This window comes from Sminthopsis crassicaudata, chromosome 2, assembly GCF_048593235.1.
Source record: "Sminthopsis crassicaudata isolate SCR6 chromosome 2, ASM4859323v1, whole genome shotgun sequence".
Classification (NCBI taxonomy): domain Eukaryota; kingdom Metazoa; phylum Chordata; class Mammalia; order Dasyuromorphia; family Dasyuridae; genus Sminthopsis; species Sminthopsis crassicaudata.
In genome coordinates, this window is record NC_133618.1 from 275,303,858 (window position 1) to 275,448,036 (window position 144,179).

The following is a 144,179-nucleotide window of genomic DNA, read 5'->3' on the forward strand; positions in this document are numbered from 1 at the left end:
CTACTTGCCATCTTTTTTTGGAGATAGATAGCCACTTTTTTCAATTTGTCCCAAGTCTTTCCATGTTTTTCAGAATCGATCAGCTCATTTTTTAACCACATCAATACTCCAAAATAATCACATCCCATTGGAGAAATTGCTTATGAAAGTTTCTTCCCAATTTTCTGTACTCCTTTTATCCTTGGATATGTTAATTTCATTTACATAAGAACATTTTAGTTTAAATTATACATTTCAAGAATACTCTCACCTTATAACATGGTTTAAGATCTGACATTGCTGAATTGTCTTTCTTTACATATTTTTTCCCTTGTTGCTTTGAACTCCCATTTACCCTTAGGGATGACATGTTCCCTCATGTATCTGGAAGCTGTCTCCTGTAAACCAAGAGATGACATCACATTTGTTATATTTGTTATCAAAATATTCTCAGGAGTTAGGTATAGCAGGAAATTATTTAGGAAACAATTTCCATAACTTCAATATGTCTGTATCTCAACAGCCTAAGTACTCTTTATGGGTGCAAATTGAAACCCTTTCCCCATCTCATCTTATTCCATTTTTTAATATGTCAGTCTCTATATTCTTTAGAAATACTGTTCAATATACTGGAAACCTACTTTTTAAAACATCTAGAGGGGCAGCTAGGTGGTGAGTAGATAGAGCACCAGCCCTGAATTCAGGAGGACCCGAGTTCAAATTTGATCTCAGACACTTAACACTTCTTGGCTGTGTGACCCTGGGCAAGTCACTTAACCCCAATTGCTGTAGCAAAAAACATTTTAAAAAACTAGAAAAATTCAAGTGGAACACTTATGTTCCTTTTGTGCAGTCTATCTTTTGGATACATGATTAGCCCATTTCCTTTTTCTGCTGCAAACAGATGATGTCTTTTAGAAGGAGAACTCATTGTTTTATGACACTTTGGTAAGATTTACAAAATGTTCCCACAAGTGATGGTTCAGTCCTGGATTTAAGGGAAAATGTCAGTTTATGGGCTCCTGCTTCTCTTTTGTCCTGATGTATTCTAGACTATGTTACAAGATACAAGAGGTCCAACCAATAGCAGATCCACTCTCCCAGGCCGGCAAGATCCCTCCTAAATATCGGAGCCCATAAACTTTTCTATTTGGAATAAAAGAACCTGAAGAACCTTTATGTGGTCTACACCAAACAGCGCCCGGTCCCTTTGGATATGATAATCTTAAGCAGATTCTAAGGATGCACGTAGGGTTTGGTGCTCACTTAGGAGTAACCATTTCTGTCTATCCCTACTTTCCTCTAGGAAGGAGGTATGGCCTGTCTATACTATACCCTATTTCACAACAGCCATTTGAAATAATAGTAAAAACTAGCATTTGCATACTACTTTAAAGTTTACAAAGCACTATACAAATATCTCATTTCATCCTCACAATAACCCAGGGAAGTAGGTACTATGATTATCCTTATTTTATAGGTGAAGAAACTGCTAGTTGGATAAACCATGGTCACGCAGCTCGTAAATTATCTTCCTCACTTCAGGTCTGTGCATTTATTCACTGTGCCACGTAGCTGCTTATAAGTCAACAGTGTAAGAATTATTATCTCTTTCTTGCAATGAAGAAACAGAAAACGAGAAAGATTAAGTGACTTGTCCAGCAGAGTCACAGAGTTAGAAAATAACAATCTGAACCTCTTTTCATTTCATTTGATACCACTTCCCATGTGCCAAGTCATCTTGTTAATATCCTGACTCCTACATGTACTGACCATTTATGGTAAAAGTGCTCTCCAATAAGTGATCTTGCAAAGGGAAAGCACAGAACAGTGCAGTCCTTAGCCCATTCTTTCATTTAGTAGCTAATCTACATAGAATATACACTAGTCAGTGGTGAACCAGCAAGTATAATGATTTTAGTATTTATCTTAACACTGCCCCTTTCTGGCATGTATGTAATTATTTCCATATTGTCTCCCCCATTAGAATGTGAATTTTGAGGACAAGGATCATGCTTTTGTATTTTTTTGTCTCCTCAGTACCTGGCACATAATAAGCACTTAATAAATGCTTGTTGATTGTGGCCTGGCCTACAAGAGGAAGTTCAGGGTAATGAGGTTGTATGATGTTGTTCAGTTGTTTCACTTGTGTCTGACTTTGTGATCCCATTTAGGATTTTCTTGGCAAAGATACTGAAGTGGTTTGCTGTCTCCTCCTCCGTCTCATTTTTACGTAAGAAAACTGAGGCAAAGGCTTGCCCAGCTAGTAAGTGTCTAAGGTCAGATTTAACTCAGGAAGATTAGTCTTCCCTCTTTCAGGGCTGACATTCTTTTTACTACTCCACCTAGTTGCCCTAAGTACCCTAAATTTCTCAGTATTGTGGCATTTTTACATTTTCAAGCTCATGTGACTAAGATTCAATAACTCATTACTTCTAAGGTAAAATTTTAGTGGACAAGCTAGAAAGTGATTTTTAAGCTACCTGGTACTTAACAAGAAAGAATAGTTTAACTTATTTTAAATTTTATTTTTTGTCCTTTTTTAATTAAAGTTTTTAATTTTCAAAACATGAGTAATTTTTCAACATTAACCCTTGCATAATTATATAAACATGTAGGCATATATTAGATTTAACATATTAACATATTTAACATATTTCTACCACATTTAACATATACTAGACATCTAGGAGAGGGGGTGGGAAAAGGGGAGGGAAAATTGGAACACAAAGTTTTGCAAGGGTTAATGTTGAAAAATTATCCATGTATATGTTTTGAAAATAAAAATCTTTAATAAGGGAAAAAAATCATTAACCCTTCCAAAACCTTGTGTTTTAATTTTCCACCCCGTGTCCCCCCAGGTGGCAAGTAATCCAATATATGTTAAACATGGTAAAAATATATGTTAAATCAATATATGCATACATGTTTATATAATTGTTTTGCTGCACAAGAAAAAATCTAATCAAAAAGGAAAAAAAATGCAAGCAACAACAAAAAGAATAAAAATGCTATGTTGTGATGCATACTCATATTATTCTAGGATCCATATCCATATTATTCTAGTTGTTAATCAATCAGTAAGCCATTCAGTCCGCTTGCATTTATTAGGAATGTAGTATGTGCCAGACATTTTATCTAAGCACGGCACTATACAATGGGACTGTTATCTTAGTTTTTGATCTAGTCTAACAATGCAGTTGATTTTTTTTAACTTCCCAAGTATGAGACTTGACTTATTATTGACTCTTATACCCCTATATCATTCCAGCAGCTACTATGCATATGACCTTCAAAGAGGTCATTACCAAAAAGAAAGGCTCCATTTATACCAATGTGTTTATTGTAGCACTTTTTATAGTAGTAAAGAACTGGAAATAAAGTAGATGTCTACCAGTGAGAAAACAGCTAAAAAGCTAACCAAATTGAGGGTGGAGGGTCCATAAATATTATGGGATGTTGTGTTGTAAGGAACAGAGCATGATCGATATGGAGAATCATAGAAAGACCTACCTGAAGTGATACAAAGCAAAATAAGCAGAACTAATAAAAGAATATATACAACAACCACAATTTAAATGGAAAGAACAGCTACCACACAATAACAGAAATAGAACATTGAGAAATTTTATAGAAGAAATTATTCCCAAAGAAGATATATGAGAAGATACCTCCCCCTGCTCCTTTATAAAGGTAAGGGTCCACAGGAGTAGAAAATCACATAAAATGTCAGATTTTTTTTTTTCCAATGCATTGGTTGGTTTGATTTTTTTTTCTCTTGTTCCTGTTTAAAAAAAAAAAAAAAAAAAGTTTTTATAAGAAATGTCTTTCTGAGAGGGAAGAGATAGAGGAGGAAATCTTGAAGATAAAAATCATCTTATTAAAAATTTATTTTAACAGTTCGATTTTTTTTTTGCACATTCCCCTGGGCACAATGTTCTAGGCAACTTGGGGGGTTCAGACAGCTGAGTCTGGAGTTAGAAAAATGAGTTCAAATCCAGCCTCCGGCACTTTCTAGTTAAGTGAGAGTCACTAACCTCTTTCAGATTAATTTTCTTTATCTATAAACTAGGGTTAATAATAGTACCTACCTCAAAAGATTTTTGCAAATGAGGGAATAATGGTAAAGTGATTAGCACTGTATCCAGCATATAGTAAGCTCTGTGTAAATGTTAGCTTTTATTATTCTAATCTAACAATGTTTGGGGGGGCCAGTGTATCATTTACCTTTTTTATCTGCAAATATGATCAATGTGTTATGTATATTTTTATCCAAGCTATAACAGTAGCATATTAAACCACTATTATGCTTCAGGCATATTTGTAAAATACTGTTTTAATGCAGGATGACAAAAAAGTGTATTTCTATAAGAACATTTGCAACTCTTAAGTTGAGGGCTGTTTGTTTTATTAATTATAAGGATAGGAGCTGGATTTTTTATTTCATTGGTACAGGGAACTCCTGTTTTAAGAAACTCTCTACCAATAATGTACATTATCTGTAACTTAGAGTTTTAGAGTGTTGCTCTGGACGTAAGAAGTTAAATGACTCAGGATCACACAGCTAATATGTGTTGGAGAAGACACTTGAACCCAGCTTTGAAGCTTTTTCCACTATACTTAAGATTCTTTGTGTGTGTGTGTGTGTGTGTGTGTGTGTGTGTGTGTGTGTGTGTGTGCGTGCGTGTGTGTGTGTATGTGTGTGTGTGTGTGTGTGTGTGTGTATGTGAGACTTCTGGACCTTTTTGGAAATCTGATAAAACCTATGGATCTCTTCTCAGGATAATGTTCTTAAATTCATAAAATAAAATACAGTTACAAAGGAAACTAGGAATGCTGCAATACAGTTATCAAAATAGTTGAAAACCAAATTCATAGGCCTCCAGTTCTAGAAGACTTGTCATGCTGCCTTTCATTATTAGCACTGGTATAATAGACATCTCCTCACTAATATCCAGATTTTCAGATCAATAGGAAAAGATAAAGGTGTTTTATTTCTGTGCATCTTGTGAGTAAGCTAAGGATAAGTTTCTTGTGTATTTTGTACAATACCTGGCAGGGATGTTTGACCATTTTCCTGAAATCTTCAGTCACTCAGTAGTCAAATTCCTGTTCACCACTAGATGTCAGGAGAATCCACTTGAAATTATACCTAATTTTACTATGACGTCCACAAATCATAAATGTCAGTTACTGGCAGTTTTTACTCAATCCTGTGTTTTCCTCAAAATATACAATACAAATCTACTTACAGAATGATACTTCAAATATTACCATTTGCTGGCCAGCTGGCATTTATTTATTAAACTCAAAATGGAACTGATGGTTACCTTGGGAAGAGGAAGAAGGCAAGGAGCCATGCACAGTGTCCTATGGGTTATAGGACTTTAAGGTTTGCAAAGCTTCTTTAACAGTCTTACTCATTTTGTCCTGAGACAAATCTAGGAAGCAGATGATATTGTTATCTCCATTTCATAAACCAGGAAACTGAAGCCATGATGAACAACTTGCCAAGGTCACATAGCTAGTAAATAGTATCAATTCAGATTTGGACTCAGGTCTTTCAAGTCCAGCCATCTACCCCCTCCTATAAGTGGGCAGATCAGGGGGGAAAATATGTGTATGTGTCCATATCTGTGTGTGTGTGTGTGTGTGTGTGTGTGTGTGTGTACACACATATTTACATATAAAATATCTGCTTGCTTTGGACAAATTTTATATATATATATATATGTATGTATATATATAATTAGATATTATAGGCAGATAATTAGAAATGAGAAGATCTTTAGACATTTGGTAATAATCAGGTATGCTGGAATATTTACATAGGGAATTGAGTAAATTTGGAGAATGAGTAGTCTTATGGAAAATACTGTATTTTATTCACCTATATTTGTTTTAATTTATTGAAAAAATTACAATGAACTAAAAAAAACACGAAGCACTTACATATTTGAGGGTTAGATAAAAAGGGTTGTATATGAAACATGGGTCTGTGACACAGCTTTTTAAAAATACATATGAAATTAAACATAATAGCATTCCTCTTCTTTTCTGTGTCTCCTTCTGAACTCACTTCTACTGTCTTGTGTGTATTTTAAAGTTTTTCTGTGGTGTCCTCTTCCTACACCTTTTTGTTCTACCTTCTTGACAATGAGTTTATTAAATGATTGGTACAGGTCAGACATTGTGATGAAGTGCCAAGGATATAAAAGCAAAAAATAAGTTGTCCTTACCCTCAAGAAACTCACATTCTACTGCATGAATACTGGTTGTTGTCTTTACATCTCAAAGAGAATCAAAATGACATCGCTGTGTTAGAGTTGAGTTGCAGTGGGTCTGACTGCGGCTGATCAGACCTATCCGAGATCAGAGTGCTCTGCCACAGGTCAGGCACAGTCCCTATGAACACTGGGGCAGCTTCTCTAATTTTGTGCATCTCAGGTTTCCTATGAGCTAATTCCATTCTGCTTTGCTCATAGAGCCCAGCACCTTCTCTGATGAGGGTTCTCCATCCTAGCCGGTCCTGTGCCAGTGTCTCCTGGGTCATATAGTTTTTTCTAATGTTCTTAAGAGATACCTAGAGAGTGTCCTTGTATCACTTTTTCTGACCATCTTGTGAATGATGCCCTGTGTGGTTTCTCCATAAAATAATCTTTTTTGATAAATGTACATTTGGCATTTGAACCTTGTGGCCAGCCCAATGGAGTTGCTCTCTGCAGTAGAGTTGGAATGCCTGGAAGTCTAGTTTAAGAAAGGACCTCAGTGTCTGGTACCTTATCCTGCCAGGGATCTTCAGAATCTTCCTGAGACAATACAAATGGAAGCGATTCAGTTTGCTGGCATGGCGCTGGTAGACTGGTCAAGGGGATAATATGTGTCAGGAGGACTTGGATCCCAATCTTTCCTGACACAGACTGTATGTGATCATGGACAAGTCTCTTAACCTCAACATTTTTAAGTAGAGGCTGGAAGACTTTGTTGGGAACATTGTAGACAGGATTACTGCTCTGGTTTAAATCAGTCTATATTACCATTGGAGGCCTCTTTGAACTCTTGTTCGATTGAGTCTACTCTTCATGACCTCATGGACGGTGACATGCCATTACCATTGTTCATGGAGTTTTCTTGGCAAAGATACTAGAGTGCTTTGCCATTTCCTTCTCCAGTGGATTAAGGCAAACAGAGCTTGGCCAAGGTCACAAAACTAATAAATGTTTGACTCCACATTTGAACTCAGCTCTTCCTGACTCCAGGCTTAGCACTCTATCTTCTGAGTCACATAACTCCCTCTAACTGCATGCATCTGTAGTTCTTTGAAATGGGGTGAGGGAAAGGGGCTGAAGTCAGGATACTGGCTGGGAGGCAACTGCAATAGTTTAGGAAAGAAGAGAAGACGAATGATAAATTAGAAAATGATTAAATGTTTACTGTGTGCAAAGCACTGCAGTGAGTGCTGAGAATTCAAATAGGAAGTTATTAGACAGTCCTTGTTCTCTAGAAACTCATATCCTAATGGAGATTGTTAAGTTCTAGGATCAGTCTAATGGCTAAGTGGGACAGGTTGTGCCCTTGTACACACAGCCTTGAATATAAACAAACAAGGTACATTTGTGAAGCAAATTGATTTTTTGGTGTATTGCATGTGGAATTATTTGTGTGTGCTGTTTGCTCATTACCCTTACCATACCATTACATCAAACTGGCTCTTCCTTCTCTTCTTTGTAATTTGGTAAGTTTGCTGCTTTCCTGGAGTTTCCATTGAATAAGAACTAGAAATAGGGCAGCTAGGTGATGTGTTGGATAGAGCTTTGGGCCTAGACGTTTACTGACTATGTGACTTTGGGAATGTCACTTAAACTGTGTTTCAATTTCCTCAACTTTAAAAGGCAGATAATAATAGCACTACCTTCCAGAGTTATTTCTAGGATAAAATGAGATAAGATTTGTAAAGCACTGAGCATGGTGCCTAGCATAACCGCTTATTTACCAACCTTACCTCCTTTAGGGGCTGTTTGAGAAACTGGTTGCCAAATCCTTACCATACCTTTATGCTGTAGCAGGATCAAATGAGATAACAATTGTAAAGCATTAACACAGTGTACAGGTCATATTGCTATGTAAATGCTTTTTCCTTCACTCCAACCCTTTCCTGTTGTAAGTTCCTACACATTTTTTCTTATGTTGGGATAGAAGTGTGCAAGTAAGGAATCACTGAAACAAGGGAAATGGATTTTAGACTTAGGTAGGTTTTCCTTCTGGTCAGAATTGTTTCTTTTCATATCTTCAGAATCCCTTTTCTTGAGAGTTCTTCAACGGTACTGGGCTGACTTTTGTTGTGGCATTTTCCAAAGTCATAGGATCCTATCTATTCTTTCATTGAACACTGAAATTTGCTCTTCTCTATAACCAGTTCTAAGAAGAACTTACTTTCTCTTAGAGTTCTCATTATTTTAAACTCTATAATCAATTTCTCCTTGTTAATGCAAAGGAAATCCAAAAGTTCCTTTCATTGAAGGATAGAATTATCATCCATCTCCTACTTCTTTGCATTTGTATACCCCTTTTGTCTTGCCTGGAATATATATACTTTTCTCATTTTCCCTCTGAGAATTCTTCCCTTCCTTCAAGGTTCAACTCAGGTGTCAGCTCCTATGATTTCCCAAGTTCTGCTCTATATTTCCTTAAGTGTGTTTATATATATTGTGCTTTCTCAGTAGAATGTAAGTTCCTTTAGGGTAGAGACTTTTGATTAGTCTTTGTGTCTTTATGCCCAAGCAGAATACTATGTACATAGCAAGTGCTTATTGAATTAAATTATTTGAAATATAGAAACATAAAAATAATTGAGGATTATGACTGCTTAATGATGAAAAAAAATCAAAACTGAAGAGCTTAAACTAGTCACCTTTAATATCTAGGTACTTTCTTTGAAGAAAATCATGTTTAGATGGACAAAGACTTTGCTTATAAAGAATTAATCACTATATTACAAAGGATTGATTATAACACAAAGAACTGGATCTGGGTCATCTACTATGACATAAAAATAACCATTATTTAAAAACCATTCTTTATGATATATTCTTTGTAGTGGAATTTTTACTGGACTATAGAGTTAGATTTAGAGAGGATCTTGGAAATTAACTAGTCCAATCTCTTTTCTTTTTAGATAAGGAAAATGAGGCTTTTAGCCTCCTTTTGGAGGATGAGATTTGTCCTGGATCATCCAGTTAGTGAATGTCAGAGGCAGAATTTGGATTCATTTGACTCTAAACTCAGCACTCTTTCCATTAGCTCAGCTGCTTCTCCTCTATCTTGTTTGATTTTTGGCCTCTTGTTTTCTCCTTCTCTTGACTGTTTTATATGTTAACATTTAACCTAGGCACAAAACATTTCACAAGATACACCCCAGTTTTTACCCTCTGTTTAGTTGCAGGACAAAACTCATTTTCTAGACTTTGTACTTTTGCCCAGGCCATTTATTCTTCATGCATAAAATAGTTTTTCGTTTCTTGAATAGTTTACCTGTCAGAGCTATGTTGAGAAGGGAAGAATTTATGACCAAACAAGAGAAAGAGAATGTTATGAAATGCAAAATGAATAATTTTGATTACATTAAATTAAAAGGGGTTTACACAAGCATAACCAAGGCAACCATAATTGGAAGGAAAGCAGAAAGATTGGAGACAATTTTTCTGAGGAATACCTCATTTTTCAAATACATAGAGATCTGAGTCAAATTTATAAGAATACAGGTCATTCCCCAATTGATAAATGGTTCAAGAATATGAACAGTTTTCAGATGAAGAAATTGAAGGTATCTAAAATCATATTTTAAAAATTCTCTAAATCATAGTTGATTAGAGAAATCCAAATTAAAACAGCTCTGAGGTGCTACTTTACATCTATCAGATTGGCTAATATAACAAAAAAAGGAAAACGACAAATTTTAGAGAAAATGTGGAAAAATTGATATACTAATGTATTATTGGTGGAATTGTGACCTGATCTAACCATTAAAGAAATTGGGTACTATTCTAGTTCTCCATCTTAACCCTGTGGTGGCAGAACTAAAGCTCACTGTTGATATGGAATAGCTAGGATTCAGAGATGTCATTTGAATGAATGTCACCACCTCCACCCACAAATGATCAAAACCACATTTCAATGCTAAATTGTCTAGTAAGTGGACTTTCCTTGACCTCTGAATCTGACATTTCATCCCATCAGTGGTTACTAATAGGTTTAGCTGATTGCCAAAGAAAGCAAGGAATACAGATCTTCTTGAAAACCACTGGCTTTAGTCATCATTTTGCTCACACAATGATGCTGAACTAATAACTGGGTATGGAATAGGAATTTATTTAAGATTTTTTGATTGGATGATTGAAAAGAAAAAAAAACCAGATGATTTCCATCTGCCAAAAATAATAGACCATAGTCTAGGAATTGCATGCAACGGAAAATAAAAAGATTACCAAGTGAACCTAGCCATGGAGGAATTTGTACTGTCAGCCTTTAAATCATAAGACATTAGAGTGGAATGAACTTTCACAATCATCTTGTTCCTCTGCCTCTCTTTATGGATGAGGAAGATGAGAAGAGTGACTCAGTGACTTGTCTGTGGTTAAATAACTAGTTAGTGCCAAAACTTAGAAACTGTATCTCCTGGTTGCTAGTTCAGAGCTTTTCTTTCTTTCCTCATCTCCCTTATTACCTCCATCCTCTCTATTAATTATCTGCCATTTATGCTACCCATATCTTATTTGCACATAGTTGTTTGCATGTTGGACTGTTGGACTGTGAGATCCTGGAGAACTGACACCGTGTAGTTGGATTTTTTTTCCCTTTCCTCATATGCCCAGTGCTTAGCAGAGTGCCTGGCACACAGTAGTCCCTTTGTAAAAGTTGTTTGACTGACTGGCCAACTACAATATATGGCCTTGACACAGAGGGGGATGCTGAAGTCATCAGCTTTACCACCTACAGAGGAAGAAATGACCAAGGTCAGGTAGTATCACAAACCTGCCTGTGTGACATGCTGTCTGCCTGTCCTTTCATGAAGGGCAGGATATTCATCTTCGCCAATATGTAGATAGCCCCATACCAAGAGGCCATTCAATGGTGAGAGCACCAAGCCTGAAGCCAAGAAGGCTCATTTTCCAAATTCAAATCTAGCTTCTCAGCAAGTTACAGAAAGCTTAGTTTTCTCAACTGTAAAATGAGCCGGAGGAGAAATGGCAAACCGCTCCAGTATCATTGCTGAGTAAACCCCAAAAGGGGTCACAGAGTCAGACATGACTGAAATGACTGAACAACAAACCATACCAACGGAAAGGATTTACAATAACAACAGAAGTTTGCTGGAGCTTTTGTTCTGAACAAAAGTAGAAAAAGTTAATAAATGATTGACTTTCCATAATTTGACAAAGGAGTCTGCCATTTTGTATATAATTCTAACCCACAAGGATGAATTGAGCTGCTAGTAGATTAAGTGCTAGATTTGAGGAAAGGAAAAATAGAACTGAGATCCCAATTAAATCTCAGTTCCTTATCTGTACAATAAAATGTTTGGGATGGTCTATGATAGGGGTCCTCAAACTATGGCCTGTGGGCCACATGTGGCTCTCTGAGGACGTTTATGCCGCCTGCTGGGTTATGCAACTGGGCTGAGGGGCAGAGACAGAGTGTGAGCTTTTGTTTTTACTATAGTCTGGTCCTCCAACAGTCTGAGGGACAGTGAACTGGCCCCCTATTTAAAAAGTTTGAGGACCACTGGTCTATGAAATCCTTGCTAGCTCTTAACTCTGTAATCCCATGATTAGAATCTTGAGAAGTGTCCTGTACATCTTAGAATTTTTGATAGATATGGTGAGGAAAGCTGGTCAAATTTCTGGAGAGCAGCTTTCAAAGAGTACCAAAAAAAGATCAATCAGCTCTAGCTTAAAGCTCTCTATAACAAATTGGTTTAAAAGGAATGTGAAGCTTTCAAAAATCAGATCTTGAACTTTATACACAAAGGACTCTGCTGAAGATGAAAAGGGGGATTTCTCTAAAGACACTGCTGTATATAAACAAGGAAATAATCAACTAAGGGATTTTTTTTCTACCTTTTCTGAGTGTTCTGTCTTTTTAGTAGTGTCCTAGAACTTTTCCAGCAAAGTAAAGTTTACTGAGCCCGAGTTTTCAGGCTGTACTTCCTTCCTGTTTTTTTTGTTTTTTTTAATATTGTGACATCTACTCTTCTCTAGTCATGTGTCACCACTCCCTTTCTTCATGATCACTCAAAGGTTACCATCAAAGACTCAGCAACCAGCCACTGCCAGCTTTTCTTTTTTAATTGTTTTAAAACAACAGTTCACACAGTGTAGTCTGGGGATCCTTTTTGGGAATCCATGAGGTCAAAATTAGTTTCATAATAATACCAAAATTAATTTTTAATATGGTAAATATTAATATAACTCATGAAAACAAAAATATTGAGATATATACATATATATTATCACCATAAACAAAGCTCTTTTGGGGGAGATTCTCCATAATGTAGCGTAAAAGGGTCCTGAGACCAAAAAAGAATGCATTGACTCAAGAATGTACTTTGTCTTGCTGCTTAAATTTATCAAGGGCAGCTAAGGCCTCCCTTCTTTATTTCCCAACTGTTGGACCTAGGTTACAACTATTATATCTAATTGCTGAACCTCTATTAGTGATCCTTGGAAAATAATTTGGATTAAAAAAAAAAACATTAGAAGATGATTACAGAATAGTAAAACTCTTATCAGAATGAAAGTTTATCTGATTTATTAACATTTTCTCCATCACTTTATTAAGTCTGCATAATCAACAAAATAATTAAAGGCTGATTTAAAGTGTTTGTTGATTTCAGAAGGGTATAGTGCTCACAATGGATATTTAGCAATTTTTCCAGAGTAAGTGGGAGTTGGCTCCAGCACACTCCTGTCCACTGTTTTAACATGTTGAGGATTTTTACAATTCAAACTCTATAATTTAATGTACTTGCTATTTCTTCTAACTTTAAGTAATCTACATATCTGATGAACATACCTCTACTTTCCTTGTAGTCACTGATGAAAAAATGTTTACCAAAATGGGGCCACAGATAGAATCCCCTGCACTTCCTTGGAGACCTCTCTCCAAGTTCAACTCGACAAGCATTATAAAGGCACTGACTTTGGAGTTATCTACTGTAGTGCCTTACATACAATGGAGGCTTAATATATATTGGATTGGATATCAAGTTTATGGCATAATGATGAAGTGGGGAGTCAGGAAGACAGATTCATTTCTGACACTATATGAATATGGAGAAAACATTTTATTTCTTTGGGCTTCAACTTTTTCATCTACAAAAGGGAAAATAAATAAACATAATAAGAAGGTTGTTAGGAAGCTAAGATAAAATGCATAATGCATTGTATCCACTTTAAAGCACAATGACATTGAGGCAATTACACTCATCATTTTTCTATACAAAGCATTATTGCTAAGTATAAAATGAGGGAGATGTCAAAAAGATAAGGGAAGCTTTGCTCAGCAAAAAGTTTATAATTCAATAAGCAAAAAAATTCATATATATAAATAACTATGATACAAAGGGAAAAATGATGAGTGCAAAGGATGGGATCAGGGAAGGTCCTAAAAGAAATGAGAGTAAGGAAAATAATTTTCAGGTGAGTCAAAGTTAGCTTCATGGAGGACATGGCAACTGAGTTTTAAAGAAAAGGAAGACCCTCAATAACAGAGATGGATGGGGTGTTGTTTCAAGTATAGGAGATCAGTCAATCAATAAACTATTTATTAAGAATCAGCTATGTGCCAGGCACTATGCTAAGAGGAAAAAAAGACAATCTGTGATCCAGGACTTACAATCTAATACCATAAATCCAGAGTTGGAAGAGCACAAGATAAGAACTATGCTTGAGGAAGGGAAGGACCTGAAGAATATCTTCCTTTCCATCTCAAGGAGATTAGTCCCTTGGGAAAAGTGTAACATAGGGCAATAATTTAACACAGATAGTTGATTCAAGGTTAATTCGAAAACTTTTTAGAGATAAGGGAGAATCATGATTGTTGGTAAGTAGGTAGGAGATTAGAAAGAGTTAGGAAAAGATAGGAGAGATAATCTGGAGAAGATGGGAGGAGAAGGGAAAATCTAGGTGTGAGTCTGCCAGGATTGGTTTTAGCTAGGAAGAGATATGATCAAAGAGGAAATAGTGGGAAAGATATCTAGGTAATGCAAGATGAGAAAGAAAGTGCTCTTGGTAAAGGGACTCAATTTGTTTAGTGAAGTTTAAAGCAGTTTTCTTAGCTGAGAGGGCAGGAGAGGTCCAGAGAACATGAAGAGAGATGAGAAGTTTTGGAACAACCATTGTGGGGAATGGGAGAGAGATCTGACTGGAGAGGTGTAAAAGGATTGCCTCATTGCAGTGAAAGTCTTTTGAGATTATGAAACATAAATTTATAGTGGAAATCATCATCAGCTTATGATTTTCTATGAACTCTACTGACCAGCACATGTATAGGAACTAAGGAGGAGAGTGGTGGGTATAATCCAAGGTTGGAGGTGGCAAAGTATGATAAGCATTGGGACGAAGGATAAGGAATTCACAGAGAACTGTGTAGATGGAGTTGTATGGATCACCAAGGGATCAAGAGAGGAAAGAAAGGTCAGTATAGCCAGTGCATGGGGTTGGCAAAGAACTGAGAAGTGAGAATGATGACCAGTCACAATGAGGATGAGGAACACGATTAAGGTTTATGAGGTTTAGAGATAAAAAGTTAAAAGATGATGATAAAATACAGGAATTGAGGAGTTCATGAACATGACATGTAATGACAAGATCAAAGGTATTACCATCTCTATTAGAGCTGAGGCTGAGCAGAAGAGGTCATGAGAATAGAGTAGAATGAGCACCTGGGAATTTGGGGGCCAAATCTGGTACCGACTGTCTCCAAAGGCCATTGGTAGGTAGGACCTGGGGGTGGGCATTTGTAACCACTATTTAATAAATGTAAGGGTTATAGGATCATAATCAAGAGCTAGAAGATATCTTAGAATTCATCTAGATGAACTCCTTCATTTTACAGAAGAGGAAACAAAGGCCCAGAAAGCTTTAATATTGCCTAAGTTCATTCACAAGGTAGTCTTAGAGCCTGCTTCCTTAATTCTCCATCACTCCTGTCTTGTATTCTAGGAAGTCCAACTAACTTCTCTATGTAATATATTTTGTCTGCTCTCTATATAAAAACATATATAAACATAGATATAAAAACATCTCTAAGCTCTCTAAGATGGTATCAGTGTGTCATAGGAAAGGCTTGCTTAAACCTGGCATTATTGAGGTAAATTGTGTGCTTTGCTGCATGGTTAAATCACACAACCCACTAGTGCAAAGAGAACAACACACTGGCTTTTGTTTTTCTGAGAGCAGTGAGTCAGCATGCTTGGCCATCTGCTACCAGGCTTCGCTCCTTCACTGAGATCTGGTTGATCTGAGATGGCCTCTCTTTTGTTCTTAGTGACCTAAGATATCCTGAGACCATGCTGGAACGATTTTTGTCATCTCCAATCACTTTGTCCATCAACTCACACTTATGTCCCTAATCAATATGTCAGCTTTAAGTAAATTAAGCAATGTTTGTAGCACTTGGATTTTAGCAAAATGCTCAACAATGTCCTGTATGCTATTCTTCTGCGCTACATGAGAAATGTATTAGGTATATAATGTAAGTGTGGAACAAGTGACTGTCCAGGGGAAAAAAATGTATGTAAATCCAATCTAATCTGTTTTAATCTCAGCTGCTTCATTATTGCAGCAAGAAAATCTTTCTATTCCTTCCTAATCAGTTCTCTGTCCCACTTTCCACAGTGGCTATTCCAAATTTTCTTATCTCTTCAAATCTCCTGTTATATCCCACCCCAACATTCTCAGCTCAAGGCCTTAGCTCATACCCTGCCATCCCAGGTTTTGAAATCATTTGCCAAAAGCTTTCTACTTTTCTTCGTTTCACATCCTCCTAATTGATGAGCTGAATATTCTCAGAAAAATCTGGAAAGTCTTCCATGAGCTCAAGCAAATTGAAATGAACTGAGTAAAAAATAATAGCAACATGTTGGGATGATTAGCTGTGAATGACTTTGCTATTTTCAGCAATATAATGATCCAAAACTACTCTGAAGGACTAATGATGAAAAATGCTATTCATATCCAGAGAAAGAACTGATTGTGTCTGAATATAAACTGAATCGTATTTTCGAATTTTTTTTCTAGAGGATTTTTTTTGAGGATTGGAAGTGTATGTGTATATATATATATATATATATATATATATATATATATATATATATATATATATATATATATATATATACACATACACTTCCAATCCTCAAAAAAAATATATGTATATATATATATTGCAACATGACTTTTATAGAAGTGTTTTGCATAATGTTTTCTTATGATTGGGAGGAGAGGAGGAAAGGAGAGAATCTGATACTCAGTTTTATAAACAAATGTGGAAAATTGTTATACATGTAATGGGAAAATAAAAATATTAAAACATTTCACATCTTTCTGACATCATACTCCAGTATCTCCTCAATCTGATGAAGACAGCCCTTCACCTTAACAAGGTCCACTCCTCTCTGTATACCCTTGATCCTTAATCCCGTTCTCTCCAATCTTTTCCATCAGATTGCTCATACAATTATTCCATACATTTATAGTATATATGTTTATGTATAAATGCATATAATCTTTAATCTGTTTTTATCTACTTGTTAATCTCTGCCTATACAAGATGTACACTTCTCCCCCAACATTAACAAATTTTCAAGAAATTTTTACATTCCTGTCAGTTACCATCTTCCATCTTTCCTTTCTTGATTAAACTCCTTGAAAAAGCCATCTACATTCAATAACATCTATACCTCTCCTGTTTATGTAATGTTTTATCCCTTAGAATATGTGCTCCTTGAATACAGTGATTGCTTTTGCTTTTTCTTCACATCCCCTGTGCTTATCAAAATCCTGGTATACATTAACACTTAGTAATCAATATTTGTTGATTGGTAGTTCCACTATCTTCTGATCTCATCAGAATATATCTAAGATACTATCTTCATTGACAAGCTAGAGTGCATCTAGAGGAGTGTGACTAGGATGATAAGGGAATTAGAAACCATGCCATGCAAGGATTATTTGAAAGAACTAGAGATGCTTGTCATGGAGAAAAAAATTGGTTGAAGTGAAAGAGGGAAAGCAAGGAAGCTCCTAGCTGCTTTCGCGTATTTGAAGGGCAAAGAGATTGGTCTCATTTTGCCAAGACCTAGAAGGTAAGACTATTTGCAAGTAGAAGTTGCAGAGAGTTAAATTTCAGTTTACTCTAAGGAGAACACTGAAAAACATCTATCTCCAAGAAACAAGTAAATATGAGGAATTCAGAGAAACAGGGAAGGACATGAATGATGAAGTGAAACAGAACCAAGAAAAAAACTTGCCCCCTTACTTCAACAGTGGAATTAAAAGCAATATTGAAATTCTTAAAAGGTGTGCTTGAATCAGACAACTGAGCACTTAAGTCTAATTACCTATTGGACAATACTCTATTAGCATATGCTTGGAAAATGGCCCTTCTCACTATTCTGTGCTGGCTCGATCTTTTGGTGTATACAGATAATCATCAGAGGGATTAGACTCGCAGTGGTCCTCAAACTTTTTAAATAGGGGGCCAGTTCACTGTCCCTCAGACTGATGAGGTATATCCCTAATGATGAGGTCTATACCTCATTAAATTAGGATTGATTGAGGTCTAGTGGCAGGATTGGAGTATAGGGAGTCAAACGGAGCTCCCCTGCAACCCCTTTGGATTCGGCACAAGGATACAAAGTTAAATGAGGTCTAGTGGCGGCAAGAGTCCCCTGTAAATGAATTTACAGGCCCGAAAACCTAGATTGATAAAAAGAGGGTTATTGTAGGGTTTGGAAGCAAGGTTAAAGTCTAGTTAGTAAAAGGCATTAGATAGAAGAAGAAATACACCAGAAGCAGCGGGACAGAGAGTCTCTGATGGGCATCTTTCAACTCTATGCCCAGGGATGATTCCAACTTGGCTTTTTTATCTGCTTGAAGGGGCATATGGGTGGAGTTCCAGGTTGATTCCTTGAAGGCCAGAACCCACTAGTGGGTGTTGGGCTATCTGAGCAGATCATTAGAATGGGGGCTGAAAACCCAAGTCAGCTCAGATCCGGTGGGGGCTGGGTATAGCCCAAACCGGCTCAGATATGGATCTCTCCCCATGGAACACAAAAGTGTGATTTTGACCAGATCTTGTAAATCAAAGGACAGTCCCAAAGGAAGTTGTAGATCAGACAAGGAATCTTAAAGGGGCTATTGCCCCCATCAAGACTGTTGGAGGGCCGGACTATAGTAAAAACAAAAACTCACACTCTGTCTCCACCCCTCAGCTCATTTGCTATAACCTGATGGGCTGCATCTGGCCCATGGGCCATAGTTTGAGAACACCTGGTAGAGGGTGGAGTGAGACAAGCCAGATTCATTTTGCAGGAGGACCAGGAGAAGGGAGGTTGATGGAGAGCTTGTGGCAGTTTGTCTGTCTCCTTCACTTCTCCCACTAAAGACTAAGGACTTTTGCTTATCCTGATTCTGGCTGATTCTGAGGCCTCCAGGGAATTAGTCTGGAACTTACACTGAAAGGCAGCTGAATTCAAGATCAATAAGATCTGCAGCATAGCTATGGCCATGACCTAGGTGGGATAGAAACCATTACAGGTGAGCAAACAATGAGAAATTCATTGATCACACAGTGTCTGAGGTTGACTTCAGACCCAGGGCTTTATCCCCACCTGGCTGCCTCTGTTACTTGAGGATGGGAGATGAAGGGAGAGGTGACTATACTCTTATCACTCTACTTATCACTACTAGGGCCAGAACATCAACTGGCAAAAAAAAAAAAAACTCAGTCGCAATGACATCGACTCCTAAACATAAAACTTTGATTGACAAGACAAAAAACACAAATAATCATGCATTTATTCAGTATAAGGCAAAAGACAATGAATAATGAAAAAACCTAGATTACACTCCCACTACTATAATATAGTATCTCCATCTATCTATCTATCTGTCTGTCTGTCTATCTATCTATCTATCTATCTATCTATCTATCTATCTATCTATCTATCTATCTATCTATCTAAATGAGGTAGATTGAAATGTTATAGAAACTTGCCTGAATAATAGCATAATCATTGTTCAAAATACATTCTGAAACTGGAAAAAAATTTGGTAGTCTTCCTGTGTCTGCCTTTTGACTTATTTTCAACTGATTGAAAGCCTGTGCAAACATTCTGACATATTTCATCATTAAGAAAAAAATTAGAGGGTAGCTAAGTGGTGCAATGGATACAGTACCAGCTCTGAAGTCAGGAGGACCTAAGTTCAAATCTGGTCTCAGACACAACATTTCCTAGCTGTGTGACCCTGGGCAAGTCACTTAACCCCATTTGCCTCAGCCAAAAAAAAAAAAAAATTAGAAGGCCATGTTTTAGGGTTTTTTAATGCTTTTCCCTACCTTGTTTAGCTCATTTTTATATTTTTTCCAGATGATGTAGTGTGTCACATGATGACACACATATATATACATACAAAATATGCACATATATATATATATATATATCACCTTTCATTTTCTTTAAATACAGTCAGATGATCTTGATCTTTTTCCTCTTAGTTGTAAAATGGATTTATATTATGATTTGCTTCTAATTTTCAGATTCTGTGTTTCTATGAGGTGATTTTCTTCTTTTTTACAAGAAAAGGAGAGTAAAGAATGTGGACTTCAATAGAAGCATAGGGCAGATGCAACCACATTTGGTCATACATTTCACATATTTTTCTCTGGTGATGTTGGATGATAGCTGCTCCTGTACCTATTCCTGTTGTGTATTATCTTCCTATCTGGATTGTACTTTTTCTGTTTTTTAGGGTCTTAAATTTCTAAACCCAGATACAGGGACTGATTTACTCCATCTTAGAGATGCTTCTGTCTTTCATCTTCTGACCAGGGCTATTACTATCACTACTGGCATTCCACAGATAGCCATCTGATTAGTATTTGCAAATTATATATCTTTGTCATTGGGATTAGGACAATATGTAATAGAAAACAAGGCAATTGATTGACTAGGGGGTAAAGGACAGTGATAAATTAAAGATGATCTAGAAATTGGGAGCCTAGGTAACTGGAAGAATTGTAGTGATCTCAACAGAAATAGAGACAACTTTATGCTTTTTCCCTTGCAAATGATTTCCTTAGATCAGAGCTCTCTGGAAAGTTTTTTTTTTCTCAAACTGTAGCAGCTGCTGTTTCTTTAGCAACTGTGAAATTTTGTGTGTATGAAAATATGTACCTTTGTTTTGTTATTATCGTGAAATTTAATATATACATTTAAAAATCCCAATGTAATATTTCAGTTTCATATATATTGAAATATTTATTTGTATTAATTTTATAACAAAAAAGAAAATTTTAATTGGTGAGGGGAAGGCCTTTTTTTTTTCCTGAGACAATTGGGGCCTAGGATCACACAGCTAGGAAGTGTTAAGTATCTGAGACCAAATTTGAACTCAGTCCTCCTGATTTCAGGGCTGGTGCTAAAAACTTCCTTTTAGGCTCCATAATTTCTATAATCCTCTCTGCCTCATCTGATCCACTATTTCAGAAAGGGCCCAGAGAGAGACTTCACTTCCTATTCTCTGACCAACTCCTTTACAACCTCAACAAGTTATCCTTTATTCCAAAGCTGCTTAAGCTGTTGGTCGTGACCTCATGTGGAGTCTCAAAAAATTTGGTGACAGTAAAAGATATCAAATATTCTGCCAAAATTTAATTGTTTATATAAAAACAAACAAGCACATCATTTCATTAGCATACAAATTTACTTTCATCCTTAATAAAGATTACATATATATTTATACATACACATATACACACATACATATACATATGTATATCAAAGAATTATCTTAACATAAATTTCCTTATGATTTATTATCAGTAAATGTTTAATTTATAAACCTGTTTTATATCCCTCTATACTCAAGGTTGCATAAAAATTTCTTGGGTGAAAAAGGGTCTTGAGTTAAAAAAAAGTTTAAGAAGTCCTGCTTTATTCTCCCTTCTCTCCCCTGTTCCAGTTTTTGAAATTAAAAACTATAATCCTATCAACTGCGTCGTTGCTCCTGGATAGGCTGCATCAGTCTGCTCTCCTATAGAGTTACTTACCAGCTGGATAACTTTTCAGACCAAAATGCTTCTCCCTGGCCACCACTTTCTCTGGAAAGTGTCTCCTCAGGAAGTGTTTCCTCCATTAAGATATAAACTCCTTGAGATTTGTGATCATCTTTGCTTTTATTTGTATCCCCAAGTTTTAGCTTAATGTTTAGACACATAGTAAACACATAATAAACACTTTTTCATTTCATTCATTCTGCCTACTAAAATGGCTTGTACTAATATGGTCTTAGTGATTAAAGTCCCCAGTGGTAATGGCTTCATCAAAAAACAAAAACAAAAAAATTACAAAAAAAGGAAAAACTCAAAAGGAAATCAGTCTTTCCCTTTTGATTACCTTATTGCACACCTGTGCCATTGCTAGAGTTGAAATGTATATTATATATAAAGATAATGTTATGAAATATAATATATTACATATATGCATGTATTTGTATCTATGTGTGTATTCATATATATATATATGTATATATATATACACACACACATATATATGTATCTTGCTTGTATATAATTGTTAGCATGTTGTCTTGCCCATTAGACTCTGAGCTCCTTGAGATTAGAGACTATCTTTGGCCTTTCTTTGTGTCCCCAGGACTTACCACAAATGAATATTTACTGGCTACCCAACAGTTGGAAAATAGCCAAACAAATTATGGTTTGTCAAAAATAATACAATATTATTTGGCTACAAGAAATGATGCAGAAATAAGGAGAATAATTCATATAGTAACAAGGACAAGACAAACTTTTAAAAACTCAAGAATTCTGATTAACTCAAAAATTTTTTTCTTTCTTTTTCTTCCTAGGGGAAGAAGGGAAAGGAACAAGCATTTATTAAGTGCCTGCTATATGCCAGGCATTATTAAGTTTATGAATGTCATTTACATGTAATTTACATGCTATCAATCAATTTTTGCTTACTGAAAATATAAAATTAAATTAATTTTAATAGCATTTTATTTTTCCAAATACATGTGAGGATAATTTTCAACATTCATCTTTGTAAGACTGTATGCTCCAATTTTTCTTCCTCCCTCCCTTATTCTCCCCTGCCCAAGATAGTAAGTAATCTGATATAGGTTAAATATGTGCAATAAAATTAAATTTAAAAAATATTTCATTTGTGAAATTTTTATAATTTTTGTGTTTGATGGATACCTGTGGGCCCATCTACACACCTCTTTCTCCATAAGCCCAGACATTAGCTTTGATGCCTTGGAACTTAACATCAGTGTTTACAATTTACATTCCAACTCAGACAATCACTGTCAGAATCATTACTTTTTTTCCTTCCCACCCTTTTAAGGTATTTTCCCAGGCTGGTATTTCATTTCCTGTTCTAACTGCTCCTGCAGTCTCAGGCACCTGCAGAAAGAATCTAGCTGGCATGTCAGATCCTTGCCGCCTCACCTGACTGCTACCTATAGAGTTGTGTGCTTTCTTTCTCCACTTACCAGATCTCTTCCTATCCCTTCTCTGGTGCTCTGGACTTTTGCTCAAACCTTGCTGAGTTACATTCTTGACCAGATTCTCTCTCTCTTGATCAGAGGGGTTTCTCGTTCCTCTGGCCCTTCCCTCTGCGTGGATGAGTACGTCACACACATGGCCTCATCTCATAGAATTTCAGGTTTAGTTAAATCTTGTTCACTGCGATGGGCAGACAGGCCCAACCCAATGTGGTAGGTAGCCCCAACTAGGAACAGCATTCACTCTCACCTCATCAATTACTCTCTCAGGAAAGCATTCCCCCCTCCTCACCCATTAGTCCTTTCATTAAACCATGTCTGTTTTAGCCTACACTGTTTATCTCCCTTGGAGATTCAGTTCTGACTTCTCTTTTTTTCTTGAAGTTGCTCATATATGCCAGATACAGTGGATGGTTGTCTAGAGACATCAAAGAGATTAAGCTGAGGGTCCCCCAGCTTGGTATCTCATAGTTGTCCTTGTAAGACACTGGGGAAGCAGATCCTTGATGGGAAGGGAAGCTAAGGGCACTTTGGAATGGTTGAATGAAGGTTAGGGAAGGAACTTTTTTTAATAATAGCTTTTTATTTTCAAAATGTATGCAAAGACAGTATTCAACATTCACCCTTGCAAAACCCTATGTGTCAAGTTTTTCTCCCTCTTCCCTCCACCTCCTCCCCTAGACAGTAAGTCTTGTATATGTTATATCTTCTATACATATGTCCACATTTATCAATGCTGCACAAGAAAAATCTGATCAAAAATAAAAAATGAGAAAGCAACAGGCAAACACCAACAAAAAAGGTGAAAATATGTTGTGGTCCATATTCAGTCCCTGTGGTCTTCTTTCTGGATGCAGATGGCTCTCTCTATCACAAGTCTACTAGAATTGGCCTGAATTACCTCATTGTTGAAAAGAACCATGTAGGCCAGAAATTCTTAACCTGCTTTGTATCATGGACCCTTTGGCAACTTGGTAAAACATGGACTGTGTCTCAGATATTTGTAAATGCATAAAATAAAATAAAGGGAACCAATTATATTGACATAGAGCTATTAAAATATATTTTAAAAATATTTGCAGAGCACAGGTCAAGGACTTCTAGTTTGTGAGACAAATATTCTTTTTCCTGATGGTCTTAAGGTGCCTTTGCAAATAGGTCACTGGACATTCCTGGACAACATATCTAAAGGTGATGCCAGGTACCACTTAAGACAAAAATATGAGGAAGCATACCCTGGAGCCAGGACAAAGAGAGAAAGAGATTGGAGGGAAGGAGATGGTGAGCTCATCAGCTAAGAAACATTTCCTTATTGAGGGAAGACAGAGACCCTGGGGCTCATTTCCTCTTTGGTTCCCCCAGAACCAGGGGATCAAAACAACCATAGCTGGGAGGAGGCCTTGGACCTCACAAAGCCACTCTGAAGGCCACCTCTGAGGAGGTAACAAGGTAAAGCCAAGTGAATATCAGAATAGGAGCCCATGAGCTGGCTCTGATAAGGAGGAGATTACCTGGCTCACTATGAGGGCGAAAGGGGTCCACTTAACCATTTAACTAATTTTTCTAGGTAACTAATGTCAGTTGTTTCTACTTGCTGGTGAACAGGCAAACACAAAGTGTAGCTACACTGGCCTTGCTCTCCCTCCCTCCTTCTTCCTCCTTCTCCTTCTTCCTCTCTCTCTCTATCTCTCTTTCTCTCTGTCTCTGTGTGTCTCTGTCACTATCTTTCTGTCTCTGTTTTTCTCTTTGTCTCTCTCTGAGACTCTCTCTCTCCCCCCTTCCCTCCCTCCTCCTCTTCTCTCCCTGTCTTTCTCTCTTTGTCTCTGTATGTCTGTTTCCATGCCAATTCAATGAAATAAAAGCTCTGTCTGTGCCTTCTGGCATATTTTTTGGGGGTGAGGCAATTGGAGGGGACCCTACTTGTCCAAGGTCACCCAGCTAGTAAGTGTTAAAGACCAGACTTGAGCTCAGGCCTTCCATAATCCAGAACTGGTACTCTATCCACCATGCCATTTAGTTGCTGCCCCCCCTTCTGAATATTAGCACACTTGCATAGGTAGATGCCCTGCAGTCAAGAAGCACTGAGTTCAAATCGAGACTCAGATAACTACCACCTGAGCAAGTTATTAACCCCTACTTTGCTTGAATTTTTTCATCCTAAAATGAGGATAATTACACCTACTTCCCAAAGTTGTTGGGAAGATCAAATATAAAGCACCTAGCACAGGACCTAATACATAATAGGTTTTTTATAAATGTTGTGTGAGGTAAAAACCCAGGTACCCTTCTCTATTTAAGAACTCTGGACCCAAGAAACCCATTCTGACCTGACACTACTATATGGGGTCAGCTCAGTCCGAAAGCTGAATTGGAAGTTTGAAAGATCCCAGAAGAACACAAGTTAATTCAAATATTGATCTATCATTCTGACCTGAGGAAGACCAATTAAAAGGGGAAGAACCAGCGGTATAAGAGTATCCCATATATCTTGAGGTGGGGACCCCTGTAGTCTTCCAGGGTTGGACAATAAATTGAAGGATCAGTTCAAAGTCTGCTACATTTCAATCTATTTTAGAGATGGGAATTATATTAAAATGTCAAACTGATTTCCATCTACTGTTTAGGTAATTTAGTGTGCTTATCTTATCTCCCCCAAAAGATTGGAATTGCTTTAGGGTCAGGGGTCATGTCTTCTACTTTCCAATTGTACCTTGGAATATAATGCCAAGCACAAGATGAAAGCTAAATAAATGTTGACTGAATGATCAACTGATTTCACTGAAAAACAAGGCACAGAGAATAAGAAAACAGAGGCAGCACTATTGACCATATATCAAAGTCAAATAAACATCCTTATCTTGTCACCTTTTAGGGGCTGACCTGATTAAAAGGAAAAGTTTTCATATTATGTCCTGAGAATCAATAAATCAAGCAAGCTAAGTAGAACTATATTTTCAAAAACAAAAACAGTAAAATGTTATCCCTGGATGAAAGGTAACTGTATCAGCAACTTGAAATGTAAGTTTTCGTAACCTTTTCTGTGCGGTGGACTCTTTTGACAATTTGGTAACTGCTTTCTCAGTCATCAGATTGACCCCTTCTCAGATTCATGGTTTTAAATGCATAAAATAAAATACAAAGAATTATAAAGGAAACCCATTATATTAGAAGATTATCAAAATATATTTAAAAAATAAAACAAGGGTCAGCTAGGCAGTGCAATGGATAGAGCACCAGCCCTGAAGTCAGGAGGACCTGAGTTCAAATCTTACCTCAGACACTTAACACTGACTAGCTTGTGTGATCCTGGGCAAGTCACTTAACCCATTTGCCTCATCAAAAATTAATTGATTAATTAATTAATTAAAACAAAAAGAAATAAAAATTCACCAACTTCCTGGACTCCAGATTAAGAACCCTTGGTAGAGGATATTTCTTCTGGAGTCCTGGAGACACCAATAAGAGAATCAGGCACCCAGACTAACATGCATTTCTACAGAAAAGAGGATGGTGGGAGAAGGAACATTGTCATAAAAGGGTGAGGAGAAAGAACTAAAATAAGAAAAGATTGTACCAGCAGAAGCTGAGCAAAGTGTTGACTGATTGAAAGATGATGGAAGAGAAGGTGAAGGAAGAGTTAAGAAAGAAAAAGTCACTATAATTTTGGGAGGGAGGATGTCTCAGCTGGAGAAGGGAAGGAAAAGAAGCAATGGGCTTGGGCAAGAGGAACAAAGCTAAGCCTTGAATAATGGTGGTTTTTCCCCAAAGAAGGAAAAGGAAGTGAAGGATAAAGATGAATGGAACTGAATTTTCCCCTGGCCTGAGACTAGCTTTTTTAGAGAAGGAAATGAGCTCACTGAGTGTCTCAGGAGATGGAGTCAGGCACAGAGTCAGGAAGACCAGAGTTCTATTTCTCTCTCAGATAAACACTGGCTATATAAACCTTCATAACTCACTTAACTTTTCTCAGACTTGGTTGTAAAATACAATTGCATTTTGTAATAATTGTAACAATATGTCTGTAAAATACAATTTATAACACCTATCTATTGGAGTTGCTATAAGAACCAAATGATATAATATTTACACAGTGCTATATAACTGGTAGTCAAGGGTGAAAATATTCTTTAATTTGTATTCATTTTGCTCAGTCCTCTCTTTGGGTGCAGATGGCATTTTTTTAAACCCAGGTCTATTGAAATTGCCTTAAATCACCTCATTGTTTAAAAGAGTCAAGTACATCGCAGTTGATCATCATATAATCCTGCTGCTGTGTACAGTGTTCTCTTAGTTGTACTCATTTCACTCAGCATCAGTTCATGTAAGTCTCTCCAGGCCTCTCTGAAATCATCCTGCTGGTCATTTCTTACAGAACAATAATATTCCATAACATTCATATACCGTAACTTATTCAGCCAATCTCCAATGGATGGGCATCCACTCAGTTTCCAGTTTCTGGCCACTACAAAGAGGGCTGCCACAAACATTCTTGCACATACAGGTCCCTTTCCCTCCTTTAAAATCTCTTTGGGATAAAGACCCCCTAGAAACACTGCTGGATCAAAGGGAATGCAGTGTTATAGTTCTTTGGGTATAGTTCCAAATGGCTCTCCAGAATGGTCAGATAATTTCACAACTCCACAAACAATGCATCAGTGTCCCAGTTTTCTCACATCTCATACAACAATCTCCATTATTTTTTTGCTGTGATTTTAACCAATCTGAGAAATGTGAAGCGGTACCTTGGTTGTTTTTTCATATGACAATAAATGACTTTAATTTCATCATCTGAAAAAGGTTGAACAAAGGATTCTTTTGTCTTTCTTTTTATTCTCATCAAGCTACACTTGGCCTGGAACAGAGTAGTCAGTCAATTAACATGTATGAAGCATCTACTATGGGCTAAGTACTGAGGATACAAAGAGAAGCAAAAGACAGTCCCTGCCCTCAAAAAGCTCACAATCTAATGGGAGAGATGACAAGCAAACTAAATATATAGAAACAAGCTATACACAAGATCAACAGAAAGACATTAAGGAGGGAAGGCATTAGAATGAAGAGTAGGGAAAGTTTCCTGTAGAAGGTATCTTAATTGGGACTTTAAAGAAGCCAGTAGGTGGAGATATGGGGACTTAATCATTTTTTCCCCCTAAAGTGACGTAGGTGACTAAGGTGAGAGACATCCTCGGCCTGTAGCAGTCTGGACAGTGTTTCTTAAGAATCTCTGACATGGCTTTCTGGCCAGACTAGTTCCATGGTCTTCATGGGTCTCAGGGGGACCTGTTGAGACATAACATGCATTTCAGAAGTCTGTGTGGTCTCTGACTAGAAGGGAACAGTGATAGAGAAGAAAGAAGATGGGACTCTCCCTGAGAGCCTAACTAACTAGACAGGAGGCAGCTAGGTAGTATAAAGTGAGTGGGACGGGTAAGGCCTTGCAGCTACAAGCCCTGCATCTGTGGCTAAGCCACCCAGGAGCGTTCTCTCACTGTGACTTTCCTAAATCCATGGAACAGCTTCGGATGTGGACTAAAACCTCCGTCTCTCCGGCAGGAAGGGCTGAGAGAAAGCAGAACAAAATCTAGATGGTTTCCCCTCTCCCTTCCTCGCCCTTGATTGTTTCTCAGTTCTGGCCTCGGCCCCCAGGAAGTAAATGTAATCGTTCCAACGCAAACCTGGAAGTCATTCAATCCAGAATCCCTAAAGTCAAACCTCCCGAGCCTGCGGGAGAGCTAGAAGGGATTTTAGGCCTAATTTGGGATTAACTCTAATTTCCTGAGCCTACACTGCATCTGGGAAAGAGTGAAAGAGGAGAACTGTTTGCGGCCGGGATTCATCCAGACGTGCTCATGGAAAAGCACAGAGACTCATGAGACCAGCAGTCTTTCAATTCAATAAACATTTACTAAGCATCTACTTTGTGCCAGGCACCGCGCTAAGTGGTGGGGTACAGAAAGAACTAAAGGGCCTCCTTGCCCTCCAAGAGTGTGCAGTCTAATAGAGTTTAAAGCTGGGAGGGATCGCAGAGACCAGAGTCCAGCCCTCCCACAGAGAGAAAGAGGCCGAGGGAGCCCACGGTCAAACACGTCTGAGGCAAGGCCCGCGTCCCCGGCTCGGGGACACTGCCAGCGCCCAGCGCAGGCTTTTATCCCCCGGACTGCGGGGGTAGCCTGCTGCTGCTCCGCCTGCCTTGAGCCTCGCCCTGCGCCATCTGTGGCCTGCTCCGCTATTCTCTAAGATAAGTCCTCACTGCGGATGGATCAGTGCTTACAGGATCAAACGCGGAAGGATGCGTCTGGCGCCCAGGGCTTCTTAGAGCTCACCCCTTCCTGCCTTTCCAGGCTCTCTTTGTGCAGCCTCCTCCTAGTTCCGTGCGCGAGACACCCTCTCTAGTCTGTAACTATCTCCCTCCTCTACTTCCACCACCTCTCCTGTGGGGCGCCTCCTGTGGGGCGCCTCTTGTGGTGCGGGGTTTGGCGCCCAATGAGGGCACGCGCCAAAGCTGTGAAGAGCCCGTCATGGCAGTTCTCTTTGGCGGAAGGGGGATTTAATCTAGGGAGGTTACGGACCGAATGAAGGGACACAAGAGACACTGGGAATGGTGAACATCAAATGGAGCGGGAGAGTATGGGAAAAACGTGTTCCTTGAGGCAGCTAGGTGGCGCAGTGAACAGAGCGCCAGCCCGGAAGGCCTCCTGAGCTCCTGTCTCAGGTCAGGAGTTCAGTCTGACCTTCGACACTTAACACTTTCTGTCGGTGTGACCCTGAGCAAGTCACTTAACCCCGATTGTGTCAGGAGGAAAAAAGCATAGCGGAGTTGTGGGAAGGGCTATACAGCCGAGACAGTGCAATGGCTCATTGACCCCAAGGAAGGTGGCCGCCGCCGCGGGCTTACAGGGAAAATGTAACCGCAGGGACTTGACGGATTTCTGACGGGGCACGGCAGGGCGGACTGCTGGAGACCTCTGAAGAGGTGGGCGTCAGGGTCCGACTTAACTCGGATCTCAGACTGCATGACCGGCCCTCAGGGTTCGACCGGGAGCTAACTGATCTCTGTCGGAGCCTGCTCCCTGCCTGTCTCTCTTCCTTGCACTTCCGGGGTGGGTTATTAGCTAATTATAACCGGTTCCACGCCAAGTACCGAATCTTACAAAACAAAGCCCAGCGCGCACCAGATCCAAACCGGAAAAAGTGTCATCGCTAGTCCTGGTTCCCACAATATCGATTACGGCGAGCACTAGGCGGATTGCCGTTCACTATTATCTGTTCAGGGAACAGAGCAGGGAATTTTTTTCTGAATAAATTGATTTGTGTTTTTTCAGAGAAAATGAGATTTGTTCCTAATCGAAGGATGTACTGACCCCAGAAATGACGCGATCGCTTACTTACGGGAATATCTAGTGCGCAGGCCCACGACTAATCGTTTTACCGCTCTTTACACACCTCTCCTTCGATCCTTACAACAGCCGTGTAATATGGTGCTGCACATAGCATGCCCATTTCGCTGATGTGGACTGAATCCCACCCTGATTGAGGCCTTTCCTGGGAAGCACCCATCTGGAATTTAGCTTTTTAAACCAGGAGCTTGGAGCTGAAAATGCGTGTTGGGGTGGGCTTTGAAAGAGGTAATCAGATTGTTGCCTCTGGTAGAGTAAGAAAGCTACTTCGCCGTTTCTTTTCCTTCTTTGTAAACAGCCTGTCCTCAGTAAGTGGACAGGCGTCAGCCAGCTGGGAAAGAAAGGTGGGCTTCACCACTGCTGCAGGAGACTTCTGGGCTTGCTTTTGGCAAAGATGAGCCGACTGGGGGAAGCTGTCCCTAGTGCAGCTGGGGAAAGATTTGGCCAACCAGGCACTTCAGATTGCACCGCTGAAAACTGCTGCTCGGAGGACTTTGGGCAAGTCTTTTTTTTAATAATAGCTTTTTATTTTCAAAACACATGCAAAGATAGTTTAACATTCACCGTTGCAAGAACTTGTATTCGAATTTTGCTCCCTCTTTTCTCCCCACCCAGGCTGCAAGTAATCCAATATAGGTTAAACACACACAATTCTTCTAAACTTAAGCATTGCCCCACACCTAACACTATATAGCAAGGTAAGGTCGAAATGGGTCCATGACTTAAACATAAAGAGTGATATTACAAGCAAATTAGAAGAACATAGCATATTTTACCTCCCAGATCTGTGGAGAAGGAAGGAATTTGTAACCAAAGAAGAATTAGAGATCATTATTGGACACCAAATAGATAATTTTGATTATATTGAGTAGAAAAATTTTTGTACCAACAAAAGGAATGCCAACAAGATTAGAAAGGAAGCAATAAATTAGGAAAACATTTTTACATTTAAGGGTTCTGATAAAGGGCTCATTTAAGATAGAGAATTGACTCAAATTTATGAGAAATCAAGCCATTCTCCAATTGATAAATGGTCAAAGGATATGAACAGACAATTTTCAGATGAAGAAATTGAAACCATTTCTAGTCATATGAAAAGATGCTCTAAATCACTATTGATCAGAGAAATGCAAATTAAGACAACTCTGAGATACCACTACACACCTGTCAGATTGGCTAAGATGGCAGGAACAAATAATGATGAATGTTGGAGGGGATGTGGGAAAACTGGGACACTGATGCATTGTTGGTGGAGTTGTGAAAGAATCCAGCCATTCTGGAGAGCAATCTGGAACTATGCCCAAAAAGTTATCAACCTGTGCATACCCTTTAACACAGCAGTGTCTCTACTGGGCTTATATCCCAAAGAAATACTAAAGAAGGGAAAGGGACCTGTATGTGCCAAAATGTTTGTAGCAGCCTCTTTGTAGTGTCCAGAAACTGGAAGCTGAGTGGATGTCCATCAATTGGAGAATGGTTGGGTAAATTATGGTATATGAATGTTAGGAATATTATTGTTCTTAAGAAAAGACAAACAGGATCATTTCAGAAAGGCCTGGAGAGACTTACATGAACTGATGCTCAGTGAAATGCCCAGAACCAGGAGATCATTGTACACAGCAATATCAATATTATAAAATGATCAATTCTGATGGGTGTGGCTCTCTTCAACAATGAAATTATTCAGATCCGTTTCAGTAATCTTGTGATGAAGAAGAGAACCATCTACACCCAGAGAGAGAACTGTGGGAACAATGTGGTTTACAACTTTTCACTCTTTCTATTGTTTGCTTGCATTTTGTTTTCTTTCTCAGTTTTTTTTTCTTTCTTGATCCAATTTTTCTTGTGTAGTAAACTGTATAAATATGTATACATACATTGGATTTAACATATATTGTATTGCCTGCCCTCTAGGGGAGAGGGTAAGGGGAAGGAAAGGAAAGGTTTCCTATAGAAAGTGGGATCTTAGCTGAGCTGTATGTACTCATACAGTACATGAGTACTGAGATTCTGAAGCAATTTGTCATTGTTGCTTCTGGTTTGGGAGTAGGGTGGGGAGGAATAAGGGAGAGAAATCCTCTTCCCCTAAACTTCACTACAAAGTGAAAAAGAGGAATTGCACAAGGGCTGATAGTCCCTAAAGTATGTCCAGTTTGCCTTTATTGGCCAAGAGGACAGCTGCTCAGGATGTCCAGATTCCTTCTCCACCCTCCACCCCCCATACAAGGTCTTGGATAATTGCCTGGAGCACTTGAAAATTGGTGATCTGTCCAGGGTCACACAACCAGTACATAGCAGAGGCAGAATTTAAACCCAGTTCTTCCTCCCACCATGCCTTGGCTACCTCTTGTTCCTTCACTCTGTGTGTTTAAGATGTTTCAACTTATAAAATACAAATTCTTCAGGTAAGGCACTGTTTCTTTGTTATCAGAGGCAGCTACTGTTGAAGTATATAGAGCTTTAAGTGACATAGTAGATAAGAGTGCTGGGCCCAAAAGTCAGGAAGTCTCATGTTTCTGAGTTCAAATCTGGCATTCACTAGCTGTGTGACCCTAAGCAAATCACTTCACCCTGTTTGCCTCAGTTTCCTCATCTGTAAAATGAGCTGGAGAGAGACATGGCAAATCACTTTAGTAGCTTTGCCAAGAATATCCCAGATGGGGTCATGAAAAGTCTGACTGAACAGCAACCACAAAAGGAAATCTGAGTTCAAATTTTGCCTCAAGACATTGACTAGCTATATTAACCTCTATTTGCTTCAGTTTCTTCATATATAAATTGGGGATAATAGCAGTACCAATCTCCAACGATTCTTTGTGAGGATCAAATGAGATGATAATTATAAAGCTAGGTCTGACCTAGCTCTCTAGAGAGCAAGTATTTATATTGAGGTTTTTTTTTTGTTTGTTTTTTTAAAGGCAGTTTATGAGGGTAGTGACTGTGCATCATTTATAGGATAATAATTCTGTTGGCTCTACAAAATGAGGCTCTTGAGGCAGGCAGTACTGTAAAGTGAAAGAGCTATAAATGTTTATAGCATTGTTTAATGGATATGGGAGATTATTTTTTGTGGTATTCTATTACACAGAATACAACCTATATAATACATCTTGGTGAGTTGCTATGGCCAAAACCACTCATTACTACTTGGCCAACTGTTGGGGATGGGCTTTTCTAAATTTAGGATAGATTGCCTATGTCAGTTTATATCAGGCTTAAGGTCCAGGAAAAATAACATTGGTTTTGGAATCAGAGGGCCTAGGTTCAACTATGACTCCTGTTCTTACCTCTTATGAGATCCTCGTGGGCAAATCACTTTTCCTTTCCGAGGCAATAGTTTAAATGTGAGAAAGGGCAAAAAAGGAGGCATGTATTGGATGACCTCTAAGATCCCTTTCTATTCTAAATCTGGGTTCCCATAATCTTATGATTAGTCCCATAATCTATTAAAAAAAAGTTTTCTGTTTTTTAAAAAAAACTTTTTGAGATAATGATGAAGAAAAGGACAAACACTGCCATTTCAAGATAGAAGGATACTATTTTCTGAGATCTTGTCATTTGATGTCTCATTCAAACATATCAGAAATCTTAAACCTTAAGTCCAGCTTTAGTTTAATTTCAAGAGCTTGTGCTCTGCTGAAATAACCTTTAAGAGGCAGAATCTGAGAATTTTAGAAAGGGACTTTAGGGATCATCTCAACCAAGTTTCTCATTTTAGAGATGAAGGACTGACTCCCAAGGAGATGAACTGTCTTGTCTAAACTCACACAAGTAGTAAGTGCCAGAGCCAGAACCCAAACCTAGGATTTTTGACTCCAAGTCTTTTTTTTATTATTATTATAGCTTTTTATTTACAAGATATATGCATGGGTAATTTTTCAACAATGACAATTGCAAATCCTTTTGTTTCAACTTTTCCCCTCCTTCCCCCTCCTCCCGCCAGATGGCAGGTTGACCAATACATGTTAAATATGTTAAAGTATATGTTAAATACAATATATGTATACATATCCATATTTTGTTGCACAAGAAGAATTGGACTTTGAAATAATGTACAATTAACCTGTGAAGGAAATAAAAAATGCAGGTGGACAAAAATAGAGGGATTGAGAATTCTATGTAGTGGTTCACGCTCATTTCCCAGAGTTCTTTCTCTGGGTGTAGCTGGTTCTATTCATTATTGAACAAATGGAACTGATTTGGTTCATTTCATTGTTGTGGAGAGTCACATCCATCAGAATTGATCATCATATAATATTGTTGTTGAAGTATACAATGATCTCCTGGTCCTGCTCTTTTCACTCAGCATCAGTTCATAAAGGTCTCTCGAGGCCTTTCTGAAATCACCTTGCTGGTCATTTCTTACAGAATAATAATATTCTATAACATTAATATATCACAATTTATTCAGCCATTCTCCAATTGATGGGTATCCACTCAGCTTCCAGTTTCTAGCCACTACAAGGAGGGCTGCCACAAACATTCTTGCACATACAGGTCCCTTTCCCTTCTTTAAGATTTCTTTGGGAGATAAGGCAAGTAGTAACACTGCTGGATCAAAGGGTATGCACTAATTTGATAACTTTTTGAGCATAGTTCCAAATCGCTCTCCAGAATGGCTGGATGAATTCACAATTCCACCAACAATGTATCAGTGTCCCAGTTTTCCCACATCCCCTCCAACATTCACCATTATCTTTTCCTATCATCCTAGATAATCTGAGAGATGTGTAGTGGTATTTCAGAGTTGTCTTAATTTGCATTTCTCTGATCAATAGTGATTTAGAGCACCTTTTCATATGACTAGAAATAGTTTCAATTTCTTCATCTGAAAATTGTCTGTTCATATCCTTTGACCATTTATCACTTGGAGAATGGCTTGATTTCTAATAAATTAGAGTAAATTCTCTATATATTTTGGAAATGAGGCCGTTATCAGAACCTCTGACCGTAAATATGTTTTCCCAGTTTGTTGTTTCCCTTCTAATCTTGTCTGCATTAATTTTGTTTGTACAAAAGCTTTTTAATTTGATATAATCAAAATTTTCTATTTTGTGATCAAATAATGATCTCTACTTCTTTTTTAGTCACAAATTCCTTCCTCTTCCACAGGTCTGAGAGGTAAACTATCCTATGTTCTTCTAATTTATTTATAATCTCATTTTTTATGGCTAGATCATGAACCCATTTTGACCTTATGTTGGTGTACAGTGTTAAGTATGGGTCAATGACAAGTTTCTGCCATATTAATTTCCAATTTTCCCAGCAGTTTTTGTCAAACAGTGAATTCTTATCCCAAAAGCTGGAGTTCTTGAGTTTGTCAAACACTAGATTATTAAAGTTATTGACTATTTTGTCCTTTGAACCTAACCTATTCCACTGATCAACTAGTCTATTTCTCAGCCAATACCAAATGGTTTTGGTAACCACTACTTTATAATATAATTTTAGATCTGGTATAGCTAGGCCACCTTCATTTGATTTTTTTTCATTAGCTCCCTTGAAAGTCTTGGCCTTTTGTTCTTCCAAACAAATTTTGTTGTTATTTTTTCTAGGTCATTAAAATAGTTTTTTGGGGAGTCTGATTGGTATAGTACTAAATAAATAGATTAGTTAAGGTAATATTATCATCTTTATTATATTTGCTCACCCTATCCAAAAGCACTTAATATTTTTCCAATTGGTTAGATCTGACTTTATTTATATGGAAAGTGTTTTGTAGTTTTGCTCATATATAGTTCCCTGATTTTCCCTTGGCAGATAGATTCCCAAATATTTTATACTATTGGCAATTACTTTAAATGGAATTTCTCTTTGTAACTCTAAATGTTGGATTTTGTTAGTGATATATAAGAATGCTGATGACTTATGTGGGTCTATTTTGTATACTGCAACTTTATTAAAGGCATGGATTATTTCTAATAGGTTTTTTTAGTAGAATATCTGGGGTTCTCTAAATATACCAACATAACATCTGTAAAGAGTGATAATTTTATTTCCTCATTATCTATAATTCCTTTAATCTCTTTCTCAATTCTTATAACTGAAGCTAGCATTTCTAATACAATATCGAATAGTAATGGTGATAGTGGGCAACCTTGTTTCACTCCTGATCTTATTGGGAATGGTTCTAGTTTATCCTCATTACCTATGATGCTTACTGATGGTTTTAAATAGATGCCCCTGATTATTTTTAAGAAGTAGTTTTTTTTAATAGGAATGGATGTTGGCTTTTATCAAATGCTTTTTCTGCATCTATTGAGATGATCATATGGTTTTTATTAATTTGGTTATTTATAAAGTCAATTATGCTAATAGTTTTCCTAATATTGTTGAACCAGCCTTATATTCCTGGTATAAATCCTACTTGGTCATGGTGTATTATCTTGGGGATGATTTTCTATAATCTTTTTGCTAATATTTTATTTAAGATTTTAGCATCAATATTCATTAGGGAAATTGGTTTATATATTTTTTTCTCTATTTTCAACCTATCTGGTTTAGGTATCAGTACCATGGCTGTGTCATAAAAGGAATTTGGTAGGAGCCCTTCATTCCCTATTCTTTCAAATAGTTTATTTAACATTGGAGTTAGTCTTTAAATGTTTGGTAGAATTCACATGTAAATCCATCTGGTCCTTGGGGATTTTTTCTTAGGCAGTTAATTAATAGCTTGTTCTATTTCTTTTTCTAAAATGGGGCTATTTAAGCAATTTACTTCCTCCTCTGTTAATCTGGGAAGCCTATATTTTAAAGGTAGTCCTCTATTTCATTTAGGTTATCAAGTTTATTGGCATAAAGTTGAGCAGAATAATTCTTAATTATTGCTGTAATTTCCTCTTCATTGGTGGAAAGTTCTCCTTTTTCATTTCTAAGACTGATAGTTTGATTTTCCTCTTTCCTTTTTCTAAGAAGCTTTACCAAAGGTGTATCTATTTTATTGTTTTTTTTTTTCATAAAACCAACTCTTAGTTTTATTTATTAATTCAATAGTTTTTTACTTTCAATTTTATCAATTTCTCCTTTTAACTTTAGAATTTCAAGTTTAGTATTTGATTGGGGGTTTTTAATTTTGTCTTTTTCAAGCTTTTTAAGTTGCAAGTCCAATTCATTGATCTTCTCTTTCTCTATTTTATTCAAGTAAGACTCTAGAGTTATGAAATTTCCCCTCATTACTACTTTCACTGCATCCCACAAATTTTGGTATGTTGTCTCATTGTTGTCATTCTCTTGGGTGAAATTATTAATTGTTTCTATGATTTGCTGTTTCACTCATTCAATCTTTAGGATAAGATTATTTAGTTTCCAATTACTTTTTGGTCTATTTACCCTAGTTTTTTGTTGAATGTAGTTTTTATTGCATTATGATCTGAAAAGAATGCATTTACTATTTCTGCCTTTCGGCATTTAATTTTGAGGTCTTTATGTCCTAATATATGGTCAATTTTTGTATAGGTTCCATGAACTGCTGAGAAGAAAGTATACTTCTTTCTGTCCCAATTCAGTTTTCTTCAAAGATCTAGCATACCTAACTTTTCTAATATTCTATTTACCTTTTTAACTTCTTTCTTATTTGTTTTGTAGTTTGATTTATCTAGTTCTGAGAGTGCAAGGTTGAGGTCTCCCACTATTATAGTTTTGCTATCTATTTCTTCTTGCAACTCTTAACTTCTGCTTTAGGAAGTTAGATGCTATATCACTTGGTGCATATATGGTTATTATTGATATTGCTTCATTGTCTGTGCTATCCTTTAGCAAGATAGTATTTCCTTCCTTATCTCTTTTAATTAGATAAATTTTTGCTTTTGATTGATCTGAGATGAGGATGGCTACCCCTGCTTTTTTGACTTCACCTGAAGCATAATAGATTCTGCTCCAGCCTTTTACTTTTATTCTGTATGTATCTCCCTGCTTTGAATGTGTTAACTGTAAACAATATATTGTAGGGTTCTGGCTTTTGATCCAGTCTACTATACACCTCTGCTTTATGGAAGAGTTCATCCCATTCACATTTACAGTTAAAATTGCTAATTCTTTATTTCCTGCCATCTTATTATCCCCAGATTATGCTTTTGTTTTTATTACCCTCCTTACCCCTCTCCCCAGTGTTAAACTTATGGGTACCACTTGCCTGATGTAGCCCTCTTTAGAATCCCTCCCATCCACTTAGAATCCCTTCCTCTTTCTTATACCTTTGCCTTATTACTCTTTTCCTTTTCCCTTTTCCTCTCCCACTTTATAATAAGGTGAGAGAAGTTTCTCTATTAAACCAAATATATCAATTATTTTCTCTCTCAACCAAATCTGGTGAGAGTAAGATTCATATAATGTTCCTCCCCCTCCATAAATTCCCTCAGATATAATAGGTTTCCTTTGCCTCTTTGTGGGTTGTAGTTTCCCTCTTTTTATCTTCCCTTTTCCCTTTTTCTGATACTATCCCCTTTCCATTTCTATTTCCCTTTTTATATTATATCAGTAAAATAAAATTATACATGCACTTTTTATGTATGTCTGTAACAAAAATATAGTTCTCAAGAGTTCTTTTTATCTTTTTCTGCTTCTCTTGAGTCCTATAGTTGGAGGTCAAATTTTTTGTGTAGCTCGGGTTTTTTCATTAGAAACAAATGGAATTCACCTGTTTCCTCAAATGACCATCTTCTTCCCTGGAAGAAAATGCGCTGCTTAGAAGGGTCATTTATTCTTGGCTGCATTCCAAGTTCTTTTGCCCTTCGGAATATCATATTCCAGGCCCTTCAATCCTTTAATGTGGAAGCAACTAGATTCTGAATGATACTTATTGTGGCTCCTCGGTATTTAAATTGTTTTTTTTTTTTTTCTGGCTACTTGTAATATTTTTTCCTTAGTCTGATAGTTCTGGAATTTAGCCAGACTATTCCTTGGAGTTTTTATTTTAGGTCTCTTTCAGAAGGTTTTTGATGAATTCTTTCAATATCTATTTTACCCTCTGTTTCTATAACATCTGGGCAGTTCTCTTTGATAATTTCCTGTAAAATAGTGTCTAGGCTCTTTTTTTCATCATAATTTTCAGGAAGTCCAATAATCCTCAGATTATCTCTCCTAGATCTATTTTCCAGGTCTGTTGTTTTTCCAAGTACATATTTGATGTTTTTCCTCTAGTTTTTCATTTTTTTAGTTTTGCTTTACTAATTCTTGATGTCTCAATGAATCATTCATTTCTAATTGTTCTGTTCTGATTTTTAATGAGATATTTTCTTCATTAGCTTTTTAAAATTTCTTTTTGTATATATCCAATTGAGTTTTTAAATGAGTTGCTTTGCTTTATGGAATTTTTTTTCCATTTCATTAATTTTTTTGAACCTGCTGTGCAGTTCAGAGGCTGCCCTAGGAAGAGTTCTGCACCAGAAGTGTTTCTTCCCTGGGAAGCACTGTGCTGCAGAAGTTCTATTGCCTAGGGCAGAGCTCCTCCCTCCCCTCCCTGCAGATTTGTGGCTGCCCCAGCAGAGCCCCCCTGGGGATCAGAAGTGTGACTGCCCTGGGCAAAAGCTCCATGCTGCAGAATGTGACTGCACAGCTGTGCTGTGGTCTGTGCTGAGTCACTCTGGTGCTGGGTGGGTGTAGCCAGATACTGTTAGGTTCTGGCATTTTGTAGTACACTCTACCTTTGGCTTTAACTTCTCTGCTGATCTATTGCTTTGCAACCAGAGTAGAGCAGCCAACCTGTGGTAGAATCCTCCCTATAAAATCTCCACCTGCACAGAGACCGACTTGTCTGCTCAGTGTATTAGCCTCCGGTTCTGCCTCCCTGTCTGTGCTGCCCTGTTTCCACTGATCAGGACAAACCTTTTCTGGTGATCTTCCAGATTATCTTCGGCTGGTAATTTATTGTACTCCCAATATTCATGGATTTTAGCAGTCATGCATTATTTCTGAGGCTAAATTTGGTAATTAGTATGAGAGTAGAAGGGGAGCTTAGAATGATGTGTGTGTCTTCTCAGCTATCTTGGCTCCAACCTGACTCCAAGACTTTTTGCTATATCCCCATTGGCTCTAGGGCTACTGCTATTTGTCATGACTGAGGCATGGATATACAGCCTTAATTAAAAATAACTATTCTTTTAGCAACCTGGTTCTAAGACGAAATATCTGCCAATGATGTTTTCTAGGATAAGAGTATCACCAGATAAGAGTAGGTACCAAAAATTGGGGGTTTGATCATGTGAATAACTCATCACAGCCATTCTCTTTGACAAAAGGTAGATTTATTTAAGGGAATAGGTTACATACAAAATGAAGGGATACATAGACACCGGAAATGGTAAATATGAAATAGTGGGAGAGCATATGAAAGACAAGTTTCTCAGCGGAACTCACAACTATCCAGTAGAAAGGGAGCACCCCATGAGATTTGGGCATGGCTTTAGCTGGCAGGTTAAATCCTGAAAGGGACTAGCACCCTAAAAGAGTTATCTGTAAGGAGAAGTGGGGTTGGGAAACATAGTGGAGTTAGGGGAGGTACCACTTGGCATGGAGTGAGTAGGGAGAAAGACATCACAAGGCAGAGTATCCTGGCAGACTGACCCCAAGGAGAGTAGTAGCCATGGGATGGTCCATAAGTAGATCTTTCAGGGAAAATTTAAGCTCAGGGAAATGACTGGGATTTCTGAGAGTGAGTTTCAGGAGTTTGATATTAACTTGGATGACTGGGTGACTCCTTCAAAGAGCTAAACTGTTCTTTATCAGAGCCTTCTGCCTGCTTGTCCTATGGACCAATTCCTCTGCTAATACACCTAACACTAAAGATCTCATCACCCTGATTTAATTTTTTCAAAGAAAGAATTTTCTCAGTGTCTTGTCAAAATTTATTCAGAGAAAAATTTTAGGGAAGAAGGGATATCAAATGAACATGTACAATTTTAGGAAGCATCAGATAGAAAGTGGAAAACCAGTGAATCAAATTAAGGACCCTTCACTTTACCCAACAAATAAACTTGAGAGACAGAAGAAGTATTCGTTTCTATTAGAGGAACATGCAGAGCAGTAAGGTATTTAAATACTTATGATATTTACTTCTACACAGAGTTTTTACCAGGGGAGGTTATAGGGAGTGAGCCTTTAGAACTTAGTGAGTCTCCCTGTAGGGGGAGTTGTCAGTTGTGCCTTGGTCCTTTCCCAAGTTCCCTTTGGATCATCAAGGAGTTCCTAACCAGGAAGAGGAGCAAGGGGATTTTCCAGAGAGCGAGACTTTCAGTGAATAGGATCAGGCCAGTGACTAGCAGCTTCATCTGGTGGTTAAACTGATATTTGTCTTCTCTATTCCGCAGTGCTTTCCTGAGAGAGAATCCTCTCCCTGAGTTCTATCCCCTCCCTCTTCTTCCTGGGCTGGTCCTGTATCTTCCCCTGTGCTTGTGGGTCTGTGACTTGTTCCCACTACATTTCTCACCTTTTTGTAGGTCTTCCACATTGCCTTCTCTCCGAGGGTGGGTAATGCTGTTGTGGTCGTGGTTCAGTCGTTGGCTTGTGGACTGCTCTTTGTAACTGAGGACCACAGCATGCCAAGCTGCCCTGGGGTTCTCTTGGCAAAGAGACATGGCTTGTCATTTCTTTCTTTAATGGATTAAGGAAACCATAGGTTAGATCACTTGCCCAGGGTCACACAACTTGTAAATGTCTGAGGTCAGATTTGAACTCAAGTCTTCCTGACTCCAGGCACAGCACTCTGTCCACTGAGGCATTTAGCAACTGAGAATCATTGTAACCATATTCTCTAATGTTAGTTCTTCCCTTCTTTCTCTATTTTCTTTACTTTTTTTAAAATAATATTTTATTTTTCCAAATGCATGCAAAGATAGTTTTCAACATTCATCTTTGTAAAACCTTGTATTCCAAAGTTTTCTCCCCCTTTTTCCCTCTTCCCAAGACAGGAAGCAATCTGATACAGGTTAAACATGTGCAGTTTTTCTAAGCATATTTCCATATTCGTCATGCTGCACATAAAAAAAAAAAAAAACAGATCAAAAGAAAAAAAAATGAGAAAGAAAAAAAAGCAAGGAAATAATAACAAAAAGGTAAAAATATTATACATTGATCCATATTCAGTCTCCATAGTTCTCTAGATGGATGTGACTGGCACTTTTTATCCCAATTTGTTGGAATTGCCTTAAATCACCTCATTGTTGAAAAGAGTCAAGTCCAAAGTTGATCATAAAATAACCTTGTTGTTACTGTGTACAGTGTTTTCCTGGCTCTGCTTACTTCACTCAGCATGTTAAATATGAGTTTATCCAGGCTTTTCTGAAATCAGCTTGCTCATCATTTCTTATAGAACAATAATATTCCATTACATTCATATACCATAATTTACTCAGGCACTCCCCAACTGACTCCATTTCAATTTTTTTGCCACTACAAAAAGGGTTTCTACAAACATTTTTGCACATGTGGGTATGATCTCTTTGGGATACAAACCCAGTAGAGATACTGCTAGATCAAAGCGTATGCACAAGTTTTGGTTTGTGATTTAAAAAAATGTTAGTTTTTATTTTTCAAAATAGATGCAAAGATAGTTTTCAACATTCATCCTTGCAAAATCTTGTGTTACAAAATTTTCTCCCTCCCTCCCTTTCCCCCCTAGTAATACAATATAGGTTAAACATGTTATGCACAAGTTTTATAGCCCTTTGGGTATAATTCCAAATTGTTCTCCAGAATAGTTGTTTCATTCTGATATTCTTCCTGAGGTCATTTTACCGAAGATGAAGACCTAAACTGAAAGCCATGACAGCTGAATAGAGGAAGGACTACAGCTAAGGTCTCCTAATATTCCTGTCCAAATAACCTAAAATACCTCTTTAAATCAAATTCTGGAGAAGCAGAATCAACAAACAGTTGGGATGAGATGTTTTTCCAACTCAAGACAAGTGAGGAAGTCTGTGACAGCGGAGTGTAGGATGGCCCAGAAGAGCTCAGTCTCTGCAGCCCGTGATGGGCCTTAGAGGTACTTGGAACAGCAGCAGCAGTTTCAGAGCTCTCAGTCCAGAGACAGTAAATGGATTAGATTAGTCAAGTAGTCAGAGATTATAGGAGACTTCAGGGCTAGCTCTCGGTACATTATCAGGTGCTGTTCAGCAAGACCATTACACATCCCCAGATCCAGATCACAGTCTCAGAGCTGAGAGGAGGGCTAAAGTTTTTGGCAACAAGGATGCCCTTGCTAAGTAAAGAGCAGAACGGCGACTATAACTCTCCCAAGTTCACACCACGCTAGAAGCACTGACCACTAACAAATCCCCAGAACTAGCTGTGAAAACAGCTGCATGAAAAAGCCTAAAGCTTGGTACAGTGTTATCCATGCCCTGCAGGTGAGCAGTGACCGGCTATCTTTTTTTTTCCCTTCTTTTTATTATAGCTTTTTATTTATAAGATATATGCATGGGTAATTTTTCAGCATTGATAATTGCAAAACCTTTTGTTTCAATTTTTCCCCTCCTTCCCTCCACCCCTTCCCCCAAATGGCAGGTTTACCAATATGTGTTAAATATGTTAAAGTATAAATTAAATACAATATATGTATACATGTCCAAACAGTTATTTTGCTGTACAAAAAGAATTGGACTTTGAAATAGTGTACAATTAGACTGTGAAGGAAATAAAAAATGCAGGCGTACAAAAATAGAGGGATTGGGAATTCTATGCAGTGGTTCATAGTCATCTCCCAGAGTTCTTTCGCTGGGTATATCTGGTTCAAATCATTACTGCTCTATTGGAACTGATTTGGTTCATTTCATTGTTGAAGATGGCCATGTCCATCAGAATTGATCATCATATAGTATTGTTGTTGAAGTATATAATGATCTCCTGGTCCTGCTCATTTCACTCAGCATCAGTTCATGTAAATCTCTCTAGGCTTTTCTGAAATCATCCTGCTGGTCATTTCTTACAGAACAATAATATTCCATAATATTCATATACTGCAATTTATTTAGACATTCTCCAATTGATGGGCATTCACTCAGTTTCCAGTTTCTGGCCACTACAAAGAGGGCTGCCACAAACATTCTTGCACATACATGTCCCTTTCCTTCTTTAAAATCTCTTTGGGATATAAGCCCAGTAATAACACTGCTGGATCAAAGGGTATGCACAGTTTGATAACTTTTTGAGCATAGTTCCAAATCGCTCTCCAGAATGGCTGGATGAATTCACAATTCCACCAACAATGTATCAGTGTCCCAGTTTTCCCACATCCCCTCCAACATTCACCATTATCTTTTTCTGTCATCCTAGACAATCTGAGAGATGTGTAGTGGTATCTCAGAGTTGTCTTAATTTGCATTTCTCTGATCAATAGTGATTTAGAGCACCTTTTCATATGACTAGAAATAGTTTCAATTTCTTCATCTGAGAATTGTCTGTTTGTATCCTTTGACCATTTATCAATTGGAAAATGGTTTGATTTCTTATAAATTAGAGTCAATTCTCTATATATTTTGGAAATGAGATCTTTATCAGAATCTTTGACTGTAAAAAATGTTTTCCCAATTTATTGCTTCCTTTCTAATCTTATCTGCATTAATTTTGTTTGTACAAAAACTCTTCAATTTGATATAATCAAAATTTTCTATTTTGTGATCAATAATGATCTCTAGTTCTTCTTTGGTCATAATTTTTTTTCCTCCACAGGTCTGAGAGGTATATGTTCCTTCTAATTTATTTATAATCTCATTCTTTATGCCTAGGTCATGAATCCATTTTGACCTTATCTTGGTGTATGGTATTAAGTTTGGGTCAATGCAGCTATCTTTTGTGAATGACCCTGTAGTGGGACAGGGACTACAGTGTGCCTGGTGCTGCTGCCACTCATCCCTGCTTTATATCTGGGGACACACTGTAGGCTGCAAAGATCTGGCATCAAATTGATTTCCAAACCAAAGAGAGATATGATCAAATCTGCATTTTAGGAAAGTCAACTTGACAGAGACTTCAGGTAGAGAACCACCAGTTGTAGTGTCAGAGGAGAGATGATGTCATAAAAGAAAAGTGTTGAAATAGTAAAATATACAATTATTGACCACTTATTGGATATGAGGGGGGAGGAAGAAGTAGAGGATGACCCTAAGTTTGGGCCTGGGGGTTTGGGATGGTGGTATCACTCTTGACCATAATTGGGAAGTTAGAAAAGGGGAAAGTTGGGCATGGGGAGTAGAGATATAATGATTTTTGGACATGTTGAATTTAAGATGTCTATAACACATCCAGTTTCAGATGTCTAAAAGGCAGCTGAAGATATGAGACAAAAAGCCTTAAAAGAAGATAGGGCTGGTCAAGTAGATCTGAGAATTAGTTGCATATTGTTATTTAGTCATGTTCTACTCTTTGTGACCTATTCATTTAGGGTTTCCTTAGCAAAGATACTGGAATGGTATATAATTTCTTTCTCCAGCCTATTTTATAGATGAGGAAACTTGCCCAGGTTCACACAGCCATAATATCTGAAGCTAGATTTAAACTCAAGTCTTTCTGACTATAAGACAAGTACTCTATCCACTTTACCATCTAATTCACCCTGGTATAATTGTCATATCTACATAGAGATGATAATTGAAATCATGGAAGCTGAGCTGATGAGATCCTCTAGTGAAATAAAACATTTTAGGAAAAAGAGAAGATGGTCCAGTACAGAACCTTAGGGGAAATCCCACCATTATTGAATGAGATGCAGATAAGGTCCAGCAAAGAAAACAGAAAAGCCATCAGACAGGTGTAAGGAGAACCTGGGGAGTACAATATCATAAAACCTTAGGAGAAAAGAATTTCAAAGAGTAGGTGGTAATTGACAATAATAAAGGCTTCAAAAACGCCAATAGATTCTGAGAACTATGGACAGGTCAGAAGATTTGGCAATTAAGAAATCATTAAGATAGGCCTCCCACCTCTAGAAGCCTTCTTCCAAGTAGCCTTCAAACAATAAGTTCTTCATTTAGACACACCTATCACACACCTCAGTAGCTATCTTAGGATAAACCACAAATTCCTTAATGAACTGGCATTCAAAGCTCTCCAATCTGTCTTTCTACCCTTATTTCACAATACACTGCTTCGTCCTCTCCTCATTCTAGCCAAACTGAACTACTAGCCTGATCTTGTCTTGTATTTCCTCCATTCATTTGTATACGTCAGTTCTCATACCTGGAATTTAATCCCTTTTCACTTTATGTCTATTGAAGTAATTTTCTTCCTTGAAGGCCAACTTTGTTTCACAGCAGTGGTAGTAGCAACACTAAGACTCTTGCCATGTAGGGTAAATTTGTTTTTCTCTAAAAGGCAAGGAACCTGCCTTGAAAACTTAGCTGATCCAGCACACTAAGACTGCAGTTATTGACAAAGTTTCTAAGTGACCCACAGCATGAAAAGCCCTGCCCCATCAGGAGTCAGAGATTCTCCAATATTATGGAATTGCTACTTGGTGATTTTCTCTCCTCCTCCTCTCTGTCTGTCTTTGTCTCCCTCCCTCTGTCCCTTCCTCTTCCCCCCCTCATTCTGTCTCTGTGACTCTCAGCACATTTATTTGGTATCAAGATAACTGTTGTACACACAAAGCTACTTCTCCATCTCTCTGTCTTCCGCTCTGCCCTTCCTAAGCCAATCCAAAGTCATTTGCAAGAAAAAATGCTCACTTGGGTTATCTTGGGTATCCTCAGCTTTAGTATCATAGTCTACCTGGAATGGGAAGTTAGGGTGATGGGTCACTTCAGCTTCCCTCTTTAAGACTTTTTCTGATCATTCTTTATTGAGGTTTAACATCTGCAGGATAAGTGGAGTCCATCCACCAGAATAATCCCCTTGGTGGTGGTGGTAGTGATGGAGGGGTCTATACAAAGGCCTATCTTTTCTCTCCCAAGGAATTAAACTTACTTTCCCTATCCAAAATTAATACCCCCTCCCAATTAATCACCCAGAGTATTCCCACTTGACCTCTCCTAATACTGATATCATTCACTCTGTGCTTGGAACACTTTTCTACTAGGATGCATGGGAATGTGCTGATTCCTAAAAACAAAATCTATGATTGAAACAATTCTTTATTCTTACAGTACCTTTGGACAGATGGCTCAAGGTAGCAACTGTCTTGAATACTGATAGCTTCTTAGCAGTGACCAAGGGATAAGTGGGGGCCTTTCTCTGCCTTCTCCCCAACCTTAGAGAGCCTTAATCCAGGATGATAGTGAGCAGCCTGGGCTGTCTCATATATGCCAGGAAAATCCTGGTATGGGGGAGCCCAGCCCAGCACTCCTGAAGTGACCAAAGAAGTAACCCAGTGGAGAAGATGCCAGGGCCAGGCCTGATGGCACAACACAAGGGGTACAGATGGGACCAGACAAGTGTCTGGAGGACTCGGCTGGCTGGAATGATGGTGTACAAGGAGTGCTAACCTTGATCATTAGGTTTGGTAGCTCCACAGATCATCCCTTGGAGCACAGGATCACTGGAGCCCCAGCATCAGTGCATGGGCTTCAGGTCCTCTCTATGCTAAGGTGGTGGGTGAGTAGGAGAAAATGCAGAACCAGTACCCCCAAGTTTACAACTACAGCTCAGAGACTGATGTCCCAAAACAGACTAGCCTGAAGGAATGGTGCAGTTTGCCCCTGGAGGCCCCTGGGCCTCAGCCCACAGCAACACTGGGGAGCCCATTTCTCTCTAGGTCTCCTGGACAAGCCTGAGATTCTGGCCAGCTCCAGCACCGCAGGGGAGAGGCACTTGCTACACACTCCAGGGAACCCTCTGTAAGTACAGTGTAGGGATGGCAGCTTCTTGTTCTCCTAGAGCAAACTGTTCCCTGCCCATTGCTCTGGGCCTCTGATTAGTTGGTCAGGGGGGTGGCCAATATCCGCAGCTACAGCTGAAGCTGCATCCCCAGACCCTGGTAAGCAGCCCCCTCGGACTCCACCAAGAGCAGCCCCCATCTTCTCCAACGGAGGCACTTAAGAGCCGGGCCAGAGACCCTGTGGTGCTGCCCCAAAAGTTTCTGTCCTCAAGGAGCTTGCAAACTAATGAGAAGGGACCACATGCAGACAAGCAGGTACAAAGATGGCAAAGTAATGGATAAACAGGAAATAATTAACAGAGGAAAGAAACTAGATGTAAGTGGGGTTGGGGAAGATGTCTGATTTAAAAAAAAAAAAAAAAGAAAAAAAAAAGAGGATTTTAGTTGGGACTAGTCAGGGAAGTCAATAGTCAGAAAGAAAAAAAAGTGTTCCAGATTGAAACACAAGGGGTGCTAAGGAATATAACATGAAATAAGATTAGAAAGGTAGTTTGGGGCCAATTTGTGGAGATTTTTACATGCAGGACTAAGTCTTATTCTAGACATAATAGGGAGCTACTGAAGGCTTTTGAGCAGGTATGTTACCTATTAACTATTAACTACCTCTTTAACCACTATGTTAACATATTAAAATGCCCTTTTTTTAGTTGAACTGAAAATATTGAGCAACAAATATTTTTTCAGTATAAAGAATGTAAGTATAATAATATATAATAAAAGTATAAATCTAGACTTAATGAAGTTTTTTTAAATCCCAACAGCTTTGTCAGTATTGAATCAAACTTTTAAGAAATACTTCATGAAAAAAGGATTAAGAATAGTAACTAGACTTAAAATAGAGAAATACCTTACCTCTGTTTAAGAACATAATCTTTCTCATTCCCCAAGGGAAGAATGTATTGATCTGAGGAAGGAGGTCCCTTAATTACTTATATTACCTGTGGCCAGTTTATATTGGGGATGGGAGGATTGGAAAGAGCTTTTGAATTGTTGTTGTTGTTGTTAGTCCTTCATTTTCGAAGTAAACTAATCATATCCTAGGTGACATTTTTTACTTTCTAGTGAATTGGATTTAAGTTAGGCAGAATTGTACAAAGTAGTCAGCTTCACTCTCTCTTTCTGAGTCATCAAAATCTAGTGGCAGAACACTGGTGTTGGCCTAGGATGTAGTGGATGACCTTTGATGTCTGATCAAGCTACAACTTCACAGCATCTGCTTCAGCTGCCCTCATGGCCATTAGAACAAAGTGTTCTCATCTGTTTCATCAGGGAAAGTCTTCACATGCTTGGTGGTCACAGAAGGACTGTTTTAGGAGAATGATTCTACAAGATTAAGTGAATATTGTTCAGGATTGACTAAGCAAAAAGCTAACTTTTACCTTACCTTAAGTTGTGCAACAATATTTTGTCATATAGTGAAATTTTCTTTGATTAAGATTCCTTTGAATGTTATTTCAAAAATATTTTGTGGTAGAGACACATATCCTAGAGCATTAGGGGATACTGAATTTGGATTGATTTATAATATTTCTTTCTCTCTGTCTCTGTCTGTATCTCTTTCTCTCTCTTTCTCTCTCCTCTTTGTGCCCTTGCTACCCCCCACTTGCTCCCCCCTACCTAGAATAATGCATCAATTTAGAATAATAATTACAGTAATAACAATTGTTCTTTGCACAATTAGGCCTGTAACACAGAGTACAGGTTTTTTTTTCTTCCAATACTACTTTGCATCTTTTTTTGGTCCTTATTATATTTTTTCTTGAATTATATTTATTTTTGTTTGGGTCATATCTATCATTTTTATTAGATTAGTTTTTTAAACGTCTGTATTTTTAATACTTGAAAATAATAGGTGTAAAACAAATGCCAAAATGTAAACAGTTCACTTGCCTCCTTCTTCATAAAACTTTTTCTCTGAGATACCTCACTGGAAGTACTTACTTCTCTCTCTTCTCCATGTACAATCAATGAATCAATTGATCTATAAGCATTTTTTGTCTACTGTGATATTACATATTTTATTGTAATTATTTTCCATATATCTCCCCCCAGTAGAGTGTAACTCTTGCTTCTGTTAAAAGTACCATTATCCTTCCAGTCATCTGGACTCAGAATTTTAGTCATCCTTTTATTTCACCCCCACTCCTGCTTCTATGTCCAAATAATTCCCAAGTTCCATCAGTACTATCTCCAGAAGACTGTATCACCTTCTCTTCACTCCATCATCAGCCCCTACCTGGCTTCAAACCTTCATTAGCTCTCATATTGGCTAATGTAAAAGCATCCTAATTGCATTTCTCCCTTTTATTACCTCCCTTTCTAATTTTCCCTTTATACAATTGCCAAAAGAATATTTCCAAGCCATAGATTTGACCACTTTACACTCCCACTCAAGCATCTTCAGTGGCTCTCTTTGCTTTGGGAATAAATTCAAGCTTTTCAGCTTTTCAATTAAGGTCTATTCTAACCTATATTTTTAGCCTTATTTCACATTACTCTCCTTCATACAATTCTCTAGTCCAAGAAAATGACTATTTGCTGGTCTTTGAAATCAGCATTATATCTCCTCTCCCCATCTTTTCCGTGCCTAGTTTTCCATACTTCTTCCTGCCCCCACTCTACCCCATATAATCTTAGACTCTAGCTTCTTTCAAGGTTCAATTCAGGGGCCACTTTCTATGGAAAACGTTTCCTGATCCCTTTGTCAGTGTCCTATTTGTTCTCCAGTGATAACTATTTAAATGTTTGTATATTTTTCCCTCCCAGCAAAATTTAAGATGCTTGAAAGCAGAAATCATTTTTTCTTTTTCCTTTTCTTCTTTTTGTATCCACTTAGTAGGGGTGATATCCACTTAGTTAGGTGATGCAGTGAATAGAGTGCAAAGTGCAAACCTAGAATCTGGAAGACTTGAGTTCAAATTTGACCTGAGATACTTACTAGCTGTGTGACCCTGAGCAAGTCATCTAACCCTGTTTAATCTAGTTTCCTCATCTGTAAAATGAGCTGGAGAAGGAAATAGCAAATAACCTCCACTATTTTTGCCAAGAAAATCCCAAATGGGGTCTTGGAGAGTTGGACCAGCCTGAATACTACCACCATCCACTAAGCAGAGGTATTTAATAATTGCTTCTTGATTGAATTCTGTCTCTTTAAGCCTATGGTGATGTTCTACTTTAGGAATTACCTGGAAGAGGACCATCTCTCTGTGTTATGGCACTCTGTAGAACATTAACCTCAGTTTCTCCATCTACAAAGGGAGAGAGGTAATAATACTTTTACTACCTATTAAAGGGTTTGTTGTGAGAATTGTTAGATGGTAAAAGTGAGATTCTACTATACTGTGAGCTCCTTCAGGACAGGAACTGTCATTTGCATTTCTTTGTATCCCTAGTGTTTAGCATACTATATGACACACAGCAGGTGTTACAATGCATATTGACTGTCTGAATGAAATATTTGTTGGATTGGATTGAATTGTTTTATAATCCTATAAAAATGAGTTGTTGCCTTAGAGATTGCCTTCTCATGGGAACTGTATGTACCTTGTAGGTATGTGTTTTTTCATATTGCATCCTTGAGAATAGGAATTATATTTTTGCCTTTCTTTGTATCTCTTGTGCTTATTTAGCACCCTGCCTAGCACATAGTGTTAGTATTTATGCTATTTTGTTTGTTTTATTATTTACCAAGAACTAGTTTTTAGTAGGAGGGCCAGCTATATAAGATTCAGACTTCACTATTCTCTGATCAGGAAGTCTTAGTCATAAAAAAGCAAGAGGAAAGAAGAGATGGAAGAAATATCATTCAGTATGAGAAGAGTGCTGGACTCCAAGTGCAAGAAAACTGAATTCAGATTCTGGCTCTTCTACTAATGAATTACCTATTATTATTAAATATTATACCTATTAATTCTTTAGCAATTTACCCCACCTTTCTAAGCTCAGCTTCCTTTTCTATAAAATAAGATGAACTTGAAGCTCCCCTTGAGCCCTGGCATTCTATGACTTTATGGGAATTTAGGAGGAAAACCAACCAATCTACAGTGACCACAAAGTTAAAATCCTGAGTTCCAGTCTGTCTCTGACACATCCTAGCATGTAATACCAGTGTATTACAATGTATCAGTGGCTTAGGAAACACTCTAAAACTCTAAGCCAAAGTGCAAGTGCTGATCTTCATTTGAAGAGGAATTTTCCTTTTTTGGAGCCAGTCAATAAATAGGAATTGTGCCAGGCACAATGCTAAGTACTGGGTATATAAGGAAAGGCAAAAGAGAGTTCTTAAGAAGCTCACATGAGATAAATTTTCAAAAGGAAAGGCATTAGAATTAAGGGCGTTCCTTTTCTTCAATGAAATCATAGATCTGGGCCAACCAATCCATCAGTAATAATAATAGCAGACATTAAGTGACTCCTACCAACCAATCCACCAATAATAGTTGATATTTATATGGGACTTTAAGATTGTCACTTTTCATACTTATCTAAAATAAGAAGGTAGCTTGTGGTAAAAAGGATAAAGCTTTGGCCTTTGAATCAGAAGACCTGCCCCAGACACTTCCTAGCCCTGTGGCCCTAGGCAAATCACTTCCTTCTTCTCTCCATCATCATCATCACTATCACCACCACCACCCTGGGAAGTAGCTGCTTCAAATATTATCATCAAAGATCATTATCACTCAAAGAGTGATTTTCCTGGCATTATGTAGCTACTGTCAGAACCAGGATTCTAAGCAAGTGCCTACTGGTCCAGCATGAGTGTTTTTTTAATTAGTATTTTTTTTTCCAATTACACATAAAAACAATTTTCAACATCCATTTTTTGAAAGATTTTGAGTTACAAATTCTTCTCTACAAATTCTTTTCTGTCTTCTTCCCCCTTCCCAATATGGCAAGCAATTTAATATAGGTTATACATATACACTCGTAAAATATTTCTATATTAATCATATTATAAAAGGGAAAAACACATGAAACAACTTCTCTCAAAGAGTAAATAATATGCTTTGATTGGAATTCAGATCCCATCAGTTCTTTCTCTACATGTGGATAGCATTTTCCATTATGGGAATTTTCTTGGATCATTGTATTTCTAAGAAGAGCTAAGACTGTCATAGCTGATTATCAAACAATGTTACCATTAACAATATTGCTGTTACAATGTACAATGTTCTCCTGGTTCTGTTCACTTCACTCAGCATCAGTTCATGGAAGTCTTTTCTGGTTTTTCTATTATTATTTTCTCATTATTTCTTACAGCACAATAATATTCCATTACTTTCATATATCACAGCTCGTTCAGCCATTCCCTGACTGATGGGCATCCCCTCAATTTCCAATTCTTTGCCACCGCAAAAAGAGCTGCTATAAATATTTTGTACATGTGGGTCCTTTCCCTTTTTCTATGATCTTTTTGGAATACAAACCTATTAGAAGTATTGTTGAATTAAAGGGTATGGATCTCTGGACCCTCCTTCTCTTAATCAATAAATATTTATTAAGCACCTACTATGTGCCAGATTGTTATTTTGTTCTTTGTTCTCTAAAAGTACCAACATCAGGAAAATGATACCATGACATGCAAGTAAATTCAATTTAAGTGAGGGAGGGCTGTGCAAGGTCACCTGCTTTACTTTCCACTCCAGAGACATTTGGGTCCAGGGGCAAGATGTGGATCAAGATGACTAGAGATAAAACTGTTGATAACCTTTAACTCAGTAATACCACTATTGGGTCTGTATCTTACAGATATCAAAGGAAAAAGAACAATATCAACAAAATATTTATAGCAGCTCATTTTGTAATGGCAAATATTTGGAAATTGAGGAGAATGGGAAAATGGCTGAACAACTTGTGATATATAATTGTGATGGAATATTATTGTGCCATAAGAAATGATTAGCAGGATATTTTCAGAAAAACCTGGGAAGACTTATATTAACTTATGCAAAGTGAAGAGAGAAGAACCTGGAGAACACTGTACACAATAACAGCAGTATTGTAATGATGATCAACTATAAATCTTATCTACTTTAATCAAAATAAAAATCCAAGACAATTGCAAAGGACCCATGATGAAAAATGATATCTATCTCCAGAGAGCAAACTAATGAAGTGAGTGCAAATTGAGGATACTTTTAAAAAGTTTCTTCATTTTTCATGCTTTTTTTTGTTTTGCAACATGGCTGATATGGAAATGTTTTGCATGACTTCACATGTTTAAATGATATCATAGAACTTGTCTTCTGAGTGGGGAAGAAATGAATGAGGGGAGGGAGAGAATGTAGAACTTAAATTAAAAAAAAATTAATGTTTAATTGTTAGTGGAACTATGAACCTGATCCATTCATTTGAAGAGCAATTTGGAATTAGGCCAAAGGACTATGAAACTGCATAGCCTTTGATCCAGCAGTATCTCTATGGGGTCAGTATCTCAAAGAGATCATAAAAAAGGAAAAGGACCCACATGTGCAAAAATGTTTGTGGCAGCCCTTTTTCTAGAGGCAAAGAACTGGAAATTGAGTGGATGTCCATCAGTTGGAGAATAGCTGAATAAATTATGGTATCTGAATGTAATATAAATATTTTTGTTCTATAAGAAACGATCAGCAGCATGATTTCAGAAAAGCCTGGAAAGACTTACGTGAACTGATGATAAATGGAGTAGAACCAGGAGAACATTATACACAGCAATAAGATTATGTGATAAAGTCTGAAGGAGGTGGCTCTTTTCAACAATGATGTGATTCAGGCCATTTCCAATAGTCTTGTGGTGGAGAGAGCCATTTGCATCATGCACTCATGTGAGTGAGTGGATTGTGGGGATCATAACATAGTTTTTTCACATTTTTTGTTGTTGTTTGCTTATTTTGTTTTCTTTTTTATCTGATTTTTCTTGTGCAGTCTGATAAATTGTGGAAATATGTTTAGAAGAACTGGACACACTCTTTGCAGATGACATGATGGTATACTTAGAGAACCCAAAGACTGCTAAAAAGCTATTAGAAATAATTCAGAACTTTAGCAAAGTTGCAGGATACAAAATAAATCCACATAAATCTTCAGCATTTTTATACATTGCCAACACAATCCAAGAGCAAGAGATACAAAGAGAAATTCCATTCAAAATAACTGTCGATAGTATAAAATATTTGGGAATATATCTACCAAAGGAAAGTCAGGAATTATATGAGCAAAATTACCAAACACTTGCCACAAAAATAAAGTCAGATTTAGATAATTGGAAAGACATTGAGTGCTCTTGGATAGGCTGAAGAATATAATTAAGATGACAATACTCCCTAAATTAATCTATTTGTTTAGTGCTATACCAATCAGACTCCCAAGAAACTATTTTAATGAGCTAGAAAAAATAACAACAGAATTCATATGGAACAACAAAAGGTCGAGAATTTCAAGGGAAGTAATGAAAAAAAAATTAAATGAAGGTGGTCTAGCTGTACTTGATCTAGAACTATATTATAAAGCAGCAGTCACCAAAACCATTTGGTATTGGCTAAAAAACAGACTGGTTGATCAGTGGAATAGATTAGGTTCACAGGACAAGATAATGAATAAAAATAGCAATCTAGTGTTTGACAAACCCAAAGATCCCAACTTTTTGGATAAGAATTCATTATTTGACAAAAACTGCTGGGAAAACTGGAAATTAGTATGGCAGAAACTAGGCATGGACCCTCATTTAACACCACATACTAAGATAAGATCAAAATGGGTCCAAGATTTAGGCATAAAGAACGAGATCATAAATAAATTAGAGGAACATAGGATAGTTTACCTCTCAGACTTGTGGAGGAGGAAGGAATTTGTGTCCAAAGGAGAATTAGAGATCATTATTGATCACAAAATAGAAAATTTTGATTAGATCAAATTAAAAAGTTTTTGCATAAACAAAACTAATGCAAATAAGATTATAAGGGAAGTAACAAATTGGGAAAACATTTTTACAGTTAAAGGTTCTGATAAAGGCCTCATCTCCAAAATATACAGAGAATTGACTTTAATTTATAAGAAATCAAGTCATTCTCCAATTAATAAATGGTCAAAGGATATGAACAGACAATTTTCAGATGATGAAATTAAAACTATTTCCACTCATATGAAAGTGTTCCAAATCACTATTGATCAGAGAAATGCAAATTAAGACAACTCTGAGATACCACTACACACCTGTCAGATTGCTAAGATGACAGGAACAAATAATGATGAATGTTGGAGGGGATGTGGGAAAACTGGGACACTAATACATTGTTGGTGGAGTTGTGAAAGAATCTGGCCATTTTGGAGAACAATCTGGAATTATGCCCAAAAAGTTATCAAACTGTGCATATACCCTTTGATCCAGCCATACTACTACTGGGCTTATATCCCAAAGAAATACTAAAGAGGGGAAAGGGACCTGTGTGTGCCAAAATGTTTGTGGCAGCCCTTTTCATAGTGGCTAGAAACTGGAAGATGAATGGATGTCCATCACTTGGAGAATGGTTGGGTAAATTATGGTATATGAATGTTATGGAATATTATTGTTCTGTAAGAAATGACCAGCAGGATGAATATAGAGAGGCTTGGAGAGACTTACATCAACTGATGCTGAGTGAAATGAGTAGAACTAGGAGATCACTATACACTTCAACAATGATACTGTATGAGGATGTATTCTGATGGAAGTGGATATCTTCAACATAGAGAAGATCTAATCCAATTCCAATTGATCAATGATGGACAGAATCAGCTAGACCCAGAAAAGAAACACCGGGAAATGAGTGTAAACTGTGAGCACTTTTTTTTGTTTTTCTTCCCAGATTATTTTTACCCTCTGAATACAATCCTTCCTTTGCAACAACAACAACAACAAAATTCAGTTCTGCACATATATATTGTACCTAGGATATACTATAAGATATTTAATATGTAAGGGAATGCCTGCCATCTAGGGGAGGGGGTGGAGGGAAGGAGGGGAAAAATTCAGAACAGAAGGGAATACAAGGGATAATGTTGTAAAAAACAAAAAACAAAAAACAAAAAACCCTATGCATATGTATTGTCACAAAAAAAAGTTATAATTATAAAATTAATTAAAAAAAAAAAAGAACTGGACATATTTAACCTAGGTAGGTGGGAGGAAGAGCAGGAGAAAAATTTGGAACATAAGGTCATTTGCCAGGGTGAATGTTGAAAACTATCTTTCCGTATATTTTTGAAAATAAAAAACTATTAAAGTTTTTTTTTAAATATTGAATGTTTAAAATAAAGAGAAGAAAAAAAACGATTCCTGCCTGACAGGAGGTTACAATCTAACGGCAGAGACAATATTCAAAGAAACCTAGTTCTTTGGCCCTACAAGGGTGAAGCTCCACTTAGCAACTGCTCCGTTAGAGCCGAGAGAAGCCCGCCTCCCTCCATCCGAAGGGAGGGACTCCGCCCCTCCCGCCCCCTCGCCCTCCGTCTAAGCGGAGGAGAGCCCCGCCCCACGCAATGTAGCGTCAGGACCTGAGCCCTCCTCCCGCACCTCATCGGACTTCGGCTCCAGGCTGCTGCGTAGCGGGAACCGGCCCTCTGCAGTCACGAGCCCCAGACCTCAGCTTGGCAGTTGGCGACATGGACGACAGGATTGATAATCTCTCCGTGGTGGTGCACGGACCCGGGGACCTGCGCTTGGTAAAGCAAGAAGGGAGGCGGTGGTGGGGATCCCACTCCCTCTGATCCCTGAGCCTCCTCTCCCTAACACTCCTGGGCCCAGCACCGGCCCCTTGGCTTTCCCTGAAAACATTTCCCCGTCAGATTCTGTCTCTCCACCCCTGCCTCTCATCCAGCCCCAGAGATCTCCCCTCCACCAAGTGCCCGATTCAGCCCAGAAGTGTTCCCTCAGCCCCCCTCAACTTAGGCACACTCAATTTAGGGTCTAAGGCCTTTGGGATTGGGAAAACGGGGGGGGGGGGCAGAGTCACTCTCCCCCATGCTGACTGTAGGTGCACCCACAGGTGCATTTGCACCTCCCAGAGCGATACCAAGGAAAACAGATGAGGTTATCCCCAAGATCCCTGGCCCGTCCTTCTCTAAACACTTGATTGTCTCCTGGCCTCTAGTACTCCACTCAGTTTTCATACCCTGAACAAGGTCCCCCACTGTGGGTCATTATGGGTCGGTGGGTTCCCTCTACAGCCAATTCTGTCTTAATTCTTTCACTATTCCCTTTTCTTTGGATTTTTTCTTTTTCTACTTCTCTTGGGACTTTCCAAAGAACATTTTCTCATTCTCATTCCTTCTCCCCGGTGCTTGATTTGCTTACTGGGTATTTGTCCTTTTAGGCCCATTCCAGTCTCCCAGGCTCCTAGCTACCTTTGTTTCCCTGTCTCTGGGTGCTAAAGATCGAGCAACTGCCCATCAGCTAAACTTAGGCCAATCCTCCCTTCACTTGAGCTCAGGTTGCTCAAGATCAGCAATCATTCAGATCAGAGGGGGAAAACTCTTTTTAGCACTTTAAGGTTTACAAAATCCTCTTCCCATAACTTAACTCATTGAAACAAGTTCAAGAGACAGTGGTCTCTTGCCAGTAAGTGTCATTCCAGACTGAGAATCCAGATGTCTTTTACCTAAGTGCTTTTTAACTATGCCCCACTCTTTCCCTTAGTGCCTTTTGTGCCTTTGAAGAAAATAATCACATTTTGATTTTAAAGAAAAATTTAGAGTTTGTTGTATCAAACCCCAGATTGTCTTTTTAGGGCTTCAGTTTCCACTTTGAATCTGGACTCATGTGATCTAAGGTCATTTGCAGCGCTAACAACTTACTGTTTTGTGATTAATAATTAGAGAGATGTTCCTTGAGATATTGGTATAGAGAGAAATAAAGTGTCCCCAGGGTAAGTGGTCAAACTAGTTCTTTACTGAATTCACAGCCAACATCATCATTGACCCATAGTGTCCAGTACCCTGCCATCTCAACCTTGTGTTAGATGCATTGTGGTATGGTGGATGGAACATTGGACTTGGAATCAAGATAACATAAATTCCATTTCACCTTAGAACTTGGAAAAGTCACTAAACATCTCTGCCTCAGTTTCCCCATCTGTAAGATCAGGAGGTTAGATTATCTGATGGCCTTTTAAGTTTCCATCTAGCTCTGAATCTCAGGTTCCATATTCTAACTGATAATATTGTTTTAATATTTTGTTTTTCCCCTATTAACATGTAAAAACATTTTAACATTCATTTAAAAAAAAATTGAGCTCCAAATTCCCTCTCTTCCTTTCCCTACATACTCTTTGAGAAGACAAGCAATTTGATACTGGTTTAACATGTGCAGTCATGGAAAACATTTCTATATTAGTTATATTGTGAAAGAAAACACAGATCTGATACTATATTCACAAAGAAGAGAGTTTGATATTCACTTATCTTTCCCTCCTCACTCCCCCCTCCCCCTCCCCAATAGTCCTTCAGCTTTGAAGGCAGAGATTAATACCACTATAGTTACTTTGCCACCTTTCTTCTAGAACAAAGCAGAAGAGTATGAGGATGGGCTGTGTAGGATACAATTCTAGAATGAACTTTTGTATCTAAATAAATGTGAGACAGGCAACTTTGTAAATAGGGAAGACCTGAATAGAGAGTCCCATCCTTTAGACATCTACTTATCCTAAACAGTGCATTGAGAAAGATTCTCAATAGGAATTCCTTACAGTTATGAAGAATCATTTGGTTATGCAAAATGTAGAGATCAACATTTCATGGAACACCTGAGTTTTTAGTGAGAAGTATCGAAAGAAAGGCTGGATTTGGGAATGAGAACGCCAGATTTTGGATCTTTCTTCTGTTAATTACCTGCGTAACTTTTGGGCCATTCACGTCATCTCTCAGGCTCTGTTTCCTCATCTGTAAAAACAAGCCACTTGGATTAGATAATCTCTTCTATCTGTCTCTGGAATCTTCTGTTCTCAAGCTGGTTTCGGTGGTGGTGGTTTGCCCTTCATTCTTGAAGAGCACAGTGAGATGCAAGTGAATTGGATTTAAGTGAGGGAGGGCTGTGCAAGTCACTGCCTCACTTTCCCCTCCAGAGACAAATACCTGGAGATACTCCTGAAGGAGTTGACTGAGAAACACACAAAGAATTTATAAACAAGACCCAGAGAAGAGATCCAATCGGAAGCTCAAGGCCAGTGTTGTAAACACAACCACAAATTAGATATTAGTCCCATTGGTTTCCCTTCCTACATGAAACAAAGAAGGCTTCAGGACCAAAAGAGGATGGATGGGCAGGGGCAAAATGTTGGGAAACAGGCCCAAAGGCTTCTGGAGACGTGGGCAAAACAGATAGAGTCAAGCAGTTTACAAAGAGGTTTCATTTCACATAGAGGCTGGGAAAAGCCTATCTAATTTAAAATGTAGAACTTTTAAATCTATAAGATTATTATCTGCAGTAGCCAGAATTCCTACACCAATAAAATCACAGGTTGGTGATCTTAATAGCTGTGAGAAAATCTTAGACTTAAGAGAGATTTTTAAACATTATCTAGTTATTTTTCCCCTTTTTATTTTGAGGAACATTCTGGCCTGGTAGCTTAGGGCTGGCCTTGGGAATCAGGACAGCCAAGGTTTTTGCTCTATTTATTGACATATACTAACTAAGAAAGTGTCTAAATGTCTCATTGCCCCAGGCTACTGTTTAAATTACAGATTAATTTTTCCTTTACCTTAGCAAAGGTCCATATAGCCAGTGAAATAATAATAATAATGATTATGGCAACAATAAAGTGACTAGCCTTTATGTATCTCAAATGAGATATTTGTAAAAATGAGGACAGCCAATGAAAGTGCCTGAATTTGGAAGATGAGTGTCATGTAGTAAGAACAGAAAGGAGTCCAGTATCACTGGAATGAAGAATACATGTGGGATGGAAGTATGATGTGTAAGACAACTGGAAAGGTAGGTGGTGGTGGTGGGATAGGGTTATGAAAGAGTTTGAACATAAAATAGGATTTTGTGTTTAATCCTGAGGACAATAGGGAGCCACTGGAGTTTATTGAGTGAAGTCTTAGAAAGATCACTTTGATAGCTCAGAGGAAGATGGATTGGAGTGGAGAGGGACTTTTGGCAGGTGTAATCAGCAGGTTATTTCAGTAGTCCAGTCTCAAGGAGGCAAGGGCTTTGTACTAGGAGAGAAGACTATGTTGTAGAAACATAATAAGGGTAAAATCAACAGGACTTGGCAACAAATTGGATTTAGGATATGAGAGAGAGTGAGGAATCAAGGATGACATTTGGGTTTCAAGCCTGGGGGATGGTTGAGCCCTTCATAGTAAGAGCAAAGTTTGGAAGGGGAGAGATGAGTTTAGTTTCAGACAAGACATGTTGAATTTATGTTGTCTACAGAATATCTAGTGGGAGATATGCAATAGGCAATTGGATGAAAGGTAGATGGGAATATGGAATTCAGAGTTTAGATCTGAAAAAGTAGATTTGAAAATCATTGAATCGGTGAGAACTGATAACATCATCAAGAGAAACAGGGAAAAGAGAAGGGCCCATGATAGAACCCAATAGAACAATCATGATTGTCGGGCTTGACCTGGATGCAGGTCCAATAGAGAATCCTAGGGAGTGGTCATATGGGCAGGAGGAGAACCAGAAATTTTAACCAAACCAAAAATTTTGGGAGAAAAAAGTATCATGGAGAAGAGAGTGATAGACAAAAAGGTTACCCAGAGGATGAGAATGAGGGTTGAGAAAAGGCTATTGGATCTGGCAATTAAGTATCATTGGTAATTTTGGAGATAGTTCCAGTTGAATGGTGAGATTGGAAGCAAGATTTTAGGATCAAAGACAGGTGAGAGAAGAGGAAGAGAAGGTATTTGTTGAAGACAGCTTTCTCAGGGAGTGTAACTACAAAAGACAGGAGAGCTATGGAATGATAGTTTTTGGGGATGGAAGGATCAAGTGAGGTGTTTTGAGGATGGGTAGATGGACATACTTATTGGCAGTATAGAAGTAGCTACTGGACAGGGAGAGAAGATATTTTAGAGAATGGGGATAATAGAGGAGGAGGTTTGCTGGAAGAGATGGCATAGAACGGGATAATTTGTGTAGATAGAGGCATTGAGTTTTAGCAAATAGAAGCACATCTTTTGTGAGACAGGTGAAAAAAAGAGATAGTGGTAGAAGGTATTGGGTGATTTGAGCTACAGAGGAGAAAATGTAGCTTTCAAAGAATGTATTCTCCCCCCCCCCCAATAAAATATGTAGTATTCCTCAAGGTCCTAAGATCCTCCAGGAGAGTAATTCTTTTCCATCATGGTCCATTTGATTGCAGGTTGACTGAAAAACAACTGAATAACAACAACAACAACAAAATCACAACACTAAATTCAGAGGCAGGATAGAAGATAAAAAAAGTTTAATTATCAGCTCATGTGCCTTTGCTAGGTAACTAGCAGATCTGCAGAAAAAAAGAAGATGTACTTACATGTAGGGTTTCATACAGCTTTCACATTACAGATAGCAAAAAACTTACTATGTAAGGCTGTTCATCTATTTTCCTTATTTGGGAGGTAAAATAATGACAAGATTGGGTGGTTTGCTTGAGATTCAAGCTTCGGTTATAGTTTATTAACCTTGTCTCTTGAATCACCTAAAATCGTGGCTGTTCTGTTGGGGATTTTTTTCTCTGTAGTTGGTGTCATCAGATCATCTTGGTGTGGAGCTGGAAATACAGTTTAAGACTAATTTTTTTTCCTAGCAAAAGATGTTTCCCCCCCCCCAAAAAAATCATAGCATACAGGTTTTATTTCTTTCTTTCATAATTCTTAGCTGAGAGGGTGGGGGAGGTTTGGGATACTTGAAAAGAGATGAAAAGGTTTGGAAGTGTCTCTGTGAGGGCCCAGTTGAAACTGAATAATATAAATTTGTAATGGAGCCAGTTAGGATTGTTGCATAATTTTTGCCACCTTCATTCAGTAGTACATGTGTAGAAATAAAGATTATGGATGATGGGAGTGATCCAAGGCTGAGGTGTGGCAGGATATAATTGATATGATAAGAAGACCAGGGACTCTAGAGGAATATAGAGATGAACCTGTTCACCAAGAGGTCAAGTTGGGGGGGGGGGGAATTGTGCTAATACAGGAGTGACAGATTAGAAGAGATTTGAGAACTCAAGAGATTGGAGGTCACAGTGTGAACAAAGCAGGGCTTGGTATTGGCAAGTAGTAGACTAGAATAAGAGAAATTCAGAGTTTATGAACATGGAGGGGATATATTTATTTATGCATAGTCCTTATATTTGAGAGAGGTGAGGGGTTTGAGTATTAATACGTATGTTGAAGTGCCCTAGAATTGAGGTAGGAAGTGGGGGAAGAGATAAAAATGGTGAGCCAGTTGTTGAATAATTGAGGAGGTTAGAATGTCCCCTGGGGTCTGTGGACAAAACAGTTATCAAGATTTTGACTGGGTAATAAATGGGGATTGTGTCAACTATAAAGAAGAAATTCCTGAGTGGTAGAGGCAGGGGCAGCTAGGTGGTGCAGTGGATAGAGCACCAGCTCTGAAGTCAGGAGGACCTGAGTTCAAATGTAGCTTAACACTTGCTAATTATGTGACCCTGGGCAAATCAGTTAACCTCAAATAGGGGAGGGGTAGGTGTAGTGAGAGAGACAACCTGCAAACAATGATATTATAAATAAGTTATATCCAGGATAAAATGGAAATAATCAAGAGAGAAAGCACTAGAATTAAGAGATAGGAAAAGGCTTCCTGTAGAAGATGGGATTTTAACTGAGGGAAATGGGGATGGAAATGAAAAGGGAAAGTATCCCATAAAAATGCCTGGAGTGGGAGATAGAGTGATTATTAGTTATTTTCAAGCAAATAATGATTTAACAGAAAGAAAGGGTAAGGGAGCAAGGGGAAAAAGGTTAAGTTGATGTATGTGGAGGCAATTATGTAGGGAAAACAGCAAGAATAGATTGAATTGTAAAAGAAAAAGTGAGGAACACGGAACCCATTGGGTTTATTGATATTTTATTTAACTCTTAAAAACACAGCAAGGTAAGAGATAATGTCCAAACATTTAAAGTGATTGAAGTGTCTAACCATAAATTTAATCTAATGAGTAGCCTCTAGGCTCACATGGTATCTGGGGAAGGAGAGATTTTTAACAAGGTACAATTAGAGGAGCAGCATGGATGCTTTTTTTTTTGGGGGGGGGGGGAAATATGGAAGACAGCATGAAAATAGAGAAGTATGGACATTGGCTTAGCTGACTCCAAGGAGGTTTTTTTTCCCCCTTCAATAGTATTTTATTTTATTTTTCAATGTTCATTTATTTTTCTTTTTAAAAAAAAATTAATAACTTTTTATTTTCAAAATACATGTAAAGATAGTTTTAAACATTTACCCTTGCAAAAGGTTGTGGTCCAAATCTTTCTTTCTCCTCTAAATAGCAAGTAATCCAATATAATCAACATCTATTTTTCTTAAGATTTTGTGTTCATTTCTTCCCTTCTCTCCCCTTCCCCAAAACAGCAAGCAGTCTGATATATGTTAAACTTGTACAGTCCTTTTGGACATATTTCCCTATTTGTTATGTTGTGTAAGAAAAACCAGACCAAAAGGGGAAAAAAAAAATTGAGAAAGAAAAAGCAAAGGTGACAAAAAAAAATTATGTTTCAATCCACATTCAATCCACAATTCATAGTCAATGTCTGGATGTGGATAGTGTTTTCTATCACAAGTTTTTTGGAATTGTATTAAATCATCACATTGCTGAAAAGAACCAAGTCTATCATAGTTGATCACATAATTTTGTTGCCATATGCAGTGATCTCCTGGTTCTGCTCATTTTACTCTGCATCAGTTCATGTAAGTCTCTCCAGACCTCTCAGAAATCCTCCTGCTGGTCATTTCTTACAGAACGATAATATTCCAGAGCATTCATATACCACAGTTTACTCAGCAACCCAACAGTTTTTAGCACACACTACGCAGACTGTAACATAATTCAGAGATGAAAATCTATGGACAAATGATAGCAAGGAATGTAGAAAATCTTATCCTCTACTTTCAGGTATTATATACCATAGAGGGGTTATTATTAAATATACTGGTTTTAGAGTCAGTTTAAATTTGCCTTGGATGCTTCTCTTTACCTATATGATCTTGGACCCCCCCAAAAAAACCCCTTCATTTTTCTTATCTGTCAAGGGGATTGGATTACATGCCATCTGCTCTGAATCTTCATCATAAACTTTGGTTTTGTAATCAACAATATAGGACAAATTAAAAAGGAGCAGTTTTAGTTTGCAGTTCATAAAAATTAGTAGCAGTTTATATTTATTCTTTATGATTAGAAAGTACTTCATGTGCACTGTTTAACTAGAGATATGTTTTATCTCATTTAAATAGAAATTCTATGTATACTTTAGGGTTACAAAACATTTTGTGTTTAGTGTTACATTTTGATCCACATAATCATCATTCTGGGATGTAGTTATTTTCCTCATTTTATAAATAAGTTGCATGGACTTTTTAAAGTCAGACAGCTGGTAATAATAACTCCTACTTATTTAGTGAGTCATTTATGATATTTATTGTTGTAATGATAATGACTGATGTGGTTTGAGGACCAACATGATGTAGTTGATGTAGACACCAGTTGATGGTAGTTACCAAAAGTTGAGGTCTGGTCATGTGAAGAATTCACATGGCCATTCTCTTTGGCAAAAGGTGGATTTATTTAGGGGAATGGGTTATAGACAAAATGAAGGGATGCAATAGATACTGGGAATGTTAAATATGAAATAGAGTTGGAAGAGCATAGAAAGGGGTTTTCCTAAAAGGGACATAGCACCCTGAAAAAACAAGTTAGCTATAAGGAGGAGAAGTGGGGTCTAGAAGGATAGGGGGAGATACCACATGCCGTTGGGGATAGGAGGGGTAAGGAGAAAGACACTGCAAGGCAGAGTGCTATGGCAGCCATGGATGGGAAAATTTAATTTCTGGGACATGACTGGGAGTTCTGGCAGGGCACGGCAATGTGAGACTGCTGGAGACCCCTCAGAGGGTGGGCATCCGAGGTCTGCCATAAATTATATTTCAGACTAGATGACCTCCCTAGAGGGTGGGACTATGGAGCTAAACTGACCTCTGTCAGACCTTCTCCCTACCTGCCAACCACACTTAACACTGAAGACCTCTCTTCAATAACCCACATTTATTTAAGGTTTAAGAAAACACTTCCCTTCCTAACAATCCTGTGAGGATGGTTGTTAATGCAGTTATTCTTATCCCTACTTTATAGATGAGGAAAGCAAGGTTCAATTAGATTAAGTGACAGGGAAGTTGGTGGTTTAGTGGGAAGTGCCCTGGATTTCCAGTCAGATTTTTGATCCTAGAACTGGTTGTGCTCCAAGGGTAAATTACTTCTCTCTGGGCTTCTTGTTTCCTCATCAGAAGAATAAGGGGATTCCTAAAGCCATCTCTAAACTTTGATTCTTGGTTTATGAGTAATGCATCTGACTTTGGAATGGTTAATAGATTATCTAATTTTTTTTAAACTAAGAAGAAAATTATATAGTTAATCTTAAGATAATAGAATTGTACTTTTTTTCATTGCAATGGTGGAGAACTGTGGTATAGTTGATTGTTGATTGGTTTTGCTTTTTCCCTCTTTTTTGTTACAAAGGATATCTCTGGCTAGGGAAAGAAGAAGGAATATATTCAGAAATGAATAATGCAGCAACAATAAAACATCAATAACAATTTTAAAAATTAAAACATTTGTTTTAGAAAAATCCAAAATAACCATGAGTTGTATTAATTTAATTAATTATTTACATTCATATTTTATTGCAAAAGGGAAGTCAGGATTATGTAAAGATTGTGCATGAACTCTGAACGGTGGCTCAGTTTAGGGTTTGGCTGACAGCCTGTTTTTCTCCTGTGTCTTCCACTGAACCATGGGATTAGAATTTCAAAGGATAACCGTTAATATGTAATAGGATTATACTTGCAATTAATCTGAGTCCAGGGGTCCTGTTGATTAGCCTAGGCCTGTTACCAGAAATACCTAAAAATTTAATATTTTATTTTCATTCCTCCAAAAAAGGGGGAAAACAGTTTCTTCCAGATTGAGCCATGAGCACTGGACATCATACTCAGCCCTTTACTCCAGTCAAATTTCCAGTCAAAATCAACCAAGCTGAAGCCTTCAGATAGGATTTCAAGTATAAGGTTGTGAATTCCTTCTGTCTGAAAAGCCAGTAGAATTGCTTCCTGTTTGACCTGATTTTGAGAATGCTTCTTCCTTTTTTCTATACCCTTGCTGCTGTTGGTGAAATGCATTTCTATTGTTTGTCGAACTTTGTAGAAATCCTATTTATTATATTAATTTCAAAGGAAATTGGAACCTAGATCTGAAACTTCTGTCTCTGCTCTCCACCTTTGGGCAAGTTGATTCTTTGCTTTCTTTGCATCTTAATTAAAATCTTGTCTCCTATAAGAAAGAAGCCTTTTTCAAGTCTTCTTCATTTTAATGTTTTCCCTTTGAGGCTGCCTGCAGTTTACTTATTTGTAGGAAGTTTACATGTTGTTTCCCTCTTTAGATTGTGAGTTCCTTAAAATCTGGAGCTGTCCTTTCTTTTTCCTGAGGTGATTAATAAATATTTGTTTACTAGAAAACCTATTTTGGCCTTGGTAACTACCTAAGTTATCACTTTGAGAGGCTCTGGACTGTTATTATATTGTTTAGTCAGTCAACTAGCATTCTGGACTCACTAAGTGCAGAGCCCCATGAGACCTTCTTTTCCCCCAAAAGAAGTTTCTGCCCTCAAGGAGTTTATATTCTCCTGGTGGGATGTTGCTTATTCATAAGTAAATTCAGAATATATGCAAAATAAATATGGAGTGATTGTGTATATTTGGAATTTGGAATGGAGAGGAGCTTCACTGATGACTTTCGGAATTCAGAACGAAGTGACCTTTAAAATGAACTTGATAGACAATTTGGGGTTCTCAAAGGTGGGGATGTGATCCAGGAATGGTTCCAACTTATTTGAAGGTTGATCATAGAATATTGTGTACTGGGAATATTGACCACAAGAGAAAAGGGAAATAATTTTGTGTGAACAGTTTTGAGGAATAGGCTGGAGCCAGGTTGCAAATAGGCTTTTTTTATTTAAAAATTTTTTGCAAATATGTTTTAAATGACAAAGATGGAAGTTAGTATCATTGGATTATAATGCCGGAGAAATTGAGGCAAGATAGAGATTAGAGAGTTTTAAATATTTTATTAATTGGAGAGTTTGATTGACTGGACAGGACTCTTGTCTCAAAATATCCTGTCGTGAATGTGAGTTCTCAATGACATGTATACACACATGGCTCAGCTACAGGGGTAGACCAAGGCAGGGGCGGAGTCAGAACATTGAAACTAGGAAGATGTCAATGAGATATCCCAGATGATCTTATCTTTTGGAATATTTAGAGAGGGGTAGTGCCGTAAATTCTTTAGAACAGAAAGAGTTAGGAGCCAGGAAGTCTGATCTCCCCCTTATCTTGAATTTTACATTAATAATTTATAACCTTAGAGCAAGTCTTAATGAACTTGGGGGGGAAGGGTTGCAACTAAGGGTATTGAAGTAGAATAGTTAAGGAAACTGAGGCAGAACAATAGTCAGGACAATTAAAGAGAACTGTGGCACAATAGGATCTTACTGGGAACTGATGAGGTGCAAATGATGAGGTTAGTGGTAGTGAAGAGGTGCAAAAATTGGGGTGGAGAATCTCCTCAGGTCTGCACAGGTCCAATGCGAAAGAATTCACAAAGCAGAAATCTATGGCAAAGAGGGAATTTTATTGTTCACTAAGAAGGATGTTTTCTTAGAGGGCAAAACTCTTCATTAGGAATTTGGCAAAGGTTAACACTGAGAAGAGAATATCTTCAGAGCGGGCAAAAGTCCTGGCAGGCAGCTTTGCAAAGAAGAGAGCTTTCTTAGCAAGCATAATCCTGTTTCGGACTTCTGCAAGATTCAGGATTCAGAGTTGTCTTTTATTAGCCATATGAGGCTTGAGTTTCAATGCCCCAGATCTAGATTTCCAGTTGAAAAGAGATGACTTATTTTGGAGTTTTGAGCCACTCAATAAGGACTATCAGGCCGAGACCACTTAGCTTGGGGAGGGTTTTGTCTGGGAAAAGTATGCTTTTCCCAGGGGAGAGCCTGGGACCCCCCCTCCCCCAATCACCAGTCTTTTACAGATTAAAGGGGATACAGTTTCAGGATTCACCCCCATTAGAACCATTAGGACCATTAGAACTTTTTAAGACTTTTATTACTATCTTTTGGATTTGCATTGCCTAGATTTCTTCCCTTTATCCTTTCCCCTTCTAGAGAGTTGCCCCTTAAAACAAAAAATTAAAAGAATAGAAAGAGAAAAAAATCACTAAAATAAATATATTAGAAAAAATTTGAGGTTAGATGCAATATGCCACACCCATGGAAAGGAGGAATTGGAAATGTCTTTTCATATTTCTTCTTGGGGCCACAGTTAGTCTTTATAATTTTATGACTTTTGTTTCAAATTGCTTTGTGGTTGTTCTTTTTATTTACATTATCATTCCATTGAAATTGCTCTCTTCAAAGCTATTAATGATCTCTTAGTTGCCAAATCCAATGGCCTTTTTTTCAGCCATCAGAGACTTTGGCATCAACCTTTTGATAAGGTTCAGCACAGGGCAGAGAGTTGTGGGAACCCCCTTCTGGTGGCGCAGGTCCTTCATAAGTGAATTAACAAACCCAAAAAATTAAACTGGCAAAAGAAGCTTATTGGCACTGGTAAGTCAGCTTTTGCAGGCTGACTTTTTTAGTGGCAAGGTCCCGACAGAGAAGTAAAGGTCTAGCAGAGAAGTCCTGGCAGAAAGAGAGAGAAAGTTCTTAGCAGAGAAGTCTCCTAGCAGAGAAATCCTGACAGAAAGGTAAAGAGGGGAATGGTCCTGTTAGGGAAATGTGTGAGAGAGACAAACAGAGGTCAGTGCTGAAAAGCACTGAAAAGCAGTGAGCAGAGAGTCCTCTCGGGTGGCTATGCCAAGGGAAGACCTTGGCCTGGCATGATTCCTGCTGGGCCTCTGCAAGGAGTTGAGCCCAGTTGCCTCTTTTTATAACTGAAACTTTGGCTAAAGGCTGGGGCAGTTTGAGTTGAAATCAGACAGAGATCTTGGAGAATTGAATGAGCAGGCCTAGACTAATCTTCAACTCAATAGAGAGCAGGATCAGTGGTGAGTGTTATCAATAGGGGTGTGTCGGTATGCTCCATGATAACGGAATGAAACTACTTGTCTTGATTATCCTGGGGCGGGTCTTTTGCAAAGGGAAGGGTTCAAGGAGAATCTCAAGCAGTTTCTACCTCAAGGCCCTCCCCAAGTCAGAGAGAGAGAGAGAATTTCAGGGTTCCTTTGTTGGCTCTCTCTCCAGCTTTGAAATTCTCTTTTCTTTAGGTTTTCTGGACACAATTTTTTCCTAGTTCTCCTTCCCTTATCCATCTGATTGCTCCTCTGTCTCTAACCATAAGTATCTCTCAAGGCTCTGCCCTGGATCCTCTTTTCCTTTATATTACTTCACTTGTTTTCAATAGATTTCATGGGTTTAATCACCATCTCTCTGCTATTAACTCTCAAATCTATCATACTCCAAATCTCTCTGCTATCCTCCATTCTCACGTTTCTAATTGCTTTTCAGATATCTTGAACTGGACTTCCAGTAGACATTTTAAACCAGACATACAAAAGCTCACAATCTGGGAGTCATCTTGGGTTCCTCTGAATCCAGTCTGTGGCCCAAACCTCTCAATTTCACCTTTACAGCATCTCAGATGTGCTTCTTTCTTGTGTTCTCCAACACTGCTGCACCCACCTCTGGGACAGACTCATCACTGCACCCAGAGATTATTTTAATAGTCTGCCACAGGTCTCTTCTCACTCCAGTTTTTCCACCATTCAGCTACCAGAGTGATTTCCCCAAAGTATAGCTCCAACCATGTCATCCCTATCCCATATCCAATAAACTCCTGTAGCTCTCTCTTGTCTCCCACATTAAATAGAAATGTTTGACATTCCTAACCTAGCCCCTTCCTACCTTTGCAGTCTGCTTACACCTTACTTCCCAACACCTGTTCTTTGATTACTGATCTCCTGGCTATTCCACAGACAAGACACTTCTGTCCTGGCTCCTGGCATTCTCTCTGTCTACCCTTTGGCTGGAAAACTCTCCCTTCTCTTCTCTGACTATTGAACCTCCTTGGCGTCCTTTAGGCCCCACTTAAAACCCCACCATCTAGAAATCTTCTCCAACCTTCTAAATTCAGGTACTTCCACTCTTCTATGTATTTCCAATTTATCTTGTATGTAACTTGCTTTGTTTGTATTTGTTTGCATGTTGTCTCCCTCATTAGGTTGTGGGCTCCTTGAGAGTAGGATTCTCTTTTGGTCTTTTTGTGCCAGCACTTAACACTGTACCTAACATAACAAATGCTTCATAAATGTTTAAATTTATCATAATCATAAATTATTCATAAGTTTATTGATTGTAGACTATATATATATTTAGTTGTCCTGGCCCTGCTTACTTCATTGCATCTGTTTTTAAGTCTTTCCATCCTTCTCAATAATCATCCTATTTTTTGTTTCTTATAGCACAATAATATCCCTTTCATGTATTACAATCTATTTAGCCATTTCCCAATCAATGAATATCTACTTAGTTTCCAGTATTTTCTGGCCACAAAAAGTTCTACTGTTGGCCTCATTGGCCTATATGCCTAGCATCAGGAGGTTCTTGGATAACGGAGCAAATGCCCACCTGCTGCCTGTGTCTTCTTGAGCTCTCTGGCCCTCAATTTTCTCCTCTGTAGAACTGAGGGATTCAGTTAGATGATCTTTGGAGTTTCCTTTGAACTTTGAACCTATGACTTTTAATACATTGTGAGTATCAGTTTGGCAACTGGTGAGAGACTAGAGGCCTGGAGGCCAATTTGGAGGCTGTTGCCAGACAAAGGTAGAGGAAGTCCACAGGTTAGAAAAGGTATAAGGGGAGCTCTTGACCTGTGGCCACAGGGACGTTTGTTTTTTAAAAGCATTTTAATAATTGCACTTCCATGCAATTGGTTTCTTTTGTGATCTTATGAATTTTATTTTGTGAATTTAAAAACTTTATCCAAAGAAGTGGTCTGTAGTCATCATGGATTCCCAGAGGGCTAAATATATCCCTCCCCAAAAAGGGGTGGCATGGAGTAAGAACCTTTTTGTTGTGGTTCAGTTGTTTTCAGGCATGCCCGATTCTTCATGGCTCCATTTAGGGTTTTCTTAGCAAAGATTCTGGCGTGGTTTGCCATTTCCTTCTCCAGATCATTTTACAGATGAGACAACTGAGGTAAACAGGGTCACACAGCTAGTAAACATCTGAAGCTGAGGAAGACAAATACTACCTCATGTTTCCTAGAGAGACTACATTAAACTTAATGTGTACTTTATTAAAAACACAATTGTTAGTGTTTTGTTGTTGTTGTTGGGGTTTTCTGTTGTTTCTCACTTTTTGTGACCCTATCTGGGGTTTTCTTAGCAAAGACATTGGTGTGGCTGGCCATTTCCTTGTCCAGATGAGTTTTTATAGATTTTACAGATGAGGAGACTAAGGCAAACAGTGAGCTACCCAGAGTCATACCCCTAGGAAATATTTAAAGCTGGATTTGAACTTGGTTCTTTCTGTCCCCACTCTTATCACTGTGCCTAGCTGTCCCAAGAACCTATAGTACAATGAAACAGAAGAAGGGACTGCATCACTAAGATATTTTAAAGCAGTTTCTTTCTCATAGATATCAAAGTGACTGTTTGCATTGCAATTGCACTGCAGTATTTTAAGAAGTAACTTTTTAAAGTTTTATGGGTGTTTTACATTGCATTACATTAATTAAAATTGTTTGACCTTGAAACTTGGAGTAGGATAAATTCTTTTGCGGGATTTTGATTTGAAATACCAGGAACTAAGCTTGGATTCTAAAAGCCATTGTTCAAGCTTGAATACATTCCGGTTGCTCAGTTATTTTTAAAACATTTTGGGTCAGCCCACACTTTAAAAGAAATCTTTAGATCAGTGTTGTGGGTGGATTTCAGTGCCTGAAAATGCCTCTCAGGCGGAGTCAGGAAACTTGAAGAGTGACTTGGGGGGGTAACATATGATTTACTTTAAAGGAGAAAACCAAGCTCTCTTTGCCAAGGAAATTGGAAGGTTTTTTTTATTTGTACCCACACACGACCCACACATGAAAAGAAGATAGCTAAGACTATAAGTGACAATGTTTTCAAGGGAAAAATTTTGACCAACCAGCTTCTGTTCAGCCCCTCATTAATGTCTAACATCCCTTAGATATGAGAAATCTGCAGCCTCCAAATCTCTTTAATATGCTTGATTGAGCATCAGAAAACTTTGGGACATGAAGATATGAGACGGGAGACAGAATGAAAACTCAGGCTGTCATAGGTTTTGTATAGCAGCTGGACCAATAGAAGCACATTACCACAGGAATAGTCCAGGAATAGACCAGGAAGAAAAAGCATCAAATAGAGCAATTTGGCCAATGAAGAACCACAAATGAAAAAAAGCAGACATACTATTCCTCTTTAAATATGTAATTGCAGTTTAAAATGTGAACTATTTAGCACAGGGCCTACTGTAATCTTTACCTGATGATATATTGATTAAACTAAAGTGATAATGTAAAGGAAGACTGTTTCTCCATTTTAAAGAAAAGCAACCAGATTTAAGAATTGAATAATTGAGGATCACTTAGCTCCATATTTATAAATAATGATATTTTATCATGCCACAAACTATGATTATGTCATGTACCACTATATCATCTTTTGCCCTAAACTACTGTAATAATCTCCTAATTAGTGTTTCTGACTTGTCTCTTCCCAACCTAATTTATCTCAATACAATTGCTAAAGCAATTTTCCTAAAATGCAGATCTGATCCTGTCCATTTCTGTTTCAGTGAATTTCAGTAACTTCTCCTCTCTTTTAGAATAGGAGTTTTTAATCTGGGGTTTATAAGTAGATCTCGGGATGTCACGAACTTGGTTAGCACATGATTATTTTTACTAACTTCTCATTGAAATTTACCATTTCTTTCGATTACTTAAAAACGTTTTGAGACAGGATCGCTTGGTTTTACCGGATTTCAAAGGGATCTGGGGATGACACACAAAAAGTTAAGAACTACTATGCTATGATAAAATAGAAAATCTTTTGCCATTTAAAGCCCTTCATAATCTGCCCACAACCTACCTTTCCTGCCTTATTACATGTTACTCCCCTATACTTTACAGTGCAAACTGCCTTTCTAAAGCACCTCCCTCTTTCCAATCTTTATACCTTTTGCTGGACAGTCTCCGCAGCTGGACTGCAGTCCCACCTCACCTGGGACGCCCCAGTTTCATTGCAGACCCCTGCTTAATTCCTTCCTTTCTACTAGCTGTCATGCCCAGTCGCCTTGTGTTTAGTTTATAAATATGTAGATGGGCACAGGTGCCTTCTTGGATAGAACGTACACTTGTTGAGGGGAGAGACTTCACTTTTGGCTTCATAACCCCAAAATTGAGCTCAGCGCCTGACACGTGGTAGGTGCTTAATAAGTGCTTATGGATAGACATTATATTGTGTATGTGTACATTGTACATCTGTGTCTACACTGCACATGCATGCACCACAAAGCCTGTAAGTGGTCAGTTGGCCTGTCTAAGTGCATCGTATGGATAAGCTTCTCCTCTTTTTCCTGGGGGCCTGCTGCCCTTAGAGGGGGCGGCCTGTTGTTCGCTTGGGCTGACCCTTTGTGAGACGGAGCTTCGGGGCCCAGCACTGGGCGCTCCTCTTATGTGGGGTCCTTGTCCGTGGATCTTCGGGATCCCTCCCATCTCTGATGTGATACGGGATCATCCTGGCCCGCAGCCAGTGCCCACTAACTGCCAGAAGTGAAGTTAGCCTTCGTTCCAGTCGTTACAAGCATCGAAAACTTAAGTTCTTGCCAGTTCCATCGGGACTGCGGTGTCGGCCCTCTGTGCTGCTGAGGCGGGGAAGCAAGACCTGTATTGTATGTAACAGGAGGGAAAGGGAAGCGGGACAAGGTCGCAGACGAGCTCTCCGGGCTCCGCAGCGTGGGGCCCTCTGACGGCCTCACGTGGCTGCTGTTTTTCAATCGGTCAAGGGCTTCTCTGGCATTTGGGAAGAGCACCTGGCTACCTGAACAGCGCCCTCTAGTGTCGGCCTAATGGCACTGTCGTGTCTGTGGTGCGGGCACAACACCAAGCAAACATTCCCGCTTCACTGTGCAGGCTTGTCCGTGATTGTTTTAGTTAGAAAGCAAAGGCCCGGCAGCAGGCTACAGTCTGATTCCTCAAGCGCTGTCTGCTTTAGAAAGCAGAATGGTCAGCAGCAGCCTGGGAACGGCCGTCCTCTGGCCTGTCTGCAAGGAAGTGTGCCCTCCACTAGTCTTATACACGCGGGGCCTATGTTATATATGTGCACGTGCCTCTGGGTAAATATTTAAATGTATGCACGTATATATAATGTGTTACTGATGATTTTTTTGTCTTTCTCGCAATGAAATCTGGAAACTTCCCCTTCCACACGGAACAACGAAGCACGAACCCCGGGCAGGATCCACAGCCGGCAGCGCCTACAGCCCTGTCCCGTAGTCTTGCTTTGAGCCAGGAGGGGGAGGTGTGTTTTATTGTCGTTTTCTGGGACCTTCACTCTGTTCTTCCCTCCCAGGATTCAGCTTTTAGTGATCTTTTTGTTATATTTCAGATATCGTTCTTCGGGTACTGCTAATTTTACATTATTATCAGTTCGTTCAGACCTTCCCGTGTGCCTCTGTTCCCTCGGAGTATAAAACCTTTAATGATAGGAACCGCGTAGTCTCGTTTACCGCCTCGTTCCAACTTGGCGCCCAGAACATCGGGCCAGCCGAAGTGCTGCCGCAGCTGCCGCCGTGACTGCCGCAGCCCCTCCACCGCTGCCTGTTTGTGGTTTGGGTGTCTTTGCTTATTTACTGATACTGACATCTTGAAGTTGTTTGAAAGTCCTCCTATGAGTCCTTTGCAGCTTTTCCCCACGTGGTTTGTAGTTTTCAGCGTTTCCTTGGAAAACTCCGCCTTTGAGGCATTAGGGCTGCAGTGGATAGAGCAGCAGTGCTTAGAGTCAGCCGGCCTGCCTTCAGTGTGACCGCAGACATTCAACACTAGCTGTATGCTCCTAGGCAAGTGACTCAATCCCAATTGCCTAAAAAAATAGAAAGGAAACTATGCCTTTTAATCACTTCTCTGTTGGAAAGTGGCTTTTGGTGTTACAAATTTGTGTCGATTCTCTACATATATTGGATGTGAGATTTTGCTTAGTGATGTTTGATGCAAATATTTTTTCTCTGCATTTTTTCTTCTTGTTCTATCTTCATTTATTTTATTTTATTTTAAAACAGTATTTTATTTTTCCAAATACATGCAAAGATAGTTTTCAGCATTCACCTTTGCAAAAACCTTTTGTTCCAATTGTTTCTTTCTCTTTCCCTCTTTTCTCCCCTCCCCAAGAGAGCAAGCAATCTGATATAGGTTAAACATGTGCAGTTCTTCTAAACATGTTTCTGTATTTGTTATGCTATCCAAGAAAAATCAGATCAAAAGGGGAAAAAATGAGAAAAAACACAAGCAAACAAACAACAAAAAGAAAAAGTTTGAAAATACTATGCTTTGATCCACATCCAATTTCCATAATTTTCTTTCTGGATGAGCATGGCACTTTATATCACATCTATTGGAATTGTCTTGAATCACCTCGTTTTTGAAAAGCCAAGTCCACAGTTGAATACATAATCTTGTTACAGTATACAATGTTCTCTTGGTTCTGCTCACTTCACTTAGCATCAGTTCATCTAAGTCTTTCCAGATTTTTCTGAAATCAGCTTGCTCATCATTTCTTATAAAACAATAATCATTTATTTTATTTTTGCAAAAATGTCTTTTTAAATTTCATAATCAATACTGTCCATTTTGTCTTTTATGATTTTTAACCCATGTAAGAACAAGTGGGTGGCATAGTGATTATAGAGCTGGACCTGGGGTCTGGAAAATCTGAATTCAAATCTTGCCTTACACACTATTAGTTGAGTGACCCTGGGCAAGATATTTATCACTTGTCTGCCTGCCTCAGTTTCTAAATCTGTAAAATAGGGATAATAATAGCACCTGCTACCAGAGTAGAATGAGATAATATTTGTAGAGTGCTTTTCAAGTCTTAAAGTATTATAGAAATGTTAGTTATGCTAAAAATGTTTGGTCAAGAATTGTGTCCATAGCAGATAATTGTGAAAAATACCTAATTTCTTAATGATGTGACATTTTATATTCAATCACATACTCATTTCAAATTTATTGGGAATATACTGTATAAAGGATTAGTTGAAATCTAAGTTTTCCCAATTTACTTCCAGTTTTCCCTGAAGTTTTTTTAAAAAGAGAATCCTTCCTCCAGTAACTGATTTAGGCTTTCTCAAACACTGGCTACTATTATATTTCCTTATGATCAGGGATAATCACTTATGTTCTTTTATGATGATTCTCTCCCCAAAAGGAAAAAAAAAGTCATAAAACAACAAAGTGCCCAGCATGAGCTTGGGTGAAGGGGATGGAAGAAGGTACAGAGTAAAATCTATCAAATCTTTTAGTAATTGGGAGAATTAGCTAGGGCTAGAAGGAATTTGGGATTATAATGTAGAGGTTCTGAGAGCTATTCTCTACCTGTGTATCTTTAGAAAAGCCTCTTATGTTCAAATCCTAGCTCCATATTGCCATTGTCTCTCAACAGGCAGTTGGAGGGCTCCATCACTTAATTATATTTGCCTCTTGGAGAATGGTTGGGTAAATTATGGTATATGAAGGTTATGGAATATTATTGCTCGGTAAGAAATGACCAGCAGGAGGAATACAGAGAGGCTTGGAGAGACTTAAATCAACTGATGCTGAGTGAAATGAGCAGAACCAGAAGATCACTGTACACTTCAACAACAATACTGTATGAGGATATATTCTGATGGAAGTGGAAATCTTCAACATAAAGAAGATCCAACTCACTTCCAGTTGATCAATGATGGACAGAGGTAGCTACACCCAGAGAAGGAACACTGGGAAGCAAATGTAAATTGTTAGCACTAATATCTGTCTGCCCAGGTTGCATGTACCTTCGGAATCTAATGCTTATTGTGCAACAAGAAAATGATATTCACACACATGTATTGTATCTAGGCTATATTGTAACACATGTAAAATGTATGGGATTGCCTGTCATCAGGGGGAGGGAATAGAGGGAGGGGGGGGATAATTTGGAAAAATGAATACAAGGGATAATATTATAAAAATATATATATAATAAAAAATTATTAATTAAAAAAAAAAGAAAAGAAAAAAAATTATATTTGCCTCAATTTCCTCATCTTGTGAAATGAGCTGGAGAAGGAAATGGCAAACCACTCCAATGTCTCTGCCAGGAAAACCCCAAATGGGGTCACGAAGAGTCAGACATGACAGAAATGATTCAACAACAACAACAATAACAAAAGTCACTTGACAACTCTGGGACTCGGTTTCCTTATCTGTGAGCTCAAGGAGTTGGGCTGATAATATCTAAAATGATTTCAGCTCTGAATCCCATAATCTATCTTCTAAAATTGAAGTTTCCATTTCTCCTTGCGTAAGATAGACTGGATTAGATGACTGTTAAAGAGATCATAAGATCTTTCTCAATACTAAATTTTAAAAACATTTTATTGATACCCTTTTCTTTAATATTTCGTCTTTTTTCAAATATATCTCATCCTCTTTTAAGCAACTCTAAAATTCATTTCAATTCAACAAGCATCTGTTAAGCACCTATAATTAGCAAAACCACAATATGATATTTTAGGAATATACAAACAAAATTAGTCCCTGCCCTGACAGAGGGGGCCTGGCTGGAGGTCATAGTGGTTCTTTAGAGGTTATGATTAAATATTCAGTACAGAGTATTTATACCTTGGAAATCAGCAAGTGGGCTTAATTTATTGTTTATTGTCTGTACTTAAGAAAGTAATAAAGTGTTAATAATGCAGATTAAATTTAAAGGTATGACCTGCATACATTTTGTAGGGAGAGCCCACCACTGCCTATACGGTAGCTTGCATTTCCATGATTAGAAGTGAAGACCATAATCCTTCGTTACATGATTCATCTGCAGTTGAAGATTTGATCCAGCTCAAAAGAGCCTTACAAGGTTAGCTACTATCACAGGTAAGGTGTCAGTGACATATAATATACCAAATATGGGAAGCTCATTAGGCTCTGAATTGTGAGCTAGGTTTTGTATTGAATTTAATTAAGTGCAGCACACATCTCCTCTTCTCCAAATGCTCTTTCCACCCTCTCTCTCTCTTTCCCTTTGCACTAGCTGAAGTTTTGCCTCCTCATTTCTTTGCTGCTTAGAATCTTGACTTTCTTCAAGACACAGTCCAAGACTTTCCTAGTTCGGGTACACTTCTCCCTCCCCACCCCTCTTTCTGCTCTTCCCCAGCTGTAGTGCCTTATTCCATAAGGGTTAGCTTCCATCTATCTCATCTATTCTACATGTATCTTGTATGTATTTAGCTATGTGACTGTTTTTTCCTGTGTTAGAATGTTAGCTCCTTGAGAGCAGAATATAAGTGTTTGCTTTCTGTTTGTTTCAGCAGCACTTAGCATCTGCTGAATGAATATTTGTGAATTGAATGATCTGTGGCTGTGAGACTGGCAGGAGGATATTGATGGTTGCCCTCTCTGATTGCTATCCCAAAGGAGAGCACTTCTTGGGAATCTTTTTCAAGTGTTAATAAAACATAAAATGGACACTTCTGCTCTTCATTTCCCCCTTTTGCTGATAGTTACCAGTAATTTCAGAGACTGCGAGAAAAGGAAAATAAACAACACAGGTGGTCTGTAGAGTTTAGAGTAGCTCTGAGTATAATGAAATGAGTAATGATCTTGGGATCAGAATATCTGAGTTTATTTACTTGGTCCTTGATGAGCTGTTCTACTACAGGTGCATGGCAGCTAGGTGGCACCATAGTGCATAGATCACTGGGTTTGAAATCAGGAAACCTTGAGTTCAAATGCAGCCTCAGACACTTAGTAGTAGTGTGTGTGACCCTGGGCAAATCATATAATCCCATTTGCCTCAGTTTCCTCATTTGTAAAATGAGGTGGAGAAGACATTGAAAAACTACTTGGTATTTTTACTCAGAAAACCCCAAATGGGGTCACAAAGAGTCAGGCACAACTGAAAAAAAGTGAACCATAGGCAAGCCACTTAGCCTTTCAGTCTTCCCCCTCTGGAATTTAAGTTCCTTGAGAACAGGGATGATTTTGTTATTTGTAATTTGTATCTCTAAGTTCTGTATCAAACATCTGTCTGATGTTTGATAAGTTCACATTGATTGTATTGTTGTAAGGGAATTTTCTGTAAAAAAAGGATATAGGGATCAGACCTATGATTTCATTACCTCAGCTAGGTCTCGATTTTAGTGCAAACAATTCCATTCCATATCAAATAATAAATGTAGGTTCATGTATGTCGGAGATGGGACTTGACTTCCTGGTTTCAAGCCAGCACTCTTTTCAGGTTGCCTCTTAAACCTTTTAAAGCATTCTGTAAATGGGAATCATTACTACCCTACTTCACTTAGATGGCCAAAAATCCTAAAACTTCCTTTAAAATTTCTGATGCTAAAGTGTGAGCTGGCTTTCTGGAAGGAGTGGAATAAACATTAGCTATCCATCTACCTTGAAGCTTTTCCCCCAATCTTTGAAAATTATAATATCTTCCTTTGAGATTATCCCCAATTTATTTTGTACATATCTTGTTTGTATTGAGTAATTTGCACTTCATCTCCTTCATTAAATTGAGCTCTTGAGAGTAGAGACTGTTTTTTTTGTTTGTTTGTTTTGTTTTTTCCCCAAGCTTTCACACAGTCCCTGGCACATAATAAATGCCAGTTGACTGACTGAGGGAGATGGCTGGGATGGATTCTCTTTCCATTTTTTATTTCTGTTCTAGAAAGAAGGTGCTCTTGGAATTGATTACAGAGACCAAACAAATAACTGTTTGACTATGTCTAGGAATATATTTTTTCCTAAAGGGAGGAATCCTAGACTGAATAAGACCCCAGGGCAATCCCAAAAATTATTCCTGTTAGAGACAGCTGAATTCCAGGGAGTTGTGAGAGGGAGAAGGTGGGGTGCGGAACAGAGAAAACTGGTGCATTCCCCTGTTCCCCTAAGCCCCAGGCAGTTTGTAGAGGTAGGTGGAAAAAACATAGGTATTTGGAGCTTTTTCCCTCCTCAGCCCCTCCTGTGCCTGTCCCTCCATTCAGGGTTGGACTGCCCCAGAGAGCTATCTAGGTGTTTTCCCCTCTGTGGTTTAGCTGGCACTTCTCCAGGTGGCAGGGGAGCAGGGGTAACCCTCTACAGCTCTACCTCTCCTCTGCCATTCCAGGAACTTATGGCATTGGTGTTACCCTCTTGGGGTTATCTGCAAACTTAGTGAGCTTGCTGTCAATGTTATTTACAGGTCAGTTGTTCCATTATTCAGGAAACCAGTGATTAAACAGCAGAACAAACCTTTCCACAGCGTTGCTGCTCTATCCCCCCGGGTTGACTTTGGATCATCAGTAACTATTTGTGTGGTCTGACATTGAACACCTTGCGCAGCTGTCTAACAGTAATGTCATCCTGAGAGCTGCTTGCCTCCCACAAAAAGAAATGGTTTAGTGAAAACAAGATTGTTAGAGATTGAGAGTCAGAGGGGACTTAAACCCTTTGAGGTGCAGTGCACTACTCACAGCCAGGTGTGATTATATGATCATAAATGGAGAAGGATCTCTGCTTTTCAGAGAAGGAGAAGAAAGCCCTCACTCAACTAGTAAGGGTCAGCTAGCTAGGTTCAAACCTAGGCTTTCTGATCAGAAACCTAGGCTCCTTTCCATTGTACCTCTAATCTCAGCCAGAAGTATCATGGGAAAAATGTTCCTAGAGCATCAGAGGCAGTGTGAGAAAAGAGCTGGAACCTTGAATTCAGAGTTAGGGAAAGGCCTCTTCACATCCTCCCTTAGACTTTTACTCGCTCTGTGATCAGCCTTTGGGTCTCAGCTTCTTTTTCTGGAAAGGGGAAGACATCATAAGTTCTAGCTGACAAGGTTGTAGTGAGGATAAAATGCATGTAAAATTCTCTGAAGCACTCCTCGGACATGTTGTTGTGGTAATTATCCTGATGATAATGGATGCTGAAAATTTTGTGTTTTGTTTCCTTTAGGAAAACTATCCAATTCATGAACCAGGCCCAAATGGTAAGTCTCCAGTAGTATTTTTTTTTCTTTCTTTTTTTAATTGTTGTAAGTTTGTTTATTTTTAATGCACATTGCTTTATGAATTTTGTTAGGAGAGAAAAATCAGAGCAAAAGGGTAAAACCATGGAAGAGATTTAAAAAAAAAATAGAAAAAAGTGAACATAGCATGTGTTGATTTACATTGAATCTCCATAGTTCTTTTCTGACTACAGATGGCATTTTCTGTCCAAAGTTTATTGGGATTGCATTGGATCACTGAATCACGGAGAAGAACCACACTTTTCATAGTTGATTACCACATATTCTTGCTGTTAGTACTGTGGGTCTAGTGATAGAGAGTTGATATGAGAATCCCCTCTGGTCAGAGACGCAGGTCCAACGTAAAAGAATTTACTAACTCAAAAAGTCTTAATGGCAAAAGGGATTTTATTGGCACTGAGAAGCCAGCTTTGCTAGGAAGACAGACTCCTTGTTGGCAAGCAGTCCTGTCAGAGAAATAACAAAAGGTTATCACTGAGAAGAGAATGTCTTCATAGCAGACAGGAAGCTGTACCAAGAAGAGAGGTCCCTTGACAAAGCATAATCCTATTTAGGACTTCTGCAAAGATTTGGAGTTCAAAATTGTCTTTTTATTGGCAGTCTGGGGATAGAGCTTCTATTGAATGAGATTCCTTCAATGTTGTCACTGCCCCAGGCCAGGATTTCCAGTTGAAAAGAAAGTACCTATCTTGGGAGTTTCAAGCCACTCAATTACTGGAAGTTGTAGCTACTGGGAGTGGTTCTAGGCTAATCTACTCCATAGAAATATCAAGTCAAGATCTCCAGATAAATGAGACCACTTAAACTACTGGGAGTTAATGAAACCATTTAACTGCCTGAAAGGATGGCTCTGTCAGTAGAGAGTTTCAGAGCTTACTTGCTTCCCCCCAAAAGTCAAGGGGGACATAATTTGCATCATTAGTGTGTACAATGCATTCCTGGTTTTGCTTGTTTCATTCAGCATCAGTTCACGTAAATCTTTCCAGGCCTTTCTAAAATCAGCTTGTTGATCATTTTTTATAGAACAAAGATAATCCATTACCTTCATGTATCCCAGCTTGTTCAGCCATTCCCTAACTGATGGGCATTCACTCCTTTTCCAATTCTTTGCTACAACAAAAAGAACTTCGCATAGTATTTCTTTCCTGTTGTTTTGCCCATAAATGACCAGATGGAACATTTTACTCTCTCATTGTCTGCTTCTCTTGACTTGCCAGCCTGCCAGCTCAGGCCCATTTTGCAAAGTTTGGGTGGTTAGTTTAATGGAAGTATATGGTGACATAGTGGAGAGAGTGCAGAGTCTGGAGTTGGGAAGATCAAAGTTCAAAGCCAACCTCAGACACTTAATACTTCTTAACTGTATGGCCTTGGGCAAGTCACCTAACCCCAGTTACCTCACCAAAAAAAAAAGTAAATTAATTAATGGGCTTTAATGAAAGTATTTTACTCAGCAAACTTTAAAAAGGAATAAGACAAATAAAAAAAGGAAGCAGAGAGGCAAGTTTAAAAGAGGCATTCAAAGCATTAATAATCACATAATCAGAAATGAGAGCATAAGATATTTTCTCTTCCTCTTTATCTCCCTTCTCAATGAATATAATTTTAATTTTTTAAAAAGTGATTTTATCATCAAGTTGACCAACACTCAAATGGGGCCCCTTTATGTCTAGGATGTCTTCACCTTCTGCCTAGGATAGCTTTATAGGGGCTGGCTTATGAGACTAGCCAGTAATGAAAGTCTGTCTCCACCCTTACAAAATGTATGTCTAATGTGTCTAAATGGGACAGAGGATAAGAGTCAAAAAGTTTGGTAAGCTGTTCTGCCAAAAGGAAGGGAGACCCGTGCTTCTGCCCTACTTTGGTTCTGGTGATGGATATTAGGTTTCTGGGCAGATGTCCCCTTGCCTTTCCTAGCCCTACAAACCTCAAACTCAGATTCATCCAAAAAGCTTCTGTTTCCCACCAGGTGTGTATAGTGTAGTGCGGTGTATGGAGAGCAGAGCCAGGGAGACCGAGTTCCAGTTTTGCATCTGGAACATCCTGCCTGGGTGACTCTGAGTGAGTCACTCTCCAGGCATCTCTCCAAGACTGCAGGGTACTCACAAGATACTGATTGACATCAGCAAAAGAGTTCCTCACCTGGGGTGCTTTCTTTTTATAAATCACAAAAGTAATAAAAGCACTCCCCCACCAAACACATACATGGAAGATTCTAACCTTAAGTAAATTTACAATTTACTTTTTCCCTTTGGAGAGGATCATGAATGATTTCTGTAGAAACTCCTTTGTGCTACTTACAGTCCCTAATTACTGGTATTGATCTATTTTGGAGAGTAGGGATGACTCAAGAGGACTTTGAGGCCTTCATCTCCACATTTCACACAATAGTAATCTTTGGTACTTATAAGTATTTTGGACTTTTAGATTAGAATGACTTATTTTATGGTAAATAGAGGAAGAATGAGGTTTCCAAAGAAACCTATTCAGAGATTTTTATGATGCAAGGTTGGGTAATGTAAATATTTGTCATTTATTCATTCAAATGTGGTTGAACTCTCTTGTCTTCAAATTACTTTTCATGTATTGATTTGTGTCAGTCAATAGGTAGTGATTAACCATTTATTGAGTGTCTACTATATGTCAGACACTGTGCTGTCACATTGAGGATACAAAGAAAGATAAGCCTCTTTTTTGAAGGAACTCAGTCTAGTGGGAGAGACTACATATAAACAATTATGTGCAAATTCTCTTTATGCAGAATAAATTAGAAACAATAGACAAAAAACACTAGATTTAAGAGAGTTCAGGAAAAACCATGTAGAATGTGGAATTTTAGTTGGAACCTGAAGGAAGCCAGCCAAGAGGTAGGGATGAGTAGGGACAAGATTTTAGGCATCAGTGTTCCCCAGATAAAATGGAAGCATAGTAGGGGAGGGGAGGGTAAAGCATGATATAGGGGAAAAGGTTCATGACATTGGGAGGAACAGGACCAGGATTTGACCGTTTCCTGTGTGACTTTGATGAGGTGTGAGAATTGAGGGTAAGAGATCCCCTAACAGCAGTGGGATCCCCTTTGGCTCTGTGAAAAAATTCACAAACCCCAATGAATACAGGTACAAGGTTTGTGGCAGAGAATGGGATTTATTCATCAGTGGGCCAAGTCCAGAAAGGCAAATAGCTCCTGATTAGGAATTAGCAAAGGTGGGTTAACACCGAGAAGAACATACCTTCAGTAATGGGTAAGATCCTGATAGGACTTCTGCATGTTTGGGCATACAGCCCTAGATAAATTGGGGCTGCTTTGATCTTTGGCCCTGAACTGGGGGCCAACTCCTGAAAGACTGATTTTCAATTTAATTCAGCTCAAAATTGAATGAGATTATTTAACTAGGAGTTTGAGCCACTCAATATTGACAATGCCCCAGGTCTAGATTTACAGTTGAAAAGAAATTACTTATTTTAGCAAGGGTGTGGCCCCTCCAGAGGAGAGTTTGAGACCCCGAATCAAAGGGGACACAGTTTCAAGGACCCCCTCAAAGGTTAAAGGGGCCACAATTTACATTAGTTTTGAATAAATCCCTTAATTCTCCGATCAGAGTTTGTGTAAAATGAGGGGGTTGGAGTGGATGATCTCTGGTCCTTTCCAGCTCTAAAACTGTGAGCCTCTGAGTTTTTCCACACATAGTAGACTTTCAGTAAATGTTTGTTGAATTAATCTAAGAAAAACTAAGACGTTTTTAAAATTCAGAACTATCTAAATGTTGTTGCTTTCTAACTTCTGTTTTAAAACTGAGAACTAGAAAAGTTCAGTCACACCCAGTCTATTCTTGTAATTCATGGTGTGGCTGTTCAATTAAGGAGATTCAGCAGTAAAGCTGAGATTCTTCCTTTTTTTTTTTCCCCTCCTTCCAATATTCTCAAAATAAAGCAAGCTTTTCTTGGGAGATATTTTTGTAATATATGTACTTTAATTTTAACATAAATGAAGCAAAATTAGGCATTCTATAGCATAATTTTTCCCAAGATTAAAACAAGATAATTAATAATGCAGTAGAACCTCATTAATTCAGACTAATTAGAGAGAAAAATAGTCAGAATTAGTGGAGGATTTGAGTCACACAATATTTTTTAAAAGAAATGCCATTTTATTACTTTTAAGTAGAGACAGTAACTCACATTAATGGCGCACAAAATGGTGCCAAGTAGGATTCCTGCCAAATCTAATGGAGAAATAAAGATCGATGACAATTAACATATTAATTGCTTGAAAACAATCACTTACTGATAAATAGTTCCTTCTCTTAAATCATTTAGACCTTCTCCTCAGTATATTCTGTTACTTTTCTTTTGCAGATTTTTCCACCCATTGTAAGCTTCCCCCAGTTTATGAGATTTTATTGTTTTGTGTATGAAAGTGTGAACTTGAGCAAAAGAAAGTCCTTAAATCCTGATTGATTATATTTGAGGATTCTTCTTTGAAGTGCTTTTTACTCTGTAACCAAAATGTCTTGCCTTTCTCAAAACTATCCTCAAACGGAAATTCAGTGAATCACTCAGTAAATGACAGTTTATTAAGTTACTGCATGTACCAGGCACTATGTAAAGCAAAATGAAACAAGTCCCTGCCCTCAAGGAGTTCACATTTTATTGAGGAGAAAACATGTACATATATTCAATGCACTAAACATTTATTTGTGCCTGCTGTATGCCAGGCATTGTGCTAAAGGCTGGGTATCCAAAAAGAAAAGGAAAAAAAGGCAAAAGACAGACCCTGGAGCAGCTGGTGAAGAGGTTCGGCTCCCCTCAATTTCCGGTGGTCAGGGAGCCAAATAGAGAGGTCAAGGTTGTGTCCCCAAATGATGAGGATTGGCACAGGGCAGGGAGTTGTGGGAACCCCTTTGGTCGGCCCAGGGGTCCTTTGTAAAGGAATTTATGGACCTGAAAAGCTAAATTGGCAAAAAAAAAGTTTATTATTGGCATTGGAGGCAGCCTTTGCTAGAAAGACTGAATTCCTGGGTGGCAAGGTCCTGTCAGAGGGATATAAAGTTTCTAGTGGAGGAATTCTGGCAGAGAGAGAGTTTCTAACAGAAAATTCCTCTAGCAGAGAAGTCCCTACAGGGAGGTAAAGAGGGCATAATCCTGTTAGGGAAATAGATAAAGATAAAGAGGGAGTAACGCTAAAGGAGAATATCATTTCAGCAGGCAACAGGTTGCAGTTTTATGCCAAGGGGAGAGAGAAGTTCCTTGGCACGACATGGTAGATCCTCTGCAAGGAGTGAGGCCCAAGTTGTCTCTTTTATAATTGAAACCTTGGCTAGAAGCTGGGGGCAGCTTTTGGTGGGGGCTGGGAGCAGTTTGAGCTGGAATCAGAATAGAAAATCTTGGAATTGAAGGAGTGTCTCTGAGCTAATTTCCAACTCAATAGGTTTAGGAGTCAACCAGTCCCACACAGATAACAGAATGAAAACCACTTTATCTTGATTCCCTGGAGCGGGTTTCTCAGGGGAGACCTTAGGGTTCCCCCCCAAAGTCATAGAGAGAAAGAAAGAAAAAGTTTTAGGGCTCCCCTCGTCACTAGGTGGTCAGTGGCTGGGGCGCTGGGCCTGGAATCAGGGAGATGCATCTTCCTTAGTTCATATATGCCTTCAGACACTTACTAGCTGTGTCACTTTACCTTTTTTCCCTTAGTTCCCTCATCTGTAAAATGAGTTAGATCTTGGAGTCCTTAATTCTCCTATGGTGAATTAAGGGTGTGAAAACATTCCGGGGCCAGGCGGGAGAAGTTGAAATTATGAACTCTTCAAAGTTTATTGATCAAAGAGACAAATATATATATTCCTCAAGTGCTCATAGACTTTATACAAAGTACACTCTTTGAAGTTCCTATAGTTTTCTCTAACAAATAAGATCTACTGAGATGTAAATGATTAAACCCCAGATCTTAGTTACTTAGAGATACAAATAGTTGAGCTACACAATGGGGTAAAGTTTATCATACCATTGTCTTAAGTATCTTTCTCCCAAATGCCTTTTAGTCTCTATTATGAGCTGTTTTCCTGTCCTAAGTTCAAAGGTTTTCTTTTAATCTAAAAAGTAGTATTTGCATTTTGCTTTAATCACTAGATTATTAATTTATTATATTGACAAGCAGTCTCTGCTATTTCAATAAAAAAAGGGGTGCTTTGGTGAGCCAAATTACTGTAAGATTCAAGACCTGAAATGGATTCTTACCTCCTGGCCCTCTACAATTAGAGAAAAAAATGTCCTGTTACTCCAGTATCTCTGCCAAGGAGAATGTCAAGGAGCTTACAAATTAATCAATTTACAAATAAATATGTAAGGTAAAAATTTTGGGTGGGTGGAGCTGAGGAAGACATAAATATCAAAAAGATGAAGGAAAGGCTTGAAAGTCTCTTGTGCATTTCAGAGTTTTTCAATTCTTTCTTTCTTTTCCCCAGAGGTGCTGCTGAAAATGCATTCAGTTGGAATCTGCGGCTCTGATGTCCATTACTGGAAGCATGGTCGAATTGGAGACTTTGTGGTTAAAAAGCCAATGGTGCTGGGACATGAGGCCTCAGGAACTGTGGTACAGGTGGGAGCGATGGTAAAGAACCTTTTTCCAGGTGAGCAGAGTCCTTTTCCAGTCAATCAGTAATTGTTTGGGGAGTCTTCTTACTGGACCATAGATCTGAAAGGACCTACCTAGGGAGATTATTTTGTTTCACTCCCTCCTTTTCCTGATGAAGGAAGTAGGGCCTTGCCTTACACTGATAGGGTCATAGGGTCATGGATCTACAATTGAAAGAGATTCCAACATGTGGTTCAACCGTTTTATGAATTCAGATTCTTTGTGTCCAATTCTGGAGCTCTTTCTATACAAGGCTATTTCCCACTACTTCTCCTGTATGCAGAAAGCGAGGATTAGTAAGAGAGGACTTACCAAATTCCTCTTTGAGACACTTAATCGAGGAGAAAAAAACCTCACCTCTGAGATTCTGGGACCGTCTCCAGAATGTCTTGTTATAGCTGTTGGCTTTGATTAACATTCCAATTTATTGGCAAAAAGGCTTCTATAAAATCATATGGTGGAAGCTATTGCATTCCACCCCTTCATCACATATTCAGCTCATTCCATGAAGTTCTTGGAGTCAAATTAAATTTACAGAAGTTGACTAAAGCACGTAGATGTGAGGATTAGAGCTGCATCAGCTGGTTCAAACTCATAGCCCACATAATGAGCAAAATTTCTCAGTTCAACCTGAATCTGAATTGGGAAATATTTAACAAGATAAATGAAAATAAAATAAACTATAAATTAATGTTGTAGTTTTCTAAATAAATATGCGGCTTTCAGGGATGTATTTGAGTTTGACATTACTAGTATTAGTCATCTGAGAATGTTCCCTGAGAAATATTCTGCTTTTGTATTGGTGATTATCAATGAGCTTGTCAATCAACAAAAGTCTCTCAAAGCTACTCCTTAGAGCAATTAGACACTGGTTATCTGTGAAGCAGTAATAGAGAAAAAGTTCATTGACCCTTTAATCTCATATATATAATGGTTACATTTATATTTTTAAGTATATATATTTGTTATATATTTCTTATATAAATTATATATTTGTATATTAATTCTGTAAACATACATGTGTGTACACATGCATATGATTATATATGTAGGAGATGTATGTGTATATATGTAGGAGATTTGAGTGTTTTATATACACATATAAATAGATATGTGTGTATATTTATCTAGTAGATACATTATTGTTTGAAGGATGTCTCCTAATTAGAATGTGGGGTCCTTGAGGGCAGGCACTGTTTTTGCCTCTTTTGTTTGGAATATTGTCTGATTATTAAGTTTAATAAATACTCATTGATCTGACTTGACCGATCTAAACTCATTCGTCTTACATTCATGTCCTTCCTATGCTAAGTAAAGCACCCCAAACGTTTTGGTAATCAGCAAATTCAAGCCTTATTATTGAGACCTGGGGCCCCTAGGGTGAATGAATTAAATCTCCTAGGAGTTTGATTTGTTCATCTTAACTGAGTAAAACTCTCCATTTTCCTGCTAAGGGCTGCTTTTATCAAGCCATTCCTAAACTCTTCATTGTTGATTGTTGTCGATCCAGCCTCAGTTTATAGGTCTTTCCTGGGGATTATATCATGAGGCTTCTTGTACCATCTGTGAGTAAATTCTGTTTAGCTACTGTAAGGTTCTGGATAGCCAAAAAGGGAGGCTTCACATCTGAGCTATGCAGTCTGGCCCTCTGGCCAGAGGCCAGCCTCCCCCAGGGTGTTCTGGGCTGTGATTTGATTGGCTGCTGTGAATCACACCCTGAGTTGTTGGGATTTAAATTTGCTCAGTTTTGTGTATGCTTTTGTTTAGTGGACTACAATACCTGTAACAACAAATTTACAACAAATTTACCCCCACACCCTCTCTCAAATCTCTTTTTTCTGCAAAAGTCTGATTACCCATTTGACAGATGTATAGATAATTTGGAGCCCTTTTCCATTTTGCTGTTCTGATCTGCTCAGCCCAGCTCTGGCTACTAACATTTGTGCTGGGTCAGGAAGGAGGTTAGGGTTGGGCCCTAGGCTGAGTATCTGGTGTACTTGTGATCTGCTCTAAAGCCAAATACAAATGGCACCTGGATTATCCTTTTTTTTCAAATCATGCACACCTCATTCTTGCCCTCCATTAACACAGATAGGAGATTTTTTTTTTTGTCACCAATTAAGAAATGCCCTTGAGCAAGGATACTTAGCATCATAGGATCATAGGATCATGGGATTTCAGAACTGGATTTCCAATATCTAGAATTGGAAGAGATCTCATCCAGATCAACCCTTTCACTTTGTAGATAGAGAAACTGAGGCTTACAGGCAAAGGGTTTGAGCCAGCAATTTCCTAAACAGTCTCCTAAAGTCACACAAGTGTGATAAGCAAGTAATCAGTAAACATTAATTTAGCTTTTACTATGGGCTAGGTCTTTTACTAAGCATTAGTAAATGGCAGAATTGGGATTTGAATTAATGTCTGGAAACTCCAAAGGGGTTAACAGCTAGGTAGCATACCGATAGAACGTTGTGCCTAGAATCACAAAGATTTGAGTTCAAATTTAGTCTAAGATACTTACTGTGTGTCTGGGTAAATCATTTACCCTCTGTTTGCCTCAACTGAAAAATGGGGAAAGGACAGCTAAGTGGCATAATGTGTAAGTGCCAGTCCTAGAGTCAGGAAGACTTTTTTCTGAGTTAAAATTTGGCCTCAGACACTTAACAGGCCGTTGAACCCTGGGCAAATCACTTAACCCTGTTTGTCTGTTTCCTCATCTATAAAATGAGCTAGAGAAGGAAAGGCAAATTACACCTCTGTCTTTGCCAAGAAAATCCCAAATGGAATCATGAAGAATCTAACCTGACAAATGACTGAACAACAACTTTCCTTTCTTCCTTCTCCTTCCTTTCTTTTCTCTTCCCTCCTTTCCTTCCTTTCTTACTCCCTCCTTCTTTCCTTCTTTCCCTCTTTCCTCCTTTCTTCATTTCTCTTTTTCCTCCCTCTCTCCTTTTTTCCCTCCCTTCACTTCCACTGCAGTTTTGGAGATAATGTAATCCAACCTCTTTATTTTATAGATGAAGAAACTGAGACCCATGGTGCTGATTTGCTTAGCCGACTCACATAATAATTTCTTTGGTTCTCAGTTTATCTTTCTATAAAACAAAGGGGAGGGTATACTTGGTTCTGTTTAGTTCTTTAAGCTGTGATGTCATTATCACACAGGTAATAATTTTCAAAGTAAGTTTGCAGAACTGTGATCCCAGTTTCTCTTATGTGTAGTCATTCCTCAGTTTTTGTGGCCAGCATTGCTTTTCTTAATTGAAGCGTTTTATTTTCAAAACATATGCAAGGATAATTTTTCAACATTGGCTCTTGCAAAACAGGATAATTTTTCAACATTGGCTCTTGCAAAACCTTGTGTTCCATTTTTTCTCTTCTTCCCCTCACCTCCTTTCCTAGCTGGCAAGTAATCTGATATATGTTAAACATGGTCATAATACATATAAATCCAATATAGGCATACATATCATATAATTATCCTGCTTCACAAGAAAAATCAGATCAAAAAGGGAAAAAAATGAGAAAGAAAACAAACCGCAAGCAAACAACAACAAAAAGAGTAAAAATGCCATGTTGTGATCCATACAGAGTTCCCATATTCCTCTCTCTGGGTGTTGATGGCTCTGTTCATCACAAGATCATTGGAACTGGCCTGAATCATCTCATTGTTGAGAAGAGTAGCCAGCATTTCTTAAAACAGTTTTATCTCATTTTCAGGACAGGCAGGCTGTAAACTCCCAGCCCCTGGTACATCATTTTTTGGGGTCTTTTAAAAGGAAAGGAACATTGAGCCTGCTTTGGTCCTGCATTGGCTTACTGTCTTCCTTAAGCTTGGTGGCAGCCTTGAACAGTTAGTTGGGTTACTCTTTGTTAGTTGGTGAAAGGCATACTTTAGAGAATTAACAAAAGGGTTCCCTTTGCTGAGGAAGATGGCCATGTCCCAAATTCACTGAGAGCATGAATTTATGGCAGGATTTCTTTGGCTTCCTTAGGTTGAGCCTAATAACAGATGCCCTGCAGCCTCCTGGGGGAGATGTAGTCCGGGTTTTCTCATTGTGGTGCCTGCTGATGAATATTCATCCCTGCACAACATCTGTGCCTGCTACTTAGCCAGGGTAACCCGCCAGCCGAGACTTTCTCCTGATCACAGAGAACAAAGAATCAGGAACAAAGCCCCAGGGCCCACATTTCAGTAGGAACTGCCACTCGGTGCCCCTGTGTGTTGAAGGCTGCTTATTTTCTTCTTTCAGGTGACAGGGTTGCCATTGAGCCGGGTGTTCCCCGAGACATCGATGAATTTTGTAAGATTGGCAGGTACAATCTGTCCCCCACCATCTTTTTCTGTGCTACGCCCCCGGATGATGGGAACCTCTGCAGGTTTTACAATCACAACGCGGATTTCTGCTACAAGTTAGTACTTCATGCATCTTCAAGACTGACTGTTCCTCCATGTGACAAAAATCTCTTGGCTTGCTCTTTTTTTGATGGGGAAAACTAGAAGGGAGTGAGAGATCATCTTTTTGTATCTGTTTGTTGCCCCTCTTTCCCCGCATCCTCCCAGCAAACTTCCCAGCATGTTATCAACATATTGTTAGGAAGACCTTACTTACAAGTATCATGGCAGAACTGATACTTCCCCTCTCCCCAAACCACAGGAGGGTCCTGTCCTGGTCTTGTACTTTTTATCTGATGTTCCACAGCACCCTTGCATTCAAGTAGAACATAGTGGCAGAAATCACTCACATCCTGCCTGTGGGAGAATTTGATCACAGAATGCTAAGCAAAGAACTTAGTCACAGTTTCTATTTCTTTACAAGACAACTTCTGGTGAAGCTACCTGAAAAAAAAAAATCTCATTCAAAACTTGTTCCTTGGAATATGATCAATAAGTCAAGTTGTTCTGCATACCAATGGACTGAGATGCTCAGTAAGGAGGGTGATGCAGAGAGATTGTGTTCAACCAGTTGTTTGAAAGACAGTATACAAAGAACTTTTAAGACTAGGAAAGTTTAAAAAATTTTTATTTGCTTCTACTATACCCATTACTATAAGATATAAGATTTGTTTCAAAATAAACCAAAATGGGGCTTATTCTACTCTTCATAGAACAGACTTTTCCAAAATAAGAAGAGATCTTAGATTTTATTCCAGTCCCCTCATTTTATAGTTGAAAAAAACTGTAATTCGATAAGGTCAAGTGATTTGTCCAGGGTCACATAGTTAACTTAAGGGACTTTGAATATAGGCCTCTGAACTGCTAGAACTGTGGTCCTATTTAGTGGTAACACTGAGTTCCTTGCTAAATTTTCCACCTTTCCATCCCACTTTCCAAGGCCCCTCATCTCATTTGGGTGTGGAGTTCATGCCCAGACAAAAGCAACTTGCCATTGGCCCTTCGGGGGGCCTCTGATCAGCCCCACAATTTTGCAAATTCTCTGATTTGAGTGTTCATGAGTGCAATCCTGCAGACCTGAATTTGAGTCTCTTACAACGCAGCCTCTAAAGTCACAAATCTCTTTACATGCTTATCTCACATTACCTGGGTACATTCAGCATCTATGCAACTCCTTGATAACAGAGACTATTTTTCATTTTGCTTGGGTAGCTTTGTCACCTAATACAATGCCTTCCTTAGGGTTTCCTTTAGAAGAAAATGGGTTATATGTGCAGAAGCCATGGAATCTAAGTGTAATATCTGACATGTGACTGGGGGCCCCTAAATAATAGAGGTTACTTCCTGCAAGAGCTGATATTTTCTTTAGACATCGTTCAAGTCTAGTCTCAAAAGAGAAAACATTGTTTATAGCAGTGAGTAGCTCCTGATGTGGATGATAGAGAAATCTGCATTAGAACCAGAGAACTCTCTTTCCTCGCTATTCCCTCTCTGGTTGTGGAGTGATTGGGAGATCTGGCATTGCGGGCACTCTACCCATCAGTACATGTCCCTGATTTTTGGTTATCCCATGGTACAGTGGGGACTTATGGATCTGCTTGAGACAATCTGGAGAGCAGCAGCAGCCGCGCTGGACCCTCAGCCAGGACACAACTGACTGAGACCTGGTTCTAGATTTTGGCTTCAGCGCCTCCCTGAGCCTCAGCTTCCTCACCTGTAAAGTAGGAAGGATCATACTGTGGGGGTATCATCATTATTATTAGATGAGAATGAATGAAGGAATATACAGAACACACTATCAAGTTTAAAGCTCTGTAGAAATGTCAACTTTGTGTGTGTGTGTGTGTTGTGTGTTATAAGTGTCGTGTATGTGGTGTAGGGGTTATGTGTTGAATGGGAAAGGATCCAGACCTGTGACTTTGTAGGAACTTCCTGAGGCTGAAACTCTTTGTGCCGATCAAACTCATTAGTTAGGACTCCTTGCTGTACCAGAAGCTAAGAGGACAGTTTATGACAGGGGCAGAATATGAGCCCTGGCTTCTCCAAGACTGACTCTCTAGCCTCTCTCCAACCACACTGCCCTCCCCCCATCACCACCCCTTTCTTTGCCTAAAAGGGAATATTGCCCTTGGATTTATTAAATTCATGAGGTGCCTCTGATAAGGAAGGCCTTGTGGTAGGTGACAGGGCTACACAAGCAAAATGAAAAATGGTCTCTTATCAAGGAGTAGATAGATGCCATAGGAACCCAGATAAGTAAATGCAAAGTGATTGAAGGGCAAAGAGAGCAGTATCAGCCGAGGGGATTAGAGAAGGGGAGGTGGCTGGCCCCTGAGCTGGAGGGGCCTGCAAGTCTTAAGCAGGGGTTCTCAAACTACGGCTTGTGGGCCACATGCAGCCCGCTGAGGACGTTTATGTGGCCTGCCAGGTTATGGCAAATGGGCTGAGGGGAGGAGACAGAGTGTAAGTTTTTGTTTTTTACTATAATCCAGCCCTCCAACAGTCTTGAGGGACAGTGAACTGGCCCCCTATTTAAAAAGCTTGAGGATCACTGGTCTTAAGCTTAGGAGGCTGCTGTGCACAAGACACAGAAGTGGGCTCTCGAATGGTGAGGCCCAGGAACCACTAAGAAGGTGATCAAGAAGAGTACCGTGCAATAAAGTTAGAAAGAGAGGCTGAGGCCAGAGTGCCCTAATGGCAGGGCAGAGGGTTGTAGCTTCTTAGGCTAGAGACCCTGGGGGGCTGCTGGAGGCTTGTGAGGAGTAGTGAGTGGTCCTGGCCCAACTTGTGCATTTCTCAGAGCATGGTTTTTACAGGGGGTGAGGGGGTACTAGAGAAGGAGGAAATGGGAGTCAGGGAGGCCAGTAGCCTAGACAAGAAATGGTGGAGACTGGAACTAGGATCAGAATGTTGGCTATGTTGGGGATCAGAGAGGAGGGATCGTAGAGATCGGATTGGGTACAGGCTCTAAAAGACAGAGAAGGGCCAGGTGGTCACTGAGGCTTTGAATTTGACAATCAGCATGACTCTAGATTCTAAGGGCTTGAGAGATCATCATTTAGTTTGTTTTACAGATGAAGAGGAAAGCTGAGAGAAACACAGACGAGTCAGTTAGGGGTGAACAGAAGGTTGCTGTATAGCAGCGAGGGTCCAAAATGCAGATAGATGGTGGCGGTCACCCAGGATGGAGGAGTAGCAGCATCAAGCCAAAGAGCCAGCAAAGTGCTGGGCAGGGGGTAAAGCCCAGTGCCCAGTCTGGCCAGCTATGGGACCTCAGGCAGCTTACAAAGTCTCTGTGTTTTGTTTCCTCCCCCATGAAATGGGGATAAAAATACATGCCTTTGTTGTTTTGCTGGGCGAATGCAAAACTCAAATTAGGTTATCTACTTGAAGTACTACATAGGGTTGATAATGTGACCATGAAAGTTGGATGGAATTCAGCAAGTATTTAGTTAACTGTCTGTCGTCCACTAGTTTAGATCAATAAAAGTCAAGAAGCATTTATTAAATACCTGTGCTATGTGTCGTCAATGCCCTCCCTCCACCCAGACACCAGTCCCTGCTGTCAAGGAGCTCACAGTCTAATGGGGGAAAAAGCATGCAAGCAACTATTTACAGAGGAGATATGTAGGATAAATTAGAATCTCCAAGGGAAGGCCTCCTGTAGAAGGGCTGACTTTGGCTGAGACTGAAGGAGGCTGAGATGAAGTGCTCCAGAAAGGGTGGGCAGCTAGGGAAAATGCATTGGCTTGGAAACCGGAGCATCCTTTGTGAGGAACAGCTAGGAAGCCAGCGTTGCTGGATCCTAGAGGAAGTGGAGGGGATTCGTAGGTAAGAAGACAGAAAGATAAGAAGGGGAGAGGTTGTAAAGAGATTTAAAGTCTAAACACAAGGTTTTATATTGAATCCTGCAGATGATAAGGAATAGCTAGAGTTCTTTGAGTGTGTGAGTGTAGAGGGGGCGGTGGCGTGGCTGGACTTGTGCTTTAAGAAGCTGGGTTTAACATTGGGTGGTGGATGGGCCTAGAGGCCAGGAGACCAGCTAGAGGCCTATTTCAGTGGTCTAGGAGGGAGCTGAAGAGCAGGGGAGGATCCTTCTTCCCTTGTGGAACTTAGAACATACAGTAGGACTTCCTGGTGGAATGTCTATGGGATCATATATTTAGAGTGACAAGGGGCTCAGTAATCTAATGCTGTCCTTTTACAGGTGAGAAAGCCAATCTCTGAAAGGCTAAATGGTTTGCCTGGGGTCAGGTAGTATATGACAGAGCTGGTGTTCAAATTCAGGTTCAAGTTTGGTGATCTCTTCATTGAACATTTTGGTTGTTTTTAAACTTTGTCCCCTTGGCTCTATGCCTTGGACCCTGTAGGTGCTTATCCAATTATAAAGAGACATTGTTGCAAAATAGAATGAAGGAAAAAAGAGGGGGGCAGTAGATAGTTGAACTATTCAACTATAGGGTCAAGACTCATGAGCCAAAAGGAAGGAGAGAGCAAGGGAGATGAATTGGGAGAACAGAGATGATGAGTTTGTAATCCTCAGAAAGGCAGAAGGAGAAATGGAAGGATGCAAGGTTATGGCTGAAATTTCAGAATTTCATCTCAAGAATGTGGTATGGTTAGAGCAATCCCTTATAATAAAGAATAAAGTATGCATGGGGGAACTCCAGGTCAGCAAAACTAGCCAACATCTGGGGAAAAAAGGCTGATGTATGTGGTGGTCTACATCCATAGTCTCCATTCTCAAGAAAAAAATAATAGAACTTTGTAATATCAAAATTACTTTAAACAAATTGTTAATAGACTGATGAGGGAGGAGATAAAATGTTACTATTTAAAAATATATATATAAAATATATATTTCCCAAACCTTTCTTCTCTCTCCCCTTCCTTTCTAAGAAATTAAAAGGGAGTCTTTTCACTTCTCCTTTATTAATGCAGAAACAGCAGTGACCCAGAAATATCAGGGATATTTTTGAGAGTAATCTGACTCAAGTGTAACATGGGAGCCCAGAGGACAAGGGCTAGTCCAGGAAGCAAGAGGGACCTGTTTCACAGGGAGGTTTGTATCAGGGAGGTGCTGCTATGGGTCATGACAGTGGTGTTTCTTGGAGTATTTCCATCCTTTCATATGGCTACCTGGCTTCTCCAGTATACCATTAACCCAGCCCTAAGCCTGCACCCTGCTTTCCACCACAGCCTTATCATGCTAGCCTCTTTGGTTTTTTGCTTCCTTCTTCCCCCTCCCTACTGATTTCTTAATCATTCTGACTTCTACCCCTTTTCCCTATTTTCTGAGTCCTCTTGATGACTCCATCCTACCTGCTTAATTTGCACACGTAGGTGGCTTCTCAAATGTTAGAGATAGAAAGGAAATTAGAACATAGAATGCTAGAATTTAGAACAAAGAGGGTTAAAGCAGGAAAGTATCTTACAGAAAGTTACAAGTGTAGAACATAAATCACACCCAAGCTAGAAAGGACCTTAGGGCATAAAATGCTGGAACATAAAACATCATAATACTATTTCATGTTTCTGTAAGGATTTACAATTGACTGTGTGTTTTTCTCATACCATAATTGTAAGTAGTTAGTTCAAATGCTATTGTTCCTATTTTAGAGGTAAAGAAAACTGAGGCATGGAGACATTATATGAATGATAGGGCTGGGACTTGAACTTGGATCAGCTGATTCTCAGTTGAGCTCATAAAATAATAGTGCTGAAAGGGACTTTAGTGATCACCTTGTGGGTCAATTAATTGTCCTTATATGACTGATGAGAAAACTGAAAGTCCATAAGGGATCTGTGAAAATTATATAGCTCATTAGAGGCAGAACTGAGACTAGAACCCAGGTCTCCCGATTCTCAGTCTGTGGCTCCTTCCAGTTTATTGTGTTGCTTCCTCCATTATGTTGTTTATCTGTGTTGAAGTGTAAATTTATAGGAAAGGACTAAGGAAAAGAAAAATCAATCAGAATGCCATGTTTCTTTTATAATCTTCCTTTCTCCTCCCACCACCCCTCCCAAATCTGCCTCCCTAGCATCCTATTCCCTTGATGTTTTCACTCTAGCTCAGGATAAGAGATTTATTAGAGTATTTCAGGTCTGAATTGTGGTCACTTAACTTAGAATGGAAAAAGTCTTCAACATTGGCCTATTTGCTATTCCATGAAGAATAGTCTTTTACTTTGTTCTGACATTTTTTTCTTGCTTGAGCATCACAAGCAAACTTCTTTTCCAAGTTGAAAAAGATAAATAAATATGGCCATTTTAAATAGAAAATAATAGGAACATAAATTTGGAATTAGAGGTGAACTCCAGAGAGTCTCTTTCTAGTTCCAAATCCCTCATTTTGCAGATGAGGAAATTAAGATCTAAAGGGGTTTAAATGATTTGTCAGTCACACAGAAAGGGGCAGAGCTGAGATTCATCTAGTTCCTCTGACTTCAAGTCTACACTATAATAGGGACTTCTTGTTTTCTCCATTTGGAAGTTTTGATTTATAGTGTTTCATTCTTTGTATCTTCATCAAAGTTCCTGTTATATAGTTGGTGCTTAACAAAGATTTTTCAATTAATTTTTTGATTGATTGCCAGTACACAATGGTACTTGGTAAGATACTACCTGAAATTTTTTAAAAGAGAAAAAAAAAAACTTAAAGTAATTGAATACTTTCTTTTAGGAGTTTATACTTTATGGAAAGGATAATTTACATGTGGAGAAAGGCATCTTATCCGAATCTTAAAAATTGGGGTGGAAGGTGACTTGAGTGCTTATGCTAGCCAGTTTTTTACTCTAATGGAAATAGTATTTGGTATGGCAAAGAACACCACCCTTTCATCTCCCTCATGTCTGGGGCATTTTGCTTATTTGGCTCCAAAAAAGTCATACACTTGTGTTGTGATTAGCATGTGAGTTGACCTGCCAAAAGATAGCTCTTGACTTTGGAAATGAATCATCCCATTTACTTTAGAAGACCTGTCACTCCCTGGTACTTGCCACTGGTTTTATCTTTGAAAAAAGAGATTCTGTTCTTGAGCCCTAAGTATTTTTGTGTCTTGTGGTCCCACAGACTCCCTGACAATGTCACCTTTGAGGAAGGGGCTCTTATCGAGCCACTCTCTGTGGGAATCCATGCCTGTCGGAGAGGTGGAGTCACTCTGGGAAGCGAGATCCTTGTGTGTGGAGCTGGTATGTCATAGACTTGATCCCAGTTTCTGTTATATGCTGCCTTCACCCCCAACTTATAAGTATAGACACCCTCCCCTCCCAACTTCCGAGTTGTGACTGATTCTGACTTGGTTCTTAGTAGAACCAACCATAACTTGGGCATTGGGGAGTGGGGAAGGGGGGAAAACCACAGTGAGAAGGGGAAATGGAGTGTACCTAAAGAGATCTGGTCCTAGGCAGAATTGTAGTGAAGTATAAGTATAATTTTTCCCTAATGTTCTTCCACCTCCCCTTTCCTACGTCCTTTATCCAATTTCAGCAGCTCTTTCTACATTCCTAGTGTTTGCATATTGCCCTTGGCTTCCCAGAAACAAGCTTTTTATATGCCCTGTTGACTTTGAAATGAACTCCATTCAGCTTCCCTCCATCAAAACTTAACAGTCCTATGGGCCATTTTCTCAGGACTTTGTTCTTTTCTAGGTAAAAGTGGGTGGTAATAAGTCAATATAATTATCTGATAAAGTAATTCCTGGTAATATGTTAATTAGCTAATATGTTACTACTCAGTATATATTGTTTTATCCTGTTATAAGTTATATTTTAAAATACTTTAAGGAATGATACCATCCTGAGAATTTTAGCCATTTAAGACCATAGCAGGATACTCAGGTGACTTAGCTAAATAGTGATAATGATATTAATGACAGTTGTAATAATTTTAAAATTTATTGATTTGGCCCTCAGTGGATCCATTAGTTTGCTAATCTTCTGCTTGGGGAGATTTGATTGATTCTAGAGTGGGCAGCTAAGTGATGGGAATGGGACTCTACCCACGCTTAGAGTTAAGAAAAGTCACATTCCTGTGAGTTCAAATCTGTCTCAGGCCCTTTTTAACTATGGGACCCTGGGCAAGTCACTTCCCTGTTTACTCATCTGTAAAATGAGCTGGAGAAGGAAAGAGCAAACGATTCCTTTGCCAAGAAAACTAAAAATGAGGTCATAGTCATATAGGACTGAAAAAAACATCAGAATAACAATATGTAGGTTCTTAAATGATGGTTTGAGGAGAGAAAAGGAACATATTCTGAACTTTGAAAGACCTCTCTAGAAATTACAAGAAAACCTAGGTGAGTGACTGAACTAATCTGATCCACTCTTGAAGCCTCTTTGAGCTTTACAAATGTCTCAAAATAGCTTCCATAAAATAATTAGAAATGTATGCTTTGGAACAGCAGAAAGAGCAGCAGCTTTGGTGCTGCTATTATGTCTCCATGGTTTTGGGCAAGCCACTTAACCTCTAGGCCTATTTTTTTATCTTCTAGATGTGAAGATTGGATTAGATAGCCTAGGTCTTTTTAAAGCTTCAAACCTATGATTCTGATTCTTTTTTAGTGATTTTTATTTATTTATTTTTATAATAGTGTTTCATTTTTGCAAATACATGCAAAGAAATTTCAATATTCACCTTGCAAAACCTTATGTTCCAAATTTTTCTCCCTTTCTTCTTCCTCCCCCCTTCCCTTAGATATCAAACAGATCTGATATAGGTTAAAACTTGTACAATTCTTCTAAACATATTTCCATATTTGTTATACTATGCAAGAAAAAATCAGGTCAAATGGGGAAAAAACATGAGAAAGAAAAACAAGTCAATAAATACCACTACCACCAAAAAAAGATGAAAATACTATGCTTTGATACAAACTCAGTCCCCACAGTCTGCTTTCTGGATGTAGATGGCTCTCTCCATCACAAATCTATTAGAATTAGCTTGAATCACCTCATTGGCTCATGAAAAGAAACACATCCATTACAATTGAGCGTCACATAATATTGTTGCTATGTATAATGTTCTCTTAGTTCTACGTACTTCACTTAGCATTAGTTCATAAGTCTCTTTCATAGAGGTCTCTCCAGGCCTTTCTGAAATCATCCTGCTCATCATTTCTTATAGAACAATAAAATTCTATAACATTCATATAACATAATTTATTCAGCCATTCGTCAACTGATGGGAATCCAATCAATTTTCAGTTCCTTACCACTACAAAAAGAGCTACTATAAATATTTTTGCACATGTGGCACCTTTTCCCCTTTTTTGTTGATCCTCTGATTCTTATGAGAGATAGAGGCACAAAATATAGCCATCTGCCCATATCAAGTCCACATTTCATACACATTAGGCATTCCATATATAACAAAATCTTTCTGTTTTTGCTTAGGACCAATTGGCATGGTCACTTTGCTGGTGGCTAAAGCAATGGGTGCATCTAAAGTGATAGTGACTGGTAAGATCTCTTTTTTTGTCTCTTTTTCCTTAAAACATTTGATGAGATGTCACTCTTGTGGACAATGATTATAATAGCAGCATGGGTTAGGACAAATAAATTGCTTTCCCCCCTTTACTATGATTCTTTTTTTTTTTCCCCCGGGGACCAGCAGAGATGGATGTGATATATTTATCTCAGCAAAGCAATTTAAAAAAAAATCAGAGTTGAAAGAGCCCTCAGAGGTTGTTTCAACCTATATGTAAAAAAGGAATCATCTTTATAAAATCCTTGACAAGTAATTATCTAATCTCTCCTTAAGAACCTCTAAGACAACAAGAAATCTGATTCCACTTTCGGACATATATAATTATTATACTTTTTTTTTTTAATTTTTATCAAATCAAATTCAAACTTACCTATGTGGAATTTTCTTTTCTTTTCTTTTCTTTTCTTTTTCTTTTTTTTTTTTTTGCCCACGGGCTTATTGTGGCTTTATTAAAATTTTTATTTATTTGTTTATTTGTTTATTTTTTATTCATTTTATGATTATAACATTTTTTACAACATTATCCCTTGTACTCCCTTCTGTTCCAAATTTTCCCCTACTTCCCTCCACCCCCTCCTCTAGATGGCAGGCATTCCCATACGTATTAAATATGTTATAGTATATCCTGGGTACAATATATATGTGCAGACCTTTACTATGATTCTTAAAGAGGATCAGATAAGGCACAGCATCAACCCTTTTTATAAATGCTGTTGAAGTTGGGGCTTTTTTTAGTTCGGTGAAAATCCAGGCAGGCCATGTTGCCATCTTTGCTCTAAGAGGAAGTCCATGACAGGAGGTAACCAAGCTTTGTTTCAAATAATGTCAGAGTAAACTTGTTAGAATGTAGGTTCCTTCCTTGGTATCCCTAGCACTTAGCTCAGTGAAGTCCTTAACATTAAAAGGACTAGATATGGCTAAATTATTTTGGAACTTAGCCCACTGTGAACAGCATAATAAGTCTTTGCCCCTTAACTGAGTGGGGGAGGAAGGGAAAGATTTATTATGCTATTAACATTAAAATATTAAAAAACATTTTTGGTGCATCTAGTTCTCTCCCCTCCCCCTCTTAACTTGGGGAAGGGGAGGAAAAAAGAACTAGATGTGCCAAAAAATTTTAAAAATATTTTTACTATAATTCATTATATTTTCTCCTATTTGTGCAAATATATTTTAAATACAAAAAAAATTTTAATTAGTGTGTTTCTTGAGACAAAGTTTTTCATCCTACCATATTTTCTTTGCCTTATAGAATAAAAAAGCATGTGTCAGTTTAGTCCTTTGAAAAACTTATATTTTGGTCCTTCTGTTAACAAATGATTAAGATTGATAAAATTGTGTGTGTGTGTGTGTGTGTGTGTGTGTGTGTGTGTGTGTGTGTGTGTGTGTGTTTGGAAAGGGAAAGGAGGAAAGAGAGAAATACAGGGAGAGAGAAAACAAACATATGATTCAAGATTTAGAATATATTTAGGCTGCACAGATTCTGAGAGGGAAGACTTTGGTTGCTACTATCTTTATTTCCCTCTGTTTTTTTGGTTCATTGTTTGATCGGACTACTTTTGTTTAATCTCAGATGTGAATAGCTCTCGACTAGAAAGAGCCAAAGAATGTGGGGCCACTTTCACCCTCCTGATCGATAAAGAGAGCCCCAAGGAAATTGCCAGTAAGATAGACAATCTCTTGGGAAACAAACCACATATCACCATTGAATGTACTGGAGTGGAATCTTCTATCCAGACCAGCATCTATGTGAGTTTTCCTCTGGTTAGCGAGTCATAAATGGGTCTTATTTCAGCAGAAAATGAACAAAAACCACACACTGTATGTGGCTGATTTGAAGGGAGTATGGTATATTGGAAATTCACTAGCAAAGAGTATGGAGATTTGCTTTCTGCTTCCAGATTCATCACTGATTTGTAGTGGGCTATGGATTAACTCATTGGTTGACCCAAAAAGTCATTAGTTACTTTCTCTGGATTTTAGTTTATTTACATGTAAAATAGGAATAGAAATACCTGTCCTGCTTAAATCATGGGGTTGTTAGGAAGAGTAAATGAGATGAAATTATTTTTGTCTTCTCTTTTTTACATCATCATAGCTCTCCCCAATATCTTTTCCTCTCTCACCTTCACAGAGAGCCATTCTATATAACAAATAATTTTTGAAAGACATAAAAATCAATATAATTGTGATTAAATCATGATGGATCAGGATTGATCCATTGAAAAAATGTATAAAATATAGAGCATCTGTGCTCTTCATGTAGGAGGTCCACATGAAGCGATGGTTTGAGGGTATCTAGTAATACCTCTTTCTTTGAGTCCTGCTGGATCTTTATAATTTTCTTAATTTACTTTTGATTTTTTGGTATGTTATTGTTCTTAACATTTCCATTGTTATACTTCTTGTTCATACTGTTTTCTTGGTTTTTCCTTCTCTATGCATTGTTCATGGAGCTTTCTATGCCACTTAGTATTCATCACTATCATTATTTCTTATAATGCAATAATATTTCATTATATTTACTTACCATATTTTGCTTAGTCATTTCTAACTCAATGAGCATCTACTTTGTTTCTAATTCTTTGCTATCACAAAAAGTACTGCTACAAATATTTTTGTATGTATGGGAAATTTCTTTTTATCAGTAACTTCCTTGTGATATAAGCCCAGTAACAAGAGTTTTTACTTTAAAGGACATAGACATTTTAATAATTTTATTGGCCTAATTCCAAATTTCTTACCATTTCACGGCTCTACCAACATTGTATGAGTGTACCTATTATTTCATAACCTCTCCAAAATTGACTTGTCATTTTTGGTCCATTTTGCCAATTATTGGGGTGTGAGAAGAAGGGTGTTTATTTGTATTTTTCTTATTATTAGCGATCTGAAGCATTCTTTTTAAAAAATATTTTTATTTTCAGAATACATACAAAGATGGTTTTCAACATTTACCTTTTCAAAACCTTATGTTCCAATTTTTTTCCTTATTTTCCTCCCATCCCCTTCCCCTAGACAGCAAGTAAGACAATATAGGTTAAACATGTGTAATTCTTCTAACCATATTTCCACATTTATCATGCTACACAAGAAAAGTCAGATTAAAAAGGGGAAAAATGAGAAAGAAAAAAAAGTAAGCAAACAACAAAAAAGATGAAAAAACTATGTTATGATCCACATTCAGCCCACATGGTCCTCTGGATGCAAATGGCTCTCTCCATCACAAGTCTATTGGAATTGGCCTGAATCGCCTCATTGATCACAATTCTGGATGTTCAAGTCCATCACAATTGAGCATCACATAATCTTCTTCTTGTTGCGTACAATACTCTCTTGGTTCTATTCACTTCCCTCAGCATCAGTTCATGTAAGTCTCTCCAGGCTTTTCTGAAATCATTCTGCTGATTGTTTCTTATAGAACAATAATATTCCATTACATTCATATACCATCACTTATTCAGACATTCCCCAACTGACAGGCAGCCACTCTAGTTCCTTACTGCTACAAAAAGGGCTGCTGCAAACATTTTTGCACATGTGACTCCTTTCCTCTTTTTTATGATCTCTTTGGGATACAGACTAAGTAGAGACAGTGCTGAATCAAAAGATATGCAGAGTTTGAAGCTCTTTGGACAAATTGCTCTCCATACTGGTTGGATCAGTTCACAAATGCACAAATGTCCCAGTTTTCCCACATCCCCTCCAACATTCATCATTATCTTTTTCTGTCATCTTATCAATGAGAAGTGTGTAGTGGTACCTCAGAATTGTCTTAATTTACATTTCTCTAATAATAGTTTAGAGTATTTTTTTTTCATATGACTATAAATGGCTTTAATTTTTTCATCTGAAAATTGTCTATTCATATAATTTGACTGTTTATCAATTGGAGAATGGCTTGTATTCTTATAAATTTGAGGGGCAGCTAGATGGTGCAGTGGATAGAGCACCAGCCCTGGAGTCAGGAGGACTTGAGTTCAAAGGTGTTCCCAGACACTTAACACTTCTTAGCTGTGTGACCCTGGGCAAGTTTCTAACCTCAACTACCTAATAAAAAGGGAAAAAAAGATTAAATTTGAATTAAATTCTCTACATATAATTTTGGAAATGAAGGCTTTATCAGAGCCCTTGGATTTAAAACTTTTTTTTCCCAGTTTTTTTGCTGAAACATTCTTTCTTGTGGTTGTGAATACAAGATTCTTTTTCTAACACAGACTGGCTATATGGAGCAAGCCACTTAACCCCTGGGTGTCATAGACAGCTTTCTAAGACTGCATATCCTGAAGGAGTTGCTAGTCTTCAGCAATGGAGAGAGTGCTTCCACACTGGGAGCTTCTTGCTTCGTTATCTGGACCAAGAATAACTTTAATAATGCTCTAGAACATATAAAATGTATTTGAAACATGGGACTTTACTATCATTCAATAGAACAAAACTGTTTTTGGAGGGCTAAGGGAATATCAGAGGCACTAAGGAAACCATGGCTTGGCTCAGGGACGGGTCAGCACCTTCCATCCCTGCCTATCTCATTTTATTCAGGGAGATTACTCTCCATGACTGTTCAGTGTGAGATCATACCCAGCAAGTCTTTACAGTGATTAATAAAATCTGACTTCTTCAAACATCATAGTTGGCTGCAAAACTTCTTCCTGGACTTAGAGTAGAGGAGAATCCAAAGACTACTTTATCTTGAGGGCCACCAGAGGAAATTAGCAATACTTCTGGAAAATACTGAGCTTAACTCATGACCACACAACAAGATACAGTAGGGGGAAGGAGGAAAGCTCTAAAGAAAGAGGAAAAAGTACTGAAAGTGGAAAAGTAGGAAAACGGCTGGGCCATGGGGAGGGACCTGTGGAAAGAGAAAGAATAAGGAAAGTCCTGTGGTGAAGAGGTCGGGGCAGGTGACAATGATGGGCACTGTCATTCATGGGCATTCCCTAGAAGCCCTAGACTCTGGGCTGTCTTCTAGGAGCCAGCACTTCCTTCTTCCATCTCTGAGTCACAGAGCTATTTTAGGGAAACTTCACATCCCCAGGAAGAAACTGCTGTCCATGTGAGCTGGGCAGGGAAGGCAGCCATCTTTTCTGATGTCAGAGGGGTTTAAGCTGGCACTGGCAGAGAATTTCACCTAAACTAAAGAAGGCCAGCCCCTCCCTTGATTTGTCAGACACACTTATCTTAGGTAATGGCTTGTCACTTGTCAGTCATTATTGTCACCCTTAAATTTTCTGCAGTGTTCACTATGTGCCTGGAACCATGTTCAGAGAAAAATTCTAACCACTTGACAATTCTTATTTCGTTTAATCTTCACAGCCCCCTGGGAAGTAGGCTCTATTTTATTTTCATTTTACAGATGGGAAAACTGAGACAAACAGTGAAGTGGCTTGCCTAGGGTCACACAGCTAGTGAGGAATTGAGGCTGCACTTGAACTCCGGGCTTCCTTCACACTCCACTGCACCTCCTAGCCACCTAGTAAGTGGCAGTATCTGTCTAAGCAGCCTGATGGCTCTGTCCTGGGGCCGGACCATGGGTGGGGGCCTCGGATGGGCAGTGACGTCAGGGCCAGGCCAGCATGCATGACAGGCTAGACAGAATGCTGTGGCCAGCTCACTGCTGGGGGGCAGGGTGAGGCGAGGCAGGGCCCTCAGGGCCACTTCCCCACGGGGCAGTGACTAGATAATGCTCAGCTGGGAGAGGCCACCTGTGCAGCAGGAGATGAAATAGTGAAAAAAGCCACACCCACAGAAGGAAGGTGATGTCCGTGTTTTGTATTGCCCTTCCCTGTTTGAAGGGGCGAGGAGGAGGAAGCATTGACTGGGAAAATAAAGATATTTTTTTCTTTTGGAATTCCTCATTGAAGTTTGGACCTGGACAAGCTTCTTCTTCCAAGGCCATCCCAGCCCTTGTATAACATTTCCTCCTTCACTTCGATCTCACATAAAAGAAGTGGCCCTACTCCTAATCAAGGATGACCCCCTGACATGCTGCCTTGATCTCCTTCCCTGACAACTTCTCCATCCAGTTGCCCTCATAGTCAGCTCATCTCCTCTGTCTCTGTCCTTCTGTGTCTCTCTTTCTCTTTCTCTGCTCTCTGTCTGTCTGTCTCTCTCTTTCTCTCAACAAGTCTTCACTATCTAATGACCTTTTCTCTACTCCTTACAAACAAGCCTACATCTCCGTAAAAGATCTCACTTGAACCTGGTTATTCATCATGTGTTTAGTCTTTCTCTCCATGGACAAACTCTTAGGGAAAACTCTCTACACTACATTCACTTACCCCTTCTCTTTTTAAAATCCTCTTAGATCTGCTTTCCAGCCTTATCTTGTGCTGAAATTGCCCTTTCCAAAAGTTACCCAAATAACCCTTTTAGATTGCTCTGTGTGTGTGTGTGTGTGTGTGTGTGGTTGCGCGTGCACGCACGTGTGCACGAGTATTTTAGACTGGCTATTATGAGAAATCTTGTTCCCCTTTTTCCCTCCCACACATATTAGGAGATACAGTAATTGAGTTGCCTCCTATTTGCCAAATCTAATGACTTTTTCTCAATCTTATTTTTTGTTAACCTTTTATAGTTGCTAAACCTCTCTTTATTCTTCTAAGAAGTCTCCTTTGCTAATTTTTTATGTCATAGCCATGTTCCTGTTTCTCAAGACTCTGTTCTGGGTCTTTTTCTGTTCTCTTTCTAGTCTATACTCTCTTCATCTCTTTAGCTCCCATAGATTCTTTATGCAGATGATTCCCAGATCTGGATATTCATATATGTATGTGTGATATGTTTGGGACATTAAAGAAGAGATATTAACGTCTGCTTTGCTGATGTCCTCTGAGGACCATGAGAATTTTTTTCATCTAACTTGCAGTTTAAACCTTCCAAGTGTTGCCTCCCTCAATAGAATGTGAGCTTCTCAAGAATGAGGACTTTTCTTTTTAATTAATCTTTCCCAAGCTTAGCCTATTGCTTTGCACATAGCAAGTATTTAACAAATGCTTCATTCAATCATTCGTTCATGCATTTGCATTAAGATACTGACACTTCACCTCTGCCTCTTGAGTTTTGGGCATACTATCATTATTCCCATTTTACAATTGAGGAAATTGGGGTGGACAGAAATGAAGTGACTTAAGTTCATGAAACTAGAAAGTGTGAAGCTGGATTTGAATTTGGGTCTTCCAAACTCCAGACCCAGTTCCCTACTTTGCCACCTGTCTACCTTGTAGGCTCTGAAAGGGACCTCAAAGGTCATCTGCTCCAATCCTGTTATTTTAAAGATGAGGGAATTGAATCATAAAGAAATTAAGTGACTTTCTAAGTTCACAGAGCTAGTTATTGGCATGAAGGGATGGGGATGAAAAGGACACAGAAGAATTCGAAAACATGAACCTCACCCTCACAGTACTTCCAATTTAGGCAATTTGACAAAGTTCACATTCTTGAAATAATAGAGAAGGATATAGAAGCTTGTGATTTAGTCTCTATCTGTGTGATACAGTGATCTATGGAGACAAGACAAGGATTGGTGAAGTTGGGGAAGGTTAGGGGAAGCCTCCTAGAGAAGTTGGGGCTTGAGTTAGGCTAAGAGTAGTGGTTAAGATTGTCTTTTTTAGCAGTAAGAGCTAATTTACTTTCCTAATTAAGTTTTGCTTTAAGCCAATATGATAATTAATTTGTGTTCTTCAAGTACTCCCTGAATGATAGTGTGAAGAATGCAAGGAGAAGATGGATTGGAGCATTTTTATTGTTATAAATTGTACGATGAAATTTCATGAGACAGATAACCTATATGTGGGTTATTTGATTTGAGACGGTTGCAATATAGTATGGAAATTGTCACCTGTTAGCTATTGCCATTTTCATTTCAAAGAACCCATGGGTATAAGAGTAGTTCGTAATCTATAATGACAAGTATGATTAGAACTGAATTAAATTAAACAGGGATTTTAAAGCTGTTAGTATGTGTTTAGTGATACAGCATCACTGTATTCAAAAGATTTTAAAGCATCAGCCTATTAACAGCTTGTTTATTTATTTGGGGGGGGTTCCTTCTTCCAACTTTTATTTTTTTATAACAATAGCTTTTTATTTTTCTCCCTTGCAAAACCTTGTGTTCTGAATTTTTCTCCCTTCCCTCCCTTCCCCCTCCCTTAGACAGCACATAATCCAATATAGCTCACACGTGTGCAATTCTTCTAAACATATTCCACATTTATCACATTGCACAAAAGATTGTTTAAAGTAATTTTGATAACTATAAATTTCTACCTTTTTTTTTCCCCTTAAGTTTGAGTCTCCCTATCTTGCTCAGGTGGGTAGGAGTATCAGTAAACATTTATTTAGTGCCTACTGTGTGTCAGGAACTGTGCTAAGCTATCCATTGCCGATCAGCATGCAAACTTTGTGTTATTGACCAGGATCTGTCTGCTTCCATAGGCATTTTGGTGGCTCTCTTCCTGGTGACTCACCATCTTGATGTGGGAATTTGTGTAGATACCTTATCTGCTTTTTACCTTCCTCTACCCAGACTATCAACCAGCCTCAGCTTTCCCATTAGCAAGTGTGTATTACCACACCTGGCTACAAAATTCTAACAATAGCAATCTATATTCTTCTTTAAAGCTCTCTCTCATCCCATATTATTTGGGTACAGGTTAGACTAGATTATATTTGAGGTTGCTTTTAATTCTCAAATCCCATGATTCATTTTGTCATTACAGCTAGCCCAGTGAGGTTAATATAAACCCCAGCCTGAAGCATTTGGCTGTTTGCATGGAGCTTGGCATGATAAGATTTTTATTTGTGGGGAACACCTTGGGCTATTGTCTGGAGAAATCTGGGAATGCTCCAAAGCCTATTCTGTCATTATTGAGTTAATAAAGCCTTGGAAGGTTGTTAGAGGTCACTGTTGTCATTAATCTTATTTATACAAAAAAAAACATTCTTAGCAATATAGTAAAATGTGACTTTTGCCATTTGGGATGGTGATATTCTTAATTCAGGTCTCTATATTGGCAAAGTATATTCTTTCCACATCTCTAGATTTACAGCCTTGAATAGGGGAAAGAGCCCTATATTTGTAAGCAAAGCATCAGCTTTTGAACACTGAAATTTGCTTGTTGTATGAAAGCTTAGTTTCTTTTTAACTAAAGTGAAAATAAAGTTTGCAGCATGAAAGGCAGCATGTGGTAGTAAATGGGGGAGAAAGCATTGGAGACAAAAAAAATCTTAAGTTCAAATGTTGCCTCTGAACACATACTAGCTATTTGACCAAGTCATCTAAAAGCAAATACTGAACTGAGTTGCTGATCTGAGCAGTGGAGGGAGTTTTCTATCTTTGGAATTGCATGCAATGATTAAAAATCATAATATTTTGCAATATCCACCTCACAGAGTAATTCTGAGGAGAGTTCCTTGCAGATTGTAAAGTTCTTTGTCAGGCAAGCTGTACATTATTCTATAGTAATCCAGTATTTTTATTGTAGTTAAATTCACCAATATCTTTGTACTGTTTCATTGATCCAATCTTGAAAACTCCCTATTCTCTGGAGTTTTCACTAATGATTCATATAGTTTATCTAGTCTATATTTAAGTAGACAATGGGGAATCATCTAATATTAGCAGAAAGCATCCCTTTGATTATAGGTCACATAGCACTTAGCATGGAATAGAAAAAAAGTCTATATTGATGATTTCTGACTTTTTTCCCCTGATCTCCTTTTAGGCCACTCGTCCTGGTGGGACTGTAGTGCTAATAGGATTGGGTAAGGAGATAGTCTCTATCCCCCTGGTACATGCAGCTGTGCGAGAAGTGGACATCAGAGGAGTCTTTCGATACTGTAATACGTGAGTATCCCTTGAGTATATTCCGAACTAAGATCCAGTGAATCAGGAGAAAACCCAGGTGGTTCTCTGGAGAACCTCTCCACCTTCTACAAGTTCTCTTCTGACTATTGGACAAGGAAAATAGGCCAGAAGACTGCATAGATGAGTCCTCAACCCCAATCACTTTTCTGATAATTTATTAGAGAACCAAAGAGAATCAATTAGGGAGCACTTTAATAAAAATTCCAATATGTGCCAGGCATTGTGCTTGCCTCTGAGACCAAAATGACGTGATCCTGGCCCTCAGGGAGCTTACAGTTTGGCACTAGCAGCTATGGGGGTCTGAAAAGGCTTCATTCAAGGTGGGGTTTGAATTGAGTCTTGAAGGAAACAAGGATTTCTGAGAAGCAAAAGTGGGGACACACTACAACACTGTGTGAAAATAGGAGAAATCGAATGTTGCTTATGAGGAACACTCTAAAGGCATCTGCTCTTGAGAAAAGCAACTGGATTCAGTAGGAAAGTACACTCCTGGGTCTGAAGTCTTTTTAGGATATGAGGTTCAGATCTATCATTTACTGGGCATATAGGTAGTGAAGTAAACAGGAGAGAATTAGAAAGACCTGCATTCAAATCCTGCCTCAGATAGTTCCTAGTTGTGTGACCTGGAGTAAGTCTTCTTCTGGAAAAATGATTATTTTTACATTATAATGATATTATTAGGATAGGATTTTACTTTACCATAAGAAAAACATACTACTTAGGTTGTCACATATACTCACATATATATGTGTATATAGGCACACATGCATGTAAATATGTAAAATATATAATATATATTTATATATAATAAATTATATAATGTATATCTATATATAATAAAAATATATAAAATGAGAATATCTTGTAAAAAGCTTTGCAAACCTTAAAACATGATGTAAATGCTAGCTACTGTGTGACTGTGGACATGTGGGGCCTTTTTGACTCCATTTTCTTATCTGTATCCTAGGGATTTTATCTATCTCATGTTGTTGGAGGGGGGAGTAAGGAGAAAGGACACAGAGAAGGAGAGGAGGGGAGGAGGGGAGGAAAAGAGAGTGAGCTCTCAGAGCACAGTCTCTGGCTAGAGTCAAAGAACCCTGGCTACCCAAGTGATTTCTCTTAAACTCCCTGAGCCTCAGTTTCTTCATCTGTAACATGAAGAAATTGGGCTAAATGACTTTGCAGGTGCTTCCCAGTTTTTTACTGGTCAGCTCTATTCATGTGATCTAGTATTCTAGAAGCTCTAGATGGGGGGGGGGCTGCTGATTATTTTATCTCAAGGAATTTATTTATTTATTTATTTATTTTTTTTGAGGCTGGGGTTAAGTGACTTGCCCAGGGTCACACAGCTAGGAAGTGTAAGTTCTGAGACCAGATTTGAACTCAGGTCCTCCTGAATTCAGGGCTGGTGCTCTATCCACTGCGCCACCTAGCTGCCCCTATTTTATCTCAGCCATAGCTTTCTCCGACTCTGGTGCTGCTGAGCAGTCTTTTGTCCTCATAACCAATTGTTGCTTCCTGGTAGGCTTGTAGGATTAGAGCTCAATGGAGCTCAGAGATCATCAAGATCTTTCAATCATCAGTTTAGAGCAGAAAAGGACTTTAAAAGTCATCTAGTCAAATCCCTTCTTTTATATATCTGGAAATGAAGACTCCGGAGATGGGAAGGGAATTACTTGAAGTCACTCAGATATCAGGATTGGAACTCAGCAGAACTTAGCACAGTGCTTGGCACATAGTAGGTGCTTGATAAAAGCTTATTGAGCAGTTTCCTACATATGTTTGTCTCTTCCCACCCCAGCCTGGAGGGGAAGGGTGGCTAGGTGTGAAAATAACAGCTTTAGAAAACCCTAGGTTGTTGGAGTCAGAACCTGTCATTGATGCTAAAAGAGCTGGAATGAAACTTCTACACCTTGTTGGTCTCCAGCCTTGCCTGCCATCCTGAGATGGTCCATTTAGGACAAGTGAGCAGTAGTTTGAGACAAGAGAACAGGCGTAGAGAATGGGAATAGGGTAGACAAAGTATTGTTTCAGGGACCTCGTTTTGAATCTCTGCTGTATCACTAGCCATGAGGGCAGACTAGTGATTGTGTTTGAGGCCTGGACTATGCTATATACATACTTGAAGGGTGTGTCTTAATTGGTATGTGTGTGTTTTTCCCTCAGGTGGCCCATGGCGATCTCCATGCTTGCATCCAAGTCGGTGAATGTCAAGCCCTTAGTCACCCACAGGTTTCCTCTGGAAAAGGCTCTGGAGGCCTTTGAAACATCCAGTAAGGGAGAAGGTTTAAAAGTCATGCTTAAATGTGACCCCGACGACCAGAATCCCTAGTACTAATAGGAGTTTTTGCCCTCTGCCCTTACTCCTCTCCGCTTAGGGCCTCGCTGACCAGCATGTTTTGGAGGAGATGGACTTTTTTGTTGAAGTGATTTATTTTGAATCATTAAGAGTAAATAAAAACTACACATTCTAACAGGAGAGCTTGATCCTGGAAGTAATTTACAATAAAAATACAAAAAGGGAAAACTTAAGGGGAATTTGTAGCAGTGGTCATCTATTTACATACACTGTGCAAAGTTCACCTGAGTAGAGCAGAGTTTGACACTCAAGTTTGGGAAACTCCCCTTCCTGGTGTGTTTTAGTTGGGCAAGGCTGGGAATCTGGAACCTTAAGACAAGTGACACTTGTCCTATTTCACTAAGAAAAAGGAGGATAGGGAGGGAAAGGATCCTTTAGTGGATCATCTCTGGTCTAATACACACATCTCCCTGGAATCTGTAGATGGTACATAGGGACCTAGAGACTAATAGGGCCAAAGGGGGTAGAAGATCACTGATTTCTGTCCAAAGCAGTGTTGACAGTGAAGGAGTATTTCATAAACACTTTTTCAATTTAATGAGGAAAGGGAAGTGGGAAAGGTACCTCAGTCCTCCTTAGGGTTTCTACTAACTTTTTTAAAAGTGAAAATACTGGATCTGCATCCAGACCAGGTTTTCTCCCTTGGCATGCAGATGTGAAATAGTTCTTTAATCATGACTTTTAGTTCCTAAGACCCATCAGTCTAGAGAGAAGGGCTGAGCCAAGTAGGCCCAAAGAATGAAACTTGGGATGAAAAAGATATAAAAAAAAACAAAAACCTTACAGATTCTCTCATTTCCAGAGTCATCCAGGCCCTATTAAAACAAAGGTGCCCTCCCCCCTCCGGGGCAGCTAGGTGGCGCAGTGGATAGAGCACCAGCTTTGAATTCAGGAGGACCTGAGTTCAAATGTGATCTCAGACACTTAACACTTCCTAGCTGTGTGACCCTGGGCAAGTCACTTAACCCCAGCCTCAGGAAAAAAAAACAAAACAAAACAACAACAAAAAAAAAAACAAAGGTAGCCCAGGCAGTCACCAAAAGAGTTCATCCGCCACTCCCAAGTGTTTTGCTTTATTTAGTTCTCAAATTGAGGGATCTACACAAACTTCCTCAGCTAAGGCTAAATGTGGAGAAATTTAGGGGCAGTTGACCTCTAAATTGACCTCGAGACAAAGCATCTGTGAAAATATAGACATTAAAAAGAAAAAGACAAAAAAACCCAAAAACCCTTTGATCTAAAAGAAGACTCTTTAAAGAACTTTCTGTTTCTGGCTTAGAAGACTTTAGTCAGTGGCTTTGGCTCCCCTAATCAAATGAATTTGAATCTTCCCTTAGTATCTCATTTTGAACTATGGAAACAACTCTCTTAAGTACTGCACTGATTAAAAATCAATTCCATTTAATTTTGCAGTTACTCTCCAATTTGAACAATAGCCAGTAAAGGATAAATGTCATACTTAAGAGGTTTGCTTTCATTATTCCCCATTCTCTTACCCCTTTGGGCTTCCTTCTTGCTCCTCCTTTTTTGCAGGTCAATCCAGTGCTAAATTTTGTCTGGACTTCAGCTTGAGTTGAAACCAAGAAATGGAGACAGAGAGAGAGACAGACAGATAAACACACACACACACACACACACACACACACACACACACACACACACACACACACACAGTGTGTGTGAGCATGGCTTCCAACTGCTTAATTGACTTTCTGGGAGTTTCTGGGGCCATTAGGCAGAGTTTGAAGTCTTGAGGCATCATTCTCCCTTTTTTCTGAGAGCATCCTGCTCGTCATGAGAGATTACTTTTGTCAGTGTTTCTTATGGCTTTCACATCCAGACTTTTCTTACCCCTCTTTGTCACCGATGAGCATAGTGTCCTGGAATGATGTCCCCTGAAAACGGATTTTATTGGTGTCTGGGATGACTTTCTTTTTCTGAGAGACTGAAGAACTAAGACTTAAGTCAAAGCATATGCTTCTTGTTAAGACCCACTGACAGTCTTTGTAGTTGAGACTGCATTTCTGAGCAGGCTGAAGGAATCTAACTGGGAGTTCCCTACACCATATCAATTAAGGAACATTATATGCCAACCATGTTAGGTATTGACAAAAGTACAAAGACAAATGTGTCTGCCCTCAAGAAGATTGTATTTTGTGGGGGAGACAAATGGACAAATATAGATACATGCAAAAAAGAAAGTAATGGAGAGCACATTGCAATGGATTTTTTTAACAATAACTTTTTATTTTTATATACATGCAAAGATACTTTTTGACATTCGTTCTTGCAAGACCTTGTGTTCCATATATTTCTCCCTCTTCCCCTCCCCTCTCCCCTAAACAGCATGTAATCCCAATATAGATTAAACAGGCAATTCTAAGTATTTCCATATTTATCATGTTGCAACTGATTAATTTTTTATTATAGTTTTTTTTTTCCTCTGAGGCTGGGGTTTTGTGACTTGCCCAGGGTCACATAGCTAGGAAGTGTTAAGTGTCTGAGATCAGATTTGAACTTGGGTCTTCCTGAATTCAGGGCTGGTGCTCTATCCACTGCACCACCTAGCTGCCTCTTATAGTTTTTTATTAACAAGATATATGCATGAGTAATTTTTCAGCATTGACAACTGCAAAACCTTTTGTTCCAACTTTAACCCTCCTTCCCCCCATCCCTTCCCCCTGATGGCAGATTGACCAATACATGTTAAATATGTTAAAGTATAAGTTAAATACAATATATGTATACATGTCCATACAGTTATTTTGCTGTACAAAAAGAATTGGACTTTGAAATAGTGTATAGTTAGCCTGTGAAAGAAATCAGAAACTGCAACTTATTCTTGAAGGAACGTAGGATTCTCTAAGACCAAAGTGAGGAGGATAAATATTCCAAGTATGGCCAACAGCCAGTACAAAGAAACAGAAATGCAATGTCATGAATGAGCAACAGCAGAAAAGCTTGACTGGACCAGAGTTCATATATGGAGAGCAGTGCATAAGACTGGAAAGATGAGTTGGAGCCATGTTACCAAGATCTGTCTTTGTAAACTAGGCAAGTTTATGTTTAATCCTTAAGGTAATAGGGAGCCAGTGGAGTTTATTGAATACAGAAATGAAGAGTCAATTGGACAGATGTGTGGAGGATGGGACAAAAAGGGGATATGTGTTTGCCCCTGGCCCCAGAAGGCAAATCTGATTCCTAGTGGAGAGTCATGATAGTTATTCACATTTAAAGTTAACAATGCAATGTATTTTTATCATCGAGACATCCATTTTTGACCATATTTTTTCAAAGTTAATTGTATAATATATCAGAGCTTTAAAAAAATATTTAATGGTATTTTTTCCAATTATATGTAAAGATAGCAGAACTTCCTTTTTCCATTAGAAGATTTGTTAAGTTGGTATACTAGTGGTGTTTTTAAAAAATGTAACATGACTTTCATGATATTTTTATACTTAGGTATGCTATAAAATTCAGGTAAAATAAAACATTACAATATAAGTTATTTAATTTTACCTCATGAATTTAAAAGTGTGAATTGAATGTAGAAAAAAAAACAAAGTTCACAGTGCTTTCTGATGTATCTGAAGTTAAGTGTGCCAAATGATAAGATTGATATAAGCAATTGGCACCAAATGTTGGGGTTTGGTCATGTGATGAATTCACAAGGACTATTCTTTGCTATAAAGGACATTTATTTAGGAGGACAGATTAAAATGAAGAGGTATGATAGACACCAGAAGTGGTAAATAGGAAACAGAGTTGGGGAGAACAAAAAGTTAGACAGGAAAGCGGTTTTAAAAATTAACAATGTAGAACTCACAATCAAGAGAAAGGAAATATCTCGTGAGGTGGGAGTGTGCCATTGACTGGAAGGCTAAAGTCATAGAGGAGTTTAGTATCCTAAAAGAATAAGTTAGCTGAAAAAGGAGGAATGGTAGAGAGATGAGAAGAAGGACACTGTGAGGCATAGGGCATGAGAAGGACATCATGAAGCAGAATGCCATGGTGGGCTAACCCAAAAGGGATTTGGCAAAGATGGAGTGGACCATAGATTTAGAGGGGAAATTTAACTTGGAGGGTTTGGCTAACTTGGCTTTCTGATTGGATACAATAAAGTGGGATTACATAAGACCCCCATAGAGATAGGGCTATAAGGCTGAGTGGATCCCCATCAGTGCCCTCAGGGAGAAATTTTATCAGTACTTCTGGCTGTCTCTGCCAACCCCATTTAGTGATCCAAGAACTCATTACTTTCCACATCACTCAGTGAGGAAGTAGATAGTGCAAGTATCAGTCCCCATTTTCTAGATAGGAAAATTGTGGCTTAGAGATACTCATTAACTCACCCATGGTCAAAAGGCTCATGATGTGGATGTCAAAAGACCAGGATTCTACGCCAGGCTGCCCAACTCCAGATCCAGTGTTCTTCTTGCTACTATCACACTGGAAATAATTTTTGTTTTTTGGAAAATGGTATGTTTTCTAATCCAACTTGGCGTGCACTTATTGTCCAAGGGAAGAAGCAAGATGGATTCACCAGCTCCCATTCTTCTTACCCCTCCCCATCTCCCTTGAGATTCTCTGTGGTGAGATCTCTCTCTTGCCCTTATTGCTGCCCAGGCTAACTTAAGCACATATTTCAGGAAAGTAGAATTTATGTCCTCGTAGCTTATTTGCCCAGAGTTGGGTTATTTCTGATGGCCAGAACTCAGAATAACTTCTAATGCTACTTCATCTTGCAGGTGAAGAAACCAGAGGTTCAGTTAAGTGACCCTCAAGGTCACATAGGTAATAAGCATCAGAGTGGGGAATTTGAACTCAGGTCCTCTAACTTCAGAAGTAACACTCATTCTTTGCCTGATTCTCTCAGAGGCTCTGTGCCCAGCCCCTGCTTGTAGATTCAGTTGGGTTGCATTTTGTGGAAGATCTCTGTCTTTTCTTTCCACACAACATGAGGCTAACTTGGGGCTGTCTACCCTTGCAATAAGTAGCTATTTGCCTACAATTTCAGGAGCTTCCTCTTCACCTGTTTTATGCTGCCAGAAGTTCCCTTAACAATTCACAAAAATCTTTGTATAATTAGGGACTTCAAATGCAAATGCGTCCTGGAGGAGCTACCACTTTGGCTTCAATTCATACTACTGTATAAATGGCCTAGAATCATTTCTGGGAACTTGTTTTTCTAGGTGAAGAGAGAATCTGAAGGGGATGTACCAGAGAAAAGAATGTTTGAAAGAGACCTAGGGGCTCTTCTTTACCCCATCCATATCCCCCTTCCCCTCCTCTCCAAATACCAGTTCTACAATATTTTGCCATTTCTGCAGCACATAGTAAGGGAGGGAGTGGGAGAAAGAGCAAGATGGGAGCTTTTGCACAGGGATTGGTCTGCCTCAACATTAATGGACCAATTTCCTGAGACATCCTGTTTCCTCTGTGGTTTTGCCCTGGCTAAAATGGAATTAAAGTTATATTGCTCTTAATTCTTCTACCCCTAAATGAAGAATTTCCTGCAGGAAGTAAAGCAAGAAACCAGGCTATTTCCCCTCCCATTCTCTGAACACAACAAATATTGATTGACAAAGATTTGAAGTTAATCAGTTCTCCCCACGGAGTCTGTGGAACGTGGCCACTCAGCTGTGTTTCTATTTCATCTCCATAGTCCCTGACAGGAATCGTAACTGCCAGGGTTGGACCCGTCCTGGGCTCTGTGTATTCTGTCCCCGGTGCCAGCACCTTCCTGGTTCTCAGTCAACATTCAACACCCCACCCAGTGGGATCAGCAGGAGCCAGATTTAACCACCAGGAGGGCAGAATGACTGGGGTGGGGGGATCTCCAGAACTTCAGCATGGAGAAGCAATCTATCATGGGATAAACTGCAGAATTAAGCCAGAGAGTCGGGAAGGATCATGGGATGGGGATGGGGGAGCACAGGGAGTTCCTGCTTCATCCATTCATATATTCCTTCAATAAATGATTATTAAATTCTGCTCAGGAGAGGGAAATAATGGTAATAACTCATATTTATAGAATGTTCTCAGATTTACAAAGTTGCCCCTGACTTATTTTTTTTGGTGATTTATTTATGAACATTATCTTTGTATATGCAACAGTAAAACATTTGTTGTCACTTTGTCTCTTTCTGTAGGAAGTTGTACAGCTAGTGACAGTACTGTAGCTGCAGAGCTGTCTCTGAGGCTACACCAACACTGTCAAACTATATGTACACAAACTATGTGGTAAAAAAGTTACATTGTTACACTACAGATAATACACTCTAGCTGCTGTTCTAATGCCCTCCATCCTATGCAAATGAACCTAGTACAAAGAGAAGTGTATGAATTGACCTGTGAGCTATTTACAACTATATAGTCTCAGAAGCATTACGGAAAAAATTTACACTGTCCAGAGGGGAATCACATGGATCAAAGGTAATACATTACTTTTGCTATTGTTGCTTGAAATTGTTGATTTTTAAAAAGATTCTCTCTCCATGCTTGTGCAGATTAATTTATGGCTATTTAACCAAAAAGGAAAAAATAGCAGGGCTTGCAAGATATCTGACCGTAATTTTGTATGTCTCTTATAGAAGGAGGATGGGACATAGAGAAGATCTAATCCAGTTCCAATTGATCAATGATGGACAGAATCAGCTTCACCAAGAGAAGAAACACTGGGAAATGAGTGTAAACTGTTTGCATTTTTGTTTTTCTTCCCAGGTTATTTTACCTTCCGAATCCAATTCTTCTTTTGCAACAACAACAACAACAAAATTCGGCTCTGCACATATATATTGTATCTAGGATATACTATAAGATATTTAATATGTATGGGAATGCCTGCCATCTAGGGGAGGGGGTGGAGGGAAGGAGGGGAAAAAGTCGGAACAGAAGGGAGTACAAGGGATAATGTTGTAAAAAATGACCTATGCATATGTACTGTCAAAAAAAGTTATAATTGTAAAATTAATAAAAGAAAAAGAAAAAAAAAGGAGGATGGGGAGGGAGAAGCACCAACTGTGGGTTGCAGATATAATAGAGCATTCCTTTAATCTTTATCTTCTGGGGGTGGGGGGGAGGGAGTTGGGGGAGGGACATGGACAGTCATCCTGACTTATGTCTTGTCACTAGACTAATGACTAGAGAGTGAAGCTGATGACTTTGTACAGTGCTGCTTCACTTAAATCCAATTCGCAATTCACAAGTCTATCCTTTGCAATACGCAAAATTAGTCTGGAAGATGCATTCCGTAGACCCAGCATTTCCTGATTGAATCAAGGTTTTTCTCCCTCCTTTATTGATTTTATTATTTCCTTGGCTCAAGTGATTAAACATCTCCTCTTTCTTTGTCTTAATTCCCTGGGGTTTTGATTCCCTTGATTGCCCATGGTAATAAGGAAGATAGCATTGGTGAGTTTTAGAGTTTGAGACAGCCTTATGCAATGTATAGACCGCTGGATTTGAAATCAGAAGAATTGGGTTCAAATCTTACTCTTGAAACTTACTAGATGTATCTATAAGTCTCCATATACTCATCTGTAAAATGGGGATAATAATAGCCCTTACGTCACAGGATTGTTGTGAGGATCAAATAAGATCATTTGTGGAATTCACTTTGCAAACTTTAAAGTTCAATGGAAATATTAGTTATTGTTATTTTTAGCAAATCATTTAATCTTTTTGACTGTTCAGTTTCTTTATCTGTGAAAGGAGACAATATTTACACGTTCTATTTCAGAAGATTACTATGGAAAGGATTTTTGTGAGCATTAAAGCACTGTGTTGTATCTGGCTGCTGCTACTACTACTAGTTAAGCATTTAAGTGCTTACTCTGTTGTTTTAGGGATACAAAGAGAAGGAAAATTCTTTGTCTTTTAAAACTAATGATGTTTCTTAGTGCATAATAAGATAATAGAAATAAAAAGGAAACCATGTTGAAGGGCATTGACCAAAATATTTTTTTAAGGTTAATAACAGTTGGTATATAGTGGGAAAAGAGAAGAGGACCAGAAAAAGAGCCCTATTTGAAACAAATTCACCTTTAGTAAGGGTGACATGGATGAAAAATAAAGGAAACTGAGAAGAAGGGGTCAGAAAGATAGGAGGAGAACCAGAAAAATAGTGTCTCAAGAGGAGAGAATATTTAAGAAGAGAGTGTGATTCAAATGACAAATGTTATAGAGGTTAAAAAAAAATGAGGTAAGATCATTTGATTGGACAATTAAGAGGTCACTGGTACCCTTGGTGAGGGTAATTCCAGTGAATAATGAGATTTGGAAGCCAGATAATAGAGGCTTTAGAAGAGATCATGAAGAAAGAGAAAGTGAAACCAGCATAGATGTTTAGTCATGATGAAATTCATCTGGAAGAACAAAAGGTGGAGAATATTAAGGGAATCAATGAGAGAAAATGTGAAGGAAAATGACCTACTAGCACCAGATTTCACATTATTATAAAGCAGTAATCATCAAAACAACCTGGTATTGGCTTTTTAAAAGATTTGAAGATCAGTGGAATAGAGTAAGTTATTATAATAATCCAGTGTTTAATAAACCCTAAGTTTATTAAAGTCTAAGTTTTTGGGACAAGAATTCAACATTTGACCAAAATTGCTGGGAAACCTAGAAAGCAGTTTTGCAGAAACTAGACTGGATCAGAATCTCACTCTATATACCAAAAATAACGTCAAAATAGTAGATGATTTAAACAAAGAATATAAATTAGGGAAGCATGGAAAATTTTACTTGTCTGAGGGACAAGGGAAGAATTTGTTCCCAAACAAGAGATAAAGAGAATCATAGGAAGCAAAATGGAAAATTTTGATTTTATGAAATTAAAAAGCTTTTGTGCAAACAAAAAAAAGGGGACTAAAATTTGAAAGAAAGTGGGAAAATTTTTATAGCAAGTTTCTCTGAAAAAGGCCTCATTTCTCAAATATATAAGGAACTGAGCCAAATTTGTTTTTTTTTTAATGACATTCTTCAATTGATAAATGGTCAAAGGATATAAAAAGGCAGTTTTTGGAAGAAGAAATCAAAGTTACCAATATTCATGTGAAAAAAAAAATGCTCCAAATTACTAGATTAGAGAAATACAAATTAAAATAGTTCTGAAGTACAACCTCACACCTATCAGATTGACTAATGCAACAGAAAAGAAAAATGATAAATGCTGGAGGAGGTATGGAAAAATTGGAACACTAATGCACTCTTGGTGGAATTGTGAACTGATCCAACTATTCTGAAGAACAATTTAGAACCATGTCCAAAGAATTATAAAACTGTGCATAATCTTTGATCTCAAAATATCACTATTAGGTTTGCATTCCAAAGAAAGAGAAAGCAAAAGGACTTATTTGTACAAAAATTTATAGCAGTTCTTTTTGTGATGGCAAAGAATTAGAAACTGAAGTGGGGGGATACACATCAATTGGAAAATAGCTGAACAAATTGTGGTATATGATTATTTTTTCCCACTTAATAATACTTTATTTTTTCCAATTATATTTAAAGGTAGTTTTCATTTTTCAACTTTATGATTTTATTGTTTTCTGGTTATATATGTACATATACATTTATTTTAAAAATACATATTTCATTATGAATCATATTGGGAAAGAAAATCAGATCAAAAGGGAAAAATCATGAAAGAAAAAAAACAGAAGAAAAAAGAAAATGAAGGAAAAAAAGTGAACATAGTCTGTGTTGGCTTACATTCAGTCTCCATAGTTCTTTTTCTGGATGTAGATAATGTTTTCCAAAGTTTATTGGAATTGCTTTGGATTATTGAACCGCTGAGAAGAACCAAGTCTTTCATAGCTGATAATTGCACAGACTTGCTGTTATTGTGTACAGTATATTTCTGGTTCTATTTGTTTCACTCAGCATCAGCTCACATAAATCTTTCCGGGTCTTTCTAATATCATCCTGCTGATCGTTTCTTATAGAACAATAACATTCCATTTCTTTCATATATCATAAGTTATTCAGCCATTCTCCAAATGATGGATAGCTACTCATTTTCCAACATTTTGCCACCACAAAAAGGGTTGCTACAAACATTTTTGCACATTGTGTCCTTTTTTCCCTCCTTTATGATTTCTTTGGGATACAGACCCAGTAATGGAACTGCTGGATCAAAAGGCATACACAGTTTTATAGCCCTATGGGCATAGTTCCAAATTGCTCTCCAATTTCATTTCACAACTCCACCAACAATGCATTAGTATCCCAGTTTTCCCATCAACAATGATTTTTTTTTATAAGATTTTGAGTTCCACATTTTTTACCCTTCCTCCCTTTCCTTCCTTTCCAAAGTAGTAAAAATCTGATTAGGGTTATACATGTACAATCATGGTAAAATATTTCTGCATTAGTCATGTGAAAGAAGATTCAAAACAAAAGGGAAAAAATACAAGAAAGTAAAAACAAAAACAAAAATGAAAATAATGTCCTTTGATCTGCATTCAGAACCCATCAGTTCTTTCTCTAGATATGGATGGCATTTTCCCTCATGAGTCTTTGGAATTGTCTTAGATTATTGTGATGCTAAGAACTTAGTAAATCATAGTTGATCTTTGCACAATGTTGCTTTTTTCTCAGTACAATGTTTTGGTTTTGTTCACGTCACTAAGCATCAGTTCATGTCTTTCCAGGTTTTTTTTTGAAATCTGATAACACAATGGCATTCCATTAGATTCATATACCACAATTTGTTCAGTGTTTCTAGAGAATTGAGCCTGACAAGGAAAGGGGATGCCTCTTTATTAGAGACTGGAGTAAAAAAGATCAAGCCAGCTCTTGCTTTTTGTAGAGGTCTGTAGACCATTATATACTTAGAATTTTTACATTGTGAATTTGCATGCAGATGGGGAAGGGAAGGAGGGAGGCAAAAAGCCAAGACAGACAGGGGATATCCCAGTGGAGGACAAAAAATAGACATGTTGGTCCAGATGCATAAGCAGCTGGGGACAATAAGTCTCTGAGCACCACAGGTCTCAAGACAAGCTCCCTTTTTCAATTGCAGTGGTAGTCTCTACCTGTGTTTGTGTGCTTTCATTTGGAGAAGTTCTTTTAGGTTTTATATTGGTGGGATGGAGGGAGGGCAAGGTCAGTGAGTATCAACCGAGGGGGAGTGGAAAGAGACCACAATACTAAACAGTAAAGTTAATATAAATATTTTTTGGAGTGTGAATTTCTTTCAGAATTCTTTATGTGAAGTTGATTTTGCATAATATGAATTTACATAAAGCATAAACTGAAATAGGGTTGTCTGAATAATGTGAAATGAATAAGAAAGGGAGAAAGGGGAGATCTCTAGTGGTCTCAATTTTTAAATTGTTTTTGCAAAAAAGTTGAAGAAAGATAAGCTACAAAAAATACTAATTACATTGATTCACACCTAGTTAAAATGCATTTAGTTGGTTCATCTGAGTCATAGGGATCCAGGGTCTCATGTAACAGGTTGTTTTTGTTTTTTTTTTTTTAAAGAGATCCATCTGGATCTTCAAGGTAAATTTCAATTTCTGCCTTTGTGGAAAATAGGAAAATAACGCTGACTGAGCAATCATGGTCCTATCTTTAAGAGCAGTATTAAACTAGAATTATATCTATTTAATATATATCAGATAATTGCAATCTAGGAGTACAATTAGAGGAGCAGGTTTACATAATTTAATGTGCTGCCATAGGGGTTACATACAGGTAATAGTGGAGAATTCTGACACAAGATGATCCACCAAAGAAGAAAATGGCAAAATACTCTTGTATCTGCCAAGAAAACCTCATGGACACTATGAAAATGATAAAAAATATGACACTGGAAGATAAATCCCTCAGATCAGAAAGAATTTAACACACTGCTGGGGAAAAGCAAAAGACAACCACAAGCAGCTTCAGAACCAATGAAATATCTGGGCTAAAGCCAAAAGGAATCTCAGCTGCAGATGTATCTGGTAATAAAGGAATGGCTGATGCTAAAAAAAAAAAAATGAATATTGCACAGGAACTTGGAATGTAAAATCTATGAGCCAAGGAAAGATGGATGTGTCCAAGCAGGAAATAGAAAGATAAACATTGACATCTTAGGTATCAGTGAATTCAAATTAACAGGAATGGGTGAATTTAATAGAGGGGATCACTGTGGACAAGAATCCCTTAGAAGAAATGGTCATAGTCATAGTCAATAAAAGAATGATAAAACAGTATTAGGATATAATTTCAAAAATGACAGATTGATATCTGTGCAAATCCAAGGCAAATTAGATTACATTAAAGAAATATAAGTCTATACTCCAACCACAGATACTCAAGAAGCCAAAATTGTGAAATTCTATGAAGACCTACAACATCTAATAGAAATAATACCTCCAAAAGATGTCATACTCATCATAGGAAATCTAAATGTTAAAGTAGGAAATCAAAACATGATTGGATTAATAGGCAAATTTGGCCTTAGAGTACAAAATGAAACAGGATAGAAACTAATAGAATTTTGTTGGTAATCATAGCATATTTTCAACAATCCAAAAAGTGACTCTATAAATGGACATCATTAGATGGCCAATATAAAAATCAGATTGATTATATACTTTGCAGCCAAAGGTAGAGAAGCTTTATCCCAGTCAATTAAAACAAGATCTAGAATTGACTCAGATCATGAGCTTTTTATTGCACAATTCAGGCTTAAATTGAAGGAAATAGGGGAAACCACCAAACCACGTAGGTATGACATAAATAAAATCACTCATGTGTATTAAGTGGAGGTGTTAAATAAATTTAAGAGATTAGATCTAGTAGATAGAGTGCCTGAAGAACTAAGAACAGTTTTACTGTGTTGTAAAATTGGAGGCAGCAACAAAAAGCATTCCAAAGAAAAGGAAGAGCCAGAAAACAAAAATGGCTGCCTGATAATAATTTATAAATAGCTGAGGAAAGAAAGAAAGTCAAAAGTAAAGAAGAAAAGGAATGACATTCTCAAATAAATGGAGAATTTCAGAGAATAGCAAGGAGAGGTAAGAAGATTTTCTTAAATGAGCAATGCAAAGAAATAAAAGAAAACAAGGGAACAGGAATGACAAAAGACTTTTCAAGAAAATTAGAGATATTAAGGAAATGTTTCATGCAAAAATAGCCTTGATGAAAGTTGAAAATGGTGGAGACTTAACAAAAGTAGAAGAGATTAGGTAGATATAGAAAAAATACACAAAAGAACTTTACAAGAAAGATCTTAACATCACTGACAACCACAATGGTATAGTTACTAATATAGAGCTGAACTTTCTGATGAAGCTGTTAAAGTGCTACCTTTAAATATGACCACAAATTTGGAAAACTCAATAGTGACCACTGGATTGGAAAAGATAAGTCTATGTCTCTGTCCTAAGGAAGCTCAATGCCAAAGAATGTTTAAATTACTGAACAATTGCACTCATTTCATATACCAGCAAGGTTTTATTTAAGATTCTGCAAGCTAGATAATGAGCAATATGTGAACTGAGAATTATTAAAAGAGCACAGGTTTTTGAAGAGGCAGAGGAACTAGAGACAAATTGCCGACATTTGTTGGATTATGTAGAAAGCAAGGGAGTTATCCTCTTGAATTCCACTCAACACTAGCCTCTATTCCAAGCTTGGATAAACTAGAATTCTGAGTTGAGTTAAGTCAAATATTGAGTAGACATTCCTTGTTCTGCTCACTGGAGAATTAACTATGGAAAAGTAAACAAATTCAAACTGTGCATTTTCTAGAACTAAGAGCAGCTACTACATTATCTAATGAACATTTCTAAGGCACATGAGAGGATGGACTTGCATTTGCTTAGTGGGATTTCTTGGTATTCCTTTTTAAAAAATTGTTATTGGGTACTATTTGCATGTTGATTCTATGTACTAAGAATAAAAACAAATGGATGCAAAAAAGAAAGAATGGAAGGAAAGAAAAAAGGAAGGAAGGAAGAAAGGAAAGGAGAAAAGGAAGAAAGTCTAGAAAAAAGATCTACTTCAGCTTCATTGACTACACTAAAACCTTTGACTATGTAGATTACAACCAAATATGGCATGTCCTCAAAGAAGTAGAAGTACAAGATCATCTTACATGTCTCCTGAGGAACCTTCTTTCAAATCAAGAAGCAACAGTTAGAATTGAACATGGAAAAACTGACTTAAGATTGGAAAATGAGTATGCAAAGTACTATATTATCATTTATTTATTTATTTTATATGCAGAATATATCATGCAAAATGCCAAATTGGACTAATCAAAATCTGGAATTAAAGTTTCAGGAAAAATAGCAATAATCTTGGATATGCAGATGTTAGCAGAAAATGAAGAAAAATTAAGAAGTGATGAGGGGGAAAGAAGAAAGTGTAAAGGGTAGCTTGAAGCTTAATGTTAAAAAAAACACTAAGGTCTTGATAACTGGTCCCATCACCTTCTGGAAAATAACAAAAGAAATGGAAGCAGTGTCAGTCCTATTCTTAGGATCAAAGATCACTTCAGATGGCAATTGCAACCATATAATTAAAAGATGCTCCTTGAAAGCAGAGCTATGGCAAATCTGGACATCATACTTCAAAAGCAAAGGCATCAACTTGTCAGCAAAGGTATATATAGTCAAAGCTATGTTTTTTCCAGTAGCATGACTGCGAAAGCTAGATTTATAAGGAAAGCTGAGAGGCACAGAATCAAGGCTTTTGAATTGTGGGTTCTAGCGAAGACTTTTAAGCATTCCTTGGATAGCAAGGAGGTCAAATCAGTCAATGCTTAAAGAAATTAATTCAAATTATTCACTGAAAAGTCAAATACTAAAATACTTTGGTCACATAATGAGAAGACAGGACTGACTCATTGGAAAAGATCCTATTATTAGGAAGGATTAACAGCAAAAGAAAAAGGGGACAGAAGAGGTTGAGATAATTAACTTGAACTTGGACAGACTTTGAGAGATGGCAAGGGATAGAAAAGTCTAGTATACTATGGCATAGGATCTCAAAGAGGCAGACATGACTGGACTCAATGACTTAATCACAACAAAAGGAGTGCAATGTTCTTTTGAGATTCAGGATACAAATCAGACTAGGGAGATAACATTTTAATCTCAGGTAGTTGAATTTCCTTCTCACCAAATGCTTTTTTATATTTTTTCCCACCACCTGTTAAAGCACTAGGCTTGGAGTCAGGAAGAGCTCCAATCTGGCCTCAGTTACTGACTTAGCTTTGTGATTCTGGGTGAATCACTTCTGATGTCCTCAGTTTCTTCATCTATAAAATGAGGATTATAATAAAACCCATCTCCCAGGATCAAACAAGATAACAAGATAGCATAGTTTCAGGCACAGAGCTTTTTTTTATTTGTTATTTGTTGTTGTTGTTTTTTTTTTAAATCAATTTCTCACAGTATTTTATTGAATTTTTTCCTGGTAATTTTTAAATACATATTTCTTTATGACTCATCCTGGATTCAGGTACATAGTAAGTACTATAAAAATCTTAGCTCTTATTATTTGTGTCATGGCCCTCTTTGAAAATTTGATGAAATCTATGGACTACTTTCCAGAATAACATGTTTTCATCATAGTATTTTATTTTTCCAAAGACATGAAAAGATAGTTTTCAACACTGACCTTTACAAAACTTTGTGTTCCAAATGTTTCTCCCTCTCTCCTTCCCCTCTCCCCAAGAGAGCAAGCAATCCCATATAGGTTAAACATGCGCAATTCTTCTAAACATATTTCTATATTCATCATCCTGCACAAGAAAAATCAAATCAAAAGTGAAAATAAGATGAAAAAAAAAGCAGACAAAAAAAAAGGTGAAAATAATATGCTTTGATCCACGTTCAATCTCCATAGCATAGAAGCAGATGGTACTTTCCATTACAAGTCTATTGGAATTGCCTTAAATCACTTCACTGCTAAAAAGAGCCAAGTTCATAATTTTCTTGTTGCTCATTCTTGGTTCTGTTCACTTCACTTAGCATCAGTTCATGTAAGTCTTTCCAGAATAACATTTTTAAATTAATAAAATAATATATTTGGGATTGCAAAGAAAATCAAAGGTTAGCAAAGGTAAAGTAATTTTTTCTCTATCCTAGTCCATAGACTCCTTAAATCTACCCAAGAAGCTCTAGAGGCCCATGGACCCCAGATTAAAAATCCCCCAAATATTCCAGCCAGCACCTAACCAAGAACCCCCTCAATAATATCCCTGATAAGTAGTCATTCAACTTTTATTTGAAGACTTCTAGTGAGGGAGAATTCACTATCTCTGAGGCAACCCATTCCCTTCTTGGGCAATAGTTTAAAAGTTTTTCCTGACATCAAACCTAACTCTGACTCTCTGCAACTTTCTCTATCACTCCTAGCTCTGCCTTCTGGTGCTAAGTAGAATAAGTAGCACATATCTTCCATATAAACTAGCTCTAAATATTTATATTTATATGTTCTTTCATTATAACATAAGAGTATTTTAGAGACCCTTAAAGTGAAAGTTTTGAGATACTGATTCTCTGAGAGGAACATCAGGAATCACCAGGAATTAGAACAATGCTAAAATTGACAATTTCAATTCTATCTATCCATTCCTGGGATGTATTTCTCAGATCTCTAGACTGAACTAATGCCATGAGGTGCAAATAGAGTATCTTAGGAAATCAGTCACACATACACATAGTATACAAGCTCCATAATAAGATCCCCAAATGGGTACATAAAGAAGTAGGGAAGGACATATCATTCACAACTACAGATAGAAGAGTTGTACTTGATATAACCTATCCTAAATAAGGAAGAAACCTACATTTTGTTGAAAGATGCCATATACAATGAAGTAATATCAACACTAAACATATGCACCAAATATATGCATATACGTTTTTAAAGGAGAAGCTAAATGAGTTATGGGAGGAAATAGACAATAAAAGCATATCAGTGAGGGACCAGTGAGAACTAGATAAATCTAACCAAAAATAAACAAAAAAGAAATTAAAGAGGTGAAGAGAGTTCTAGAAAAGTTAGATATGATAGATCTCTGGAAAAAATTGAATGGGAATATACATTTTCTCAGTAGTATGTGGCACCCTCACAAAAATTGATCATGTATTTAGGCATAAAACTTTTATAATCAATATAACCTACTCTGCACTATAGTTATTACATATATATTATATATAACCTATAAGCTCCATATGGGTAGAGATAAGGATCTTTCTCTTTATAGTGCTAGTGCCTAATCTGTGTGTTAGGTACTATCTTAGATGCTGGAGATACTATACAAAAAAGACAATATATTGTTCACAGAGGAGTTAGGCATAGGTTATATACACTTTTTGGCTTGACTCTTCTTTTATTCCTTGCTTATACAAAATAAATCCACAATGATTTGGAAAATGGCTAACAGTTGGGGAAATAAAAAAATAGAACTTGAACTTGAAGAAGGATGATAAGAGGTAAGGAAGGTATGAGGAACAATCTGTGCAAAGACATAAAGATAGATTGTTATATATTATGTTGTAGTTTGAGGATATTAATCTTTAAATAATGATATTGATAGCATTTTTTCTATGTTCTGAGATTAACTTTTTTGATGATCTGAATTTTTTTTTTTTTTTGGCAAACAGTTAAATGATTTGTTAAGGATCACATAGCTAGTATGCCTCAGACAGGCTGGATTTGAATTCAGAAAGATAAATCTGTCTGCCTAAGTTTTATCATTTACAAAATGAGCATAACATTAACTTCTATCTGCCAGGGTTGTTATAAATCTAAAATCAGAATATTTGTAAAATGCTTTGTAAATCTTAAAATGATATATAAATATCAAATGATATATAAATGTCAATTTTTTTCCACTATCTTTTTTGGGGGGTGGGAAGAGAAGACAATGAGGATTAAGTAATTTGCCCAGAGCTAGGAAGTATCAAATGTCTGAGGCTGGATTTGAACTAAGGTTCTCCTCACTCTAGAACCAGTGCTCTATTTTCTGAGCCACCCAGCTACCCTTTTCTACTCTCTCTTTAAAAAAAATTCTTGTGACAAATATACATAGTTAAGCAAAATACATTCCCTCAATGACTATAAACAAAAAGGTTAAAAAATATAAATATATCTGTAAATTTTTTTCTAATTATGTGGGGAAAGAAGGAAGGAAGAAAGAAAAAAATAAATTCTTATTAATTGAAAAAATAAAAATACCTACTTCCATTATGTAAGAATGAGTTTTAAAGCACTATTTAAAAGTGAAAATATTACCACTCTTGTTATCATTACATTAGTGAGCTTACTGTGGCTGAAATTTTGAAATCCATTTGTAAGCAAAGCTTTTTATTGCCAGGAAAAACCTCTAGTCTTCATTTCCAAGATGGAATAATACCCTGTGCTAAAACTAGGTAGAATCCTCACTTATGTGTTATCATACCTATTGTACTTTCTCTGCTTCTTATTTTGATGTGATAGTATTCCTAGAAGTACTCTACGATTGTCGAGGTATTTCTTTGGATTGATGGGTATGCTTTTGTGTAGTTACTGTGACAATTTTAGGGATCAGATTATAAGAAACTGGTGACTATCTTGTGTCAGACACTACTCTAGATATTGGAAAGTACAGACAGAAATCAAACAATTCCTGCCCAAAAGGGCTTCATTTTCTATAGTCGTAATCTTTTTCTGTTATCTGATCATTTCTTTTTTTTGCTGAGGCAATTGGGGGTTAAGTAATTTGCCCAGGATCACACAGCTAGGAAGTATTAAGTGTCTGAGGCCAGATTGGAATTCAGGTTCTCCTGACTTCAGGGCTGGTGCTCTATCCACTGTACCACCTAGATGTCAAAAGTACTTATTTTTACAGTGTTGTCTCTATATAATTTGTTCTCCTGGTTCTGCTCAATTCATTCTGCATGAGTTTACATGAATCTGAATCTTTCCATATCTTTGAAATAATCTATTTTCCTTATTTCTTACAATCAATCAATTTATAAACATTTATTAAGTATCTACTATATTCCAGACACTATGCTAAGTTCTGGAAGGCAAAAAGGAGGCAGAAACAACCCCTACCTTCAAGGAACTTAAAATCTAATGGAGAAGACAACAAATAAACAAAGTAAGCAAGCTGTTATATACAGGAGAAATGTGAAATGATTAATAGAGGGAAGGCACTGGAATTAAAAGGGATTGAGAAAGGCTTCCTGTAAAAGGCTTTAATTGAGACTTAAAGGAAATTTAAAGGGGAGAAACACCTATATACAACTGAATAAAAAATACATTTCACCCTAAGGGGAAATAGGAAGGAAAAGGAAGAAGTTTAAGGGACTATTATAGGTAGGGCATATTAAGGGAGGGATTAGTCCTGAGCAAACAAACTAAGAATATGCAAAAATATTTTAGCTCTTTTTGCAATAGCAAAAAATTGGAAACAGTGGTGCCACCATCACTTGGGGATCAGCTAAACAAGTTATGGCATAAAATATGATGTAATACTATGTGCTGTAAGAAATGAAGAGTGTAGTTCCAGAGAAACATAAATTTGTGAAGAATTAAGTGAACATTTTATATAAAGATAACTATCATAAAATCAAATAATTTTGTAAGACTTAGGAGCACTGATCTGCATTAAATGACCACCTATGATTCCAGAAAACTCAAGAGAAAATATGCTACCTACCTTTTGATAAAAAGTTGAAGGACTAACATTTCAAAATGAGACTTTTTTGTCTTTGTAAGGAAGAGGGGGAACATGACCAATAGGGAAATTTATTTCATTTAAAAATAAATATTTATATCAGGGATTTTGTGTTTCTTTCTTTTTCATTTGGAAGGAATGGGGGAGATGGGAAAGAGAGAAAGTGGATTTATGCTTATTGAAAAAAAAAAACTTAATCATAAACCTGGAAGGGAGAGGTACTATTAGGGGAAATAAATATCTCATGATAAGATGCTTCTTGATGCCTTTTGATGCAAAACGAAATGCAACTCTCCCTCATCTTTACCATGTACCAATTTTCTTGTATGAGCCTGATTTCCTTTCATTTCTTTTATACTGAAAATGTCAACATGGATATTATGCAGTTCCTCCAGTAATATATTTATTCATAAGCCATTGGATAAAGATCTTACATTTAGGAGATTAAGCATTAAAATAATATTTGTAGAGATCAATAATGCATTTAACTTGTGACATCCACTGTTATCTTTTCCATTACCCTGATACTGTAAAAATAGCTTGTCAATGAGCATATGTTACTAAATATATATTAGGCACTGTGTTAAGTAATGATACAAAGAAAAGCAAAACAAAACAAAACAAACAAACAAAACCCTCTTTTCTTAAAGAGTTTATACTCTAATGGAAGAAACAATATGTAATAACTATGCACATATAAAATTTATATAGTGTAAATGGAAATATTTTCAGAGGGAAGTCACTGAGGTGAGTGAATGTGGGGAATGAGGAAAAAAGAATAGGTACCAAGTCCCTGCAGAAAGTAGGATTTGATTTGAGTTTTGAAGGAAGCCAGGAAATACAGGTAGTGGAGGTAAGGAGGGAGAGTATTCTAAGTATGACAAAAAACCAAACAAACAAACAAAAAAAAACTTGGTCTCTCTTACTTCCACAACCAGCCCCATCAAGGTTCTAGGGTAGTCCTTATGTGAAATATTTTTATCTAGGTAGAACCTGCCAGCATTTATATTTTCCTAGAAAAGATTCTAAGAAAAACTTCACAATAGAATGAAGAACCAGAAAACAATATTTATGGAAACCTTGAACATTGAATGAATACATGTCAAGTCATGTCTGGAAGAGTTAGGTCTTAAGAGCATTCATTGATTTACGGTGTTGCAAAAAATCTCTGGGAACATTTTTGTAATAGTTTTTATTTACCAGATATATGCATGGGTAATTGTACAGCATTGACAATTGCCAAATCTTTTGTTCTAATTTTTCCCCTCCTTACCTCCCGCCCCCAGATGACAGGTTGACCAATATATGTTAAATATGTTAAAGTATAAATTAAATACAATATACGTATACATGTCCAAACAGTTGTTTTGCTGTACAAAAAGAATCGGACTTTGAAGTTGTGTACAATTAGCCTGTGAAGGAAATCAAAAATGCAGGCAGACAAAAATAGAGGGATTGGCAGTTCTATGTAGTGGTTCATAGTCATCTCCCAGAATTCTTTTGCTGGGTGTAGCTGGTTCAGTTCATTACCGCTCTATTGGAATTTATTTGGTTCATCTCATTGTTGAAGATGGCCATATCCATCAGAATTGATCATCATATAGTATTGTTGTTGAAGTATATAATAATCTCCTGGTCCTGCTCATTTCACTCAGCATCAGTTCATGTAAGTCTCTCCAGGCCTTTCTGAAATCATCCTCTTGGTCATTTCTTACAGAACAATAATATTCCATAATATTCATATACCACAATTTATTCAGCCATTCTTCAATTGATGGGCATCCACTCAAGTTTCCAGTTTCTGGCCACTACAAAAGGGGCTGCCACAAACATTCTTGCACATGTGGGTCCCTTTCCCTTCTTTAAGATCTCTTTGGGATATAAGCCCAGTAGTAACACTGCTGGGTGAAAGGGTATGACAGTTTGATAACTTTTTGATCATAGTTCCAAATTGCTCTCCAGAATGGCTGGATGTATTCACAATTCCACCAACAATGTATCAGTGTCCCTGTGTTCCCACATCCCCTCCAACATTGTGCATTATCTTTCCTGTTATTCTAGTCTGTGAACATTTAATTTAATAATCTCATGATTCAGATGAGGAAATTGAGACCCAGAGATGTAAAGTAATTTTCTAAGTCACACAACCAATTTATTGAAACCTAGAAACCATGTATCTTGACCACTAATAATAGCTAGCTCAGAAATATAAATTCTAGAGAAACTGAGGACAGTACTTTTAAGATGACCTTCTTTGGATAAGATGAGAGGAAAAGATGACAAATGTTAGAGGGGATATAGGAAAACTGGGACATTAATGCATTGTTGGTAGAGTTGTAAAATGATCAAATCATTGTAGGGAGCAATCTGGAACTATGCCTCAAAGCCTATAAAACCAAGCATGTCCTTTTGATCCAGTTGTCTCGCTACTAGCTCTGTATCTCAAAGAGATCATAAAGAGGGAAAAGGACCTACATGTGCAAAAATGTTTGTAATAGCCCTTTTTGTAGTGGCAAGGAAGTAGAAATTGAGTGGATATCTATTAGTTGGGGAATGGCTGAATAAGTTATGGTATATGAATGTTATGTAATATTATTTTTCTATAAGAAATGATGAGCAGGCTTTCAGAAAAGTCTAGAAAGACTTACATGAACTGATGCTGAGTGTAATGAGCAAAATCAAGAGAACATTGTACATAGTAACAAGATTATGTGATGATCAACTATGATGGATCTTTTCAACAATGAGGTGATTCAAAGCAATTCCAATAGACTTGGGATGAAAAATGCCATTTGCACCTAGAGAGAGAACTATGGAGCCTGATTATTGATTGAGGCATAATATTTTCATCTTTTTGTTTGTTTCTTTCTTTCTTTCTCATGTTTTTTTTCCCTTTTGGTTTGATTTTTTTTGCACATGACATATGGAAATGTTTAAAAGGATTGAATATATTTAGTCTATTTCAGATTGTTTGCTGTCTTGGGGAGATAAGGGAGGGAGGGAAAAAAATTTGGAGCCCAAAGTCTTATAAAAATGAGTGATGAAAACTATCTTTATGTGTATTTGGAAAAATAAAATACTATTGAGAAAAAAAGATGATTTTCTTTGTATGACAATTGTATTGTCCCAAGAAAAATTATTCTTTCATAGCTTAAATTCACATGATTTTCCAAGATGGACTCCTCTATGATTCTTTATATCTAGTCCCATGACAGAAGAAGTAAAGACCTGAGTCAATGTCCTGGTTTTCTAGTACTTTCAGTTGTTTGTCTTTATTTTTTAAAAATTTCTTGTAGATTTGGAAGATGGGGATTATTATGATTTGCTTATGTATTTTTTCTCTCTTCTACTAGATTGTCTGCTTTTTAAAGGAAAGGAATTCACCTTTGTTCCTCTCTAGAATGGTGAGGAAGAGGAGGGATGGATTTAATTAACACAAAAATCAAATTCATTTCTAGAGAAATGGAGAAGATAGACCTCCTGGGTAGAATGAACTATTTTCCCCTGATCCACATAGTAGGAAAATATTTGTAAGCAAATGAAATTGGAATGGTTTTTGAAAAAGGTAGAATGGAGGGAAGCATGAATGAAACGGAACTGGTCTTGAGCCAGTACTTAAGATTATGCTCTCCAAAAAAAAGCAGTTTTTCTCTACTTAAACCCTAAAGTAAAGTCCAGATCTGTCAAACTGACCAGTTGTGGTTTAAGGATTCTCTGATTTGTCTGTGTTCTACGGAATGCTGGTCTTGTTGACTTAAAAGAGTGCTGGGAACTTCACCCAGGGCTTGGGCAATCAAAAAGAATACCTGGAATTTCAGAAAAGGAAAAAGTTATTTGGTAGTTTTTCTGATCCAATAGGCATTCTTTATGCCTTTAAGTTCCAATTCTCCATCTCTCCCAGACTCTACCCTTGTCTCCAATCTTTTTGCTATTCTTATCCTTACCAAAATCTTCAGGCCTCTCTTCCACAATCTGTATCGAAAAGTTAATCTGAATCCACATTTCCCATCCCCATTTCCCTTCTGAGCCCTACATCCATCTTATCAAGAAGAAGAGAAAAGTCTGAAAAAATTGGTGGAATGCTATATCAAGTGAGAGAGCCTTCTTTCTGTATGTTTCAACCATCTCTTGGAAGGGCCAGGTTAGGTTATAGAGGGCATGGACAGGTAGTATCAATATACAGAGTTTCTTTGTGGTGAGAGTTAGGGAGAAGACAGAAATAAAGAGAGAAATTATCAGGAAAGATCCCCTTTTCTCAAGGCAGTGACTCTCTAACATGAGAGAAATGAGGGAAATGAAGACTATGATAGGGAAGGAACTTGCAGCAGAGTTGGGGGTATGGCTGGAAACCAGATCTTGGGTGAGTTTTTTGGGAAAGAACAGAAACAAACCTCCAGCAAATTCTATTTTCTTTTTCTCTTTCAGTATGCAGTACCTAGTAAACTTCTCTGAAATCATCTTTCTTCTCCCTCATTCTACATCTCACCATGAGTTAATTTGGCAGCTTACCACTCTATCTTTACAAAATTGTTTGATCCCAAAGCTTTCACTATCACTAGTGGAGAAACTAATCTCCAAACCCAGGTTATTAATCTGTTTTCCCAAGATTGACTCCTCCTATGCTTTTGCCCAGACCTGGTAAAATCTCAAGGCAAAAATAGATCCCAGAGAAATGTGTGATCACTGTATGATGGGCTTTTTTTAGGAACAATTTTCTGACTCTGTTTTCCTTGCCACCTAACCTCAGGACCAGCACCTTCTTAAGACAGAATTCTTTACAGTTGGGGAATTGTTGAAACTCTAAACTAGTTCTCCTAAGGGTTATCTGTTGAGTGTATGTGTAAGAGCATAGGGGGGAAAAGCATAGGAGTTTGGCTTATGAAATGAAACAGCTTTAATAAGGACTCCTATATTTATGCTTCCACTTTCTCATCTCTCAACCCCTTGCAATCTGACTTCTGTCTAGAGACATATTAGATAGGGGCTTGTTAAATTTTTTCTGTAAGCATTTACACTTCACAAACCAATAATCATTGAAAATCAGGACTTAATTGTTTTGTTGATTTTCTAGACTTCAGAAAGTGTCAATAATACCTTAAAAGTATATACTATGTGAGGAAGAAAGAATAAGTATTTATATAGTGCCAGCTATGTGCCAGGCATTGTGTCAACCATTTTGCAAATATAACCTCACTTGATTCTCACAACAGTTCTATGAAGTGGGTGCTGTTTTATGTTTCTTTTACAAGAACTGGAGGGTCATATAGCTAAAAATATCTGAGATCAGACTTGAAATCACATCTTACTGACTCCAGATCCAACACACTATTGTTGACATTGTGTCACCTAGATATCTGTCTTTCCTCCTACTCCCAATCCAGAGCCTAATTGTTAACTATTTACCAGCATACCTCTGCTTCTATTCAATACCACTTGACTAAAATTGGCCTTTCCAAGGTCATTGATGAATCCTGTGGTTCTCAGATCTCATCATTCTTGATACATTTGAAGGATCTGACTCCACTGACTTCTGCCTTTCTTCTAGATGTTCTCTCCATTCTGGATTTTGATGATATTGCTATTCGACTGATCCTTTTCAGTCTCATTTCCAGAATCACTGTCCATGCCTGGCTCCTTATGAATGGATATACCTTTAGGTTCTGTCTTGGGCCCTCTCTTCTTATTTATACTTGAAGCAAATTTTGAAGGGAGTTTTTTGGCTCTCAGATTCAACAATGTTATTTTTTGTCCTTAGTTTTCATGATATCTTGATTTGTGCCTGAACTGAATTTAAGTGAGGCAAGAGTTGTCTTGTATTAGGTCTTTTGTTAAGGACTTGAGCACAGAGTCAATCAATCAATTAATCAGTATACATTTATTAATAACTAACTATTTATCAGGTACTGGGGATATATGTCAAAAGGTGATATCTTGAATTGTGTTTGAATTGGATTTAAGTGAGGCAGAATTGTGCAAAGTCATTAACCTCATTCTCCTGCTGAGTTATCATAGTCCAGTGGCAGAACAAAAATCAAAATGACTAGCCATGGCCCAGGATGCACTGGATGACCTTGCTTGTATCAGCTACCTTCTATATAAGCTATTGGAACAAATTGTTTTTGCTTGTCCATTCTAAGAAGGAAGTCTTTTCCCCCAACTTACTGACTAGTTTGAGAACTGCTAGTTATTTCAATCTAGTTTAGACTGTTTAACTAGACAATTTTACCTGGATGTAGCTGCTGGACATGTTATAGCTTCTTGGAGTACAGGTGAGAGTTGTTTGACAGGTAGACACTAAAAATAGGTGAGTAGCCTTGAAAAGGTCTCAGCAAACCTTCACACCAGAGGTGCTGGTCCCCCCTGAGTACCCCATACAACAACAATAATATTTATGTAAATTACTTTGAAATTTATTTTTCCAATTCTTCTTCCTCTTCTAAGTTCTGGTTCCACATCTCTAAATGACTGCTAAACATCTTCATTTCCTTAGACAACTCACATTCAACACGTCCAAAACAAACTAAATCTTTCCCTTTAACCTTACCTTTCCTCATTGTATAACGAAGAAAAACAACAATAAATCTACTCACTTCCTTATTTTTGTTGTCATTATTACCATGCTTCCATTCAGCCTGGTTTCTAACCTATGCTAGATTCTTCCCTCTTCCTTGCCTCTTTATATCCAACCAGCCAATATCAGCATTTCAACATTTCTCACCTTCATTCTCTTCTCTAATTCACTTCACCCTACTAGTCCAAGTCCTCTTCCTCATCTCTCCTAAACTATTGAAGTTGCCTTTTAATTGGTCTCCCTGAACCCAATCTCCTCATCCCTCTTTAATAGGGGCCAAATCAACATTGCTAAAGCATGGGAACAATCATGCCAGTCCTTCACTCAAGAAACTTCAATGACTCATTGTTGCTTTTAGCCTGAACCAGATTAAAATGCAATAAGAAAACACTTAAGAAAAAAATTAAAATATAACAAAGCAAATGCTATATTTTAAACTAAGACAATATGTGACTCATAGGGATCTTTATGTATGGTTTAGTGGGCCCAATTTCTATTTGACAACACTGTTGTAGACTACAGATGATGTCCCTTCTCTTCATTCTACGTCTTTGCAAAGGCTATCCCTCACTATCCTAGAAGGCTAGGAAAGTTCTTCTTCCTCATCTCTTCTTCTTAGAGCTCTCAATTCCCTTCAAGGCTGAGCTCAAATTCTACTTTTTTCAAGAAGGCTTGTTTAATTTCCCTAGTTTTCAGTCAAATCCACCTTGTTATACCAAATCATCATATATCTATTTTGTATAGATTCTCTTATCTATGATTACAATGTAATCCCTCAATGTAAACTCCTTGAGATCAAGAACTGTCTCTTTTATTATTATTATTATTATTATATCTTTTTATTGACAAAATATATGCATGGGTAATTTTCCAACATTGATCCTTGCAAAAAACTTCTGTCCTAACTTTTCCCCTGCTTCCTTCCACTGCTTCCCCTAGATGGCAGGTAGTACCATACATGTTAGATATGTTAAAGTATATGTTAAATACAATATGTGTATACATATTTATATAGTTTCCTTGCTACACAAAAAAAAATTGGATTTAGAAAGAAGGTAAAAATAACCTGGGAAGAAAAACAAAAAATGCAATCAAACAATAATAGAAAGAGTGTAAATGATATGTTGTGTGGTCCACACTCATTTCCCAGTGTTCTTTCTCTGGGTATAGATGGTTCTGTTCATTACTGATCAATTGGAACTGATTTGGATCCTCTCATTGTTGAAGAGAGCCAGAATTGGCTCCTCTTATTTTGTTTGTATAATAATCTCCTGGTTCTGCTCATTTTGCTGATGCTAAGTAAAGCATCAGTTCATGTAAGTCTCTCCAAGCCTCTCTGTATTCATCCTGCTGGTCATTTCTTACAGAACAATAATATTCCATAATATTCATACACCACAATTTACTCAGCCTTTCTCCAATTTATGTTGTGATTTCTTCCAGCCAAATTCAACATTTTATACTGGGCTGATAATCATCTCGAGGGAAATACAACAATGGTACCAAAACGTATCTTGACTCAATAAACCTGTTCTATTGGACTTGGTGAATTTTGGTGATTGAGAGTCAACTAGATGATCATTCCCATCAGTCAGCCTTTAATTATTGAAGAGAAAAAACACAGTGTAGTGGATGAGGCAATGGACTAGAAGTCAGGAGGGTCTACATTCAAATCCTGCCATTTACTTGTGTCACCTACCTTTTCTGGGTTTCAGTTACCTCCTCTGTAAAATGAGGGGGCTCACCCCCTAAAATCTCTTCTAAATCTATAATCCTATGATCACTTTTAATAATAATCACCTAATGAAAAGGGGAAGAAAATAAGTATTTATATAGAACCTACAATTTGTCAGGCATTGTACTAAGTGTTTTACAAATACTTTCTCATTTAATCTTCATTATAATTCTTCAATGCAGGTGCTATTATTATTTCTATTTTATAAATGAATAAACTGAGGAAAACAGAGGGTAAGTGATTTGCCACTGTCACACAACTAGTAAATATCTGAAGCCACATTTGAACTCAGGTCTTCCCAACTCCAGACCCAGTGTTCTACCCACTTAAACTCCTTAGCTGCCTCCAGGTATACCCTCCAGGGTTACCAGTTTTGGTATAAACCTTTGGTGGGGGGAGACATATGAGTCAAGGGCAATAAAGACTTAGAGTACTCCATACTCATGGAGTCAGTGGTTTAAAAACACATACTCTTAGCAAGACCTATATGAACTGATACAAAGTGAAGTGAAAAGAATGAGGAGATTATTGTATACAGTAACAGCAATAATATTACATACAATAATAATTATGATCAGCTGTGAAAGACTTGCCTACTCTGATTAATACAATGATGCAAGACAATTCCAAAGGACTCATAATGAAAAAATGTTAGCCACCTCAAAGAGACAGCTGATGAACTCTGAATGTAATTTGATGTATCATTTTCTCACTTTATTTTCCTTGCTTTTTCTGAAATATAGATAATATGGAAATATAAAAAAATGCAATTTAAAAAATCAAGACTATAAAGTTTGGAGAATAACGTAGAGAGAAAGGGAAGGATAGAGAAAAAGAGAGAAGAGGAGATAACCCCTCATTATTATAATAAGGGGTGGGGGAGAAGAGAGGAAATATTGAGGGAGAGTGGGAACATGCATACTACATTTCTCATATAAGATAAGTGGTACACTTTCACTAA

The 144,179-nt window shown here is 37.9% G+C and overlaps 1 protein-coding gene across 1 annotated transcript; it reads left to right on the plus strand.

Moving 5' to 3' along the window:
- Positions 1-57,454: 57,454 nt before the first annotated feature.
- SORD (sorbitol dehydrogenase) lies at positions 57,455-115,348 on the plus strand. The gene is made up of 9 exons (XM_074289511.1): positions 57,455-57,668; positions 82,418-82,451; positions 88,949-89,113; positions 93,372-93,531; positions 100,587-100,705; positions 102,908-102,973; positions 104,575-104,750; positions 112,727-112,848; positions 115,036-115,348. Exons 1-9 carry the CDS (start codon positions 57,609-57,611, stop codon positions 115,199-115,201), a joined length of 1,068 nt encoding a protein of 355 aa, XP_074145612.1. The 5' UTR covers positions 57,455-57,608; the 3' UTR covers positions 115,202-115,348.
- The last annotated feature ends 28,831 nt before the right edge of the window (positions 115,349-144,179 follow it).

Excerpts from the sequence above, each read along its gene's own strand:
- SORD (XM_074289511.1), top strand. The coding sequence starts at position 57,609 with ATGGACGACAGGATTGATAATCTCTCCGTGGTGGTGCACGGACCCGGG. Across the intron at positions 100,706-102,907 it reads GATCCTTGTGTGTGGAGCTG|GACCAATTGGCATGGTCACT; the intron begins GTATGTCATAGA and ends GTTTTTGCTTAG. Across the intron at positions 104,751-112,726 it reads CTATCCAGACCAGCATCTAT|GCCACTCGTCCTGGTGGGAC; the intron begins GTGAGTTTTCCT and ends ATCTCCTTTTAG.